General features: G+C 40.9%; 13 protein-coding genes and 2 long non-coding RNA genes across 24 annotated transcripts; 5 read left to right on the top strand and 10 right to left on the bottom strand.

The window, feature by feature from the left end:
• Positions 1–25,113: 25,113 nt before the first annotated feature.
• On the bottom strand, positions 25,114–35,167 carry LOC115570345 (titin). Of its 2 annotated transcripts, none has more exons than XM_030398872.1 (17): positions 34,790–35,167; positions 34,227–34,270; positions 33,984–34,048; positions 33,738–33,892; positions 33,218–33,278; positions 32,598–32,811; positions 32,303–32,392; positions 32,067–32,147; positions 31,769–31,948; positions 30,463–31,625; positions 29,694–30,209; positions 28,493–29,045; positions 27,634–27,704; positions 26,564–26,704; positions 25,824–25,984; positions 25,602–25,692; positions 25,114–25,420 (listed from the first exon to the last, which is right to left on the bottom strand). In XM_030398872.1, the coding sequence occupies exons 1-17, from the start codon at positions 34,811–34,813 to the stop codon at positions 25,338–25,340; spliced, it is 3,693 nt and encodes a 1,230-aa protein (XP_030254732.1). In that variant the 5' UTR covers positions 34,814–35,167; the 3' UTR covers positions 25,114–25,337. The 2 variants fall into 2 exon arrangements, with proteins under 2 accessions (XP_030254732.1, XP_030254731.1); XM_030398871.1 differs by having other exon boundaries at positions 28,493–29,108; positions 34,790–35,155.
• Positions 34,617–36,799, top strand: LOC115570347 (uncharacterized). Its single transcript, XR_003981748.1, has 3 exons — positions 34,617–34,793; positions 36,489–36,602; positions 36,687–36,799. It is a non-coding gene; the product is annotated as an uncharacterized LOC115570347 (long non-coding RNA).
• Positions 35,960–39,020, bottom strand: LOC115570346 (uncharacterized). The gene is made up of 7 exons (XM_030398873.1): positions 38,912–39,020; positions 37,928–38,072; positions 37,597–37,710; positions 37,190–37,334; positions 36,962–37,110; positions 36,721–36,860; positions 35,960–36,584 (listed from the first exon to the last, which is right to left on the bottom strand). The coding sequence occupies exons 1-7, from the start codon at positions 39,012–39,014 to the stop codon at positions 36,433–36,435; spliced, it is 948 nt and encodes a 315-aa protein (XP_030254733.1). The 5' UTR covers positions 39,015–39,020; the 3' UTR covers positions 35,960–36,432.
• Positions 39,021–40,601: 1,581 nt separating this feature from the next.
• LOC115569814 (uncharacterized) lies at positions 40,602–43,251 on the bottom strand. Its single transcript, XM_030397979.1, has 8 exons — positions 42,982–43,251; positions 42,762–42,878; positions 42,475–42,619; positions 42,237–42,350; positions 41,614–41,758; positions 41,359–41,507; positions 41,141–41,280; positions 40,602–41,019 (listed from the first exon to the last, which is right to left on the bottom strand). Exons 1-8 carry the CDS (start codon positions 43,103–43,105, stop codon positions 40,868–40,870), a joined length of 1,086 nt encoding a protein of 361 aa, XP_030253839.1. The 5' UTR covers positions 43,106–43,251; the 3' UTR covers positions 40,602–40,867.
• Positions 43,252–45,147: 1,896 nt separating this feature from the next.
• On the bottom strand, positions 45,148–47,439 carry nanos2 (nanos homolog 2). 4 transcript variants are annotated; one of them, XM_030397971.1, is made up of 2 exons: positions 45,445–47,439; positions 45,148–45,303 (listed from the first exon to the last, which is right to left on the bottom strand). In XM_030397971.1, the coding sequence occupies exon 1, from the start codon at positions 45,980–45,982 to the stop codon at positions 45,491–45,493; it is 492 nt and encodes a 163-aa protein (XP_030253831.1). In that variant the 5' UTR covers positions 45,983–47,439; the 3' UTR covers positions 45,148–45,303; positions 45,445–45,490. The 4 variants fall into 4 exon arrangements, with proteins under 4 accessions (XP_030253831.1, XP_030253832.1, XP_030253834.1 ...); XM_030397972.1 differs by having other exon boundaries at positions 45,148–46,117; positions 46,983–47,439; XM_030397974.1 differs by having other exon boundaries at positions 45,148–46,117; positions 47,183–47,439.
• A 5-nt stretch (positions 47,440–47,444) lies between these two features.
• On the top strand, positions 47,445–55,312 carry kpna1 (karyopherin alpha 1 (importin alpha 5)). The gene is made up of 14 exons (XM_030397969.1): positions 47,445–47,571; positions 48,319–48,452; positions 49,151–49,264; positions 49,398–49,497; positions 49,643–49,737; positions 49,990–50,121; positions 50,356–50,444; positions 50,546–50,645; positions 50,835–50,998; positions 51,345–51,423; positions 51,517–51,642; positions 51,748–51,875; positions 52,352–52,527; positions 53,291–55,312. Exons 2-14 carry the CDS (start codon positions 48,327–48,329, stop codon positions 53,476–53,478), a joined length of 1,617 nt encoding a protein of 538 aa, XP_030253829.1. The 5' UTR covers positions 47,445–47,571; positions 48,319–48,326; the 3' UTR covers positions 53,479–55,312.
• On the bottom strand, positions 49,104–51,410 carry LOC115569813 (uncharacterized). The gene is made up of 2 exons (XR_003981631.1): positions 51,325–51,410; positions 49,104–51,016 (listed from the first exon to the last, which is right to left on the bottom strand). It is a non-coding gene; the product is annotated as an uncharacterized LOC115569813 (long non-coding RNA).
• Positions 55,313–55,551: 239 nt separating the features above from the next.
• Positions 55,552–58,687, bottom strand: fam162a (family with sequence similarity 162 member A). Its single transcript, XM_030397970.1, has 5 exons — positions 58,503–58,687; positions 57,713–57,823; positions 57,196–57,307; positions 56,677–56,785; positions 55,552–56,448 (listed from the first exon to the last, which is right to left on the bottom strand). Exons 1-5 carry the CDS (start codon positions 58,543–58,545, stop codon positions 56,326–56,328), a joined length of 498 nt encoding a protein of 165 aa, XP_030253830.1. The 5' UTR covers positions 58,546–58,687; the 3' UTR covers positions 55,552–56,325.
• Positions 58,688–58,758: 71 nt separating this feature from the next.
• mix23 (mitochondrial matrix import factor 23) lies at positions 58,759–61,731 on the top strand. 3 transcript variants are annotated; one of them, XM_030397978.1, is made up of 5 exons: positions 58,759–59,153; positions 60,043–60,168; positions 60,280–60,426; positions 61,272–61,331; positions 61,423–61,731. In XM_030397978.1, exons 2-5 carry the CDS (start codon positions 60,058–60,060, stop codon positions 61,471–61,473), a joined length of 369 nt encoding a protein of 122 aa, XP_030253838.1. In that variant the 5' UTR covers positions 58,759–59,153; positions 60,043–60,057; the 3' UTR covers positions 61,474–61,731. The 3 variants fall into 3 exon arrangements, with proteins under 3 accessions (XP_030253838.1, XP_030253836.1, XP_030253837.1); XM_030397976.1 differs by having other exon boundaries at positions 58,918–59,176; XM_030397977.1 differs by having other exon boundaries at positions 59,140–59,247.
• Positions 61,732–63,776: 2,045 nt separating this feature from the next.
• Positions 63,777–69,184, bottom strand: LOC115570106 (cystatin-A1-like). Of its 3 annotated transcripts, none has more exons than XM_030398383.1 (3): positions 69,029–69,174; positions 64,270–64,371; positions 63,777–64,096 (listed from the first exon to the last, which is right to left on the bottom strand). In XM_030398383.1, exons 1-3 carry the CDS (start codon positions 69,098–69,100, stop codon positions 63,962–63,964), a joined length of 309 nt encoding a protein of 102 aa, XP_030254243.1. In that variant the 5' UTR covers positions 69,101–69,174; the 3' UTR covers positions 63,777–63,961. The 3 variants fall into 3 exon arrangements, with proteins under 3 accessions (XP_030254243.1, XP_030254244.1, XP_030254242.1); XM_030398384.1 differs by lacking the exon at positions 69,029–69,174 and adding an exon at positions 64,481–64,638; XM_030398382.1 differs by lacking the exons at positions 63,777–64,096; positions 64,270–64,371 and adding exons at positions 68,336–68,651; positions 68,825–68,926 and having other exon boundaries at positions 69,029–69,184.
• Positions 65,785–66,641, bottom strand: LOC115570105 (cystatin-A1-like). Its single transcript, XM_030398381.1, has 3 exons — positions 66,478–66,641; positions 66,274–66,375; positions 65,785–66,100 (listed from the first exon to the last, which is right to left on the bottom strand). Exons 1-3 carry the CDS (start codon positions 66,565–66,567, stop codon positions 65,966–65,968), a joined length of 327 nt encoding a protein of 108 aa, XP_030254241.1. The 5' UTR covers positions 66,568–66,641; the 3' UTR covers positions 65,785–65,965.
• A 558-nt stretch (positions 69,185–69,742) lies between the features above and the next one.
• LOC115570095 (cystatin-B-like) lies at positions 69,743–101,309 on the top strand. 2 transcript variants are annotated; one of them, XM_030398367.1, is made up of 4 exons: positions 69,743–69,794; positions 89,880–89,965; positions 90,068–90,169; positions 90,336–90,629. In XM_030398367.1, exons 1-4 carry the CDS (start codon positions 69,782–69,784, stop codon positions 90,468–90,470), a joined length of 336 nt encoding a protein of 111 aa, XP_030254227.1. In that variant the 5' UTR covers positions 69,743–69,781; the 3' UTR covers positions 90,471–90,629. The 2 variants fall into 2 exon arrangements, with proteins under 2 accessions (XP_030254227.1, XP_030254228.1); XM_030398368.1 differs by lacking the exons at positions 69,743–69,794; positions 89,880–89,965; positions 90,068–90,169; positions 90,336–90,629 and adding exons at positions 100,112–100,203; positions 100,593–100,676; positions 100,777–100,878; positions 101,045–101,309.
• A 6,985-nt stretch (positions 101,310–108,294) lies between these two features.
• LOC115570099 (cystatin-A1-like) lies at positions 108,295–108,902 on the top strand. The gene is made up of 3 exons (XM_030398373.1): positions 108,295–108,384; positions 108,487–108,588; positions 108,759–108,902. The coding sequence occupies exons 1-3, from the start codon at positions 108,295–108,297 to the stop codon at positions 108,885–108,887; spliced, it is 321 nt and encodes a 106-aa protein (XP_030254233.1). The 3' UTR covers positions 108,888–108,902.
• Positions 108,903–112,919: 4,017 nt separating this feature from the next.
• On the bottom strand, positions 112,920–113,703 carry LOC115570102 (cystatin-B-like). Its single transcript, XM_030398377.1, has 3 exons — positions 113,591–113,703; positions 113,389–113,490; positions 112,920–113,222 (listed from the first exon to the last, which is right to left on the bottom strand). The coding sequence occupies exons 1-3, from the start codon at positions 113,663–113,665 to the stop codon at positions 113,088–113,090; spliced, it is 312 nt and encodes a 103-aa protein (XP_030254237.1). The 5' UTR covers positions 113,666–113,703; the 3' UTR covers positions 112,920–113,087.
• A 1,442-nt stretch (positions 113,704–115,145) lies between these two features.
• On the bottom strand, positions 115,146–129,905 carry LOC115570094 (cystatin-A1-like). The gene is made up of 8 exons (XM_030398366.1): positions 129,797–129,905; positions 129,428–129,492; positions 128,795–128,999; positions 117,563–117,627; positions 116,916–117,175; positions 115,827–115,909; positions 115,623–115,724; positions 115,146–115,449 (listed from the first exon to the last, which is right to left on the bottom strand). The coding sequence occupies exons 5-8, from the start codon at positions 116,992–116,994 to the stop codon at positions 115,315–115,317; spliced, it is 399 nt and encodes a 132-aa protein (XP_030254226.1). The 5' UTR covers positions 116,995–117,175; positions 117,563–117,627; positions 128,795–128,999; positions 129,428–129,492; positions 129,797–129,905; the 3' UTR covers positions 115,146–115,314.
• Between the last annotated feature and the right edge of the window lie 5,888 nt (positions 129,906–135,793).

Raw genomic sequence — 135,793 nt, 5'->3', positions numbered from 1 at the left:
GGGCAAGATTCTGAACCCTAAACGGAATTACCGTAAAGCTGCTTTGGACAAAAAGTGTCTGCTAAATGTTTTGTAATGTAATGCAAGCAGGATATTCAGCACTCCGCATGACCAGAATGTAATCGCAGAAGCTAGAAAACTTTCTTTGGCTCACGCGCCAGGCAAGCAATTCTCGTTGGACTGAACAGGCGCCATCTTCGCAAACACTATCTAGTTCTGCTATAAATCTATTCAAATGTACCTGGTGATCTCGCCATCCAAACGTAGCGCACATATTGATTCAAATCTGAAAAGAGCTCATGAGATAAGCAGTAGGTGGCACTATTCTGTCTTCGGAGCACAATCTGATCTGATATCACCGCGTTGATGAATGTGCTCCAGGACCGTATCAGCGACAACCATATCGACATAAAAAGTCTTTTTTTTAGCAGACACCATGTTTTCTTAACCAAACTGAATAATAAACCAAGAAATCTGAAAAGAAAAATGAGTCAACCTAGGACAAAAACCAGGGCAGCTTGTTCCAAGGTGATCGACACAAACTGCGATGTTCAAAACACAGACACACAGATATCACGTAGGCTGCCGTGACACCACTGCATTAGAAGTCTTCAAGCTTTTCTTGTTGTTTACATTCAGTGTTTCTTATCAAAACCAAAGAGAGAGCAATCCACCAAACAGTTGCCTGCTTGTCATGATTAAAAGTCCATTAGACAAATTGTGTGGATGCATCCTCTTAGTAATTAGCAACTGCTACTGCATAAAGATGAAAAAGGGTGTGATCGCAAATCCACCGCAGCGAAAACATCAACACGGAAAGATGAGAGGGGGACAGATTTTTCATCTCCTCCGCCTCATTCAGCCGCACCAATTTATGTGACTTTGACTTGAATAAAACGCGACAAGTTGGTTTTATTGGGCCAAAGAAGGGTTATGAAAGGATCTACGGGCCCGTGAAGCTCCTCTGCAACACACAGCCACTCACACAACCCATCATCCATTCTGGGTGCAGAATCAGCCCTCTGCCTTCTCCACGCTCACACTGTCTCGCATCACAGCCGATCGACCCCCCACCCCCCCTCCAACTCACAGCTGACCGGACATCAAGGCACGGCTTCATCCTCAGTCTTCCGCGACAGCTGGGCCACGTTCGCCCTGTGAGGCTCTTTCCCTGCGTGAGCCCACCCATTAATATTGATGGAATATATGTTGTGCACGAGCCGGGGTAACAAGAACACGAATCAACAGAGGGAGCGTTGTTTCATTTCATCTTGTTTTCCCCTAGAGATGGCGCAGGCTTTCTTTGTTGTGCAGTCCGAGTCTAATCTGAGCCTGAACGCAAACACGCAGCCTTTCTTTCCTTCCACAATACCTTCAGTTCTCAGGTCCATGTGCTTCCGCTCTCTGTGGGCCGCAGTGCGATATCATCATTATTAGGGGCCGAACGAGCTGTCCTGTACATGTTATATAGCAAGTGATTAATATAACAATAAATACACGATGTGCACTCTAAATTTAATAAATAATAATGCTGTGAGTAACACATATTAATGTAATAATTCACATAATGTAAAGTTATAGTAATACATCGCCGAGAGCTCGATATTCTGACTGGAGGACATAAAAATGTTGAGTCACGTCTCAGTTATTATAGGATCATCAATTAAAATGTGTTAAACCCTTTTGTGAATTAAAGATGACTAAGAACTTGTGATGTAATTACATTATCTGAGGAGGCTTGTCTGTATGATTCTGACTCACTTTGAGACACATGTGGCTCCAGGTGTGACGCCGTCGTTCAGTCGGTCGTCCACTTTGGTCCACATTGAACATTTCTCAACAGTTACCAGATGGATTGCCTTGAAACATGAAAGTAAAAAAAAAAAAAATTAAAATCTGAAGGTCTGAGTGTGGAGAAAGAGTTCGGGAGTCTCACAGCTTGAGGAAAGAAGCTGCTGAAATTCGCCCTCTCAAGTTTCCCAGAGAAACACACTAGTCTCTGAACTTTCTTCACCAGGGTGGAGATGTGTGGTCGGAGGTCCTGGGATGTTGATTCCCAGGGACCTCCAAGTGTTGACCCGCTCCGTCTCAGCTCCACCAATGTAGACGATGTTGAATGTTTCCTTCAGTTCCTCGGTTTGACAATCAAAGGCACTGTGCTGTCAGACCTCCAGGTATTGACTAACTGACAGCATAAAATGATGTAACGGTCCTTACAGATCAATAAAAATACACCCCTTTTTTCTTGAAAGACACCGTTTTCAAGCCATCAGATGGACAATCAACAGATTTGACCTTTTACGTGGCAGAGGTTGGCGTATTAGACTAGCAGACCGTGGAAAACCAAGGACACCCACACAGGATTTCTATATCAGTAAGGTCAAGAGTCTTTCGCTAGTGAATTCTGTGGAGCAATTCCTGTGTCTATGCTGAAGAGGCAATGGAAGGATAACAAATTAAAGCACTGAATTATTAACAAGTACAATAAAGTGTACCTCTGGTTCTCAGAGAACAGAGTCAAGGTCACACTCCAATTGAGACATTTTGCTTGCATTGTCAACATCGGACATACGGGACCGATGTTTTAGTATTTAGCCCAGTGTAGAAATAGAAAAACAAGATGTTATTGTTCGTGCAGCTAGCCTAACGCGAGGAGGTACTTACTGTGCATCAGCAGCTGACGTCAGTTTAGCCTTTCTGGCCGCATGCCTTACCTGCTGATATGTCATACCGCTTTCAGCAACATTTGTGTGTGTGCACAGGGTTTTTCAAACGCATGTAAATCAGCTTGATGAAGGCTATTTCCTCTTGCCAGTGGATTTTGCCTTTCTCGTCTCTGTTGAGAGTTGCCCATCCCCAGTACCCATCAGGCAGCTGACAACGCTCAGGTAGAGCACGGAAGCCATTAACAATGAATGTAATGGTGGTTGCTGTTTTAATATCTTTTACTTGTATGAGTTATGTTATGAGTATGAGTGCCAATTGTACATATGCACATTAAAGACAAAAGCCATATTGTAGTGGGTGTGTTTTATGTCGAGTGTGAATGGGCATCAGTTGGGTGTCTGTAAGGCTCCTGGCTCCTGTCTGTGGTTAAGTTAGGGCAACAAAATGACATCTAGGAAACCTAGACTACTCACTCACTCACTCACATATCTAGCGTGATGCCTCTCCACATTGTGACAGACTGTAAACGTATCGACGCTGTCAATCACGACTCTATTCGTCCGGCTCATTCGCGGGCACTTTAGCTGGCTGGGAGTCTTGATCCTTTTTTCGTGCCGAGTCTTTTGCCGTGAGTATTCTAGGAAACCCCCCTTAGGAAGCCCAGACGATGGCGGTGGTGATGGAAAGGAGAGAATGGAAGAAGATGAGGTCAACTGTGATGAGCTCGACCTGACAACATGAGCTGACAACAGCAGAGAGGAGAAAACAGATTTGAAGTTTGACAGCAAAAATGTATTTTTTGGTTGATTTTATCGAGGAGAAATCTGGTCGGTTCAACTGAAATAGTCAACACCCACTGAAAACAGATTAACAAGTGGGGAGAGAGAGTAAGAAGAATGAATGAACGTTAGGATAGTGTTCCTGATTGGAGTTACGCTGGGCATCGTTTGGTGGAAACAAATTTTATACATTTTTAATGATACGGTCATGTACAAATATACAGTGTTTGGGACATTTCCTTATTATGTATAAAGAAAAACAGAAACAGACTTGTGAAAACATACTCTGTCAGTGGGTTTCCCTCAAAAACGCTCTTGAGTTTGTTGTATATAAACTTAATTTCTAGGAAACAGCGCTTCTGTTGCTGCTGTCTACAGAAACCTCCCAAACCCTAAACCAACAATTATTTTGAGGGCATATTTAATTGAATGTTTTTTTTTTCAGTATTTTTTTGGCCTTTTTATGGCTTTATTGATAGATCAGCTGAAGATATGACAGGAAACAGGGAAGAGAGGGGGGGGAGTGACACGCAGCAAAGGGACCCAGGCTGGGAGTCGAACCCAGGTCCGCTGCAGAGCCTCAGCACATGGGACACGCACGCTACCAACTGAGCTAAACGCCGCCCCATATTTAATCAAATGTTTATATAAAATTCTATATATTTTTTTATGTATTTGCCTTTGTGTCATTGCTGTTGTGTTGCTGTTGTAGTCAAAGTAATTTCCTACCTACATACACTTTGTGACAGTATTATCATCGTAGTGTTATCATTATGGCGATAATCAAAAATGTTTATCACTGAACGCAGTGAAAAACTTTTGCTTTGAACTTAAATGGCTCTTAATGATTACAAAGAAACCACATTTTGATGATTATCAGTGAATGTATGATCACTATCCCTTTATTCTCATTTCATGTACTTCAGCCACATTTCACTCATGTACGTGTTGAACAGTAGAGTAGCAGAGTTGACAGCCGTCATTATAAACCTGTTATTAAGCAATGTTTTCCCAATAATCCGCCACTGTGGCTTTTGTTCATGAAGGTACCAAGCAACATCTCTCTCTGCCGCTATTATAAAACCCCAAGGTGAAGGTGAGCAGATTATTGAATGTGCGACTGAGTGAATGTGAGCTTGTGATTCAAACATGAAAGCAGGACGCGTGCCAGTGAGCCTGGTCACGGCGAATAGACGAAGAGGAAATCAGAAATGACTTTCCGTGTTTTTCGGTCAACACAAATGCATTTCACATCAGACACATCCTTTTGTTGTCTGGAACAATGGGGAATAATGAGTGTGCCATTGCTAATTCAGATCAAGCACACGATAGTGAAAATTGAATTCAGAAAAAAAAAAAAAAATTGGTTTAGAACGAAACTGAATGGAAGGTCTGCTGCCAGAGTTTTTTCATTAATCAGCTCAGCAGCAGGGATTACAACACATCTGGACGAGACTTCAATCGATACAGTTTGAATCTATCAAGAACAATCTGCTGTATATCGCGCCTGTTTGTCAGGATTTTCCTTTTAAAGATGAATCTAGATGATGCCTCTCCACATTGTAATGAACTGTAAAGATATCGATGCTGTCAGTCACGTCTCTATTCGTGCGGCTCTTTCGTGGGCACTTTGGCTGGCTGGAAATCTTCCTGTTTCTTTTTCTTGCATAGAAACAGCTCAAAGGCTTCTCTCACATCATCAAACCACAGAAAAGGGTAAATATTCCACACAATTGTTCTATCAATAGGGTTCAATTTGAGCTGCTGCAATCAAACTGGATGGCCACCTCCTGCAGCCACTTCTCAATTGAAGCAATTGTTCCAGCAGCCCCCCCAACCCCTCAAGTGATACTGACGGCAGAATGAACTGCCTGGTGATGCACAACATGTGAACATTTCTGGAAGACAAAGACATCACATTAGAGCCGTTTCCCTTTGCTGTATATGGACGGGATATCTCAGTTTCTTTTCTGTATATAAAACACAATTCCATGCACATGGCTCACGGCAGTCGGCTCTTTGGTCTGCGGAGCAACTGATTGGTCAGAGTTATTTACTAAGGAAGGCCTTTTGGATGTCAGTAAGGGAGGCATGCAGTTATATCTGAGTGCCAAGTTGTTCCTGGTCTGGAGGCTGAGGATAAGCTCTCTTTGCTTAAAGGCTCCCCACGTTTTAAAGGATGGTTTGCACTTTGGCTTTGTCTCTGTGCCATGTGCGACGGAGATGTGTTTGTTAAGCACTGCTACAAGCTGTTGGGAAGAACAGAAAGATGAAACCATGATATACATGGTGCATCATAATGGACGTACTTCATTGACAGCCAACTTGATTTTCTCCGTGGTGAGGTATGGAAGAGCAGCCTGCCAGCTGTGGTACAGCCACTCAGCTGTCATCTTTTATATTTGAGCTATACATTCTCATCCATGTCTGTCTCTGCATACACTTCTGTCTGCTGCTGCCTGGCCAGACGTTTCAGTGGTAGAAAGTAACCAAGCACATTTACTCAAAAAAAAAAACGGATTGTTCTCAAACCATGCTGATCGTCACCATAAGCATCATAGGCAGTGGCAGTTCTGGGGGGGGGGGGGGGGGGGCAACAGGGGCCAGTGCCCCTATAATTCTGAGTCCGGACACCCCTGTGGCACCCCCGATTGAAGAGTCTGCATCAATAATAAAATGAGAGATTTTTTGCTATGATTTTGTACTGAAGGGAAAGGTGGAAATAAAGTGTCTGAGTAGTTTACTAATCAATTTAAAATGTTGAAATTATAAACATTGTTTTAAGTCTCATTTATCCCTCATCTGAATGAGGCATTTGTCTTTTTTTTCCTGGGTTGTATGCACCCCTATTACAAAAAAACCACCTGCAACCTGGACCCCCTATTAAAACTGGTCTAGAACTGGCACTGATCATAGGTCCTCTAACACTAATTGCAATTTAGTGTTCTTCCAATCTTGACCTGAATCTAATCAAACCTTAACCATAGCTGTGTAATCACAAAAACGTTTTATTTCTTATTTTTACAACAGTGAGTTTGAAACATTTTTTGAAGGCACAGACAAATTGTGGTGTTCTGTCGATATGAGGCATCTGAACTCTCTCCCCGGGTCGTCAATTACTGATGCTTTAAAGTAAAAAAAATGGTCGTAAATGTCAAGTACAGTTTTGAATGCAAGACTTTACCTTCTGATGAAGAGTTGACCTGAATACAAGGATCTAAGTACTTTGTTCAGCACTTGTCAAGAACCCTCCATTTTCTTCAGAGGTGATTCTAGGGTAACAAAACACACAAACACAATCAGCAGCGACTTGATAAGCAATCTGAGCCTGATGGTGGAATGACTTAGGCGTCTCTTCGAGCACAAACAGATAGCCTCTTTCCGCCTGTCAGAGCGCACCATTTTGTGCTTAGCAATCATGAGACCATTGTGATTGACAGACTGGCAGACAGAAAGTGTGAGGTACAGTGGTAAGTGAGCCACTACAAAGACAGCATGCGATTGACCTGCAATCAGTACAAGATGTTTTTAAATGCCTAACCACTGTCATGGCACGATGGAAGTATCTGTCATTTGGTTGAAGGATTTCATGTCTATAAAGTGGAAGCGACTTGACTTTGCCAGACTCTGACTCTGTCCCTTGATCCTCCTTCCCCAAAACTCACCCATTGCTCCTGGTGCTGATCAGACTATCTTTGACAAAGAGCTGCTCCTCGCTCACACCTCCCAGGGGGGAAATTAGGTTCAGCAGAATGCTATTTCATGCTGAGACCTCACCTTTGCCCCAGTGTAATCATTTTGTTTCTGGAGTATAAAATGGTTATGGCCTGTAGACGTAATTGAAGGATCTGAGGTTTAACCATGCCTGGTGGAATGAAGTGATGTTCCTTGCACCTACGCATTTGTAGGAATTATAGGACATATGACATATTGTACTCGACAAGTGATGCATATCGTATTTTCAATTTCAGTAGTGTTAAAGATATAGGCCTAACTTTATGATATCGACGACCATTCAAACACCCATTTCTAGTGCTTTTTCTGTCCAAGTCTTGATGGCTCATGGCAAAGCCGTATCCTCCCGTTCCTAAGGATCCCAAGGACGTTTCAAGCCAGATGGGATGCATAATCCCGCCAACGTTTTGTGGTTCTTCTCCAAGTCGATAATGCCAGGAAAACTCTCACAAGGAAGGCTTCTGGGAGGTTTTCGAACAAGATGGTCAGATCACCACCACAATAAATAAACTGGATATGGGATGTTGCGTAGCCGAACCAATCAGCACAGTTTTTGCCACGCTGGCAGATCGCGATGTCGGTGTGTTTCTACTGGGATCCAGACTGAAAAAATGTCTCAACACCAGTTGGATGGATTACTGTGAAACAATGTGCTGACATTCATGGTCCCTGGAGGACAAAGCCTAACTTTAGTAATCCGCCTTTTCTCACACATGTGTGATTTAGACTGAAATATCTCAACAACTATTGGATGGATTGATACAGACAATCATATACCCATCAGGATCAAGTGCGATAACTAGTGGTCCTTTTATAGAAATCCAGTCCTTTGAATTAAGGCCCCGATAATTGCAAAACTAATGAAATTCCCATCAGCCAAAGCTCCCCTATTCAGAAATGTCATGTGTTCGGTAAATACTGCACAGTGTTATGGCTGTGGAAGAATGACGCCATCTGCGTATTGATCGGTTCCCTATAAACCTCACTTTCACAGTGCTATTCAACGTGACACTGGGCTGGATTTTCCTGAAAAAATACAAGGTTACATTTTGCCTGAAAGGAAACATGACGCTGGAACATCTGGAATAACTGTTGAAACTCTACACCTTAAAAGAAAAATAACCCCACCGATGGAGGAGTCAAAGAGAACAAAGAGGGAGACTGATAGCAACTCTCACTGGAGAGCACTGTTGAGTGAAATTCTGTTCCCCTGCTGAAATGGGCTCCCACTCACATAACAGTAACTTAACAGTTCAAAAGCAGCATTATTTTGTGCTAGATCAGTAACATTAATGCAACTAAGGATTTTACTCTTTCCTTTTCATCGCACTGAGATCCAGGTTGCTTTGAACAGTAGCCAGTCCGCTAGCGGTAGCCATGCTGCCAACGCTGCCTTTGCTAAAGCGCCACCTACAGTAACACCACAGGGAAACACTGGGGGGTATTATAGCCTATATCAAGGATATTTCAGCTACAGTTTTGAAACATAGCATCAAAAATCTTTATACACAGCCAATGATTGTGGCTGTGAGCACATTAGCTGGCCTGCAGCTTCACAGAGATGCCATCGTAACGGTAGACGCTTGGTTTTTAATTAGGGTTATAATTAGGGTATTTATGAATAATTCTAAAATGTAATCGTGGCTAATTCAGAGCATCAGCTAAACACAAAATATATTATCAAACTTCCACATGTACCATGCTATACTGACCGGAGGGATTTGTTTCACATTTCTTCTTCTGCTTCTTCTGTTGCCCTCCACTTTTAACAACCTAATAATCTATTATTTGATACAATTCAGAGTGTGTTCAGGCTAGCAGGAGGGTCTGTTCTGAACATGCTCTGCAAGGACACCTGGAGAGCTGCCTTGGGAATCAAAATGAAATTGGACCATTTCTAAACCTCAGCTTAGCTGAGTAAGAGTCATTTTGTTCAACAGCTTTCATTTGGCAGTGACAGTTAAAATGGTCACATTATTGTCCGGTGACTTGTCTCGTCACATCTGTGTGAGCAGCTTTTGATTCTCCCGATTCACCAAAACGATATCCTCCTAATCTTTGACTGCATGATAAAACACTGGCAGGATAACTACAGCACAGTATGATTGTGTCCAGGTGTTCAAAGTCAGAAAGTTTCCCAAGTAAAAATATGTACTGTTGACTTTGATAAAGTCGTAGTTGACCAAAGTACAATCAGATATTCTCTTTTGAAATCCATGACCTGTTGGCTGTGGTTCAGCTCCTGGTGAGCAACACTTTGCGAAACTGCAGGGAGACAAACAGAGTCGTCTGAAAGAAACAGGCCAGCAGAGAACTGAGACAAGAGGAAAAATGACTCAAGAGAGGCCTCTTAAAATAGAAAGTTCAAGGATTTTAAACTTAGAAAATAAATCTGGTTCTGCCTTGCTCTGAACGTTCAGTCTGACAGGTACACTTTGAGGCATGTACTGGCATTTGGAGAACATGTCAATCAGTCAGTGTTGGTCTATTTTAGTTCACCTATATATATATATATATATATATATCGTGCCTTTGACTGTAATATGTGTTTGAGCGATTGTTTCAGACTGAAAACCAGTTAAACTCCGATCAGAAATAAATGCAGTAAAATAAGATGAAAAAAAAAAGCTTGAGAGGAGACAGATTTGTGGTGTTTATGGCTGGCGAGCAAGGTGAAGATTTCACATTCATGTAAAAGTGTAACCAGATGTTCAGATAGTCTTTTAGTGAGATAGGTCATCATTTATCTTACATTTAATAAGTGATGTAGCTTAGAGGCAAATTATTTCATCCTACAAATGAATATTTATGTTGTGAGGGAAATGTATAAACACTGCCCACCTCCCTTTGCGGAGGAGCAATTATTTGTGTATTTTTGTAGAATAATTTTTGCTTTGCTTTATGACTTCATACCTCTAAAAGTGAGACTCCCATCAGCTTCAGCTGTACTATGAGTTTACTGTTAATTTGCAAATATTAGCATGCAAACACGCTGAACAAAAAACATGGTAAATATTATACCTGCTAAACATCAGTCTTGTTTGTGTGTCTTTGTTCTTTGTCCCCCCCCCCCCTTTCTTTCTTCCGTGAATGTTCTGAAAAAATGTGACTCATTTGGATTATTCCTTTAACAAATGAGGCACCCATCTGAGTCAACATCCAACTGTTAACATAATCCCTCTCATTATAATCTTGTGATGTGGCTATATCATTTCCCCTCAAGACAGACATGGACTAATCCTAAAATGGTCTATCCTAAAATCTAATGTAGTCTTTCCTCTTGAGATGAAGAAAATCGTCTGCATGAGCTCTGTTTCTTGATGAAGTGATGGTGGCTGTCTCTAACAGAGAGCATGGTGGTTCAGCAGGACACAACGACTAGGAAACATCATTGTGAATATTAACTTCTTATTGGAACGCAGGATTTTTCTGCCTTTGCAGCCTCTTCAGCATCAAACCAGCACAGTAAATCACCTCCAGCAGCGCATCCGCCGAGTGCAACACGAGTGGCATGATACGTTCTGTCGTACCCGATGATATTCCGTGACTTTAAAGTCAGGACTTCTTCTGTTTTGAGCAGAGATGACACAGCTTGCTTATGGGATTGTCTGGTGTTATTACATCACTGCTGGGAGTCACTGCAGGCCGTCCGGGGAAACAAACAAACAAATAAGAAAGGAAAAAACATTCACAGTTTTGACTGCCGGCATGTTGAGCCCCGGCCACGGACAGCTGGTATGAGCTAAAGGCTCAGTGAACGTGGTTACAGAGGGACGCGTGCCCTCTCTGAACTGAACATGAAGCGGCCTATAGCTTCAGTGCTGTCAGTCATAGTTTTGATCCTGAGGATTGATGCTCTTCACAAGCAGTGGCTTGTTAATTCAAAAGATTATCTATTTACACTCAAGTAGAGCTGCCACACAACAACATGTTCAGGCCGTTTCCCCGTGTGGTGCATGCTGGCAAAGACTTCACAATGAACAGGAGAGAGGAGTTGAGCTTGATGAAATGTTTTAAATTTTTTAACGCTTTTAGGTGGTCAGTTCACGTTTTATATACAAGGTTTTTTAAGGGGTTACTCAGCTTCCTATCATGCAAGTATAATGAGCTAGTGAAGGTCTACAGAGTTTAATTAAGAGTACATGCTAATATAGTCAAGGACACACTTTCTTGTTAATTGCCCTGGCCCAAAGGGAACAAGGTAAGGGACTGTGTTTATACATTTTCAACACAACATGAAATATTCATTTGTAGTATGAAATAATTTGCCTTTAAGTTACATCAATTATTAACTATAACATAATTACTGACCTATCTCCCTAAAAGTCATTAAATACAAAAGCTTATTAATTCAAGCGTACATGATACATGTGGAAACTTCACATGTAAGCAAACACTTTGAAATTACTGTTTGTTCACATGTCATTTTCAGACTGGTGTAATGTTTTGAATTTCACATGTATCATCCATATACGACATATTGACATGGAGCTCACTCGGCCTTCAGACACTCAAATTTATTAATCTTATTGGAGTTTGGTTGCAGGATTATTTGTGTTTATTAGCCCCAAACAGCCAAAACACACATAAAGTGTGAGCTAGCCAGCAACTTCGTACATGGAGGTTGTTTGAATGCAGCTGCGCCTCTCAGTGAACTCAGCATTCACCAGATCACCAGACCAGTTGCAGTCGGCAGTCAACACAGTACATGAACCCCTGACAATTTTGGCTACTTCAGCCAATCACTGCTGCAGTCAGGTTAATAAACAGGAGTGAAGATAAATTAAAATCGCAACTGACATAAGTAATATCTCAGCGCTCCTCCACTTAGGAAACAGAAGTGTTTATTCCTCCAGACAATTTGGCTCAGCACACAATCCTGCGGCACATGCACATCCCCCCCCCCCCAAAAAAAAAACTTGCCGAGGGGCTGCAACAAAATTATTTTTTATGTCCAATGTCTTGTTTTGACAGACCAACAGTACCAAAACCCCCAAAACATTCAGTTAACCGTCACATATATAACAGCAGAAAAGCAGAAAATATTCACATTTACATTTACAGCCAGTAAATATTTGGGATTTTTCCTAGGAAACATATTTGAATGATCATTTGAAATTTTGTACAAGGACTGATATCTGAATGCTAATTTAGATGTATTTCAACTTTTACCAGCACTAAAAAGCTAAATGTTTAGACGAGAAAATACTATTTTATAATGTCAAGGTTTCAGTTTATTCATGTCGGTGGAGTCTGCTGAATTAGTGTTTGCAAGGTTGGTGACTGAGTCACTGAGAGCGTGTTCGATTAATGAGAACGAGACAGGATTAAAGGGTTCATCTGATCCAGTAAATAAACTCAGCCCCTCTAAATTACTCCAACAGCGTCTGAAAACGGCACAGCTCACCTCATCTCTGACTCAAGCAGAGAAAATCAATGTAAAAAAAAAAGAAGAAGAAAATCAATTTCACGAATAAAGGCACTCTCCTTTGCTCACTCAGTCTTTGACGTGCACATGGTTTTATGAACAGTTCAGAGCAGGTTTGTAAAATCCTAATAACGACAATTTAAGAAATCCTAAAAGTAGAGAATGTAACTTGTTTTTTTAGTAAGCGTCTTGCTGTTTGGGTTAGTGGCTTGCTAACACCTCTATCATCACTTACGCAAATGCATTGTTTGGTCTTTCATCTTTGCCACAAATTGGATTAAGTCGATGATGTCACAGATCAATGTGTTGTTTTGGTGCCCGAGACCAGATTGTGCACACAGCAGAATGCAGACATATTTGAACATCCTTCTGGGCCTGTCTGGACCAACACTGTGCCACTTTCCGGTGTTTTTGTGCGTCACACTCTTTATTCATTATGTTCAACTGAACCTTTCAATTATTCTACTGCGTTTTTAACTCCACCAAAGTGCCTCTGAGGTACGTCCTCTGCTTCGTTTCAATCCAACAGACCTTTAACTTTCCAAAGCCCTCTGCAAGCCAAATTACATGAATCGAATTTCAAAGGTGTCCATCCGATCGCCCGGCTCCGCATTACTTTCAGCATGAGCAGCATCTGAATAAAAAAACACCATGATGGATCGACAGCCAAACCTACACACAGAATATGGATGCAAATGTTTGATGCCATGTGAATAAATTCACCACATAATGAGTTTTGTTTGAGTATTTTTTTTCTTTCGCCATCTCGTCTCCTCAATCCCTCATTGAGTTTCTACTGTCAACTCACAGTACAGAGCACAGCTTTGCAGAGTGGGACAGGATATTAACCTGCTAGCTCTCTATGAAACTGACAAACTGCTTTATCAGCTTTAAATCAAATTTCCAGCCTTCTTTTTACACAATACCCTGATTATACATCAGGCATCCGGGACCAAGTTTGAACATGGAGATGCTTAAAAGTACATCAGATAAAATGCATGGTCACGTCTCATCGCTGAATTAGAACATGCCTGCCATTCCAGTTAAGCTCCGGTAACTGGTCTTATGTTGGCCAGTAAGATACTTGAGATTGGCCACACAAGAAGATGTGCGCTCACAGCTTCCCCACCGCTGTATATGTTGGCACTCATCGCTGACTCTACCGAGTGTAAATGTTGATCACATAGCAACTCACATACATTCTTTTACTTGTTACTAGACTGGGGGAAAAAAAAACGCTGAAATTATTACATATTTGAACTTGTTTAACCTGAGCCAACCCAAAGGATCAGAGCTGACATGTGTTGAAGCAAACATGAGAAATGTCAAACTGTAACGCCTCCATGTTTAATATTCCTTTTGGGTTAAACCAATAGGGGATCACAAAGAAAGTAGAGTAACATGTTAACATGTATCGGAGAGACTCGCCAAAAAAAACAAAAACAGAACTGATTGGTTAAAACAAAGTGTGATGACAAGTAACCTCCTGTCATTGTGTGAATTATGTTGTCCGTCAGCACAGGCAGACGCACTTTGACATATTTATAGTGCACAAGGAGTACAAAGTGTCTGACTGTGATGTTTGAGTCCCATCTGCCACAACAGTTAACGGTCCTTTCTTTAAACTATGACCTCAAGCTTTCCTTCATCCTTCACTGGAAGTTTTGGTCGCCTCACTAAAAGCTGCACTAATCAATGTTTTTTATATCAACAATGGATCGACGGTGATATGAACTGTGTTGTTCATGGTGGCAATCCCAAAGAGAGCTTTTGTCAGACTCTGAAGCCAACACATGCTCAGACCCAAACAACTGAACAAGTCAATCTCCAATGACTCCCAACACGACATTGACCATTGCAGCGCACAGTGATAGGTGTACCGGACCTTCGTAGTGCCGTCGCATTCAGTTGTGTTTAGGCCAGAACACTACTGGGTTTGGGTTAAATAACCACGTCACTAGTGTAAATTCATTTATGCATGTACCAACATTACGTAGGTTAAATAACTGAACGTTGACTTTTGGTTTCAACAGCGAACAGCAGTTTCATGAATAAAAGTCCCGTGCTCATTTATCCCAACCGTCCGCCCCAGCGTTCATCGCATGCAGACTTTTTCGCCCTAACGTTTCTTCACCTAACTGCCTCCTTTGCTGCCATAATAATAACTACAGCCACTAGAGGTCGCCACCGGAAAACTATCTTGAGTATGGGGTTATAATAAGCTGCTTTCACAGTCGACCTAGATGGTTATTTTCCTGATGTGGTAAGCTCACATCTGTGTCATGTATTACCTCATGATAGGTCAGCGTTGTCTTTGCATCCTGTTACACACATTCTCAGCAACTAACTAAACACAAACTGCGGAAGTTTGAAGCAAATGTGTTTGTCAGAGAAGGTCCATAGTGTGTTACTAGTGTGTTACTGCAACTCCAATTAACTTATGTGACAAACGTCACCTTGAAGCTTCAGCCTCAGCAATCATTTTCTTTAATACTACACACCACACTGTTTTGTACATTTACCTCAGGCTGTGCTTGGCAGTGCACCCTCATGAGGAACACAGGCACATATGTTACCCCTGTTAGAGCACCCAGGGGAGAAACCCCTCCCATTCAATTACTGTTAAGAGTGTCATCTAGTCTTTAGGCACGGTTCACCACACACTACACACACATTGCTCAATCAACCTGCAGATTGCGTAAGGTTCACTGGCGCAGAAATGTGGGACACAAAATATAACGTTGTGACTTGAATACTGATGTCGTCACCAGACAGTTAAAATCCCACTTGCGGATTTAAGGTGTGTCGCACAACAAAATGCCATTTCCTGCCTAATTATCTGGAACTGTTCTCTCCGGTATAACTGGAACCGGTAAAACAGGCAGCAGAACAGCTGACATGAGTATCTGAAGCCAAGAATGATCAATTTAAAGGTAGAATATACATCGGAACGAAACACTGTCCACTATCCATCATAGTAAAAAAAAAAAAAAGTTTCCAGACACAAGTATTTTCAGCTATTTAAGATATCAACAGTTCAAGTCTGGTGTGGAAGGATCAACAAACCATAATGCAACAGAGCCAGAGGACATCCATGAGTAAGAACTGCAACTCTGAAATAGAAAAATTTGCTCCTTTGCTTGTGCCTACTGAGCGAAAACCTTCGACACACAGCTGAAGGCAACAGGTTGACATTCTTTATTGGAGGTTGTCAAAAATAACTTGGGGGAATAAAGGAACTCACTACCTGGAGACAACTGGCTCGGAGTAAGTGGGAGTAAATTGCAGCACAACACCATAAAATAACTCAATGCGCCAACATCGATCGATGATGGAGAACACTGTGAACAAATACTGATGTGTTTTTCCTTTGAATGTGTCTTTATTGGTTCCTTCAAACTTTGTGCGTCCTTCCCAAAACATTAAAAGCTGTGTAGGGGCAGTTTTTTTCTCGCTCTTTAACAACATTAATCTTGATAAACGTTATTGTTTGTAACCCCAGGCTCTTGAATTAGGAGGTACCTGAGAGAGCTGGGTCGGTATCGCCTTTAGATTAATTTACTCCCTCTGACCACAGATGGATTTCAGAGGCTATTGGCTGCTTTTCCCCACCATTATATCTCCCTCCAAATGTCACATTCACAAGGTGAAAGAGGGGAAGATCCACGGAGCTTTTACACTAATTGCTGTCTTTATGAGTGCGAAGGGGAGACTTGGCAGTCCTTCTTTAACAGCCTCCAATGAGCCTCCTGACAAAACATCCCTCCACAGGGTGCCAGCTGCTCAACTTTGATTGTGGCTAGAAATAAACCTTAACGTGACTGTCCTGTCCTCGGTTTCCTTCCGTGGACATCCTGTCTAGGAACACATGTGAGGCGGCTGGAAGAAAAATGTTCCAAAAGTCACATTATAAATGTGAATATCTGACAAAAGGATGAGAATGACTCTCTTAAATTCATGAAAAGATCATAAGTGTCAATGTGTTAGTCTGTCTCTCAAATACTTTTTTACATTATAACTGTCTGTAGCTCTCAGCTCAAAAAGTATATGCAGTTACTGAAGTCACAAATCTTAAAGACAAGGTCACGGAAGGACACCTATATTTTAATAGTTTTTTTCTTTAAAAACCTCGATATTTCTCTGAAACAACTGGACGCCGGCTTCGAGTAAATAAACTGTGGTGAAGTTATGGTTATTGCAGTTCTGTGCCAACTCCAGTCTCCTGCGTGATCTACTCCCATCCACCGCAACTCTCTCACCCTTACCTCCCATAAAGAACACTCCATTTGTTGCATTCAAACTGAGTGCTGGCAGTGAATGTAAATCATGAGGTGCATTATTGTGCACTCTGGATGTAACTCCAGGAGACACTTGGCAGGTTTTATACAGAAACAAGATGCTGGAAGTGGCTGAACTACACCGCCTGTGTTAATGGCACCCAGTGCAATGACGTGGCTTGTTGCCCTATAACAGTTTTTCGACAACAAGGAGGGTCTATGACGTTTAGAGCAAAACAGATTACCTCAGTTTTATCCTCATAATCAAAGACTATATTTATCTGAGAGGCCGTTAACACCAACTAAATGGTTAGTGTTCGCCTCCAGAACTCACCAGATTCAGCTTAACCGAACTTTCACTGCAACTGAAGATAAATGAATTGTGTTTAACCTTGGATGTGGCTCATGAATGAGATTTTGAACCACTGATAATTGAAATGTGGCGTCTTTATCCATGGATTTTTTTCTCAAGAAGAACTGAAATGCAAAGGCCGTTTCATTCATTTATCAAGCTCAGAGACATCTCCAGTTACAGTTTACAACCTCCATGTGCTATTGTCAAAGTAATTATCATTGCTGTCGTCATGTACCGCAGAAGTGTTTCTCACAGAAAATAGCCGCTGGCAGCTCATACTGGACTTTTTGAAAATGTAGAGCGTTATAGCATGAGAGATTGAATTTCTAGAATTATAGCTGATCGGGTCCGAGGTAGTACCTCATCTTGCTCGGATCTACTTTGTGTCATGATTCCCCGCCCACGCTCTCTTTGAATTTATTGATGTTATTTTTTTCAGGACTGGATGGAAGGATGCAAGGAGAGAGGCCCTGCCTCACACGGAGGATCATGCACAGCGCTAACAAGATTATTCACTAAATCACCGTGTGGTGACAATGTCAGTATTCAAGTCACCGTGAAGGAACTTCACAGAAACGTGATTGCAATGGGATGATATGTCTGCCAGAGGAGAGGCCCGGCAGGATTAAAAATAAACCGATGGGATGTTATGGATGGGAACCAGTCCGAGAGGAGACAAACATCTGTCACATCACTGTCTCATGTTAATATTCGAGAGTAAAGGTTATCTAACTGCTCCCTGCAGTGATGGCGTGAATCCAAAAGCAGGAAACAGAATGAACGACTGAATGAAAATGATTAGGATGGAGAGGGGATCTTAAGAAGAGACACCCTCACAATGTTATTAATATTTTTTTAAACCCTCAAATTGACTTTTTGAGAGATTTTTTTTTTTTTTAATTACAGAGTGAGAAATAATGTTCGTTCAGGTGGCCAGCTGAGATTACACCACGAGAAATAAAACTAAATGATAGCCAGATAAAAAGGGGAATAGAAAATATAAACTGCTGCCACTGCTGATGGTGATCTATTGGAAATCAACAACCAATCCCTGAGGCTGAGACATCGGGGCAAAACTTACAGCCCTGTGTCACATTTTCTGATTACATGGGTGACAGAAGGAGGATGCCGATACTCAGGTGAATTCCACTGCTGCTGTGAATGTATGAGATATTTTTAAAAAATGAATTATTTTTTTCTCATGTATATCGGAACCGATAAGCAACTGGAGAAATTGTGTCATGAGGACGTTGTTTTGTTCCCCCAGCCGTCATGTTCCAAACATTCAATTAAATTGATTTTCAACACTTAAGTCTGCTCGGTGAGCCTGTCCTCCTCAGACGAACAACCACATAGATCAAAAAATCAATCAGGCAGGTCATGCCAACCCATATTTACATTTATTGTAAAGGTGGCAACCTCTACTGGTTGTGGTAGGTATTACAGCTGTAGAGGAGGAAGTGAGGATAATTGGTATGAAGAGGGACAACTCCATGTGAATGGGGTCGGGGACGGTGGCTGGGTCAAAAACAAGGACAGGACATAAATTCATGAGACAAGGTGTACCAACAGTGAGTTATTTTGAGGTAAAATCACGTACACAACATGATGTCAGTTATTTTGGTAACATAAGCACTTTGTCGAGAAGTAACCGTGATGTTTTTTCCTAAACCTAACAAAGTGTTTTTCTTGCTGAAACCTAACCAACTGCAACCGTATGAGGAGAGTCCGGTTCTTGTGTAGCGGGGCCACTTTGTTACCGGTGATCCTTCGATAAGACTGCAGGAATCGTCACTGTTTCAGCCTTTTGGTCACTATTAGCTAACTGATTAGCCTTTTGTTCATCATTTTAGGCTAACTGTTTCAGGCCATTTTTGTTTCGTCCAGCTAAATGTTTAAGCCTTTTGATTGTAACTACCAGCCAACAGCTAACAGCCAACCGAGTCAGCCTTTTGATCGCCACTTTTAGCAAACTGTTTCAACTATGTTACAGCGAGAAAAAAAAAACACATTCCTGCAATTAGCTGCATACGTGTATTTACATTTCCCCTTCCTGTCTCCTCCTCTAGCTTTATATTTCAGAGTCTGGGTTGCCCACAAGCAGTTCACATCAATCTGGACATGCTGCTGTCACCATTTATTTGCACTTTCGAAAGTGTTCAAGGGCAGCAGGCTGAATTCAAGCTAAAAGTTCTGAACAGGCTGTCCAGAAAGGTGTTTTGAAGTATGCATAACACTATTTCACTGCGATGAAAATGATTGGTCAGGTGCCGTTTAACAATGGGGACAGACAAACTTGTGGATGCCTGCAATTTCTTTTGGTTTGTATAGGCCTATTGATTTCTTTTCGAGCGAATACTGCGAACAAACCTATTATGTGGACAAAAGGAACACTTTGGGATGAAGCTACTGAACCAGCTGCCAAGGGATAATTGGAATTTTTGATTCAAAGGCTGTTATTGCTCCCAGAGGACTAATCCAAGTGTACCTTGAGCATGTACTCTGCTGCACCCAATATCATTTATTTTGTTACATTCTCAAAAAAAATAAGAATAAAAATTAATCAAATTCTTTGTACTTTTGCTCTGAGAGTCCATCCGCTGTGTAATCTGTGTGCAACAGAGGCTCGGAGGATGAAGGCTCAAATTAACAGGGGAGATTGTGGGTGGATGTAATTAGCTGAACTTGGGTGCCGACGGGTGACAAATACCAACATGGATTTCAATTAAAAGTGGTCCGGGGAGAGATAAATGTATCACAATGATCTCTTTATTCACAGAAGAGCTAGTGCTGATAGATGTCCCGCCTAAATATTAATAGCACACAGTGGACAGCTGAATTGTCATTAAATAGTGCTATCATTTTTCTTTATCAATACACTGTGATCGCCTGATTTCCGAACAAATCAAACTACACAATGAAAATTAGCTTTTATAGTGCTATATTTCAGCCAAAAATGCACTTAATTTTGCATCAGAGACAAAGAGATCTTGATTTTTTTTTTAGAAAGCGTAACATTTTAAGAGTTGAAAGCATCTGCTCGCCTCTCTTCATCGCCAACACCCACTTAGTGTCCAAGCTTTCAGTCTGAGGGGACGATCTGACTTCTCACTCAAATAAGTGAGCTGCCTGACCCAGACCATATTACACCCAGTACATTGTTGTCATTGTGTTACCGTGTTGTCAGTCAACTACATAAATTGCAATCACGCCGCTCTCTTCTCTCCTCTTGCCCCTTATATAAAAGCCAATGAATTATAAAACACCTCAAAGTATGGGTCACACTGTAAGTCAGCCATTCCATGCACTTTTTCAAAACTGCATTCATTATGCGCCGCTCATCCTTACACACACGACGATGATGGGTAAGGCAGCTCAGTGCATTCCGCTGTTTGGCAAAGTCAAACGAAAGCGTCTGGACTCAACTGAATGCAATCATTTCACTGACGCTCCCCCCTCCGGTCTGTTTAACCAGAACAGTGTGCACAGTCTTCCCACGAAGAGGTTTTTTTTTGTACGCTACACACCTGAAGCATCATAAATTAGGCTCCTGGTCTGAAATGTATTTAAATTTATAAGTGTTTTGTTTTTTTTTGTTGATACCTTTGTCTTCCTGCCCCCCTCGTGTCTGCCCAGCATGAGCAAACAGGTGCAACTCCAGTTCTATCAAAACCAAAAAAAAGACGTTTGAGTTGGGCGAGCCGGGCAGAGCAAAACGGCACAGATAGAAATAAATGAACAGATTCTGCTCTGATTAGGAGCCACTGATGAACAGAGGAAGAGCTCAGAGGTTACTTTTAAACTTCAGGAAAAAAATTGCGAATTCATCTTCACTCCCAGTTATTAACCTGACTGCAGCAGCAATCCGCGGAGGTGACCTCCGATATTGGTTGTTTATGTGCCGTTATATTGAATGCAGACTGCAGCTAGAGGAGCAAATGTCACTTTATGTCATGGACGATACATTACAGAGTCTGCCGATTGCTGAGTTCATTGATTGACCTGAACTCAAACACAAAGATTACATTTACAGCCCCTCCGTGTTTTGATGCTTGCTATCTTATGTCTAGTGCACAGTGAAGTCATCTGGCTCTAATATGAGCAACACGTATGAACAAATAATCCAATGGTCAGACTTGAGGTGATGTTTTAGTTTTGTTCATGTTAAATTTGGAAGCATTTGCGGACTTCCTTCCTCACTCTACAGCCACGGGTGACCAAATGAAACGCATTGTTATCTGGAGTAAATGTGTGAATTTTTTCAGGGTTTGAACATTATAATGTTCATCAATATATAGCAAAGGTCTAGTTGTTGTTATATATAGTAATGCGGAACAATTATATATCTTTTAGATTAACGTGGATAAGACAGGGCCTCCAAATGTGGTAAATTCAGGGGGCCAAAATAAGAGCGCTTGCCATTTTACGTCATGTTGCACTTTAGTATTATTTGCCACACAGATGCCAATGGACCCACTTTGCCCTGTTGGTAATCCTGACCAGCGCTACCCTTCAGGGCGAGGGAGCACTGAGTTTATCAAGAGTGCACCTTGCTTCATCCGTTCTTGTCATGAAGACTGAACAACTTGCTCCAAAACATTATGCAACACAGAACCAAAAGGACCTCGTGTTCAGATTTTTTCCAGTCAAGTGCAAAACAATCTCATAGTTCAGGCCGCATTACGACATGGAAACAGTCGTGTAGTAAACAGACTTTATGTTATGGCGTTTTTGTGCTTTCTCCATGCATTTCCACGTTGCACAATGGATGTGTTTATCATTTGTCGTATTAATGACTGGGACATTGAGCTTGTTTGTAAGAATGAATTCTTAATCAATCAAATAAATTGCCACCAGCGGTGCAAAGATTTCCTCAGTCTTGTTGTCTCTGTGTTGCATGTCGCAGTATTGTCTGTTAGGGTGTAGCCAGGATGTTGAACAAATCGAGCATGGGGATATGGGGTATGCAGCTCATTCTGCTGTTTGTCATGTGGGTGTAAAAATCGCATAAATGCCTCCTTCAAAAATCATTAAGAGCCTTTATTTTCTGTTAAATCAATTGCTTCCTTGTGTAAAAATGAATAAACATTGAAAAAACGATTCCCGCTATTTACACAAACCTGAAAGAATTGGAGATGATTCATGGAGCGGCACACAACAGACGACACATCAGCTTCATTGTCGAGAGTTTAACAGCCACTCTTTGGCCCGTTGGCTCAAGTGCAGCTGCAAAGAAACACTGAGAGCCGGCTTGAACAAAGGAAGGAAATCATACTATGCTTGAAGTCTGTTCCAAGAAGTGAGACTCACAGAGAACCTGCGTAGCCTTTGTGTGGACAAATGAATGCATGGCATGCAAAGCTCAGCGATGGCGAATACTATATACACTGAGATTATTGAATGTGTCACCAGGTTTTGTTTTTTTTCCTGCTTCTTCAGGCTTTCGTTGCAAGGGAGTTATATTTGTCACTTGCAATGTAAACAGTTGCTGAGTTTAAGAGGCTTATATTAGGTTTCACTGCCTTGAAAAAACTGTGCTCGAAATAAATTAAAATACACTCAGAACTCTAAATATTTCAAGGGTGATATCACCGGAGATTAAAACAAAAAGTGTAATGTCATTGTACCAAATTGAATGTAATAAAGTTTCATGAATACCTGTTGATATCTCTGTAAGTAGATCAGATGCAATAAGGAAGAGCAACGGGAGTGAGACAGCAGCCCAGAAAGTACAGGGATAAAGGATAAGCTCCATGTGAGGCAGACTCTCAGGAATACATAATTCAGTAGCTTAACAAACTTACTTAACAAACTTAAAGGATGGAATTCTGCATTTGAGCTTTACCTCGAGTCATGAAATCAAACAAAAACACAGGCTACTTTCTTTCTCGTGCCCTTTTGACTTTGGTGATTCTCCGACTGTTCTGTTAGTGCCACCAGCGAGTCAAAGTTTTTACTCATCCTGTGAAATTGGTCGACTTCCTTTACATGGACTCGCACGACATTTTGTACAGATATTCATGGTTCCTCAGCCTCACTTTGACGATCGCCCGGCTTCACAGTCCTGCTACAGTTAAAAGGACGACGATTCCTCACTCACTGGGTGGCATATCTTGAGTAAAATGCACCGAACGAGCCAAAATCCAACACCTTCATCTCAAAACGTTCATTCTGTACTGAAAGTCTCTCACAAACTATCCTTTTTCTTTCACGGGAACACGGGCTGGCAGATGTATCCCAGCCATTTCACTGCACAGATGTAATGATACAGGCAGCACATTTGGTCATAGACATGGTTTATAATTTGAGACCTGGGAGGTCAGCCCTGTTTATACTCTACTGCATCCACTTCTCTGAAGGGGATACTGCCCGGAGGCAAGTCAGACAGAGCACAGCTAAAACTAGACATTCAAAGGTAATAAATTATAAAACTGGCAAGCTGTTAAAGCTCTACTGTGGATAAGACACTCTTTACTGTTTTATTATTAAGGGACAGCTAAATCAGTATGTAACATGTTGGAGCGTAATCAAATATTAGATAGCAATCCCAAGGTTCCTGTTTAAGAAACATGTTGGTATCAGTTTATCATTAAGTATTCAGGGGTGCACAGGGAGAAGAGATAGCAACTCTCAAACAGAAAGATAATCCAGCCCTCATGAAGTAGGTCAGTAAATGTTTCATGACAGAACAGTGCGTATGACTTGATGCCAACCAGAGGATGTGTGTTGTGTCGGCGTGGGAATGCCAGTGTTTCTGCTCTGCGCGAGAAACTTTTAATTGTTGTGTGAGCATGGTATTCATTACCAAAGGAGACAAGGCCAGAGACTGATAGCAATCGCTCTTAAGATGCAATATGTTTAGAAGCTTCTGACACGACGTCTCAAGGGCAGAGCGGTTTGTCTGATGATGGCCCTTCAGTGTGGAACAGCAACCATCAGCGTGAGTCCACAAAGCAAGCATCATTAGTGCTGCCGAACCTTGAGTTTGGGTGGAAGGCCTTGACACATCGCCTGCAAGTGTTTTTTCGGTCCTGTTCCTGCATGTTTGAGACGTTTCCCTGCTCTTAACTTTGCTCTAACACACCTGATTCAAATGATCAGCTCATCATCAAGCTCTGCTGAAGCCCCTTCATTTGAATCAGGTGCGTCAGGGCTGCAAACCATCTGAAAAAACATGTAGGGCAGAGGGCACTCAGGAATAGGACTGAAAAACACAAATCTACACCATTTAAATGCTGCTCACTTGCCATAAAACTGCCAAAATGAATATAAAAGTGGAGGTCTGATTAAGCATAAACACACTATATGATGTAGCGGCGATGTAATGTAAAAGTTGTTCTGCAGTCTGAAATATGTGATTTTATTCTATTCTCCACAAATAAGACACAACACACTCACCACTCTGTTTCTCTCACTTGTCACTTTGCATTAGAAGGTGGCAGGAATGCACCTTAACATCGGCTGCTGCCTGCCATAAAACGGGGAGAAAACAAGTAACTCAGCTTGCTGGTTACAGTCTGGTAAAATTATCACTATTGGTAGATATTGCAATGATATTTTTATTATGAACTCTTTTGGCTAGGATAATCATGGAGTGACAGTCTGATATTGGGACAGGCCTGCCTCAGCTAATACAAATAATTCCAGAAACAGGCAAAACTGCTGGGAAGAAATGGCTGGTGTATGATAATCTGAGGCAATTCAGATTCTACAAATATACAACTACACTTTACTATAGTTGTGTATTTTTTCACACAATACTCTGCCCTTTTCTTGTCTGCATGCTGATTAAAATCATTTTTGTACTACTGCCTCTTAGAGGCTGGAAAAAATACATGCACAGTCAAAGGAAATGGCCAAATACAACTCAAGTATCAAAAAGGAACAAAACTTTATTTACAAGTCTTCTTTTTTTTATCTGTTTTAACAGATTTAAGTCATTATAAGTATCACTGCAGATGAAATCATTAAAACCGAAAGGCAGAAAATGTCTATTTACATCTTAGTTTTCATTACGGAAAATCACATTTAAATACAGAAATAACATCACAAATTTAGGTGTTCTGACATTTGTTTAAGGAAGAATACAAAACACTTTAATCCAAATTTTCTGCTAATATTCTGGTGAAGTACAGGACCGCAGGCTGTGCAGTGATGTTCTGGATGCTGTATGCATGTCCTGCAAAAGTAGAACAGTAATGTCAGTACGCGAAAACAAACAAAGCAGTTTTATATGTGTGCATCAGAAACGTGCACAATTACAGTTACATTTTATTTTAACTTCCCAAGAGGCATTTTACTGAAATACAATGAAACATCTTAATTCTGCCTTAATATCTGTGATGATGGCTTATTCTTACCACACTGCACCATGAAGGATTGTCCTGGACTGAAACGGGACTCACTGCCGTTGATTGTTACACTCACAGAGCTTGTTAGTAAGTTAAAAACCTGTAAAGAAAATACAACAATGATTAATAAAAGAGAGCATTTCAAGACACTTGATATACGAGGGGACAGAGAGGCAGAGACGACATAAAGAACACAACCACACAAGAGGTAAGAGGGAGAAGTCTACTGACTGTTGTGGTGCTGTGATCCACCCACAGAGGTTTCTTCATGTAGGAGCCCAGCAAGATTTTTCCACTACAGAAGGAGCCACCATTCACATCCACCATTAGGCCAATCGCTCTGCCTTGATAGAAGTACCAATCAAAGTGGTCTGGACTGATCTCAGGACTGTCTGCAATGATATCGAACAGTTCAATTCAATAAAAGGGCTGGACAATAATTACCCGTGTTTTATACCCCTTTGTAAAGACTATTCGATGATAATACAGAGTGTTGATTAAAAATATGGTATCTACGCTACAGATAACAAGCAAAAACTAATTTAAACGCTTTATATTCAGATGTTAAACAATGTATTATGTGAAAATTTCTTGTTTTATCATATATTTTTCAATGGATTCGGACATCCGTGTTGTTGTGATTACCATGCATATTAGCACCTACTTTTGTCCACATTTCCTGACCTTTCCTGGTTTGTTAAGATTTCAAGTTGAGTTTTATTTTTAATAACCAAAAGCAATAACGAAAATTATTATTATTATTATTATTATTATTATTATTATTATTATTATTATTATTATTATTAGTCACAGAATATCTCTGAAAGACTTCATACAGTGTTTGAGGAATCCAAATAATACTGGTATAACATAAGATATACTTTAAGTGACTTTAGACCTGCTCAGCTCCAGAAAGTAGACAAATTATGTCATTGCGAGTACATCTGTAAATGCTTCAAACTGTGGCTTACTGTCGATGGTGGTAGACCAGAGACTCTTGAACCACTCTATCAGGTTGGCCTTATCCTTCGGCTGTAAGATCAGCGGTTTGAGAGGAGGAGCACACAGGTCCGACGCAGACAGAACAGCCTCGCTTCTGTTTGACGGCAAAACTGGAACAAAATAAAGATAAAAGTAGAAGATCATTTAAATCATTTACAAGAAGAGGAAACCCCCATTTTGTAGGCACACAATCAAGGATCAAACATTTGTCATTTAAGTCGATCAAGGTGACAATGAAGAATCAGAGGGAGCTATTTAACCTGGCGATGTGAGCTACACATCCAGGTGTGAAAGACCGAGCTGCTCCATTTTCAATTCCCAACAGAAGGTGAAAGGGCAAAGAATAAATATTTAAGTGTCAACTGTCAAATGTGGCATCTACGCAAAACTGAGCTCAAATGGTTATTTGTCTCTACTGTGCCTGGAATGAATGTTTATATTTCATCCTACATTCACTTACATGTTACAACCTTGAGTTTTTGGTTTGTTTTGTAAGTGTAACAAAACTTGTCTCTTAGAGGCTATTCATCATCACAGTACACATTCATTGGGCTACATTTTTTTTCAGCCATGTAAGAAGCCCTGTGTACACACACTGTCCAAAACAGCACTAAGAAAAACCCCAACAGTCCTCACACCTGGTTGATTTTCATGTAAACTTAACAAATATTTCAATTAACACTACTTGTGCTCTCAGACTGGAGCCTTTATTTTGGTCCAGTGATGGCAGGAAAGAGATAAAAATCCAGATAATATAAAGAAGCATATGTGTTGTAGAAGTCGGTGTGTGTGTGTGTGTGTGTGTTTAAAGATTGTCTGGATAAGGAAAATTTAAAAACCCGAAATTTCGAACCCAGCTCTTGATAAAATGACTGGCCGCAGCTACTTTTCAAGACCAAGGTCTGCAGTCCTTACAAATAAACTAATTGTTCCATAAAACATGACTGATATAAACATGTGTGTTGATTTTATGTTATATTATCATATTCAACTACAAATTATTAGGTGTATATGATGTGTTTTATGTTTAACAACATACTCATGTCATCATTCTCCTCAAACTGTTCCAGCTCAATCATGGAGGACGGCCCGCTTCTGAGGGCTTTTAACCTGCCAGAAAAGAAAAATGATTTAATAAAGTTATAAACTCACATAAACCAACAGAAGCCCAAATTGGAGGGAGTTTGACTGGAAGGTCAAAATGAGATACTTCAGAACTCGTAGTGGCTAAAATGTGGAAAATCTTCAGCATTATGTTGGAGGGCTTCCAAACAACCAGGTGACCGGTCACACACATTATGGGCCTGTCCAAGTCTGCCATGTGAAGGGAGGATGTTAAAAGAAGAAGTAAAAATAGCAACTCTTGAATATAAAATCAAGCAGTTACCAGGAATAATGTATTTTGGGGGTCCCTCTATGTAATCAAATGGCAAAAAAAGACATAATTAATTAAGGACCCTACTTTCATCAGCCAAAAAAACAACTAAAATCCTAATCCCCCCCCCCAAACATAAAACAATGGCAGCACAAGGTGAATGAGGTGTACATTATGTAAAAGGTTGCAGCTAAAATACAGCCAAAAATTGACTCTTTGGATATATGGTCACCATGGATACCAGCCAGTCAAAAACGGGTGCCAAACAAAGTGCCAAAACACTAAGACAGAAAAATTGATATGTCTCATTTTCTGTATAATCACAAAAATAGATTAATTTGTTTTGTTTTTTCTGTTGTGCTGTTTTATTCTTTTCATTTCTTTGGTCTTTAACTATGATCCAGTAAAATCCTATGTAGAGCTATTTAAAAGAACGTGGTAATGTTTATTTACTAAACAATGTGATGTATGAATTTTGTGGTATAGAAAAAAAACACACCAAAAGGGGGAAAAGTTTCCTTACGTGTTCTCTGACTGACTGTGCTCGTCATCTGGGGCGTCGTGGTTCAGAGGGCCGTTGGACTCACCAGCATCCATACTGACAATATCTTCATGTTTCTTGCCAAGTGTTGTATAGTCAGTAACAGTCACTTCCACAGCAGGATGTGCAGTAACTTTACGTTTTTTACTCTGACCCGTTTCTTTACTGCCCAAAATAGTCGGTGTGACTGAAGTGAAAATGTCATTAAACCTCGAACCAAGAGAGCGTTTGACAGTCTTTGGAGCGGACAATGGCTTCACTTTCAGTCGAGGCACAGGAGCTCCCCCTAGTGGTTTTGGAGAGACAACCATGTTGCCATTCATGGGCGCCCCAAGTCCAGGAGATATGCTGTGTTTAGCCTGCTTTTTTCTTTGCTTACGAGGTTTGGGCCCCTGCTGCTGGGGCTGCAAGGAGACGCTCTCTACATCCTCAGGCAGGCCATTAACAGTCCACCAGTTACTGGTCGGTCTCCTCCTCCGTTTCTCAGGTTCTGTTGATCTGAGCTGCTCCCTCTGTCCTCTGGGAGAGACTGCCGCTGGTGAGGTGGATACTTTTTCATTAGGGACATGATGGTAGACTCTTTGAAATACCTTATCCCCTGTAAAACATCACATTGCAGTCTGTTATAAAGCATAGTGGTTATATAACTGCTGTGACCACAAGCCCAGCAAATCAGCCATGGTCTGTGGAGGCACTGTCAAGTTTGCCATCCAACTCTGAGAGAGGTGTGTGCAGCAGAGTCAATAAATGCCTTAGCTTAAAGCTGCCAAGTGAAAACAATATTATTGTAGTTTACAACGAGCATGTAAGGCACAGCAGCTGGATAAATGTTTGTTTTTTGTAATGTTTATGTATTGAATAAATGCTGCTTTTATTTGTAGACTAATGAAGATTGATTATTAGAAGGACTTTCAAAATAAAAAGGGTATTTAAATGATAAAAAGTAGCCTTGTGCAGTAATACAGATAACTGAAGATGCCATACACTGAGATGCATCGAGAATCGTTTTGTACTCGAATAGTTGACAACTGAATCTTAATCGGAACAAATCATGAGGCCAGTGAAGATTCACACTTTTTGTTCGTATGGGTACTGGTACTTTACTTCAGTGTGATTGTGATTGCAGGACTTTCTTACACTACAGCATTAAGCATTACATTTTATTCAAGGACTGTGTGTTTACCTGTGTTTTGGCTGTGCTCTCTGTGTGCAAAGACCAAAGGACTGGACTCCTTGTCTTCGTTCAGGACCTCCTGCTCCTGCTCTTCAATCTGCTCTGCCTCATCCGTATCAAATACTTCTGATGCTTTGACTTTATCTGGAGTGTCTCCTTTTGTTTTTCTGTTTCTGTTCCGGCTGGTTTTCTTTTCTTTAGCTTTATTTATCTTCTGACGAGGTGACAGTGCAGGCTGATTGCCTCTTTTCATACCTCCATCCTTCTTAGTCTTTACAGGAGACAAGACTGTCGCGATGGGCTCCTTCTTACTCTGCTTTGACTTTTTCTGGATAGGCTGGCTGTCTGAAACCTTTGTTTCCTCTGTGATCGGAGAGCCGCTCACCCACCACTGTCCAGGCTGCCTCCTTTTCCTTTTCCCAGGAATCTGAATGTCTTCAGATGAACTCCCTTCAGATACGGCCAGTGGTCTGTTCTGTTCATTCTTTTCATCCACTTCTGTTTCAGAATTCACGATTTCTTTCTCTGTAAGAAAAAAATTCAAAACATACAACAGTGTATAGATGTTCACTTGGATGCGGATAGTAAGTTTTACTGCGATTTTAAATGTTTACGTACATTTCACACTGCATCTCTTAAAATCTCTCTCTTGTGAAATTGCCTAATTCTCTATCAATCCTTGGGGACTACAAGAGCAGCTTATACAGTTCATTTAGAAACATTTATACTGATCAACTACCATAAAAATTAATAAGAGATTTCAACAGAAGGAGATTACCTGGAAGAGCATCTACAGGCTCCTGACTTTGCTCCTTCTCAGCCTCAACATGCACAGTCTCTATCACTGCACCCGATTCCTGCGGCACTTTTTTGTCCCTCTTTAATGACTTAGCCCTGCTTTTCTTGGCATTTTCATTCCCCTCTTTTAAAGACTTTGATCTCTTCCTGATGGAGGAGTTCTGAGCTTTCTTTTCCAGAGTGGGCTTCTTTTCTTCATCCATGGCTGTGTCTTTAGGTTGCTCCTCTGCCTGTTCACTTTGTTTAGATGATGCTTTCTTGAGCTTTTTCTTTTTGTCTTGTTTCTCTTGTGTCATTATGTCATCTGCAGGAGGTTCCTCAGGACTGCACAATTCAGGTTGTTCCTCTGCCTGGTCACTTTCTTCAGATGATGGATTCTTGAGTATTTTCTTTTTGTCTGGTTTCTCTTGTGTCATTAGGTCATCTGCAGGAGGTTCCTCAGGACTGCACAATTCAGGTTGCACCTCTGCCTGGTCACTTTCTTTATATGATGCTTTCTTGAGTCTTTTCATTTTGTCTGGTTTCTCTTGTGTCATTAGATCATCTGCAGGAGGTTCCTCAGGACTGCACAATTCAGGTTGCACCTCTGCCTGGTCACTTTCTTTAGATGATGCTTTCTGGAGTCTTTTCTTTTTGTCTGGTTTCTCTTGTGTCATTAGGTCATCTGCAGGAGGTTCCTCAGGACTGCACAATTCAGGCTGCTCCTCTGCCTGGTCACTTTCTTTAGATGATGCCTTCTTGTGTCTTTTGTTTTTGTTTGGTTTCTTTTGTTTCATTAGGTCATCTGCAGGAGGATCCTCAGGACTGCATAATTCACCCATATCATTTCCAGGCTCAGTCACCTCATTCTTCTTTTCCTTCACTTTCATCTTCTTCATTTTCTGATTGACAGTCTGACTTCCCGGTTTGTTGCTTGCCTGTTCAGCTTCTTGCTGTTTTTGTTCAGTCTCTATGGGGCTATCCTTTGCTCCCTTCTCATCCGAGTTGTCCTTGCTGTTGCTGGGAGTTCTGTTCGGTCTCTTACTGGTGGCACTTTTACTTGGGATGGAAAACCAAAGAGGCGTATCGTCCTCCAAAATCAGGAAATTGTCCTCTGGCTCAGGAGGAGGGGGTGCTTTTATGGGTGAAAGAGACTTCCTAGAACTTACAAATACAAATATTGATTGGATTAATCATAGTTTTAGTACACCAACATTACTTTGTATACATATTTTGGTTATTTTCATTTTTCAACGGGAAGGAAGTCTAGTTACAACTTATTAAGGTGCACTCTTATTATAACTCACCATGAGGGTTTGGGCTGTATAGCGTCTCTTAGCTTCTGTAAAAAAGTGTTCATGTCGTGTCCCACTCGGGCAGGTGCCCCAACAAATGGCTGCTTCCGAGCGCTTTCTGACTTTTTCTCAGGAACCGAGACTTCAGGCTCGTCTCTCACTGCTGACATGGGTGGGTCTGTGTTTACTTGCCTGATGAACAAAAAGACAAAAAACGGGACAAAGTTATTTTGTTACATTTAAACAATGCACCTGAACTACCAAACCAAAACTAACACTGATGATATATTAAACACTTAATAGATCTTACCGTTGTGCTTTTCTTTTGCCTTTCAGATCAGCTGTATGAGGTTTCTTGGATGCTTTTTCTTTGGCTGGCTGACTCTCTTTGCTGCAGAAAAAAGAAATTAAAACACACACATGTATGTTAAAACTCTAGAAGGGCATTCCTCAAGTGATGACCATGGGTTCCAAACAAATAAAGATCAAACATAAAAACCAAACTGGACACTGTATACTGCAATCACTTTTGCAGAGGACCCTTACCATGATACCTCCCCCTCGTTTTGTTGACTGGGTCTGGATTTGCCTAAAGCAATCTTGCTTGGAGGAGACTCCAACTCAAAATCATCAAATCTAGAGGGAAATAAAATTGTTTAAGCAAATTTGCTGTAAATTAAACAGTGAAAATTTACTGCCTCTCGCCGTAAGTTCTGACCATAAGTATTGAAAGTAGAATCCTAAAGTTTGTACATACTAAACCCCTGAAATGCAAATAATCATTCAAAGAATTTATTTCAAACAACTTATTTTCCACATGAAAGGCATTATCGTTACTTACTGCTCTGCGACGGGCCCGTTGCACTGCTGTTCCTGGGTGGGTAGGGACTCTGTCTCTGCTTCTTCTTTTCTTTCATCCTCATACACAAAGAGGACTGGGGACATAACTGTGTCTTTTTCATTATCCATCTGTACTTCACCATCTACAATTACATTCTCTTCAATAGGGCTGGATGTCTTTCTTGGGCCATGCGCTTCAAATGGGATGTCCAAATCTGTAGTAAGAAAAAGCAGCATCCTTTAACAAGAAAAACTTTTCTAGACAATCACCCACCTACAATGCTGTACTGAATTCTTTTCCAAGAAAGCTTAACAACTAGACACACCTGGGCTCATCTAGCCATAACATCCCACATAAAGGCACCCCCATACAGGGTTTAAGAGCATGCAACTCCCCTCTAGTTGGATAGAACAGATGAAGCCTTTCAGATGTGTAAACGTCTTCAGGAAACTGAAACAAGTCCAGTTTCCTACAGTATGGCACTTGGAATCTACATGACCTGGATGGCTAGACCATCATCTACGCTTTTCTAAGCAATACAAAAAAAGAGCCAACATGTGACCTGTACATTTAGAAAAGTCAGGTATTTTCACAGTGGAATATAGGCTTGAGTGTCTTACCAATGTCGAGTTTTAGACTGGGTGTCCCCATTGCAGGATGTAGGCGATCTCCTTTAGGGTCCTAAAGAGTTACAAAACATATTTCAAGGCTCAACAAATCTAAAAGAAGAAGAAGAATCTGCTTAGTCTATATACAAGCACAAAATCTGAAAGTGGAAGACCTTTGTTTAAACTACCAAGCTTTAGTGGTCAAACAAAATGTGGCTACTTTGTCCCATAAATGCAAAAATCATGCCACTGAGATACTATGAAAAGTTTAGGTAGAACTTGCAGACAGAGTTAATTGAATTTTGAAGTGGAAAAAGCTAATTGTGTTTCGACGGACTCATCAGTCTTTTTTCAAGTGAGGACAACACAACAGTAAATAGCTGCTTTCAGGTGACAAACAAAAACACTCCTAAATGTTAAATCAATCATCCGAGACTTGTCAGAGACAGAGACAACACTTGAGTGAGACAGCTTTTTACTTTTTACATGCATATGTCAGCAGAAGTCATCACAGTTAATGATCAAACATTACCGTTTGGCAATTTGGAACTTTTTCTGTTAGTTGTCCTTCCTCCTCTGGTCGTGAAGGAGAGTCTCTACCTGTCTGGTTTGTGTCAGTCCCAGTCTCAGAGATCTGGAGCAGAAGCGACTGAGGAACTTGGTCCTCTTCTTCAAGCGAGGATGGCTCTGAAAAGAATAATGAAGTATAGGTTAACATAGTGACAATGCAAAACAATCTGCAAAATATTAAGGTCAAATTATCCCACACCCAACTCACCCAAGTCATCAAACATCTTATCGATGTCTTCCAATTCCAGCTTTCCCACCCATTGATTAGATGTACTGAAAATACAAATGTTGATATGGTGACTAAAAGATACAAATATAATTACATCTGCATTAAACATCATTTCAATAAAGTCAATTTTACAAATGGACATACAACATTCACAACTTGAATATAATGTGACAATAACTGTTATTTATTATTTAATGTAACAAGACATTCCCTTTAAACTACCTTTTTTTGTTTGGAATGTAGCTGAGTTTCCTCTTCGGTCTCCTCTGTGAACAGACAGTTGAAGAAAAATCAGCTAGTTTTTAACTGTAATTCAGATAATTTGTAAATCTAGAAACAAAAAAAGAAGATCTAACATCACTTTAGCGTCACGGTAAGAAGCCAGTTTATTAGGAACACAAACCTAAATCTGCTCTAGTATATTTGATGCAACAGTCCTTGCTCATGTTAACTGACATAGGACGGACACAATATTCGCCCAAAGTATTACGCGATACGGTTCAACACCATAACAAGCTACATCCTCATAAATTGTCATGACTGTGAAGTTAAAACACCTCTCTCAACAACAAAACCTAAACACTCCTAAAACCGTAGTGAAGCTTCGAATCATTAAATTGCTGCTTTATTGGTTTCAGCTACCTGAGCTTGTTTGTAATTGTACATGGCAACCGAGTGTTACAAGCCCTTCCTCTTGGTTTTGGTTAAGGTTACGCGTATGTTCACCCCTCTTTCCTCGCGGGAACAACAGAAGATAGATACAGATGAATAAGAAATTAACTTACCAAGGTAGGGTAGTTGTCCTCCATGAATGTTAGCTAGCTATTTCCAACGTACGGCGATAACGTTAAGTGACTGTTTGCGACAGCTAACCCAAGCTAACGGTAGCTAGCTAGCATTTTGTTTTCACTAGCTGCTCTTCTTATTCGGTTAGCCCCCGGAATGCATATATTTAAAGACGCTCTCTGAAATTAAGCTGTGACTAAATAATTAATAGAGTGAAAGCTGATAATAAAGCTATTTCACCCATTTGATATGCGACGTTACAGACAGTTAGCCAAATGGCGCTGTTTACAATTTGTAAATAACCCGCGCGCTGATATCCGTGGGTGACTTCCTGCCCTGAGTCCGGACTCACAGACATGCCTATCGCTACTTTGGCAGATGCTTAAGAAACAGTTTGTATTTCAAAAACATTTAATAAAATTGACTACATCAACAATATGATATCAACTGAACTATATTACTGATGGAGCTTGTTGTCAATGCGCGAAGGCTTTCATCGCTACAACTTGGCTGCCTGAAAGAACACACTCAGGGAAAGAAATCACAATGCTTATTTGATGTTCTTCTTCTACGTTTTATTTTTCGGAAGTTGGCGCTTAGCTTTCCTGCCCTCTACAGGTTAATAGTGGTAATGATAATTCTATCCTTAAAAAATTAATGATAATAAGATAAATTAGATATTATTTTGTTATTTTTCCTTTTAACAAAAGTCCTTCCCCGTTTTTTGTTGTTGTTGTACGTGATCAACCTTTAGCAAATGACTAACATTCTGATGTAATATCTGATTATGATATTATGATATTTTTTAGTAGCAACTGTCTTCTTTAATTGTGACATTCTTGTTCGTCTGCCATATTATAAAGAAAGCACCCACATTGCAGCTGTACGGTTAAAACACTTAGAATCACGCATTTAAATTGCACAAATCCTTTATTTCAAATAAATATGTCAAGATGTGAAAAGTACAGTAATAATTGGAAGGAACAATTTAATATTAAACAAACAAACTCTGTAAACTCTTCTGTAAACTCTGGGAAATGGTAAAGCATAAGGCCTATATTGTTAAGTGTTTGATCACAATGTTATGCCCCTGCAGTGTTGTAAAACTATCCTTATCAGAGCGTAATGAGTTGTGTTAGCAATGCATGTTAGAAAAGAGCCATAAAAAGTTTAGAGATCAGTCAGACAAATTACATTTATTACATTGTTTTACAATGCAAATTATACCAGGGTGCATTTTAAATAATACTGTGTGTGATCAAAATGCAGTAAGATTTATTAAAGGGGCACTTTGTAATTCTGGAGAAGAAATTTTAATCCGAATGGAAAGATCTTCTTTGTTTTCATGACTGAACAAACTGGATAAACGATCTGACCCTAAAGGACAACACAATTTCATACTGTTTTACTTTGTTTATATTTTGAGGACCCTGCCACCTCTCGAGCTTTAAACAGTGTTCTGGGGACCTTTTTTCTTTTGGGAACCACTTGTGTATTCAGTTATGAAAAATTCAGAGTTTGAATGTCTTCTTCAAAACTAGTGCCCTTTAAAACATTTAATAATAAGACAAAAAAAAGAAACGCACGACCTTTTTCTAGCACATTTGAAATCACGTGTCAGTGTGTGACATCATAAAAATGTTCAGCTAAATATCTTTTTCTGCTTCTTGGCGATCTCCTTCGGTTCCATGGCTTCAGGACTGATGTCTGCATACAGCGGCTGCTTGATATGTCTCCACACTACCAAAACAATCCGGATGGCAAACAGCACACAGGCCAGGGCCAGAAGCACAACTGAGAGAAGAAAATCTGGTTAGTCCTCATACACTAGAGGTAAAATGTTACTGTAGTTGGACCACTGTTTCAAAAGCTCTCTAACTACATTTACTTCCACAGATTATTACGATGGCATTTCTTGTAAGTGTCTTACCAATGAAGATGCCATTGCGGCTGGGCGATTCACCGTTGTAGTTTTTGTCCAGGTTTCCGGACAGCGCCCAGATGACAACAGGGTAGACGATGAGGATGTACCTCACATGTTTGTCAAGGACAAAGTTTTCCAAAACAAACCTGCCAAACACAAAGCAGAATCACATTGCCTCACAATCTCACTGATGATTTTGCACGTTGCCTCTCTAATTTTTTGGCATTTTTAATTGAACCTGACTTACCACACAAGCAGAACAACAGACAAAACAGAGTAAGAGACGGTGGCGGCATCCAGTGGGGACATATTTACTTCATAAGTCAGTACAATGGCCACGTTGATTAGTGTTGCGATGGTTGTCCACGCTGTGTAGATCATCACACCGTTCTGGACCTGCAGATATCATACATCACATTAATTCAACGCTGACCTACACTTAATGATGCAAATCCTGTATGCCTGTCGTACTAACCAACACACGGATGAGCCACAGGTCGGTGTTGTGGTATTTCTTGAGCCAGGGTCCGTAAATATGGAGTCCATGGCAGATGAAGAATAGCATGGAATAATTTGTGCAGATGACCAGGACGAGAAAAGTCAGCGCCGCAATCATAATTCTTCAGAAAGGCACAAGAACAGCAGGAAAATAGGTTTAGTGTCTGTGTTTGGATTAGTTTCTATGACAGTAAAACAAAGTTAGACCTCCCAGTCCGGACAGCTAGCTGCACGGCTAACTGAGCTAACTTGCTCCCGGCAACTACAGTAAACAAGAGTAAGCCGTAACTGTGATGAAGTAACAATTCAAGAGGCGGCCTATTGTTGCATATTGCACCTCTTATTGTAAAATGAATAGTCAGAGGAGACATTTCAAACCCTTACCCTTGGTCCCAAACAAGCAGCCAGCCGATATTGAAGCAGAGATTGATGCACCAGCTAATAAAGAATCCGTAAGGCAACACCGCAGGGCTGCAGTACACGTAGCCATAGCCGTTCCTTCAAGAAGAAAAAAAACAAGTTTCCGCACTGTGAGTCTCCTCAGAACAGCAATAATCAGTATTAAGGAAATATTGTTCTCTGTGGCTTTTACTTTTTTCTGCTACAACTACATTTGTCTCATATCATCCCAAAAAAGTTATTACAGAAACATAGATTGACCCAGGTTCAACTTTTTTAAGTTTCTAACAAGAAAATATACAATTTTGGCCCCTACTTCCTGCAAAGTCCTGAGACGATGTAGATAACCATTGCTGTCAGCCAGACGTAGATGACACTCCAGATGTTAAAAGTCCATCCTGAAGGTGTGATCTGGGTGTCAAACACAGCAGACACATTGGCCGTAGTGGTTCTATAAGGACCTGGAGAGGAAAAATGCAAATAATGAGTGCTATGGAGAAGAATGTAACACGTTTATCTACTATTTGTGATTGCCAAACATTCTTAGGGCACACTCCCAATTGGCCCAGTTGCTCCGTACCGTCCCAAAATGCAATTGTCCCTCCTCCCCAGTCCCTACGTTGGCCTGCACTCACACTGCTCTGGACCCAACCAGGCCTGAGCACGGTTGCCTCTTGTACATAAGTGTCCACGTTGTGTACTCATACTCGTGCTCGTGTTCATGCATGAGTGCCGTGCCGTACTGTGCTTGAGCGCGGTACGGGGCGCTGGTCAAAAAAACTGGACGGTGGGGGTCAAATGTTTTAAGGCCCGGTACGGATTGCCTCGTATGAGCGCGCCCTTAGTGTGTCTATTGAAAGTATTAGTTTACTTCCTCTACAAGTTGAAGGGGCAGTATGTAGTATTGGAGAAGAAATTAAAAATCAGAATTTTTATATTTACAATACCAATGAGGTCATGTTACAAACTCAGAAATATCATCTTTTCCATGTCTGAATAAACAAGCTGTTTAGGAAAATAAGGTCCCCACAACGCTGTTTGAAGCTAGAAAGGTGGCAGGGTCCACCACATATAAACAAAGTAGAACAGTATGAAACTGTCTTGTCCTTTAAGATCAGTTTGTTGATTCCATTTATCCAGTCATGAAAACGAAGGACTTTGTTTATTTAGTTTGTTTAGGCATTAAAAATCAATGAAGAGCTTTCAGTGTTTAAAATATCTTTCCCAAATCTACATAGTGCACCTTTAAACTAACGAGTCTAAACACAAAAGAGACAGGGGTGAAGAGGCTTTAACTCACCAAGTCCAACTACAGACAGCCCGTTGAACACCAGACTTATTGCAAAGCCAGCAAGAAACGCCACAATTGCAGCAAGACGTCCGTGATTATGTTTTGCCATCATGATCTACTGTGAAAGAGGAAAAATATGCAAACATATAATTTTTTTTCAGTTTAAACACATCAACGTAAATGCAAAAAGCTTCTTAAGAAGACAAATTAAAGAATTACAAAGGACATATGGATGACAGATTAATTCTTTGGTTTTCAAAACATTGTGGCGTTTTATACTCAATGAGCGAATTAGATGTGAGCTCAAAGAAACATGCTTTCAGCTTCACTGTCGATGACCTGCATTTGAACCTGACCTCTCTGAGGAGTGGGAGAGTGATAACAATCAGTCACCTTATGTACTTTAGCATGTAAGTTGCCATTTGGATACTTGCACAATATTTTTACCTAAATCACAAGCTTTCCTGTTTTTTGATTGTCAAAAAAAAAAAAGTTATTCTAAGGAAATTATTTCCCAGAATTCAAATAACAATGACTAAATACATTTTATATCAGGTTACAAAACTACTTGTGTAACTTCCAAAACATCCACGGGCCGCCGCTGCACGCTGATTTTCTATAGGGATCATAAAATGTTGGCAGCAAAACAAAAAGAGTGGCAGCATGATAAAGAGAAAGAGACGTAGGCCTACCTTTGTCTGTGCAAGGAAGCAGAATACTGTGCAGAGAACGAGGGGGTGTCCGTTTTATAGAATAACTTGTTGTGTAAGTTGAAGTTTTACAACCACTCGAGGCCTCACGTGCACTTCTTATCTAAGATGCATTCCTGCAGCAGAGCGGTGAATTGTAAAAAACAAACTGTCACCATTTGACGCTGTATGATCCATCGTGCAGTGATACATCCATTGATCTACTGGTCCTCTTCTTGGTCAGTTAATTTATTTTCTATTAAAGTCACAATTACACAGCTCAAAGTGACACCCTCGGATGTCTTGTTTTGTCTGATCGACAGTCTAAACTTCAAAAAGACTCAGTTTACTTCAGCTGCGGGGAAGAAAAGCAGCAGAATGGAGCACTGTAAGAAGCTGAAACCACAAAATGTTTCTGGCATTTTTGAATAAAGTTAGTGTTACATATAGAACTTAAAGGTTCTGTACATAACATTATGAAAATTAATAAAGCAGTAAACAACTATTTGCTATATAAATATACAGTAGTGTTGCATTTCAACTAGAGAATAAAGTCTCACTTTGTATACGTGTTGTGATCCAAGCCTCTCTGGTCTTTGTTTTCGTGGTCGGCTGGCTGCCTAAATGGTCCCAACTTGACTCAGAGCTGAGTTTATGTCTATTCGAGGCTATGAAACTTCGTGGGTTTGTCACTTTAGTCACCATGATAGCTAATTAGCTCTTACCGATATTACGGATTTGTGAAATGTGAAATGGCTAGCTGTTGCTGAATGTTGTATTTAGCACCTTTATAAAATATATTAATCGGATATCAAAACAGTATCTAATACATTTTCTGATAGTTGAGAAATCAGCAACTTCAGTAAGTCCTGTATTACATCCATTATCATTATTGTTAATGATCCTTATGTTGTCATCAGTACTGCATCTTGAGTGACTTATCAGGGACATTGTTGTACCGTTGGAGTATTTATCTCTTATACCAAAAATCACTACATAAAGGCATGACATGAGGAAAAGCAGTATTTATTTTAAACAGCATACAAAGTCAAAATGCACAAACTAAAAACAAAAAATAAACATCATTTATGGAGGGATTGTTCACATTACCACAACTCCTGCGTTACTCCCGTGTCACATTTATTTTTCAGAAGCTTTAAGGGTCTCTGAGGCAAAATTTACCAGTAACACTATATACAAGCGTATAGAAATATTCTCAAGCAGAAGCTGAATACAAAAATGATTATTTTAACAAAAAGACATCCACTCGACATTTTCACTTAAATATCCTCTTCTGCTTCTCGGCGATCTCCATCGGTGACATGTCGTCTGGGCTGACGTCTTTGTAAAATGGCCTGTTGAAGTTCTTCCAGGTGACCAAAACTATCCGTGCGACGAACAAGGCACAGGCTGAAGCCAACAGTGCAGCTAGTGGGAAGAAAATACCAGAGGGAAGCATTAGTGCGCAAACCATCTGCGTCTTATTGCAAGTAGATGACGTAAACAGATTTAATTTCCTGTTTTGGTCAAGATGTTTTAAGTTCCTCACCAATGAAGATGTTATTGCGAGTCGGATTCGCAGCGTCGTAGTTTTTCGTGAACACTCCCGTCAGTGCCCAGATCACCGAAGGGTAAATGGTGAGAATGTACCTCACATATTTATCGAGGACGGAGTTCTCAAGGACGAACCTGTGACAGATCCAACACATTAGCTTCTGGAAAGACCTATTGAAGGTAATCCAGAATGAGAATCTGCAGTGCACTTACCACACAACTAGCACTACGGTCAAAATGGAGAGTGAGAGCGTGGCGGCGTCCATCTGGGACATGTTCGCATCTCTGGTCAGCACAATGGTCAGGTTAACCAGGGATGCGATGGTTGTCCATGTTGCATATATGGCAAGGCCGTTCTGAACCTGCAGTAGAGACAGCAGAGTAGAGTTTCAGCGGGATGTGTCTCACAACAGTAGCTTGTGAGATTTGATGTTAAACACAAGCTTAGAATCGAGCGTTCGTACGCACCAAGACACGGTGGAGCCACAGGTCGACTTTGTGGTATTTGTTGAGCCAGGCTCCGTAGCTGTGAAGACCGTGGCAGGAGAAGAATATCACCATGTAGTTAGTTGAGGCGATCAGGATGAGGAAAATCACTGCGGGAAGCATCAACCTTTGATAGGGACGAAAAAAAAACAGAATGTTAGGTATCATGGGGATTTAGAGCAACTCGTGAGCAGATTTTTTACTTCTCTGCCCATGAAGTCCGATCTATTTGATATACACGTGGCCCAGAATCACACAGAATACATTTGCCTCAGAGGGCAAGAGAATATTAAACTCACGACTATTGTGGCATAGAGATTTTGAAGAGAAGCTAACCATAACTCTTGTTTACTTTTTTACGTTTTATTATCGAGGACCCTGCATACGAGCAGTGCTTTCTAGGTGATTGTGTGTAATGACATATTTTTTGACAAGATATTTATATAATATCTAATAATAGACAATAAACTTAATTGATTTTTCTGTATCAGTGTCACTGTGCTTTTCTGCCTCTAACCATGCAGGCATAGCCTCAATTAAAGACTTGAGCATGAACTAGAATTAACATTTTTCAGTTTAAAATGACTTTTCATATCCCAACTCACCTTCTGTCCCACAGAAACAACCAGCTAGTGTTCAGGGCCAGATTCAAGCACCACATCTGAAAAAATCCTTGTGGCAAAACAGCAGGGCTGCAGTAGACGTAACCATAGGCGTTCCTGATGAAGGAAATCACAGAGGTAAATGTGCACTTCAGCAAACCAGATAGGACTAGGAGAACATGATAACCATTATTTATTAGAGCAACTGTATGAACACAGGAAAACTACAAATAGTACATACTTCCTAAAGATGCCGGAGAGGGCGTAGACCATCACCAAAGCCTGAAAGACGTAAATGATCGACCAGATGCTGAAGGTCCATCCTGCGGGGGTTATCTGGGTGTCAAACTCATCTGAAATATTACCTGTGGACTCCAAAAATGGATCTGAGGGACAAAAATTTAAAAAGAACAAAAAAATTCACAGAGCTGAACACAGCGTGGATCCAGAAACTTACTGTAAAGACTTATTTTCACACACTCGGTGGTGATTGAATCTGATATTACACAATAGAGCTTAACAACTTACATATTCCCGGCGCTGCCAGAGCACTGAACACCATAGTGACGATGAAGAAAATCAACGCCAGCACGATGGCAATAATCAGGCTAATGTTGTGTTTTGCCATTTTGATGAGTAAACAATCTACAAAGAAGTAAAATACATTGAATCACACATTATAGGGTAAAAACCAAAACATTCAGGCGTACCATGTTGATTATTCACTCTTAAATTCAGTTTGACGTACCGTTTATTAGACCTTCTTGGTTGACAGCAACATGAAGACTGCTCTTAAGGACGGGCTTTTTTGCATTGAAACAAGCCGGTTGTGTAACCGTGCATCTTTTATGGCCCCCACGGCACGTGTACATGTTTGTCACTTTCAAACAAAGTCTGCTCCCCCTGTCTTCAAACGATGAACGAAACTGATCTGTGAATCAGTGACGACATAAATTCATATAACTTCAGATGGATGATTCTCTGCTTCATAACTGTGTATCATAATTCTACACATTTATGAAGAGGCTGGACTTTGCCCCTTGCTGTAGGATCATGTTTGGTAACAGGTCTTTATCACCCATCTGACATCTGTTTGTGGTCATGCATGTGCGACCGGAGTCTCTTAATCTTCAGGGCTGATGAGGACGAAATGTTGGCTCACTTCCAGCTGGAGAAAGGGTAGCATGGCAAAGGTGGTGGGTGCAGGGTCGCCGTCACTTCTGGAGCTCATAACAAGTTCATGCCTGTAGGTATCATAAGGTTATGAACAGAGAGTAAACAGACCCTGAGGTCCTGGATGGGTCACAAGACACTGGGCTGGGACAACTTTAACTGAATTAAAGAACGTGTACACATTTTCCACTCGTGCATCTCCTCTTTCATCTCCGTCCATCAGCTGCTTTGACCCACAGTTACTGTTTTTTTTTAACCAAGAGATCTGTTCACATTCTTGAGCAGCCATCTGTGAACCGATCTCTTGGTTTTTATCTCTGTAGGTGCCAAGTTTGATAAGCTACAATTAAATAATCACATCAACGATAAAAGAGTGAGTGGTATTTAAGATCATGGTTACGATGTAACACTGAGGACACTTTACAAAAGAATATATCGGCTCCTGTGGTGGATACAGCCTGCTGCAAGTTTTCCCATTAGCATTAACCGTCTGTATATGAAAAGCTGGTCATACTTTGTGCTTGATTGTTTGATGCACATGCTGATTTGATGACGCTGCTGGACGATTAAATTGATGTATTTTGAATTTGGAGTGTTATGCTGGCATACTTATTTAGGGAGAATGCAGGATAGTCACCAACGTTCTGTTTTTATTGCTGTTTTAATGATTATGCTTGTTCACTGATGCAGTGCTGCCGAGCCTGTGAACTCCTGTTTGTTATGGGGTTTTTTTTTGCCACTTTTATGCTACTAAACCAACTGTCCTTTAGAGACAAATCAAGATGAACTTGAACCATTTTCAACAAAGGTACCTGAACTTTAGTATTTCGCTAGTGTACATTACAGAAGTAGAATATTGTTTTAACTCTAATTTACTTGCAGTTACATTTTTCAAACATAAAACATCTGATGATCACACAGAACATGACACAGGGGATCTATAAGGATCATTTGTCATACACCTGTTTAGATCCTGGTACATATTTTTGCTCAACTAAACACATTCCCTCAAGTGTTGTTCAATTTTGAGGTATTAGTACTTCAGTATTTCCCTGCTTCCCTTTGTACATTTCAGATGTAAAATATTGTACTTTTGATATTAGTTTAGTTTAAAGTTTTACACAAAGCAGATGATGTCCACACAGAATGTGCACATTTTCATTTTCAAATCGAAGCATCGGATTTATTATCCAGTGATCTAAGATCTATAAGGGGTCATTGTCCAAAGGCTTGTTTAGTAACAGCGATTTATCACCTGATCAAAGCACTTTATGGAACCTTGAATATGAATCGAGTTATGAAATGCTGACTTGCGGCTCTAACCATTACAAAAGGTGTTGTGACTGTGACTGTGACTGTATCTAACCTCTGGTACTTAAGCTGATTGATTTAAGATATATTTTCAGTGGTTAACAGACTCAAGTGTACTTAAGCAGAATTTTGAATTTTTCAATCACATGCTAGGCTACTTTAGTCTTCTACATCGCCATATTTCAGAGAAGAAAATGTGCTTTATATTGATTTACTTGAGATTAATGACACTCAAAATAGTAGACAAAGATTACAGAAAACTGACTGGTTGAAATTAACATAATAGTATTATTACTATTGTTTTGATGTTGACCATGTATTTCTACAGAATATCATGTGTGAAAGTCTCTCCGTTAGTTTCCAACAGAACTTTAAGCTGAGGGGATTCAGCATCCTCCGTGCAAACACCTTTACAACAACAACAAGAACATACAATGAACTTTACCATGTTTATTGTTTTTTTTTTTACATTATATACAAAGAATAGTCTTCAGTTTCCAAAATGTCAATTTGACACTTGAGTTCTTCCAGGTTTGATAACGTGTTTTGCTTAAACAGGACAGGTTTACGATGAAACTCTCCCTCCCTGCACAGCAGAATGACAGCAACACATACTGACTTAAAACAACGTCAAACATGAAACATGAAACTCTCTAACGCATTGACAACCCACAACAGGTATGTAAACATGAACACACGACCGAAACATCTTTTCACGATTACGTACAGTCTTTACAGTGTCATCAGTCTCTCGGTGTCCATCGTCAGCTGCTCTACCAGAGCCGGGAGCCTGGCAGCTTCCTCGCCGCGTCCTGCCGCTGCGCCTGTGGGCAGTAGCGGCGTGTGTGAGCCTGGTCCCCGGTGGCCCTGCAGATGGGGCAGGTGTAGTTCCAGAGGACGGGGCAGATGACTTTCCCGTCGTCCGACTTAAGCTTGTGTGACCGGTACACCCGTGCAGACTCGCCGTTCTGCTTGCAGAAGCGGCAGAAGTCTGAAGAGGTCCCGCTGGAGCTGCTGTCCGACAGGCTGCTCACTGAGTCGGTCCCCACAGAGCTCTTGCGGTGCTGCCGCCGGGGGGTCTGGATGTGGCTCCGCGCTCCGGCTGCGGCTCCGGCTGCTGCTCTCCGGGGTCCCTCGGTGTCTCCTCTGGGGTCCCCCTCACGCAGATCGCACAGCTTCTCCATGACTCTGCCAAGGTTCATGTAGTCATGCCACATGTCGAAGTAGTCCCCGTCGGGCAGGAGGGAACTCTGGACTCTTTGCATTGTTGCCGTCTTTTTGGGGAGAAATTGCGCAGAGTTTGCGCCTGTGTTGGAGCGTCCTCACATTTATATACGTTTTCAAAGCGCAACAATGTTTGGATCCCGATGGCTGGAGGGGGTTCGATGGCCAGGTGCAGTCTGGAGAAGGAAGAAAAATGTGATTGAAAATGTGTTTTCTTTCATCTCAGCAGCCTGACTGTCGCCTGGCATAATGGGCCAAACCATCAGAAAATAAAACCAATAGATGAATAAATCCTCAACCACCTGCTTTTATTAGACTCACAGATTAGTGGAAACAACACAATGTTGTGTTGCATGTTGACTATGGCACTATAATAATAGAAGAAATTATTGAGACAAAGGCATCCCTGTGTGTGTGTGTGTGTGTGCGTGTGCGTGTGTGTGTGTGTGTGTGTGAGAGTCCGTGCATAAGTAACATTCCTAAACCTTTTCCAGATAGTTCTGTGCTTTAAGCCACAGGATCAGACAGAGTTTATGCATTATTTGACCCTTTATTCACCTCCTCCCATATACATAAAATACACACACACACACACACACACTCTCTCTCTCTCTCTCTCTCTCTCAAACACACACATACAAAACCCACATTCCAAAGATGAAAAGATATTGAGTAATTTTACGTGCGCAGACACAAAAGTTATACAAATAATGAAAAGGTTTGCCTAAAGCAGTGTAGAGGAAGAGGAGCTTTTATGCAGGCTGTGCTTGTTGTTTCAATGTAAATGAGTTGCCTAATATGTTTGGTGTGAAATTGTAAAAATAAAAAATAAATTAAAAAATTCTTCAAAGAATTTGGATGATTACGATCATGAATAAACAGGAAAACATTAATATTATTAACTAATATCGCTGTTTTGTCCTCAATTAAATGTTAGAGCATATTGTGTTCCACCTGCGTATAAACAACACAATGTTTTAGTTGCATTAATTCAGCTTGCAAGGCCTTTCAGGACGAAAATAAAACTGGGCTTATAATGACGCTGGAGGTGGACGATCTGTCCTCCATGGCTGCCGCTCGTGCCCCTGCGCGTCCCTCCGGCTGATGACTGTCGCTGTTTGAAGCGTGTGTGCAGCTGCACGCGTCCGCCTCTTTACCGCCGGCGCCGGAGCGTGTCTCCACTCCCACAAAGTATCGTTTGATTGTAAAAGGCTCATACTTCACAAACCACCCAAACACACATACAGCTGTAGGTCCGCAATCAGTCCTCCTCCCCCGAGAAGAAAGTTGGCTGCATGACTCCAACTGCGCAATATTGTTATTTCACTGCGGCTGTGCCATCACACAGATTAAGCCACGAGCAACTGCGTCAGACGTAAAATATGCTGACGGACATGTTTTCTATTTATCTATTATTAGACGTTTGCAGTAAGCATGCAACATGTCAGTGTGGATTATAGAAGATGTTTGTCTACTTATTTACAAAGCAGGAGCGTCGCGTGGGTGGGGCGGAGTGACGGTGCGGGGGGGTGATGAGCAACATATCCCGCATGCGCAGTAGTTTACCGGCGACGGCTGTACAAACGGTGGCCTAGCGAACCAGGGGATTACGGAGAGCCCAATTTGACAGGTCAGTTAATAAGAATTACAGACATTTAAGGGTCTATGTATATTAACGCCGTGTAACCAGAAGCTAATTCAATTCTGTCTGTCGGCCACATTTGGAAAACATTTGGCTGTCGCATGAGCTAACGTTAAGGTTGCATTTCAGAGCTAACATTAGCCAGCTAGCTAGCTTTCGGCAGTACGTTGTGCTAACAACGGGTTTGACATTTGCTAGCTGGCTAGCTAGCTGAGTACGAGTAGCGTCCCCTTAAACCCGAGCTTTATGAATTTTAAATTATTTCGCGCTCCGCTGATTTGTGAACTGATAAGGGGAAACATCACCCTGGTTCATTAGATAATGATATGTCTCGCTGCTTTTAAATCAAGCATTGTTAAGACACATAAAGCTAACCAGCTAGCTAGTATCCTTAGATGCCCCCATTTGTTGAACTGTGATTGCTGAGAGGAATGATGTCCTATTTAGTTATGTAAACTACAGTTGAAGTTTCGATATCAACTTAGCTATAAATAGTGAGTGATTGTCTGTTGTTTGACACACGAACACAACTGGTGAAGGATGCCCTGCTTACAGCTAACTTTGACATGATATGGCTAGAGATACATTCAGCATATGCATTGTTATACAACTGGTGGGGTAAAATAGGATTTTGCCACCTATCAGCACAATATTCACTTACAAATTGGAAATAAATGGACTCTCCAAACCGTATCGTAGTCTGACTACACAAACTTTATTTCTCAATCTATCAAGGCTACACAATGAGTCAGGGTAAGGACAATGCACGACTCAAGAGCTACAAGAACAAGTCCCTCAACACAGATGAAATGAGAAGAAGGAGGGAAGAGGAAGGCCTACAGCTCCGCAAACAGAAGAAAGATGAACAGGTGAGTTAAGCCTGGAGGAACTAATCTAGCCCTCCTAAGCAGAGGATGAGTTGTCAGATAAAGAAATTATCAATCAGATATTAGGAAAATAAATGTTATTGGATATTCATCGATATCTGTAGAATTCAAGCCAATATAGACAGTTGATAATATTAAGCAAAATTTCTCTAATTGACTTAACAAGCACAGCATTTACAATGTCTGATACAGTAGGTGGCAGTATGGACCTTGAAACTTGGTTTGTGGTCCACCAATAATCAAAGAGAAGAAGTAGAGCTATGGCATATTAAATCATGCATATTTGCTCATTATCTGTGCTTTTCTCACCTTCAGGTCTGCACAATTGACAGATTATGATCTTTCTAGAATACATAAATGTGAAATTATCCTTTATCTTATTGGTATCCACCATGATAAACCTGCAATTATTGTTAGCATATTGGCTGAGAAAAAAAATGTGCATTCCTAGTTTTAGCATCAATTATTTAAGAAGCAGAATATTCCTGTAGGGAAATTAAAGGCACTGTGACCTGTCTTTACAGATCACCATTTAACATAATCAGTGTGAATGATTACAATATTATGTTATGTCAGGATTTAAACCAGAATCCATGCTGTGATCCTTAGCTATGTAATAGTGAAGAGGAAAGATTTTTAGAAAGACGAAAAACATTTATTTGAATGATATTCTGTTGCAGCTTTTTAAGAGGAGGAATGTTGCCACAGTGGAGGATGATGGCATCCCAGAGGACGATGGGATGGCTGATAGCGGCTACCTGGAGTCCCAGGCTAACAACATGGACCCACTCATGGTAAGAAGAGAAAGCGTGATTGAACCAGAAAAAAAACAATCCTGCCATACTTCTACATTCACTGCACGTTTTAAGTCAGAAGTGAAAGCATTTCTTCTGTGTTTTATCATATCTTCATGTCCCTGCTGCATAGGGTGGGGTCATCTCAGAAGATATGACTCAGATGATCTTCTCCAGTTCTCCTGAGCAGCAGCTAATAGGCACTCAGCGCTTTAGGAAACTCCTTTCTAAAGGTAAGAGTGTTGTAGGTGGCTAGTAATACAGCCATAGATAATTTTAACCTCTGTTTTTTACTTTTAATCCCAAAGTGAATATTTTTATCAATTGATATCAAGATAATGCTGTCTATTTTCGTCATACTGTCCCCTTTACACACAGAACCCAACCCACCCATCGATGAAGTCATTGCCACTGCAGGGGTGGTGGAGCGCTTTGTTGAGTTCCTGAAGAGGAGAGAAAACTGCACATTGCAGGTACATTTGCTCAGGATGTCTTTGCTACAATGCAGGTGTGCACAAGCTGACTAAGCTTGGGAGAGTTGAAGCTGCTTAATATTCTGGCAGTGTTGTTGTTTGTTATGAACTCCTTCTGCACTAACAATGCATGTCACATACTGTATGCATGGTGTGTGTGGTGCAGGTGGAGAAAATAACACACTTGACAGATTTAAATTTATACTGAGTGATTATTATGTAATAAATAAATATTTTTGACTGTCATTTTAGTTTGAAGCTGCATGGGTGTTGACCAACATTGCATCAGGCACATCCCATCAGACTCGGGTGGTGATCCAGGCTGGAGCTGTGCCCATTTTCATAGAGATGCTCGGCTCAGATTTTGAAGACGTACAGGAACAGGTACCGAGGATTCAGACATATATTACATCACTTCCCTCCAATAGTCAAATGTCTCCATACTAACAGTCATTTACCTTACTATACCTCTCTTTGTTTCCCCATTATAACTTTTATCTTAACAACAACGTATATGTACTTTACCTGCTTGCTTGAATACATATTAGTTCTCTTGAATATTGAATATTGTACATTTAATGTTGATCATGGACTGACCTGAATCACTTTGCCCCTCAGGCAGTGTGGGCCTTGGGAAACATAGCAGGAGATAGCACAGAATGCAGAGACTTTGTCATAGACTGCAACATTCTGCCTTCCTTGGTGCAGTAAGTAGCAGCTCAATGTCACATTGGCTTTCCCCTAAATCTTCTTATAACGCTTGAAAATCAAGAGTAACTTCACCTCCATAACAAAACTCCTTCTGCAGGTTGTTGGCCAAACAGAATCGTCTAACGATGATGAGAAACGCAGTGTGGGCGCTCTCAAACCTGTGCAGAGGAAAGAACCCACCTCCGGACTTCACTAAGGTAATTTGCCAAGATAACCATATCACTATGGCAACGGCACACTTCTCACTTTACTGAAGTACAACATATCTTACACTACAAGGTCACAGGCTGTATGAAGTTGATTATGTCTGACCTGGAAAACAATCACACTCAACACTAACATGTTCCCTCCTGATGTGCATCTTTGTCCCATTTTTTTCCCCCCAGGTGTCCCCGTGTCTCAGTGTGCTGTCCTGGCTGCTGTTTGTCAATGACACAGACATTCTGGCTGATGCATGCTGGGCACTCTCCTACCTATCTGATGGCCCCAATGACAAAATCCAGGCTGTTATTGATTCTGGAGTCTGTCGCAGGCTGGTGGAGTTGCTGATGTAAGCCTCTACAGAGACCTGTAAACACATACACAACAAAGATATTTATTGCTGGAGAGGAGCTTTTTATGGTAACAGACTGCACCATGTGTACCACTGGGTGTGACAATCCAGATGTGGGTGTGTTGTGAACTTACACAGATAGTTATGGAGCTTTGCTAATGGATTACCAGCTGTGACAAAGTGCAAAAGTCAAGACAGGATGGACTACACTTCAAAAAGTCCCTATAGTGTTTCCATATGAATATAAAATTATTGTTAAGTCACTACTTTCATGAAACTGGGGGGGCGAACATATTTATATCAGTTGCTCAGATTGCTCATACCTTACAATCCTTTGTTCCAGGCACACTGATTATAAGGTGGTGTCCCCTGCACTGCGAGCTGTTGGGAACATAGTCACAGGAGATGACCTACAAACGCAGGTAATGGCAGCTTGAACACACACAGAGGTTATACTTACCCAGAATGTAATTGAATACTTACTGATTTTGTGTGTAATTTGTTCGATTGCCCAGGTGATTTTGAACTGTTCAGCACTGCAGTCCCTACTTCACCTCCTGAGTAGCCCCAAGGAGTCCATCAAGAAGGAAGCCTGCTGGACGATCTCTAACATTACTGCAGGGAACCGAGCACAAATACAGGTGTGTGTGTGTGGATGTCAGCGTTGTGTCCCAAAGAATAACCTTGGACGTTTTTTCTTATAGAAGTTTTACCTGATTTAATTGTCTTGTTTTCCCTCTCTGTAGATGGTGATAGATGCAGGTCTGCTGCCTCCTCTCATCACAATCCTGCAGGTAGCAGAGTTTCGCACAAGGAAGGAGGCAGCCTGGGCCATCACCAATGCAACCTCGGGGGGCTCTGCAGAGCAAATTAGGTAAGAACACTGATGCAGTTGAACCTACAGCCAGTGTGTACAGTACTATATCAAAGGCTTCACATCCATAGAAATGTGGCAATAACATTTCTGTAATTAACGGCATTTTATGAAATAATACAGAGTTAGCATTTAGCACCGCTCACAGAAGTACATCGCTGCATCGTTCTTTTTTATTAAGGGCATTGTTTCATAATTTCAACATGGCAGAAATGAATACATTTAGCAAAAAAAAATCTCATTTGGACTATAACTTATCAATTACACTCGTACAAGTCATTCAACACAGTAGGGAGACCTTTTTGTAGCTGTTAGTAATGTAATGTAGTGATGTGATGTAGTTTTATCTTTTAATGCAGGTGTGGTGTCTTGATAGTGCTTTGTATCTACTGTCAATACAAACACAATTATTTGCTTTGAATGAGTAATAAAAGTCCTGCCCCGTTTGTGATCTGTGTGCGTGCTGCCCCCTGCAGGCACCTGGTGGAACTCGGCTGCATTAAACCTCTGTGTGACCTGCTCACTCTCATGGACTCCAAAATAGTTCAGGTGGCTCTTAATGGCCTGGAAAATATTCTGCGACTGGGAGAACTGGAGGCCAAGAGGGGAGGAGGCATCAACCCTTACTGTGCACTCATTGAAGAGGCCTATGGTAAGTGTACACACACACACACAGACACTTAATATAAATGATGTAATTACATTTAAGCAATTATAAATTTACCCACATGATCCAAATATCTAAATACACTCATATAGGCAAATAATACAGATGTTTGTGTTTTTCACATTTTGGAGCAACAGTGAACCAATCTCTGCTTATTCTTATAAGACAGTTGCATCCTTCTCAGCATGTAAAAGATGAGCAATTGTATTTTCCTATCTGTGACATATTATGTGAGGTTTGGTAAAAAGCCCAAACTCCAAAAGTTCTATGTATTTGCATAATCGGGTTTAGATTTATGAGTCCAGAGTTCAGTTTTATGCACTACAGTGTGTAATGCAGGTTTCACAAACAACTCAAAGAAACAAGGTTTTACAACTGAATGACATTGTTGACCAGTTCGTTGTTTTTCAGTCACCCTGAAAGATTGGAAAAAGAAATATTTAGGTGGAAATTAAGCAAAAATTTGTAAAATGATTAACTTTGTCATGTTGGCTTTTATGAAGTCAAGCATAGCTCGTGTTTGGCAACTAATACAATTTTAAATTGGCCATGGCGGGTTTACTTGTCCAAAATTGACAGATGGTTAATTCATATAGATATAAAACATGTTGAAAACCAACAAATTCTCACATATGAGTCACTTGGATAACACACTTACTTGATAAGTAAGCTGTTAATGAGTTTATTTATCCCTAGCAGTTAATAATTTGTCAGAATTGAATAATTCCAACACTTCACTCTTTCTCAGGTCTAGACAAGTTGGAGTTCCTGCAGGGCCACGAGAACCAGGAAATCTACCAGAAGGCCTTCGACCTGATCGAGCGCTACTTCAACACTGAAGACGAGGACCCGTCTCTGGCTCCCGCCGTCGATCTGCAGCAGCAGCAGTTCCTCTTCCAGCAGTGCGAGGCCCCGATGGAAGGCTTCCAGCTATAATGCTAAATCCTCCCTCCCCCGTGCTCCACCTTCATCCTCACCTCGGCTCATTTTTCTCACTGCCACGATCAAGGGTTACGACGACCCTCGGCTCCCCTCCTCCTTTTTCCCCTTCTCATCATCAGAGAGGTTGATTTAATCATTATCATGATTATGAAAAATGTAACATTATGGGAGCACATTTGTGTGAGTGCGTCCAACGTGGGTCAAGTTCTGCAGTCTTGTCAGCCAGCTTGTGAAGGTTTCACTCATCATTCTGTCTTGCGCCGATCTCACCTCTGCGCCTGAACCCCTCCTGCCTGCCCAGGGCCCAGCATCTCCTACTAGCAGATTGTCCCTCCAACAACGACCCCGTCTTACTTTTTGGACATCCTCCTTGGCTCATCCCGTATAAAAATCACCTCTCCACATCCCCGAGGATTGGTGACCCCTGTCTCTGATGAAGCGGGAGTTTGTAGGACTGCGCTGCTTGCTTGATTCAAGCATTAATGATTCGCAAGACGGACAAAAATGGACGTGAGTTCCCCCCCCCCGCACACACGCATAGAGAAGAATGATCTAACCTAAACACTGGACTGACTATGAGACGCCGACCACATGTTTGTGGTCTTTGGACTGAGCTGCCCACAACCAGGGCCATGTGGCCAGTCCCAACCCAAGGACTCACCTGACCTCTACGAAAGGCACTTAATCAACTCAAAATTGGAGGTTCCTCACTTCCTCTCTCCGGCCATTGGAAAAGTGACCACAGATGGACAAATTAAGAACTTGACTGTGTCGCTGAGGGGTGGAGCTTGTCAGTGACAAACCAGGCTGCTTGCGTTCCCTCCTGGATCTCATATCATGCATTCCTCTTTCCAGTAATGGGACATTCCACCTGCACAGCTCCATCCTGAAGAGTTTAGACTGCCTGCCACCTCTGGTGTGATGTGAATAACCCCATGGAACCATGGGAATTGGAGTCTTCCCGCGCACTGAGACAATTGGACAGACTTGGACAAGACAAAAAAGATACAGACTATTTAACCCTGGAATCTGTCCAGCAGCAGACCAGCGGGAATTTTTATTATCTTACCATAAGTTCATTTCATTTGCAGCACTTTAGTTCAGGACTGACGCCTGCTCTTCGAGAATATACAGTAGTTTTTGCATTAACTATTTAAATGGTTCACGGCGTGGCTCTTCCCTCCTCAGGAAGCGAGGCGCAAAGAGATCCGGTCTGAATCCTCAGTCCCCTTCTGTTATGACAAGGATTACAATGTAACTTCAGTGTTTACTCAAGCAGATTGTGGACTGAAACTGTTAGCACACTAATTACAATCAGTTGATCATGCTGCCTCAGCAAAGCTAGAAGAACTGTATTGTGACAAAGTAAATGAGACTCTTTTTGAAAATTGGCTGTTTAGCTGTGAGCCTTCTAAAACATGACTTTCCAACACATGTTCGGGTAGTATTTTCCAATTTGATCACGCCAAATCATCGACACACGTGTCAGCTATTGGGTCTAAAGTTGGTCTTTTTTTTTAAAAAAGCATAATGTTTTTTAGTTGGGGTTAGCATCTGTCATGTTGCTGATGGTGCCATAATCTTTATTCCACAAAAAACCTTCCAGATCATTTCAACAGAAATCCAGATTAAAACTTGAAAATACTGGTGATCACCTTAGTTAGCAGAACTGAATGTTTGTTTACCAAGTCCTCTTTACATTGCTTACTTTTGTCGAAATCTCTGCAAGAGATGACCAGCTCTTCATGTTAATTACTGTTTGTTGTACTGAGTTTGTGCAGCTGTCCCCTGTTATGCCATTTGCATAAAAGCTGTTTCATGAACCACAGTGTAAGTGAATCAGTTTCATTGTAGTTAGTATACAAGGCAAATCGTTTTGGGAAGCATTTTTTTTTTTTATCAAATTGCTGACGTACAGTTAAAGAAATGGTAGTACTTCTGCATAAGGCAGCAATTTATGCAGATTGAGTATTTTCTTAATTAATCCTGTGGACTATAAACAGTGAAAATGACTTTAGACTTGAAGTTTATATGAAAGCAGATAAGGTCATTAAACCAGACAGGAACTCTCAATACGGATTACTTTATTGATTTGATGTTTTTTGGTGCTCACTATTTACAAACACAGATATCACATCAGTCATGAACAAACCAGCCAAATGACAGGAGTATCAGGACAAGACAGGCTGCTTTGCAGATTGTACCTGATTCAACTTCTTGATGCTCTCTTAAAAGAAGATCATTTAAATCCCTTAAGAGCCGACAATCAACACTGTTGCCTCTAAGAGGCAAAAAAGGTTACCTAAGGCATTTATATTGGAGAGTTTGAGAGGTATGTGAAGGTTCACTAGAAGCAAGATTTTATGAATCCCAATGGGAAATAGACATTGTTGCATCTGTTTAACAGATCTCTTACCAGGAAATCATTATTTCACTGTGTAGTAAAAGCAAATAATTTGTTAATTTGTTAAAAAAGAAAATCCTAAAACCTCTATTACAGTACCAGGTTGCATCAAACTAAAGTTCCCACTCTCCTCTGGTGACCAAATGCTTCCAACACAAACATTTTAAGTGAAACAGGTGCCATTTTATTACCTCAGTACATTCACTGAAAAGATAAAGCCTTACATTGGGTGTCAAAATTATTCAAATGATCCGTACTTGCTCTGTGAAGGTCAACCTCCAGGTTGCAACAGGTACTGGTAAGATTGAACCGCGCAGATAACTATTGGTCTCTCGGTATGATGGAAGTGGAGAGAAGTTGTGTCACATGTAGCAAGAAGGAGGACCTGCTGGCTCAATATTTGGGGGAAAATGACACGGCTGAGTTGTTTTCCTCTATCACTGAGCCTTCTCCGACAGGGTGACAGCCTCCTTCTCTAGTTTATCTCTCTCTAGTTCCTCCCTCCACCTTGCTTTCTTCTCCATGTTTTGTTTCGTCAGCGACTCGTGCCTGCCTGCAGCCTGCGACACAACGAGACAGATTGCGGGTAAGAGCTGAAAATGTCGGATTCTCCACATTATATATAGATATAGCAGAGTAGAAGGGTTGACTTTTAAGGCAAAGCAACAAGCAAAACTAAAGAGACTTCTCTTTCACATTGTTGTGAACCATTCAACTCTGATTTTGTAAACAGAAACTGGAGAAAAACAATGCATGCAAACAGAAAGCTGTCAACTATTGTCACTCACCCGTTTGCCCATGATGACCATCACCAGACAGGCCCCTATTGTGGCGGCCATCATCACATAGCAGACTTTCACTCTGACTTTATTTCTGGCAGCATCAATCATCTCAAACCTGAGGCAAAGGCAGGTGTGCAAACAGAAAAAGGTCAATGTAGCCGGATACACAAAAGGTACTTTGACAAACATTTGGTAGAGACATGGTCATCGAAGTCGACAGATATAAATTAATTACAATATTTCTTTGCCTTGCTTCAGGAGGGGGGAGGTCTGCAGTTTGCATGCGTGACTGTTAAGTCTTTTATCACAGCAACAGATCAGATATGATCTCTACCCTGATTTCAATTATGTCCAGCCACAAACAGAACTGCAGCCGTCTTGGAACATCAGCTTCCCGCAGCAGCCCCACCGCTCATCCAATTAGTTCGCTCTGTTCGTGTGATGTATCTTAACTCGATCACCCAAAGAGCCAATCAGAAACGAGTGTGCTGGGAGGTCTGGTATAAACAGGAAAATGCTACTTACGACACAAACTCTGGTATCTGGTCCGCTGTCTTAAAGCGTCCCGACCAAATCAGTATCCTCCTGTCCATCTCTGAGGGTTTGTAGCCTGGGACTCGGAAACCGGCACGAGTTGCTTTGTGAAAGAACAAACAAACAGAGGCTTAAGTCCACAAATCCACATCTTGAACAAAAAAGAGGGAACGCAATGAAGTTCACTTTCACAAGCCCCAGTCATTAGCTCCATCACCCCAGAGACTGTGATTTCCTGTGTCCCTCCTCCCTCTGAGACTAAAGAAAACTTTCACACACTCGGCTACGGCAATTATAGGTCACTTGTGATGTCCAAAATCTTCTGGCAATCAATACAGTGATGCTTTATCTCTGACTTGGCAAAGGAGCTCTCTAAACCCCTCGAATTATCTGTTGATGGGGAATTAGTAGAGCATCTTGTCCTCTGAGATATGAAGGTAGTCTGGATTAAAAGTGAAAAAGACGACCAGGAGAAAAGAGAATCTGACTTTATGATCCAAAACTGTACCTTGTGCTGGAGCTGTAGTCAGAGGAGGAGGGGGCTCTGCTTTGACCTCCTGTGGTTTATTGCACATCCCTCTGTGGCTCCATGTCTCGGTGACCTGCCTGCACCTCTGGCCTGTTAAAAAATTAGGGAAGAGGCAAAAAACATGAGTGTATTGTACGTGGAAGGAATGCCACATTGGTTAACCTGCTCAGTATTTTGCCAATTTACCATTTCAAAATTGAGATCTCAGATTTCCTGGTGTGGCTTTTTCTGTCCAATCCACTGAGGTTCAATTAAAGATCACATTAAGCAGAAGAAGCTCAATTAAAATGCAGAGCCTAACTAAGTGATCACAACAAGCATCGTGCATGTGCAACCATAAGAAAGGCTGAGCCAGTGTGCTGTCCACAGTCATGATAACAAGTAGGCGTGTCAGGTAAACAAATGCCCAGAAATATCGTGTAATAAAAGAACTAAAAAGGTTTGCAAGGTCAAAGTATCTTGGTGGGGCTTTTTTTAATGGGATGACTTTACCTGAACACAAATTAAACATTTCACAATACAGGAACTGATACCATCATAACCTGCGTTACCTGTCGAGTCACGCACCTTTCACAGCCACGAACAAAGAATTCAATTAAGCCATAACTACAACAATACAAATATATAATCTGTGTTAGTAGTATGTGAGATTGTAAGAAGTGTAACTAGCTGCTAATTCTACAATTAAGTTACAAATAGAGAGTGTGCTGGTCAGTTTTGTGTCTAAGAAGATACAACATGGAAATTCAAGAAATTGACACATACGAACCGATAAAGTTGCCAATGGAAAGGCGAGATCTGACGAAATTCATGTTTTCTGTAAAAGTAAATAAGGTACAGCGTGTCTCTTAAGCCATTAAAGTGCGTCGCCACACTTCCAGCCCTCCGTCAGCTGTTGAAAGTCAACTAGCAAAGCCTTCGTCGACTGCCCCAACAGGACCCCGTCATATAAGAATGACAGTCTGCGCCATATGCCTGATCAAAAATAATACTGGTCTTTCGTTAAAATCTGTTTCCCCCTTGTATTGTGGCTACCCTTCGTGCCTGGAGTTATATCTTACGACTAGTTATGTTTATGTTATGATAAGGCAAGACAAATTTGCTGTTTGGGGTTAAGTGTAGGTGAAAGTTGACGGGAAACAAATATCGATGACACAACAGCAAAAAAGGAACACGTTATGTAACTACTCTGTATTTAGTTCCTTAAGTAGTGCGTTTATTTAAATGTAGACACTGACTTTCAAGGTATTCTGAGATACTAATATAAGGAACGGAAATGCTAAATAAAACACCAGGTGGTTGTAAATCAGCTTGACCGAGGTGGGATTTTTATTCCGGCACTGTTTTGAGCAGCAACTCGCGTCGCGTCTGGAGAGGACCCAGCAGTCCACTATGGCGGCGCCCGATGGAACTTTAAACTGTGAGGACTTTTCAATGTTTCAGGTAAATTTAACGGAGGATTAATCGATACGTGCTAACTTACCACGGGATCGCAGCCGTTCGAATCACAACCGGTTGGTAGTTCGCACGTCATGTTGTTTATTTCGTGTGTGAGCCGGTGAATGAGTGACCCTCCTGATCACTGCTGCTCACACTGTGCTACACAAGAGTTCAAGGAGCAGCTTGAGCAGGAATGTCAACGGTGTATGCGCTGTATATGGTTTAAAAGTGACTGTCAGGGCTCTCCAGATGAACATCCCGTAACACTCGGCCAGCATGTGATGCCCAACCTGTTGAGGGGGGTCAGGTGTCTTTAGACAGTCATCCAGATGTCTCAAACTTGCTTTCATTCTAACTAAACACCTCGTCATGATGGGTCGTCACAAGCCAGAGAGTTCAGGAAGTCCTCTGTCAAAACTTTAATTTGAAAAAAAAAAAAAATAATAAATAGGGGTGTTACTTGTGCAAAGATGTGAAATAATAGTTTGAAGTAGTGTTGGACAAGAAATGAAAACTCATAATTGTAATATGTACAATGATAATTAGATAATGTTACAAACTCAGACATGTTTATAAATTCTATAACTGAATAAACAAGCTGATCTCAGTGGACGAAGAAGCTCCCAGAGCACTGTTTAAAGCTAGAAAGGTGGCAGGGTCCGCCAAGTATAAACAACGTAAAACAGTTTAAAATTGTGTAACGTTAGTCCTTGTAAAGGTCAGTTTGTTTATTCAGTTGTGCAGTCATCGGTTTCTATTCTGATGTCTTACAGTACAACATACGTTTTTCATTGCTTTGAATTAGTTTGAGGGTGTTTAGTTTAACCAAAGCTGCTGGCTGTCACTTTCCCCCACTGTGCCTTTCTCAGGAGGTACTGAAGGTGATGCGCACCATAGATGACCGCATCGTCCACTCCCTGAACACCACCGTGCCCACAGTCTCCTTCTCAGGCAAAGTGGATGCCACACAAACATGCAAGCAACTCTATGAATCTGTGAGTGTGACAGTCGTGACCAAAACACATAGTATCTGAGTGTTTCCTCCTCACTTCTCCATACCACACTGTGGCAGTTTCTCTCCAGTTACAACCTCGTGTGCTCCACAGCTGATGGAGGCCCATCTGAGCCGAGACAAAGCTATCAAGTCCTGTATAGCCCAGACATCTCAGGTGGTGGGACAGCTGCGTGAAGAGAGAGCAAAGGACAACGAAAACCTGGCGCTCATCAAGCAGCTCAGAAAGGAGCAGACCAAGGTAGGCGCTGTTGTGAACAGCAGAGGGCTCCAAGCACCACCAAAACTGTAAGATGTTAGCCAGACCATCTCTCATTTGGAGAGCACTGGGCTCATTTCACCCTAATCACAAAAACATTTTCTCACTTTGTTGGAGTTTCATGTGTCTCTGCCATATCTGCTCACAGCATTGAAAACGGAAATGGTGTCCCAGTCATTCAGGATAATCCACCAAACTCATTGTGGACAGATTTTACAGGGAACCAGAACATTGTTGCTTGAAAGACACACGCCAGGGATAGATTTTTTAAAGGGACACCCCACCAGTTGTACATATTAAATTATTTTAACACATCCTTGGGAGTTCTGCTCACCCTGTGAACAAGTCACAGTGACGTAATCAGCGTTATCTGTGGTCAGGCGTAAAGACAGAAGGCTGTGTGAGGGTGTGGAGTTAGAAAGAACTGGGCATTTTGGATGAAGTGGGTACTCCAGTGAAATCTGTTATCACACTGCTCTCTGGGAAATGTAGGTGGGGTTTTTTATTTATCTTTTTTTTTTTTTTGGAGTTTGCCACATCGTAGGAACGAAAACTCAGGTTATTGCAGCGTCTGCTGCTTCAATTTAGACCATTCTTTTATTGTTTAATTTGTCCCTTGCAAGTCCATACTAAATCACTATAGCAACCCTTTTAATGTAATTTATCCTCACACTGATCACCACAAGCTAAATTGCTATATTGTGGCAACATTTTGATAATAATTTAGGTGAACTAAACTTTTTAGTGAGATTAAATAATGATTTTGTTGTAAATAGAAGTGATTATTTTTATGTATCTCATGCTTTTTCTTTCTTCCTTGTCTCCAGTTAAAGCTGATGCAATCAGAGCTGAATGTTGAAGAAGTTGTCAATGATAGAAGTCTGAAGGTATGTTCGTTTGCCCATCATGTCCTACAGTCACACATACATGATCCTTTATTATCTGATATGAATGGTGTTTGTCCTTTCTTTTCTTCAGATCTTCAATGAAAGGTGCAGAATACACTACTTGCCTCCAAAGGTGAAGTGAAGCTCCGTCTGTGGAGAGGCGCTGCGTCACTTGAGGTTTGAATCCAGGCTGGAGCTGAAGCTGTGACCTGCTGCTGAGTCCTGACTGCAGGCGGTTCACCCTCCGGACCACTGTGACCTCATGTCCAACACACTTGTATTCCATTGTGATCCTTGTATTGCGTTACCCCAGCTGTAAAACAGTCATCCGTGTGCTACTTTCATGGGCAACATTGTACAAAACGTTTTTTTAAAAAGACAATGAAATGTTTTCACTCTGGTCTGTGTTCTCACTGTCGTCTGTGATTTAAATCATGTGTCAGTTTTTTAGGAAGTCAGTTTTTCCTACATGAAGGAGGTTTTGCAGTTTAATCCACTGTGTGCTACATTCTTCAGTAGATTCAATGCAAACATTCAGGGATGACAATGTCTGTTTTTGTGAGGACTGAAATATCTCAACTATCAGGTGGATTGGCATAAAATCATGAAGAGACACTGAGGTTTCCAAGACGAAGATCCAGAAGAGTCTCTGACTTTTCCTCTTGACACCAATAACAGGTCTGTCTGTGGGGTGAAATACCTATCCAACTAATGGGTTGCTTGTAATGACATTTGTTACACATGCCCCACTAAGGGCAACTTGAATATCTTATACCTTTAGCAGGTCCACATGTCTATCTGCTAAATACCCACTAAAACTAGTAACATTTCCTGGTACATGGTAAACATTACCTACTGAATTTCAGCATGTTAGCATGCAGAGGTTAGCATTTAGCTTAAAGCCTGACTGCCTTAGTGCAGCCTAGAGTGCTGATAACATAGTTGGAGTCTCATTAAAGGGCCTTCAGACCACAATATTTGATCAGTATTTAGCATGTATGCATACCACAAACCAGCAATTATGGCCTAAACTATTTTGCCATGCTTGCCCATAGATGGGCCTTTCCAATACATTAAATAGAACATCAAATACATGAGACAATACAGACAAAAACTTAACAAAGAATACTCACATTAAGAGCATGTAGTAAATGTATTTCTACCAGTAATTGTTATGAATGAGTACTCCTGACTTATGAAGAAACTGATGAGTATGTCGATTTGCAGTTCTCATCATCAGCCTACACAAGGATTCATTAGTATAGTACCCAGTCTGTTCTTTAGTAACTAATAGTAACTAGTAAAGCATTTTTTTACACACTGACGAAGTGAAGTGTGGTGTAATGCAATGATGATGTTATAGTCATGTCATCAGGGTTATCTGTGGTCAGGCAGTCGGTATTTTGGAGAAAGTGAAGGTTCTAAAGAAACATGTTATCAAGGACCTTCTGGGATTTTTTTTATCTTTAAAATGAGCTGGCGACTTGTCCAGTGAGTACCCTGCCTTGGCCTGGTACGTCATCAAAATAGGTTTGGTTATTGTAGCTGGTGACGATACAGAATCATGTTAATGTAAAAAAGATCATCGATTGCGTGAAAATTGAAAGCAGCATAAAATAGTAGGCAGTCTCTAATAAATCTAAATGTTTGTAGGTGCTTGTCCACATTTGAACATTTTACTAACAATGGGCCTCATTCACCAATATCTTCTTAAGAATCTTCTTAGATTCTTTCTTAAGTTGTTCTTAAGAGGTTCCTTAAGAAAACCCTACGTCAGATTCACTAACTCGTTCGTAAGCCTCAGAATTGTTCGCAGCTGTGTTCTTACATTAATGAAAGCCGCAGGAGCAATATATATGCCATTGTTTTGCGGGCCTTGGATGGAGAAATGTCACGTATAAATAGGGTGGGGGGTTACTAATTGATGGCATGTTTCCAATTTACTTGATTTATCTTAAATCATTGGCACATTTAATTTATTTTAGAATTTAAATTCTTTGTAAATTACCAAAAATATGAAATAAATAAATAAATGAATAAATATGACAGAATTATCACTCTAATATTGCATTTTATTGAACTACACAAGAGAAGAAAACACAACCATGCCAACATTTCGGCACTGAAATATGCGTAAGAGTACTCCTGAGTGTTCGTAGGATTTGTTCTTGCCTAAGAAAAAATCCTAGATAAGAAAAAATTCATGAATGCCACAATCTTCGTAAAATCTTCGTAAGTGGGACTTAAGAACAAATTTGTTCGTAAGAATGGTTCATGAATGAGGCCCAATGTTCTGGGGACCTTATTTTCCTCTGAGAACAGCTTGTTTATTGAGTTGTGGAAAGTTTGTATTATTACCTGACTAATGTTGTAAATAATACAAGCCTGAGCTTGAATATCTTCTCCAAAACTACATAGAGCCCCTTTAAGAATCACAATCAGACATTTTAATGCTTCCTTGCTTTATTTCTTTAGACAGCAGTGCAGTCAATTTGCAAGTTCCAAACAGCAGAAGTGTTGATACTTGTGTTTTAATACATTTAAGATGTAAAATGATGTCTTGTAAAGCAACATTGTGAAGAATCATTTGAGAGCATCTTAATTAATGAGAGACTGCAGCCTGTAAGTATTTAATTGCTGAATGTTTCGAGGGGGTTATCTTGGGTTTTGTCCTCCTGTGCGCCAGTCAGCCCAAGATATCCTCCATAACAGGGAAGTGCTTGGAAGACCGACAGATGAATGTAGCTGGGTCCTCCAACACAAACCTGCAGGAAAAAGACAGGTGAATATGGAATTAATTCATATTTTCATCTTGATCTCATGTTGTTGAAAATGGAGGAACAGTGTTAAATGTCTGCAAAGATGTCACACTTCATTCAGTTCATGTATCTGAGACATTCTTACTTCTCTTTGAAATAAATATCACAACATTATTTACCTTGATGAGGTAGTTTGTCCCAGCCACAACATGTATCCTGTATTTAATTGCTCTGTATTCCTGGTATATCTTGTTTGTCTTTCCCTGCACGAGGCTCCTCACCTGTGTATTAATTAAATAAAATGTGATGTAAATCCAGATTGCAGATTGAAGATCAGACCACAGAATTTTATGTAGAGATTGTAAAGAGTGAAGACAGAGAGAAGCTCACCTGATCACAAATCCACTGAGTTTCCTTATCAGCATCCCTTGTCTCAGTCCATCCTCCGGTCATTATATCGTCTGAGGTTCTGTTATGTTTAACAGAGACGTCAACTTTCTGCTTTTATGTCTCAACTGTTTCAACTGTGTGTTAGATACACATGTATTTATACAGAGTAGCCACGCCTGGATACATCTGAAAGGTGGCCCCACTGCATGTTGGGTGGAGCTTCAAGTAACCACAACCATGACATGATTATGGTTCATTTTGTTCCCCTGATAAGAACTCCTTTCTGGCTTTTTCTGAAAATAGATGTGTATTGAATCATATTGATTGGATTTTGATCACTTTCAATTCATCATCCTGACCTAAAATATAAAAATTTGTATTTAAGGCAGGACATCCTTTTCGTCCAAGTGTCTTGAACTGCTCAACTATTTCTCAATATTCCCTGAGAAATTAATTAAAGAACACCCTATCTCGCAATGTTAAAGGAAGTGAGAACAAATCTGTGCAGTAGTTTTTGTGTAATCCTGCTGACAAACTAACAAATGATATAAGGAACCAGGAGATGGCTGCCTGATGGACACATTTTTAAAGGGTCACTCCACCAGTTTTACATGTTAGGTTCAGTTTACTCATCGCTGGTAGTACTCGCCAACCTGTGAAGACAGATGATGTTATAGTCATGTCATCAGGGTTATCTGTGGACAGGCAGTCGGTATTTTGGAGAAAGTGAGGGTTCTAAAGAAACATGTTATCAAGGACCTTCTGGAATTTTTTTATCTTTAAAATGAGCTGGCGACTTGTCCAGTGAGTACCCTACCTTCGCCCGGACACAGCCTGGATTGGCTCCAGCAACAAACCCTGTGACCCCTCGAAAAAGGGATAAAGCGGTTACAGACGATGACATGACATGACAGTTTTGGAGTAGATAACTATTATTATCCTTAAACATGTATAAAACTTTTCTGTTGCTCTACTGTACGTCATCAAAATAGATTTGGTTATTGTAGCTGGTGACAATACAGAATCATGTTAATGTAAGAAAGATCATCGACTGCGTGAAACTTGAAAGCAGCATAAAATAGTAGGCAGTCTCTAATAAATCTAAATGTTTGTAGGTGCTTGTCCACATTTGAACATTTTACTAACAATGTTCTGGGGACCTAATTTTCCTCTGAGAACAGCTTGTTTATTGAGTTGTGGAAAGTTTGTATTATTACCTGACTAATGTTGTAAATAATACAAGCCTGAGCTTGAATATCTTCTCCAAAACTACATAAAGCCCCTTTAAGAATCACAATCAGACGTTTTAATGCTTCCTTCCTTTATTTCTTTAGACAGCAGTGCAGTCAATTTGCTCGTTCCAAACAGCAGAAGTGTTGATACTTGTGTTTTAATACATTCAAGATGTAAAATGATGTATTGTAAAGCAACATTGTGAAGAATCATTTGAGAGCATCTTAATGAGAGACTGCAGCCTGTAAGTATTTAATTGCTGATAGGTTCAAGGGGGTTATCTTGGGTTTTGTCCTCCTGTGCGCCAGTCAGCCCAAGATATCCTCCATAACAGGGAAGTGCTTGGAAGACCGACAGATGAATGTAGCTGGGTCCTCCAACACAAACCTGCAGGAAAAAGACAGGTGAATATGGAATAAATTCATATTTTCATCTTGATATCATGTTGCTGAAAATGAAGGAGCAGCGTTAAATGCCTGCAAAGATGTCACACTTCATTCAGTTCATGTATCTGAGACATTCTTACTTCTCTTTGAAATAAATATCACAACATTTTTTACCTTGATGAGGTAGTTTGTTCCAGCCACAACCTGTATCCTGTATTTAATTGCTCTGTATTCCTGGTATATCTTGTTTGTCTCTCCCTGCACGAGGCTCCTCACCTGTGTATGAAAGAAATAAAATGTGATGTAAATTCAGACTGAAGATCAGACCACAGAGTTTTATGTAGAGATTGTAAAGAGTGAAGACAGAGTGAAGCTCACCTGATCACAAATCCACTGAGTTTCCTTATCAGCATCCCTTGTCTCACTCCATCCTCCGAACATTATATCCATCGTCGTAGGTTCTGTCATGTTTAACAGAGAAGTCAACTTTCTGCTTTTATGTCCCAACTGTTTCAACTGTGTGTTAGATACACATGTATTTATACAGAGTAGCCACACCTGGATACATCTGAAAGGTGGCCCCACTGCATGTTGGGTGGAGCTTCATGTAACCACAACCATGACATGATTATGGTTCATTTTGTTCCCCTGATAAGAACTCCTTTCCAGCTTTTTCTGAAAATAGATGTATTGAATCATATCAATTGGATTTTGATCACTTTCAGTTCATCATCCTGACCTAAAATATAAAGATCAGTATTTAAGGCAGGACATCCTTTTCGTCCTACTCAAGTGTCTTGAACTGCTCAACTATTTCTCAATTTTTCCTGAGAAATTAATTTATAAAACACCACACAACTCTCACAATGTTTAAGGACGTGAGAAAAAATCTGTACAGTTGTTTTAGACACCAGGGAGGAAATAAGTTAATATTGATTGTTGAAATTCTCAATTTTCACCAACCTCTTCTTTTTGTTTCAACTTCAGCTACTGTCATTTCTCAGGGTGTAATAGTCACAGCAGATGGAGAAAGGAATTTTATTCCAGTTGTGAGGTGAAGACAAAGCTTTCAGAATGCCAGAAATTCAACCGACATTTGTACATAGTGATGAAGTGCAGTGTGATGTAATGCAAGACGATTAAAAACTGTGTTGTGACCTGTTCAACTATTTCTCAATATTTTCTGAGAAATGTATTATAAACACCCTATATCACAATGTTAAAGGAAGTGAGAACAATCTGTGCAGTAGTTTTTGTGTAATCCTGCTGACAAACTAACAAATGATATAAGGAACCAGGACATGGCTGCCTGGTGGACACACTTTTAAAGGGGCACTCCACCAGTTTTACATGTTAGGTTCAGTTTACTCATCACTGGTAGTACTCGCCAACCTGTGAAGACAGATGATGTTATAGTCATGTCATCAGGGTTATCTGTGGACAGGCAGGCGGTATTTTGGAGAAAGTGAAAATTCTAAAGAAACATGTTATCAAGGACCTTCAACAAGTGTTTTCTCCATAGTTGGAACTAAAACTCAGAATATTCTTTTATTTTTATTTGTCCCTTGCAACTCCCCTATAAAGCAACACTGAATCACTGGAGCAGCCCTTTAAATTTGATTTATCCTTATATTAGGCACCACAAACTTAATTACTGTATGTTCTCCTCCATTGTACTGGTGTGGCCACAGACATGTCAGGGGTGTCATTTAGGTGAACTGACCCTTCAAGTGAGGTTAAATAGCCAAGTTAGTAGAAAACAGCAATAATTATCTTTGTATATTCATTTAACTTTTCTGTCGTCATACTTCAAGTGAAAATAATAATTCAATTAACTCTTTTTCTTTCTCTCTTTTCTCCAGTTAAAGCTGATACAGTTGTAATTGCTCCATTGTACGTCATCAAAAGAGGTTTGTTTCTTTGTAGCTGGTGACGATACAGAATCACGTTAATGTAAAAAAAGATTATTGACTGCGTGAAACTTGACAGCAGCATAAAATAGTAGGCATTCTCTAATAAATCTAAATATATATAAGTTTGCTTCTGCAAGCTTGTCCACATTTGAACATTTTACTAACAGTGTTCTGGGGACCTTATTTTCCTCTGAGAACAGCTTGTTTATTTAGTTGTGAAAAGTTTGTATTATTACCTGACTAATGTTGTAAATAATACAAGCCTGAGCTTGAATATCTTCTCCAAAACTACATAGAGCCCCTTTAAGAATCACAATCAGACGTTTTAATGCTTCCTTCCTTTATTTCATTAGACAGCAGTGCAGTCAATTTGCTCGTTCCGAACAGCAGAAGTGTTGATACTTGTGTTTTAATACATTCAAGATGTAAAATGATGTCTTGTAAAGCAACATTGTGAAGAATCATTTGAGAGCATCTTAATGAGAGACTGCAGCCTGTAAGTTTTTAATTGCTGAATGTTTCGAGGGGGTTGTCTTGGGTTTTGTCCTCCTGTGCGCCAGTCAGCTCAAGATGTCCTCCATAACAGGGAAGTGCTTCGAAGACCGACAGATGAATGTAGTTGGGTCCTCCAACACAGACCTGCAGGAAAAAGACAGGTGAATATGGAATTATTTCATATTTTCATCTTGATCTCATGTTGTTGAAAATTAAGGAGCAGTGTTAAATGCCTGCAAAGATGTCACACTTCATTCAGTTCATGTATCTGAGACATTCTTACTTCTCTTTAAAATAATTATCACAACATTATTTACCTTGAAGAGGTAGTTTGTTCCAGCCACGACCTGTGACCTGTATTTAATTACTCTGTATTCCTGGTAGATCTTGTTTGTCTTTCCCTGCACGAGGTTCCTCACCTGTATATTAATTAAATAAAATGTGATGTAAATCCAGACTGAAGATCAGACCACAGAGTTTTATGTAGAGATTATAAAGAGTGAAGACAGAGTGAAGCTCACCTGATCACAAATCCCCTGAGTTTCCTTATCAGCATCCCTTGTCTCAGTCCATCCTCCGGTCATTGTATCCATCGTCGTAGGTTCTGTTATGTTTAACAGAGAAGTCAACTTTCTGCTTTTATGTCTCAACTGTTTCAACTGTGTGTCAGATACACATGTATTTATACAGAGTAGCCACGCCTGCATACATCTGAAAGGTGGCCCCACTGCATGTTGGGTGGAGCTTCATGTAACCACAACCATGACATGATTATGGTTCATTTTGTTCCCCTGATAAGAACTCCTTTCCAGCTTTTCTGAAAATAGATGTATTGAATCATATCAATTGGATTTTATGGAAGCAAATGTGTACCATAATTCAAATTAAAATGCATTAACAGAAATGCTTTTTCATTTTCAGAATGTAGCTGCATTTTTTGACTCATAAATACAATTAGTAATAAATCATCCAAATTGCATTTTCATTTTCTTCTTCAAGACTGCTCATTATGTAAATTAATTCAAATGATAAATGATAAATTATTAAATTAGCATGAGCAGACAAGCTAGCTCTCGGTGCAGAGCAAATAGACTCATAACAGGCTATTGTAAGGCTAATGGCTCATGACAGGCTGTAACATGAACATGTACGTTATGAACAGAAAAACGAAAATGCTGGAATACGTTTCCGTCTGCAAAATTCAAGTTTCCGTCGCTTCCAGTGAGGGAGTAAGCGCACGCTCGACGGATCGACTAGTTTGGTCTACGACATGGATGTCAATAAACGGTATGTAGCTGCTTGCACAAACACACTGTTTTAACCACTTTTTTATTCATTGTGAGTCATAAACGCTACAGTGCTGTGTTGTAAGGTGTCTGCTGATGTTGCATACCTTTTGGGGTGAGATTTGGAGCATGTTAAGATGCTTAAAACACTGTGTAAAGTTCTGACCCCATGCTGTTAGCTGTCAATGCTAAATCTCCGTTCACGGAGCTCTGTAATGGTTGGACCAAATGTGTTCGCGTTTTCGGTACTGGCTAGTCAAGGGTAGCTTGAGCGATAAAGCTGCATGTTGAAATCGACCGAAGTTCTCCTTTAATTAAAGAACACCCTATTTCACAATGTTAAAGGAAGTGAGAACAAATCTGTGCAGTAGTTTTTGTGTAATCCTGCTGACAAACCAACAAATGATATAAGGAACCAGGACATGGCTGCCTGGTGGACACACTTTTAAAGGGGCACTCCACCAGTTTTACATGTTAGGTTCAGTTAACTCATCACTGGTAGTACTCGCCAACCTGTGAAGACAGATGATGTTATAGTCATGTCATCAGGGTTATCTGTGGACAGGCAGGCGGTATTTTGGAGAATACAACAACCTTCTGGAATTTTTTTATTTAAAATTTTTATAGATTTCCCCATAGTTGGAACTAAAACTCAGAGTATTCTTTTATCTTTTTACTTGTCCTTTGCAAGTCCCCTGTAAAGCAACACTGAATCAATGGAGCAGCCCTTTAAATGGGATTTATCCTTATATTAGGCATCACAAACTATATAACTGTGAGTTCTCCTCCATTGTACTGGTGTGGCCACAGACATGTCACACGTGTGTCATTTAGGTGAACTGACCCTTTAAGTGTGGTTAAATAAACAAGTTAGTAGTAAACAGAAATGATTATTATTATGTATGTATTTAAGACAGTTCACCCTCCAGACCACTGTGACCTCCTGTCCAACACACTTGTATTCGGGTGTCGGGTACCTTGGTGGTTTCTCTTCTTTCTTGATCCTCTATATGTGTGTAACAGTGCTGTGTGTGACATGGAGCTTCAGTTTCCTTTAAGGGGAACCTCCCAAAAGGATGAATAAAGTTGTCTAAGTCTAACTCTATTCCATTGTAATCCTTGTTTCACATTATCACAGCCGTAAAACACTCAAATATATAGTTCCTTTTTTGAACACCAGAGGGAGCCAATGTTTATCAGTTTTGAGCATATGAAACTATATATAAAAGTAGGCTTGGCCTATTTGGTGACTTGTTGGAACTGTATGTTCCTTATTTGAATTTTATTGATTGAATGTAATTAATCCATTTATCAACAGAGACATTGTGGACTAACAAACATTGTTGTAAGTCTTTTTTACCTGTCCCTAGACAGATGTTGCAAATCATCCTTAAGAAAAAATTATAAAATTACAAAAGTTAATGGAATCATTTAAAGCATGGAGAGCAAAAATAAAAAGCTATTGTTTATGAAGATCCCTCGGCTGCACAAATGGGATAGATGACATGTTGGCAGCCAAATCACAGAGTATAAACTCCTCCCCCCTTTTGAAGAACTCGTTCAGTGACGTTTTGCAGTTTAATCCACTGTGTGTTACATTCTTTAGTAGATTCAATGCAAACTTTTAGGGAGGACGATGCCTGTTTTTGTACAGACTGAAATATCTCAACAGTGGATTGAACAGGAAGACAGCGTCTGAGAACTAGAGTGATATGATCTACTTGTCTGGTTCTTGGTTTGTAATTTTCAACATTACAGGTTGAAGCTGAGCAGAAAAGTAAGAAAATGTTGTTGTTCCTTGGCTCCAAAAAGAATTATTTAATTCTAATCTTTGTTTTACTGAAGAAAACTTTGACAGACACATGCAATCATGGATTTGTTCAACGAATCAACTCAGGTGAAATGGTTATGTACTCCTTTTTCGGCATAGCGTTAGCTAATTAACCGTGTGTTAGCAAGCTCTTGTCTACTGTTCTGATTCCATGGAAAAGTAGTGTCAATCCCACATAATTCATTTACTTCTATCTGTTGGATTTTTGAATGATCTTCTGAAAATTGTCCACAGTAAAGGGAGGCATTTTGATTCTAGTAAGCTTTAGCTACCTATGGGCTTATGCTACTTCATAGGCCACGATCATAAAGTGCTGAAGAGTTTGGAACATTTTTTGCACTGAATTTGAATTTGTTGCAACTACAGATAATCATTTTTAAATATACTGCCCGACCAGCAAAAAAGTCCCACTTTAATATTTAACTGGACAGCCTTAAGCTTTGTTTACGGCACGCATTTGCCGTGGCATCCTTTTGATAAACAAAGTTAGAACATTTATTTCCATTCAAAGTTGCATTTATTTTTTTGCCAAGAACTTGATGGGAGAAATGCTGCGTAAAGCCTTCTCTAGCACATCCTGATGATTCCCAACAGGATTAAGGTCTGGACTCATGTGTGAAAAATGATGTCTCATGCTCATGTTCTCTTTTGTTTTTGTTTAAATATTCAAATACTGAGTTCTAATTTCTTCTCCAAAAATACATAGAGCCCTTTAGATAATCACAATAAGACTTTTTTAATGCCTTCTTCCTTTTTTCCTTTAGACAGTAGTGCAGACAAGAATAATAGTCTTGATACCTATATGTATATATACTCTTTGGTTTTGTGCTGCTGTACACCAAGCAGCTCAAGTCGCCCTCCGTTACAGGGAAGATCTCGGAAGACAAACATGTAGTTGTGTCCTCCAACATGAACCTGCAGGAAAAAGAGAGGACATTTTGCATTGTTTATAAATATATCAACCTTGGTATCATGTTGTGTAACATTGAGGAGCAGTGTTAAATGACTCACACGGATGTCACAATTAATTCAGTTCATGTACCTGAGACATTCTTACTTCTCTTTCAAATGAGTATCACAACATAAATTATCTTGATGAGGAAGTTTTTTCCAGCAGCAGTCTGATCCATGTATTTAACTGCTCTGTATTCCTGGTATACCTTGTTCATCTTTCCCTGCACGAGGCTCCTCACCTGTATATGAAAGATATAAAATGTGATGTAAATCCAGACTGAAGATCAGACCACAGAGTTTTATGTAGATTGTAAAGAATGTAGACAGAGTGAAGCTCACCTGATCATAAATCCACTGAGTTTCCTTATCAGCATACTTTGTATGACTTCATCCTCCAACTTTTATTTCGAAGTTCTGTCATGTTTAACAGAGGAGTCAACTTTCTGCTTTTATGTCTCAACTGTTTCAACTGTGTGTAGAATACACATGTATTTTTGTGGAGTAACCACATGGATAAACCTGAAAGGTGGCCTCACTGCATGTTGGGTGGAGCTACATGTGATCACAACCATGATGTGACCGTATCAGCTAAAACCTCAGCATCGGCTTCATCCTCATTTCTTACATTCTGTACATTCCCCACCCAGTTTTAATCAGAGAAGTATTATCACATGTGTTTCTGTCCTCCATCCGTCAGAAGTGACTGGCAATAGGAAAGTTACCTTGTTTGTAAAATCAGAGCTGATTAATTTGTTTGTTTCGTGCCATAACTGTTGGACAGTGTATGCCTTATATTAAAAGATATGTTACACATATGACATTTAAGCTATAGCTACATTTGTTTTAATTAGCTACAAACCTTTCCTTCACAACATATGGAATGAGGCAAGACATTGCTCACCCTATTTATTCATTTGGATATATGTCTGTAACCGCTTTAACCCTTTTTCAAGGGGTCCCGGGGTTTGTTGCTGGAGCCAATCCCAGCTGTCCCCGGGGCGAAGGCAGGGAACACCCTGGACAAGTCACCAGCTCACCGCAGGGCCCTCAGGAGCAATTTAGGGTTCAGTATCTTTCTCCCGTGGGAGCCGGGATTTGAACCAGCAAACTTCCGATCACTTGCCGACCAGCTCTACCCGCTAAGCTACAGCCGCCCCCTGTGGTTGCAGGTTGCCCCGGGGAGCTGATTGGCTGCTGCCTTGGAGCCAGAAGTTTAAGGGCCGGCTCCTCACAGTTCTTGGGGGCTCTCCTCTGCTGTCTCAGACTGCCAGCATGCGAGATTGCTTACAAACCATGCTTGTGAATAAAACCATTTAACAATGCTTCCCTGCTGGTGGTGCTTGGGGGGCAGGAAGAGGGAAGTCTCACTTTCAGTCTGCGCCAGGGTTTCCCCTAGGCCCTGGTCGTAACAACTGGGGGCTCGTCCGGAATCTGAATGTCCATGAGGTGAGGTAGATGTGGTTTAGTTTGTATTTGTGTAAGTGGCCTTTAGTTAAGACTAGTGGTCATCTCTGTTGTTGTTGTTGCTGCATGTTGTGTCTTTGGCTGAGCACCCTGACCAGACAGCTGCTAGGCATTTTCAAGGATTTGCCACTTTTGCCACTTGACATTTTTGGTGGTAATCCGGAGTGGGAGAATGCTTTAGTGTTTTGCAGTTGACTAGGTTCCTGGTCTTCGGTGATGCACTTTGTTCAGAGTTTAAATAGGCCTCGAGCTCAGCAAGCCACTGAAGACTAGCTAGGTAAGTTGGCCATACTGGTAGGCAGGGTTGAGTGTCTCTGCAGTTTGTTTCCCTTCATTTATACTTTGCACAGCAACATGATTTTGTGTGGGATGGCTGCTTTTTGTTTTGGGTGGCCCTATTTAATACTTGTGTGCAGTACCTTTTTGTGACCTTTCTGTTGTGGTAACTGGACTCCACTTTTGTTGGGTCGCTTGTGGTTGCAGCTTAGGTGTAAGCTTGCAACATTTGTGTAGTGGTGACTACAGAGTGATGCCTTTTGTGTGTGGTTGTTGCAGTCCACTTTTGGTGTGGTCACATAGGTGTTACTGCTTTAGTGTATTAGTGTGTTTGGGATGATGTCACTCCGCAGATCAGTGGATCTTGAGTGGTGGATGTGGCTTCTCAGTTTGTCTGGTCACTTTGTCTCTTTTGTTACACTCCATTACAGTAATGTGTGTGGTTGGAGACCACAAGGTGTCCATTTTGGTTGTGTTAGTGGCAGTTCACTTTTGTTGGGTCACTTTTGGGTGCAGCTTAGGTGTAAGTTGGCAACATTTGTGTGTGGTAGTGACTACACGGTGACGCCTTTTGTGGTGTGTGTGTGTCTGTGTGTGTGACCAAAGTTGGTGTGTTTGGTTTTGTGTTCTCTCCTCATGGTGGTGGCCATTTTGTTATTGGGAGTGGCACCCACTAACAAGTTTTTGGTCCTGTCCAGAAGTGGTGATTTTATGTATACTTTTTGGTTCAACAGGAAAGAGGGTGATTGACTTTAAGTAGCCAAATACCCTATTGCATCTCTTGAACTTGAACATTTCTTTAGGGGTGAAATTTTAAGGGGGGGAGGTGTTATGACCCTAAAGTTCATAAATGTTTCTATTTGTCTTTTTCAATAACCTGTCCAAGCTATGTTTTTGAATAAAACTATTTAAAAATGCTTTGCTGCTGGTGGTGCTTGGGGGACAGGAAGAGGGAAGTCTCACTTTCATGTTGTGCCAGTGTTTCCTCTTGGCCCTGGTCGTAACAAGGGGACTTGATCATGTTTTGTCCGCTACAGGGGCATCCAAGAGGGCACTTTTCAGCTCAACCCCTCCAGGATGAATGAGCCTGTGGAAGACTCTAGCTCAGCTCAGCTAGCGGAGGAGAAGTCAGCCTCGATATGAAGCCATGACTTTTAGCCTTCCATTGTGGCTGTTGCTGATCCTCCTTTAAGGATTTCTCTCTAAATTTCTGCTCCCACCACGACCTCCTCCTGACTCCTCTCAGATATCAGTGGATGAACGACTCCCTGCATTTTGATGCATGCTTTATTTTTTTCCTTTTCAGTATAGATCATTCAGCTCCCTCCTTCCCAACAGTGTACATCCTCACATCCTGTAAGTGTTAATAGTTGGAAACAAAGCACCACATGTGACATGATTGTAAAGGAATCTTCAAATCAATTCAGGGTAAAGAACCTGAATGATGTCATGAAGCTGCAGCGTGGAGGCACCAGACACTGGTCTGTCACTGAACTTTCTCATGTAGTTTGTATGTTTTGTTTCACTAGCAAGGACCACACCATCAACGAGATGCGTTTAAGGATTCATTAGTGACAAAGGAAAATGAAGTGTCGAAGATCTTGGTTCTTTTGAGTTCTTCGAGTGCGTTGTGGGGATTCTTGTAGAGAATCCGCCGCCGCTCCCGGGCAGCGACGGACCCCCTCATGGACCTATGAAGGAGAGGAGAGAAAGAAGAAACAGACAGAGAGAAATGGGGTGGGGGGGAGGGGTGCAGAATACGAGAGCGAAGCAGATGAGAGGGTCAGGTGGTTATTTATAGAAATGCGGAAGTTGGCACTGTTGAGGTGTGGTCCTGCTCCTGAAACTTCGCCAATTAAGCTTCAATTCACTAGCAAGGACCACACCATCAACGAGATGCGTTTAAGGATTCATTAGTGACAAAGGAAAATGAAGTGTCGAAGATCTTGGTTCTTTTGAGTTCTTCGAGTGCGTTGTGGGGATTCTTGTAGAGAATCCGCCGCCGCTCCCGGGCAGCGACGGACCCCCAAAAACCTCCAATTACTTGAGAAGAGATTGAGCGGATCTGAGATCTTTGAGATCTGAACAGATGTAACGGTGGTACGTTTGGGAGGACCAGCGGCCTATGAGATGTATGAAGTGTTCTGGGAAGCCATTACGGGAGGCTGAAGTGGCAGCTCCGATTCTGAAGGAGTGCCCAGAGTAGTTGTCGGGCAAAATACCAGACAATGAGAGCACCCGGCGAAAGTGATGGTGGAACCAGAATCGAGTAGCCACTTGGCTGGATTCGGAGATGAAAAGAGGATCTGTCGTTGTTGTGAGATTTACGGAATTGCAAGAAATTTGCGAGGGTTTCGAAGGGATTCAGTGGTGATTGGACCTTGAAGAAGAAGACGGGTGTAGGCGGACCAAATTGATTGGTTTTGGTTTGCGTTAAGTGGAACACCATAGTGTCGTCTGAAAAGCGAGACAAGTCAGAAATGCAAGCATGACGGCTTGAGTCGAAGTGAATGGTTGAGGAGGTGAATTTGGAGCATCTGAGGAAGCCAAAAGGCAAGCAAGAACATGGCTTCCAGGGTTTGGGCGACTTGAGGAGTGCCGTACCCGGAACGGATTGTGTGGAGGCAGATTAACGGCAAGTTGGCATTAAGAGGAAGACGGCGAGGGCTTAACGAACTGTTAACGAACAGCCGGTTATTGTCTTGGAAAGAAGCTGATACCGCTAAGGTAAGCTTGGTGGTGCGTGATTTGTCATGAGGAATGGGCGTAAGTACTGAAAGAAGTCGTGGTGATGAGATCGAATGACGGAAAGGTTGTGTTGTATTGGTCGTGAAAGTAATGGAAGCTTTCCAAGCTGTCCAGTAGGAAGAGAGGGTCGAGGGTGATAGGCTGTTGATGGTGGAGCTCTGGTAGTCGCTTATCAGGGGTATAAGCGCAGGATTTACGAGTTGAATGTCGACGCCCAACTGGCGTAGGGAAGGTATCTGCGTGAGGTGCCAAGCTTCTGAACTTCTGGCATTCATTAGCGAGCTTCGGGGGCGATTCTGCCACAAGCCATCTTCCTTTGTAGAAACCCCCAAAACCGGCCTAAGGAGCAGCATCGCTGTACAGATGGATGTCATGTGGGTTAGTTGGTTGGTCATCGTAGAAGAAAGTGATTCCGTTCCAATTGGTGATAGGGTTGAGTCACGGACAGATTTCAGCAAGGCTCAAGCTATCCAGGGAGATGGAGGTCAAGAGTGATGGGACGGAAGGGACAGAAGTTGACGTTTGGTGCGGCGCTGGGCGCAGAAGAAGGTTCGGCTGAGCTTTCCGACCGGGAATGAAGTCTAAAACTTGTTAGTGTCAAGAATGATTCCGAGAAACTCAAGGGATGTGGAGGGGCCCTCTGTTTTCTCTGCGACGATGGGACCCTGAGGTTGGAGAAGACTGAAGTCAGGGTAATCAGGCCGGAAGCGGGTGGCGATGTGGTGGGGGGAAATTGTTAGACTGGATCCAGCTGAGGGCTTCAGGTGGGGTGTCGAAGAGTTTAGGCTGCTTTGCGACCAAAAGTGAGCCTAACGGCGAAGTAATATATACCACACCAATGGATGCTGAAGAAACGGCAGAAGTCGGGGTGAATAGGGAGGACTTTAAGAGCACTGGTCTGTTCCTGGACCTTCCTTAACTTCCTTAGCGAGTGTGCGGTCAACTGAATCTGGCTCGGTTATGGTCGACTGAAGATTTTTGATTTCAAAAGAGATAGATGATTGTGTGGAGTCCGGGGTGAAGACCTTCTTCAAGTCCTTTATGAGAAACTAGTTTTGGCGAGGTAGGTTGTACGGGCATTCGGGGTGGGCGTGGCCCCCACTGCAGAAGGAGTAAACGTGGAGGAAGCGGCACTGGGACACGGTGCATCCGGTACTGTTGAAGCCGTTGCAAATCGAACAACCTCCTTGGTGCATGATGGGCCTGCCTTTCTTATATACGCCGTTGATTACAGGAAGATGACAGAAGGGGTAGATGACATTTGTTCTGGAGGTATGGGTGCTGGTGGAGCTGCCGACAACAGGCGCGAGAAGGCTGAAGCTCTCGTTTGGTTTTTTGTGCGGCCCAGTGTGGGTAGCTGTGTATAAAGTGAAATTAGTGGTTGCCTGTTGAGGGGGAAGAACCGGTGCCGGCATCCCGGTGCTGGCGACCCCAGCCGACATGAGCTGCTGGGACTGATGGAGCTGGGAGATGGAAGCTCCCTGCATAGGGTGCTGGCACCCGGTGCCAGGAGCCCTGGTTGAAGCGAGGTGCTGTGGTTGCTGGAATTAGGCGGCAGAGGGCACTGGCATCTTGGTGCCAGGAGACTTGGTTGAAGCGAGGTGCTGTTGTTGATGGAAACAGGAAGCAGAGGGCGCTGGCATCCCGGTGCCAGGAGCCCTGGTTGAAGCAATCTGCTGTGGTTGCTGGAAATAGGCGCCAGAGGGCGCTGGCATCTCGGTGCCAGGAGCCCCGGTTGAAGCGAGCAGCTGTGGTTGCTTGAAACGGGAAGCAGGGGGTGCTGGCATCTCGGTGCCAGGAGCCCCAGTTGAAGCGAGCTGCTGTGGTTGCTTGAAACGGGAAGCAGGGGGTGCTGACATCTCGGTGCCGGGAGCCCCGGTTGATCAAGCTGCTGTGGTTGCTTGAAATGGGAAGCAGGGGGTGCTGTCATCTCGGTGCTGGGAGCCCCGGTTGATCAAGCTGCTGTGGTTGCTTGAACGGGAAGCAGGGGGGCGCTGGCATCTCGGTGCCAGGAGCCCCGGTTGAAGCGAGCTGCTGTGGTTGCGGGAAACAGGAAGCAGAGGGCTCTGGCATCTCGGTGCCAGGATCAGAATCAGAATCAGAATCCTTTAATGTCCCGCAGACGGGGGAATTTGTTTCTCGCAGCAGCAGAATATTACGAGAATAGAGCAATAGCAAAAATAGATAATAGAATAGACACTATAATTAAAAAGGGGAAGAAAATGGAATTGAATCGACGTATATACATATTTACATGATGTAGTGCAAGAATGGACAGTAATTTTTAGTATACAGACCGGAGCGGTTGAAGCGAGCTGCTGTGGTTGCTGGAAACAGGAAGCAGACGGCGCTGGCATCTCGGTGCCAGGAGCCCCGGTTGAAGCGAGCTGCTGTGGTTGCTCGAAACAGGAGCAGAGGGCGCTGGCATCTCAGTGCCAGGGTCAAAATCTGAATCAGAATCCTTTAATGTCCCGCAGACGGGGAAATTTGTTGTTGCGGCAGAATATTACGAGAACAGCGCAATAGCAAAATAGACAATAGAATAGACACTATAATTAAAAAGGGGGAGAAAATAGCATCGAAGTACATATTTACATGATGTAGTGCAAGAATTGACAGTAATTTTTATATACAGACCGGAGCCCCGGTTGAAGCGAGCTGCTGTGGTTGCTGGAAACAGGAAGCAGAGGGCACTGGCGTCTCAGTGCCAGGGGCCCCGGTTGAAGCGAGCTGCTGTGGTTGCTGGACACAGGAAGCAGAGGGCGCTGGCATCTCGGTGCCAGGAGCCCTGGTTGAAGCGAGCTGCTGTGGTTGCTGGAAACAGGAAGCAGGGGGCGCTGGCATCTCGGTGCCAGGAGCCCCGGTTGAAGCGAGCTGCTGTGGTTGCTGGACACAGGAAGCAGAGGGCGCTGGCATCCCGGTGCCAAGAGCCTCCGCTGAAACAGGCTGCTGTGGTTGTTAGCAGTGGGCTGTAGGGGGCACTGGCATCCCTGTGCCAGGAGCCTCCGCAAAGTTTAGCTGCGGTGATGGCTGGAACTGGATGGCGGTGGGCACTGTGGCGTTTGCCCTTGAGGTTGTAGGTTGCTGTAGCTGATGATGATAATCCTGATAGAAGTTGGAGGGTCCTGGAATCTATCTGGGCGCTCCCTCTGGAGTGTAGTGATGCGAGAAGTGGTGGCGGAAACGCTGAAGTTGTTTGATCTGGCAGAGGATCTCTGTCTCTGCTTTTGCTGCTGCTCTTTGTTTTCTTTGGGCTTTGTCATTTGATTGTACTGTCCCTTTAACAAGAGCGTAGACGTCACTGCCTGTAGGACTGTGCGTGATGACGTCACCTGGAAGCGATCTGGCGTTAACGGAACGAACAGCCATGAGTTTATTTATTTATTTTTCGAAGATTGGCTGTTGTGGTGGCTAGAACTGGATGGCAGTGGGCACCATGACGTTGCCCTAGATGTTGTAGGTTGCTAGTGTCGATGATGAAAATCCTGATGGGGATTGGAGGATCCTGAAATCCATCTGGGCACTCCCTTTGGAGTGGAGTGATGACGAGAGGTGGTAGCAGAAACTCTAGAGTCATTTGATCGGGCTGAGGATCTCTGTCTCCACTTTTGCTGCTGCACTTTCTGTTGTCTATGAGCTTTCTGCTGTCTTTGGGCTGTAGTATTTAATTGTACTGTCCCTTTTAACAGGAGCGTCGACGTCGCGGTGTGTTGCGTGCGCGTGATGACGTCACCCGGAAGAGAGCTGGTGTTGACGGAAGAAGCACACATGCGTGTGGAGAAAGTTTGGCTTTATAGTCCATTCGGTTAAACAGAATTCATTTGTCGTTTAAAGTTTTCTGGGGAGCGGCTACTGTCCAATCGGTGACTGTAGAAGATGAAAGCCGGTCGGGGGAACTCACCGGAGCGTGGAGACGTTGTGACCGGCGAGTTGTTCGGCCGGTGTTGGCGGAACGATGGCGGGAGGCTTCGCTTCTTGGAGGTGAAGGAGTCGGCGAACTGTGGCGAACTGCAGCGACGGTGACTTTCTGTTCCGGAAATTCCTCGTCCTCTCTTTGCTGCGGAAGGAGGTGGGCTGGGAGACACGGGAGAGTCGTCGGGCGAACTATGATAATCTTGGATGTTGAGGAGAGATGAACCAGGCGGGAGACGAACCATGGATGAGACGAAGTTGGTGCTCTTCGGACCCGCTCGCGTCCTAGCCGGCTGTTGGGCCACTGGAATCGGGTCCTCGGGTACGGGGGTGACGGGAGAGTAGTCGGCTTCAGATGAATGGTGATCCTCATCTCGTCTGAAAGATTGTCCGACGGGAATAGTGATACGAAGTCCATGATGAGGTGAGTAGAGCCTGATGTTGCTCGTACAAAAGTTTGGATGTGCTCGGGCGAGGCGATGTCGCGTGATCTCGTTTCTGGGTGCGAGAGCGCAGAATACGAGAGCGAAGCAGATGAGAGGGTCAGGTGGTTATTTATAGAAATGCGGAAGTTGGCGCTGTTGAGGTGTGGTCCTGCTCCTGAAACTTCGCCAATTAAGCTTCAAAAGGATGCCAGTTTCCTCCAACAGATGGTGTCTGTTACTGAGGAAATATTTATCATAAGCAGGAAACCATTTTCCACAGACGTTGTTTGAGTTACTCGACATCTAACCAAATTTCAAGACGGTGTCACCACCCGAGGCGTTTGATTTGCAGTAGACTTATTTGTTAAATTAGACGGCAGACAACACAATGATGCTGAATTATCCACATATGGCTGTTATACAGTGTTATGAAACCTTTCACATACAACAGTGCAATCTAGTGACAATTTAACAGTGATGCAGCAGTTCAATCTTTCCTTCCTCACTTGGAATGTTTGAGGACTTTCAGAAGAAGATCAGAAGAAGAAGGTCCTCCAACATACACCTGCAGGACACAGACTGTACCTTTAAACAAATGTAATCGTACATATATTTGGCGTTGTTGATCGATGCAGATCCTCTACCATCAGGGATGTGTTTAAGAGTTCACGTTCATTATAGATTATTACAAATCTTCTAAATGTCCTCAGCAGTGGCATGCACAGACTTTTTGAAGGGCAGGGGCGAAAAAAAGAAAAAAAGGGCACATATAGCGCGTTCTCGCCACTGAAGAGGGCACTAAGTTCTGTGTGTTGCCGAGGGCACTATAGTCAGACAACAGAATGACTAGACAGACTACTCAAGTTAATTTGTAGTTAGGATCAGCATCCACGAGAACTGTGTAGATTCAACATTGGACTGTGAAGAACACACAGAGACATGGATGTATGAAGGAAATAAAACCATAGGGGGTCTGGGGGTCCTCCCCCAGAACATTTTCAATTAAGTAGATGCCATTTCCTATATTCTAGTGCATTTTAACACCAAATTAGCACCAGATAATCCAAACTGGTTCTGTGAGATATAGTTCTGGCTCAATATAGATCAAAAAGGGGCCCAACATAAAAGTCATTGCAACAGTAATGCTTCATAATATTTCTTGATCTTAATAGTCTTCTGGAGTTTAGTGTGTTTTCTTCACCCAATAGGGCTCTATGATAAAAAACACAGGGAACAATACACATTTAAAATATTTATTTGACACCTCAAAAGAAACAAACTATGATGAAGCATGGACATACTATGGCTTGCAAAAGTATTCACCCCCCTTGAATTTTTCCACATTTTGTCATGTTACAACCACAAATGTAAATGTATTTTAATGGGGTTTTATATGATAGACCAACACAAAGTGGTGCATAATTGTGACGTGGAGGGAAAATGATACATGGTTTTTAAACATTTAAAAAAATAAAAAACAGAAAAGTGTGGTGTGCAAAAGTATTCACCCCCCTGAGTCAATACTTTGTAGAACCACCTTTCCCTGCAATGACAGCTGCAAGTCTTCCGGGGTAAGTCTCTACCAGCGATGCACATATAGAGACTGAAATATTTTCCCATTCCTTCTTGCAAAATAGCTCAAGTTTAGTCTGATTGGATGGAGAGTGTCTGTGAACAGCAATTTTCAAGTCTTGCCAAAGATTCTCACTTGGATTTAGGTCTGGACTTTGACTGGGCCATTCTAACACATGAATATGCTTTGATCTAAACCATTCCATAGTAGCTCTGGCTGTATGTTTAGGCTTGTTGTCCTGCTGGAAGGTGAACCTCTGCCCCAGTCTCAAGTCTTTTGCAGACTAACAGGTTTTCTTCCAAGATTGTCCTGTATTTGGCTCCATCCATCTTCCCATCCCATGGATTGAACAGTGCTCTGTGAGAGGTTCAAAGCTTGGGATATTTTTTCATATCCTAACCATGCTTTAAACTTCTCCACAACTTTATCCCTGACCTGTCCAGTGTGTTCCTTGGGCTTCATGATGCTGTTTGTTCGACAATGTTCTCTTGCAAACCTCTGAGGCCTTCACAGATCAGCTGTATTTACACTGAGATTAGATTACACACAGGTGGACTCCATTTACTAATTAGATGACTTCTGAAGGCAATTGGTTGCACTGGATTTTATGTGTATAAAATGTGTATCAGAGTAAAGTGGGGTGAATACTTTTGCACACCACACTTTTCAGTTTTCTATTTTTAAAAATGTTTGAAAACCTTGTATCATTTTCCTTCCACTTCACAATTATGCACCACTTTGTGTTGGTCTATCACATGAAATCCCATTAATATACAATTACGTTTGTGTTTGTAACATGACAAAATGTGGAAAAGTTCAAGGGGGGTGAATACTTTTGCAGGTCACTGTATATGTTTCCAACTTTTAAACAGAAGCATTTTTAAAAATTAAAATAGAATAAAAAATCCCAAATGCTTAGCCTGGCGGAGGGTCAACTTAAACCTGGCGGAAACCCTGATATGCAATGCTAACCCCACTTTTAATTTTACAGGCTAGCTTTAAAAAGCTATTCCCCTAGCAAGACGTAGCTAGGCTAGCTCCTCAGCATAGGCTTAAACATGTGATAGGCATCTCTACCTAATAATAGCACTTCCAGGCTACATACACTAGTATTTAGTCATGCAAAATTGGTAACTTAATAGACAGCTTGCTATATTAGCTACCTACCTCACACAGCAGTAGGATGCCGGGTTGCACCTCAGTCAGTATGAAGTCCCCACTGACATGTGACCATTTGAGAGAGAGTGTGTCTAAAACTGAATACTTAAATGGATGGAATGGACTTATTTTAACAACGGGAATGTGTTCTTAAAACTTAAGTTACCATCTATCTAGCTGCTATCAAGTTATTCCATCATTTACGAAATACAATGAATCTAACTGACCTAGCCTAAATTGTAAATTGAAAATAAAATCTAGAAAGTTTATTAGCCCATCGGCCGTTTTCAAAAAAGAAAGTAATTAATTAATTAAAAAAAAAACAGAAAATATGGGCTTATGGCCATACAAAGTGTATTGAACATAAACAGTGTTTAACTTGTTGAGACCATAAAATGACTCTGGGAACGCTTGCATGCCTTAATTGGAATCAATATTCTCCGTCTAATGGAAGCAGTTTACTGTGTTTTTCCACCCAAGAGAGCACTTGTGTTTTACCAACCACAAGGGCACTTAAGCACACGTTTATACCACCCAAGACTAGAGGGCAGGTTATCATGTTTTGCCAACCGGGACTGCGCTTAAACTTGTTTTAACCACGCAAGAGAGCAATTAAGTGTTTTATTTTCACCTAAGAGGGCAGTTTAGTGTGTTTTGCCAACCAGGAGGGCACTTTAGCACACGTTTTTGCCTCCTAAGAGGGCACTTTAGCACGCATTTTTGCCTCTCAAGAGGGCACTTTAGCACGCATTTTTGCCTCCCAAGAAGGCACTTTAGCAAGCGTTTTTGCCTCCCAAGAGAGCACTTTAGCACACATTTTTGCCTCCCAAGCGGGCACATTAGCACTTGTTTTTGCCAACCAAGAGGGCAGTTGTATTTTGCCAACCAGGTGGGCACTTTAGCACACATTTTTGCCTCCCAAGAGGGCACTTTAGCGCACGTTTTTGCCACCCAAGAGGGCAGTTTGTCATGTTTTAACCAGCCAAGGGGGCAGTTTAGTGTGTTTTTTCCACCCAAGAGGGCAGTTTAGCACGTGTTTTGGTTCCCTAGAGGGCACTTTAGCACGCGTTTTTCAACAACTGGGTCACAAGGGGGAGGGGCGTGCACATCGCTGGTCCTCAGGGGCATCCTGTGGCTCACTGAATCCTCCTGGCAGGTTAGCCATTGTCCCAAGTTCAGTTGAAGTTAACAGAGAAGTCACCTGGTTGCTTTCATGAATCTCAGCTGTTTATTTTCAGCGGGTTATAAGGTGTATTTATTATAATTTATTGTGTATCCACACCTGCATACAGACTATAAGGTGGCTCCAATACATTAGAGTTTGCGTGGAGATACAGCACGTGTGTGACCACAGCCGTCGCTGTGTTTGGTCAAATTCCAGCTAACACTGTGGCGCACACCAAAATATTGTTTGTTTTATGTGATTCAGATTCATATCATCTGTTATAACTAAAGCAACTACAATCAATATACAATATTTTCTTCTGTTATACAACAAGTAGTTTGGACCAAGCAATCTGATCGAGTAGACATTGAGAACGTGCTCCTGCCAGCACGACAGCACACATTACACGTCACTGAAAATATCACTCAACCATTTCTATCCCAACATGTTAAATGTTTTACACAGGGAGTGATTTCAGAATCTTATTTTTGTTGCCCAGTGGTTGGATCACATTTTGTTTCTCCAGAATGTATTCTCTAGTGACAATAAAGGCTTATCTTATCGTGGATTTCTTCACCCTCCCAAGTCCAACACTCAGCTGTGCAATAATCCTGCCTGTCATGTTGGTGGATTATCTTGGTGAAAGACAAGTGCTCACTAACAGAGGTATAAAGTTGCTATTAAACAGTTAGTGGAGTGCTATTTGTGTAGCCATATTTACAGAAAATCTGACAATATTTTTTGAATAAAATCCAGTTTCACCCAAATCTGTGAAGAAAGCTGAAGAGATTTGTTTGCAAAGATGTGTAGCATCTTCCATATTAAGTACACAAATGTAACGGGTTGGAAACAAGTAAAAACTAAATTGTGATATTTGATAAAGAGGCGGTGTTTTAACTGATTGTGTGACAGATTGTGTCCAAAAACACTTGGTGGTTTTGGTTTAGGTTGACTAGATCTAAGACTTGTTGACATACTTACTGAATATCTGGCTGCTAAAAGCCTCCTTTATCTTTTTTGTGTTTGCCGGGTCGTAAGCCTGAAACAAGTATGTAATTTTTTGCCACCAGGGGTCCCTTGATAAAAACAATACAGAAGACGTAAGTTTCAAGGGATTGTGGGTGTTACCGTTTGAATAGTTTAACAATCACAACCGCAGTTAAAAATCTACCTACGTGACTCAGATAGAAATACTCTTGGATGAGGTAATGTATTAAAGATTCAACTTACACTCCTTCACGTTCACCGCCTTCTTCCTTCCTCACTCTCTGATGTATTATCTGATGTTTTCTTGGAAGGAAACTAAATATAACGAATCATGACCTTAAGGAAAGGTATGTATTTCTCTGGGTTTGAACATTGCTGGAAACAAAATACAACTCGACAAAACACAGAACAAAGGCCTAATCAATTTAACACAGAATCATTTTGGGATGGCCGTCATTTATGTGACAGATATTTTGCCTGAAAGGGGAAATTGTTTAGAATTTGTTGTTTAGAATTTCTCTAGGAAGGAGAAGTTTTAAGAATATGAACTATAATTTCCTTTGAAGACTGAGATATGCAGTTTGAAACTCTGAAACTTGTGTGACTATACTTCTGTTTGTCTACTTTCCTGAGCTGAAAAGCTGCAGCCTCAAGTTATATGCATTTTTGTATCTGCTGGTCAGGATATTCAGCGTTGAGAGGGAGGAAGTTGAACACTATTTTGTGAAGGGATATCTTAAATAAATCAACAGGAAATTAGATCTTTTTGGCAATTCTTACGTTTCTTCTCTGATGTCAAGATTAACAGGTTACTAAAGTTCCTTTAGTACATTTGTAGTCTTTCTTTGATTTCAACATACATGTGATTAACTGGAAGCAGTCAGATGAATCTATGCTCATGTTAAGTTTGTGCTTATACATGTAGCTCCACCCAACATGCAGTGGGGCCACCTTTCAGGTGTATGCAGGTGTTGCTACTCTGTATAGATACTCTGTATGTGACACACAGTTGAAACAGTTGAGACATAAAAGCAGAAAGATGACTTCTCTTGTGGAAACATCCACAGAGGGGCTGATGCTGAGTAGTGCACCTCTCACGTATCCTGCCTCTAAGGCCTTTTGTTTAGATGGAGTGTTTTTTCTCCTGAATTTCTCCCTTTGGAGTCAACAGAGTCTTATCTTATCACATCTTACCACAAATCAGTAATGTCTATTTGTCATGAAGGCGTTCAAACATCTTTATTTTACTTCCCTCTCAACAAAGCAATTCTTCATAACACATGAAGAAATACAGAGATGCTCACCCCTATTTTTTTAATTTGTTATTATTTGTACAAAGTATCTCAACAACTGTGCGATAGATCATCCCCAGAGGACAACTCATATTGTGAGTTGCCTCATGTCTTCTGTCTGTGTAGATATGTAATAATGTGTCATCAGATATGAGCACAGCTACTAATCATTCATTATCTGTTTATACAGCGATAAGTTACAGAATGATCACTGCCAACAAAGAAGCAATATTGACTTAATATGGTGATAATATAGCAATGTGGCGTTTCAGCTTCTGTGCACCTCCTCTTATTAATGCCTTTTGAACACACTGTTGATCTAAAGTAAGATGAGATAAGAAAAGTCTTTACTGCCAAAGGAGAAGCTCTGAAAAAAGAACACGCCATCTTACCACTGGGCCACAGAGGACGGGATGTGTGAGATGCAAACTCAATTGCAGCGTTTCTGTGGATGTTTTCTTTCAGTCTTTAGTGTAGCATATTAGCATTTATTTTTCGAAAGTTGCTGTGGAGTTTAAAAAAAAAAAAAAACATCTAAAGGAAAGTTGACTGTGATGCAGATTCTGTTTCACAGGAAAAGCAGCCCCCTGCAGCTGGGGAAAAAAAAAAAAAACACTGATGAGAAAGAAAACAGTTTAGTTTTCGGCTGTAAAATGCCCAAACAGAGGAAGCACTATGATATTTGTGGGACAAAAAACATGCTGCAACAAGATGCAAGTGAAGAAAACCTCCATTGTCAAGAAAATATTAACCAGTTTTTGATTATTTCTTGGTTTGTTTTATTTAAAGAAGGATCAATGTGCATCAATTAACACGAGCACCAAAGTCTATGATGTAAATGTGCAAGGTTTAACTATACAGGCTCATTTTCCACTGCAGCCCCAGTTTTTGCAAGTCAAAAAAGTTTTAGCATGTTGCAGCTGTCGATGCTGGTCATTTATTGTGTGTACTACCTGTGTTTGTGCACTGTTTGTGTCTGTATTTGTGTTCGTTTGGGAAACTGGAACCAATACTCCTTATCTTTTATTATTTTAACTACATATTTTGTTTTGCTGTCTCAGTTGATGTATTTTGTTTTCTTGATATCTTTTTTTATTTCTGGTGAATCACTTTAAATTGCAATTTGGTTTGTTGGTGTTTTATGAATACAGTTTGATTGATTATAATGTATGCCAACATAGCTTTTAGGAGATTCTGTTTGCAAGGTACTCATGAATGTACAGACAACTTTCACTGTTTCACTTTGAAGAAAACCTAAAAACATGATCATTCTCAGGAAAGTTCTGGATTAATCTTCTTCATTTATTTCTGTGGAATATAGTCCTGCCTCTGAGCAAAGACAGCAAAACTCTGAATCTGTTTGTGAATTCAAATTTGACTGACTACAGTTCTGTGCAGTTTTTATTTGATTTCAACATACATTTGATTAACTGGAAGTAGTCAGATGAATCTACGGACACAAGCATATCCTGTGTCCTGTGTGTATTTTCTAAGGCATTTGACACATTAAATCAAGATATTCTTATTCATGAACTTTTTATATTTTAAGTTTTGATGATGAAACTTTAGAGTGCTGACAATCTTGTCTTTTTAACCATATGAGGGGTGAATATTAGAATGAGCAGAAAACTAGTAGTGATCAATGAAATAAATGTACTTTTAATTAAAATATCATTTCATGGGACATAAAAAGGCAATAGTTAGATTTTTGATATAAAACCGTTGCTCATCAATTAACTATATATGATTTGAAACGAAAGAATCATTTAAGTTCATATGTAACAATCATAATGTCATTCTGAGGACATTTCAATTGTGAAGATCTTTTATTTTAGTGCCTTTGATTTAAGAAGACTGACTATACTTCTGTTTCTCCACTTTCCCGAGCTGAAAAGCTGCAGTCTCATATCAAAATTTACATGCATTTTTGTGTCTGCTGGTCAGGATATTCAGCACTGAGGGGGAAGAAGTTGACATTTTTTTTTGCGAGGGGATATCTTAGGTAAAGCAGCAGTTTTACATTTCTTCTCTGATGTCCAGATGAACAGATTACTAAAGCTCCAGACATTTGTAGTCTTTGTTCAATTGCAACATACATTTGATTAACTGGAAGCAGTCAGATGAATCTATGCTCATGTTAAGTTTGTGCTTACACATGTAGCTCCACCCAACATGCAGTGGAGCCACCTTCCAGATGTATCCAGGTGTGGCTACTCTGTATAAATACATGTGTATCTGACACACAGTTGAAACAGTTGGGACATAAAAACAGAAAGTTGACTTCTCTGTTAAACTCGACAGAACTTGAGACAATGGCAGATAAAAATTGTGGAGAATGGAGTTGTACAATGTACACTGATAAGGAAACTCAGTGGATTTGTGATCAGGTGAGCTTCACTCTGTCTTCACTCTTTACAATCTCTACATAAAACTCTGTGGTCTGATCTTCAGTCTGGATTTATATCACATTTTATTTCTTTCATATACAGGTGAGGAGCCTCGTGCAGGAAAAGACGAGCAAGACATACCAGGAATACAGAGCAGTTTTATTCAGGGATCAGCTTGTGGCTGGAAAAAACTTCCTCTTCAAGGTAATCAATGTTGTGATAATAATTTTAAAGAGAAGAAAGAATGTCTCAGATACATGAACTGAATGAAGTGTGATATCCAGCAGCACTGCTCCTCAATGCTCTGTAACACGAGATCAAGATGAAGATATTCACTAGAAGATTCAATTCACTTCTCTTTTTCCTGCAGGTTCGTGTTGGAGATCGCAACTACATTCATGTTCAGGTCTACCAAGCACTTCCCTGTAACGGAGGATGGCTTCAGCTGAGCGGTGTACAGGAGGACAAAACCCAAGAAGACCCCCTCGAACCTATCAGCAATTAAAACTTACATGCTGCAGTTTCTGCTTCTTCATCCTGAAATGATTCCACACAATGTTGATTAACAATACATGATGTTTGATTCTGAATGTCGCATTACATATAAAGATCAAAATGTTGTTGTTTGGAAGGAACAAGTTGAATAAACTACTGTCTAAAGAAATAAAGAAATCCTGAAGCATATCCTGTGTCCTGTGTGTATCTTCTAAAGTCATTTGACACATTTAATCAAGATATTCTTATTCATGAACTTTTTATATTTTAAGTTTTGATGATGAAACTTTAGAGTGCTTACAATCTTGTCTTTTTAACCATATGAGGGGTGAATATTACAATGAACAGAAAACTAGTAGTGATCAATGAAATAAATGTACTTTTAATTAAAATATAATTTCATGGGACATAAAAAGGCAATAGTTAGATTTTTGATATAAAACCGTTGCTCATCAATTAACTATATATGATTTGAAACGAAAGAATCATTTAAGTTCATATGTAACAATCATAATGTCATTCTGAGGACATTTCAATTGTGAAGATCTTTTATTTTAGTGCCTTTGATTTCAGAAGAGTTTGATTTTGGATCAGAACGCTGCATCCAACCTGTCAATCAAACACGAGGCCCATCAGTGAGGTGTGGGCTCTGTTATCTTCGTCTTGTTTCTTTGTCTCCTCAGGTCATTATCAAGCTCCACTCTGGAGATTTATTTGTCATGTTCATGTGCCTTTTCATCACTAACTTCATTTCTGGGAATAATTTACTCAACAAAATTAACTGCGCCCATTTCAAAGATGGACAGTTATACAAGATGGCAAATGGAAAAGTAGTATGTGTCATGTGTCATTTGGGATAACAAATGGATTTTACTTCCCTCTCAACAAAGCAATTCATCATAACATAGAAATACAGTGATGCTCACACTTATTATTGGACCTAACTGTTTTCACTCTCACAAAAAAAGACATTCTTACTTCTCTTTCAGATAAATATCACAACATTATTTGCCTGGAAGAGGTAGTTTGTTCCAGCCTCAAGCCATTGTCTGAAGTTCTGTTGAGTTTAACTGAGAACTTTCTGCTTTTATGTCTCAACTGTTTCAACTGTGTGTCAGATACACATGTATTTATACAGAGTAGCCACACCTGGATACACCTGAAAGGTGGCCCCACTGCATGTTGGGTGGAGCTACATGTGTAAGTCCAAATTCAACATGAGCATAGCTTCATCTGACTACTTCAAGTAAATCAAATGTATGTTGCAATCAGCTTTATAAATCTGTTCATCTGGACATCAGAGAAGAAATATAAGAATTGCAAAAATATCTAATTTCTTGTTGATTTATTTAAAGTATCCCTTCACAAAATAAAGCGAAAGCATGAATATCAATGTACAGATCTATGTTGAATATAAATCTTAATTGTGCTTCGATCTAAAGGTTGGGATTATTTATTGCCAGGTGTAGTAGCAGTTCGCCATCAAGCAGGGCTTCGTTAATCTCAAAATAAAACTCTGGTTTCATGATTCATATCCAGGTGTGCAGACAACCTGCTCCCTGAAACAAGCTAATTTCTGGAAGTGTTAAAACAAGTCAAATATAATGTTGGATGTAATAAAAAATCCACCTCATGTATTGGCCAAGATCAAAACTGTCTGCATGTCTCATCAGTTCCTGCTAACAGACGGTGTTCATACTCCATCTAGTGCTCAGAGGCAGGACTATAAATCCACAGAAATAAATGAAGAAAATGAATCCAGAACATGTACATGAACTGTATATTCACGAGTTCCTTGCAAATAGAATCTCCTAATAGCTAATTCGGCATACATTACAATCAATCAAACTTTATTTATAAAGCACCATTTAAACAAACCAAAGTGCAATTTAAAGTGATTCACCAGAGATTTAAAAAACATGAGTTAGACTTAGACTTTCTTGATCCTTTTGGGATGACTCCCGCAAGGAAATTGGATTTCCAGCAGCTTACAGATAGAAAATAGAGAGGTATAAAAACACAGTATAAAATAGACAATAAACTCTTAGAATAAACAGTAAACAATAAACTCTTAGCGATATATATATTTTTATATATATATATATATATATATATATATATATATATAGAGAGAGAGAGAGAGAGAGAGAGAGAGAGAGTAGAGATAAGAATAAAAGTAAATAAAATAGAATTCACGAAAAAACAAAATCAAATAAGATAAATGTAACTGTAGAGAACTGTATAGAGGATAAATATAAATAAATAAGGATAATATGGACTATATGGCATTGTGTTTTTATACAGTGGATAAATGACATCAGCAGAAATTAGCAGTTGAATTAAATTGAATTATTGCACTTAAGTGGTGGATCAAGTTATTGCACAATGAACAGTGTCCAGGTATGTATGAGAAGATTTATTAATTGCACAGTGCTACCAGTCCTTCCCTTCTGTCCTCATTACCCTATTTCCTCCTCCCCCCGAGTGAGGAGTTGTAGAGTATGATGGCATGAGGGACAAAGGAGTTCTTGAGTCTGTTGGTCCTACACTTGGGAAAGAGCAGCCTTCCACTGAACAGGCTCCTCTGGTTGCTGATAACGGTGTGCAGGGAGTGGGTGGCATTGTCAATAATGTCCAGCAGTTTGTCCAGTGTCCTCCTCTCTGCCAGCAGTGAGTCCCCGACCCACCTGATCAGTTTATCCAGTCTGGAGGTGTCCTTCTTGGATATACTGCCCGCCCAGCACACCACAGAATAGAAGAGGCCGCTGGTCACCACAGTCTGGTAAAACATCCACAACAGTTTCCTGCCGATGTTGAAAGACCGCAATCTCCTCCGGAAGTACAACCTTTTTTGTGTCTTCCGGGACAGGTGGCTGGTGTGTGTTGTCCAGTCCAGTTTATTATCCAGCCACAGCCCGAGGTATTTGTATGACTGCACAGCCTCCACCTCAGCTCCCTCTAGCAGGACTGGTCGCGGTCTTGGTCTGGACCTCCCAAAGTCAATGACCAGCTCCTTCATCTTAGAGATGTTGAGCTGTAGGCAGTTAGTGTGACACCAGAGAGCAAAGTCCCCCACCAGACTCCAATACTCCTCCTCTCTGTCACCCCTGATACATCCACCGATGGCTGTGTCATCGGCGTACTTCTGTATGTGACACAGCTCCGAGTTGTAACAGAAGTCCGAGGTCCGAGGTATATCAAGAAAACAAAATACATAAACTGAAACAGCAAAACAAAATATGTAGTTGAAATAATAAAAGATAAAGAGTAAAAGATACAAGCAATAAAAACAATGTACTTGACAAAAATTGATACAAATATTAAATTAAAAAGATTAACAGTAGAAATGGGTCCAGTTTCCCAAATGAACACAAATACAGACACAAACAGTGCACAGACACACACGTAGTACACACAATAAATTAATAGCATCGACAGCTGCAACATGCTAAAACTTTTTGGACTTGCAAGAACCGGGACTGCAGTGGAAAATGAGCCTGTATGGTTAAACCTGGCACATTTACATGATAGACTTTGGTGCTTGTGTTAATCAATGTGCATTGATCCTACTTGCAAACAGAATCTCCTAATAGCTAATTCGGCACACATTACAATCAATCAAATTTTATTTATAAACACCATTTAAACAAACCAAAATGCAATTTAAAGTGATTCACCAGAGGTTGAAAAAACATGAGATATCAAGAAAACAAAATACATCAACTGAAACAGCAAAAAGAAATGGGTGGTTAAAATGATGAAAGATAAAGAGTAAAAGATACAATCACTAAGAATAATTTACTGCACACAAATGTATACAAATATTAAATTAAAACAAATTAAACAGTCCTTTGGTCTAGTTTTGCCAAAACGAACACAAATACAGACACAAACATGTTTGTTGTCACTTCATTGTCACTTCTCTAAAAAACAAACAAAAATCATTTCGTATTTGCTCAACAATAGATATTTTCTTCAGTTCCATCTTGAAGCAGCATTTTGAGTCATATTTGCCCATCATGTGTTAAAGATGAAGTTCTGTCAGATCATCTAATTAATCAAGTTTTGTCTGTCTGATAATCCACTATGCTGCCTAAAGAGTGAATCACTGTACATGTCATGATTTCTTCTTTAAGGAGTGTTGTAGGCCATATGCTCACAACTTAGAGAACATCCACACAGGAAAGAGTTCTAAATAAATACTTTAAAAGGTTAAGTTAAGTTCCTCTTTTTAACACTTGAGGGAGACAAAGCGTTTTTAAAACATTTGAAGCAGATGAAAATGTGTTTATATAAAGGTGGAATCCACCTTTTTTGACAGTTGCAGTATGTTCTTTATCTAAATTTTTTTTCATTTGATCAAATTTATGGATTTATTAAACTTACAAAGTCATCATCAGAAAATGATATCAAAATGTCAAGTTATTGAAATAATTTATAAACATGGACAACCATAATAAAAGAGAACAGAAGTGTTTTGTTAGATAAACAATGGCTGTGGTGTTTGATTGACAGGTTAAATGCAGCACTCGGATCCAAAACCAAATCCAAATCCAGAAAAAGGAGCCAGAAATACTGCATCGGCTTTATAAAAAATGTTGATTTAAGCTTTTTTAAATAGGCCTCGAGCTTGGCAAGCCACTGAAGACTAGCGAGGTGAGTTAGCCATCTTGGTAGGCAGGTTTGGGTGTCTCTGCAGTTTGTTTCCCTTCGTTTATACTTTGCACAGCAACATGATTTTGTGTGGGATGTATGTGTTCATATTTTGGAGTGAACCACCACATAGAACATTATTGGAACTGAATCTTCAAATCATTTTAGGACAAAGAAATTGAATGTTGTCATGAGGCTGCAGCATGGAGGGAGTGAGCAGTTGAAACGGACTGATCGCATGAGAAATGTTTGACGGGATCGTCTTTGCGATGGTCCTCATTTAGATCCAGCAGCTAGATCTCTCCTGCCTGATGCTGTAAAAGGCTTTCGAGGACCCCCAGGAGAAGGTAACTGTGCCCTCCCACGAGATCCTGCAGGAAAGAGGATGTACATCACAATAAATAGCAACAACTCCCTCCATTCCATCGCTGAATATCATCATATACTGGTTAAAACTTTGGAAATAACACACTGCCTATCACATTATTATAAAGGTATGTTATTGTGTAGGAACACAAGCCTTTGTCTCTGCATCTTAAAGTGGTCTCATTTCGGCCATGATTACCCTTAACCCAAATCGACTCCTTTTTCCAGCATATGGGACAGAAAGCCCCCCCATATCTGGGCCTGACAAATCCTCTCCTCTCCACAAAGTGAGAGAATGTTGTTTATCTTGCTATAAACAGATCACCAGAGATCTTCTTTTAGTAATTTGCAACGACTAAGCACATCTGGTCTGTTCCCCTTCCTCCAAAGAAGATGAACCCCTTTTCCTCAGGTCAAACAAGGTCAAGCCCGATAGAGTTTGTTTTCTCCATACTAAAAGGAAGGAGGACTGTTTTCTAATGTGGTTTCTGGGCTTCTCTTCTTTGCGGTGTCGGCGTGTAGTTTGATCATAAAAGGAGTCTGCGGAGGCAAGGCGGGTGGAATGAAGAAGCAGTCTTTATTAAAACAGAATCTAGTGCCTTGAATCCGGGTCAGAATCGGCCGCGTTCTGATATTATCAAATCTGTGGACAAAACAATTCCAAAAAATGCTCTGCCCTCTGCTCCCTCAAAACCTCAGCCTTTGCTTCTTAGGAGGTTTTTCCAAGTGCCACCCCCCCATCTCTACTCGTCGGGGCCTTCTTAAAGTCCCTTGGGCTGTACCTGTCTACTCCTTATTGGTCACTGTGGTGGGTTGAGGGTCCATCTATCCAATTGACATGAAAAGGAGGTGGTCTATCTCCCTGCTCATCTCCCATAAATGGCTAATCTGTTACTGTCCCTCCTTGGGTCTTGTATTCCAAAATTACCTAAATGATCTTCTATCCTTTTCTGGAGATGTACACGTTTAGATATCTTCCTCCATCTGACATAGGAGTCAGGCTCCGTTTTAGTCCCTAGTGGCCTTGTCTTCTGCTAACCTTTGACCCACACACAGCTGAATGCTGCCTCCAAGGTCCCTTGGAGCTGTGAGCCCCGTGTTGTCTACATTCCTTAATTTACACAAGGAGGAACAGGTTAAATTTAAAGTGAGTTGAATTAAGGGACAGAATGTGTTGCAGTCCAGATAGCTCACTAACATAGATGTGGTGATTTAAGATGTCTTACTAATCTATGTCTCTCTCCCTCCGGAACATTCTCCAGTGGGGGAAGGCTTAATGGGAAACCTAATCTGTGTGTTCTTCTCCTCACATGTCCAACTGTTATTTACGACCATTGTTGTTCCTGGGTCTGATATACCAATCCCCTTTTGCAGTCTATCCTCACCCAAATTCAAATACGTCCTAAGTGACTAATAAACTACAATTCCAACTTCTTAATTTTAGCAGATGCCAAAATAGTGTAAGAAGGTCATACAATAGATCTTTCCCATGTTATTGTCAAGCCCAAATAAAGTTTATTACTCAATAAGTTTGAGGTCAACAGAAACCACCCCTCCCCTTTGTCGATGGAGGAGAGACTTGAAGATCATCATTCCTTGTGTAATACTTGTGTTATTTACCAGTTAAATGTCTGTGATATGTTTTGTTAAAGATAGAACTACAAGGAATATGTATAAGTCCTTGGTTCTACTGTGTATTGTATACGTTATTGTTATATGTTGTATACTTTATGGCTTCATGTCTTAATCAGGTTATAATTCTTTTGAATGACAAATGATCATTATCATGTTGCATCTTTTCACGAAGGCAAAAATTCGACTTTTAAGATGGTGAAGTTTTGGGAAGGTTAAAACATGATTTCAAAACATTAAATCCAATAATATAGTTAGATTAACTTTTTAGGAGCCTCAATTTAGATCACAGGAGGTGTGACACTGTCAGCCAGCCCCTTCTGATCCATCTGCTGCAGGTCATAAAACAGACCCCTCTGCTCTGCTCGCCCTTCTCTCAGTCTTCTTCTCCTGGCACTTCTTCTCTCCCAGCTCCTCTTCTCCCCCTGCTCCTTCTCCTGACTCCTTCTCTTCACATTTCCCACTACTCTCTTTTCTTCTTTCTTTCCTTTTTATTTTTACTTTTAAAGTAAGCTTTACTTTTATTTTTGCAACAAGCTCTAAGACAAGCGAATTGAATCCCTACTTTAAGTGTTTTACTTTTATCCAAGTTTTAATAGAACAAATTATTTTATTTTTGATTTTATACTGTTAAAGTATCACCGCCTGATTCAGAAGAAGTTGAATTAGTTTCAGAATCAGAACTTGAGTACCACTACTTGAAACCACCAAGAAAAGTCTTTTTCAAGCATGTGATCATCTGATGAGGAACGTTGCAAGCCTTGCAAGGAGTCTCCAACAAAAAGAGACTTTGTGTGCTCTCAGCCGAGACCGACTCTGCCCCCAGCACTCCCAAGGCGGAAACCCCGCTGGGCCTTCGGACCAAGAGTTGCTCAACAGAGTACCTGCCTTCCCTCTGGCTACTGGACCGAAGCGCCGTGCCATAGTCCAACCCAGAACTCTCAAGAACACCAAACTTCAGTGCCTCCTGACTCCCAGACAAAACAGGCTCATTGTCTTCATGCAGCTGGATCCACACATGTGAGAATGAGTGGTGTCTAAAGTTCTGACTTCTGTCAAAGTTCTGACTTCTGTCTAAGTTCTAACTTCTATCTTATGAACTGAAGAGAATTAAGATTAGGGTCTCGTAGTATTAAAAATTACTCCCGTAATATTTAAAATATATATTACCGATATTTACCATCTACCGACAGTCACACGACTTTATTACTTTCCTTATTACAGTCTTTACCTTCTCTGATATCTGTTGTTCATCTAAAATTGTCATGTCCTTTATTTTACCCCAAATTATTTAGTCAATAAACATATATAATCGTTTGTCTTTGTCTGGAACTTAATTTTAATGTGGAGAACCGATGGATACGTGCAAAGAAGTCACTACTTCAGAATACTGAGACTGAATAAATTGATTTTGAATGGACTCTAACTGTCCAATATAACTGGTACAGTTAGGTGTTTGGAATAATGTCCTCCGGATTATTCCAAGAATTAAACACGGAGGTGGTGCCCCATTTACGAGTGTAAAATTAATTACCAGTGATTAATTATCATATATATATCAAAGTAGTGAGTGAGCTGTGTCTCCTACATTATATATTTATGGTGCTGCCCATGTCAGGCCCATTTACTATCCTACAATTGTGAAGAATAATTTCTGGATAACGAAAGAGTGAGTTTAGTAACAGGCACTTGAAACAGACCTTGTGATCACATTAGAAAGGTTCAATGGGATCGTCTTTGCGATGGTTCTCCTAGATATAGAGCAGTTCCATCTTTCCTTCCTTACTTGGAATGTTTGAGGACTTTCAGAAGAAGATCAGAAGAAGAAGGTCCTCCAACATACACCTGCAGGACACAGACTGTACCTTTAAACAAATGTTATCGTATATATGTTTGGTGATGTTGATCGGTGCAGATCTTCTACCATCGGGGACGTGTTTAACAGTTCACGTTTATTATAAATTATCACAAATCTTCTAGATGTCCTCAGGGGCATCCTGTGGCTCACTGAATCCTCCTGGTAAGTTAGCTGTTGTCCCAAGTTCTGTTAGTTAGTTAACAGAGAAGTCATCTGGTTGCTTTTATGAGTCTCAGCTGTTTATTTTCTGCAGGTTATCAGGTATTTCTATTATAATTTATTGTGCATGCACGCCTGCATACAGACTGTAAGGTGGCTCCAATACATTAGATTTTGTGCACATGTGTGACCATCTGTAATAACTAAAGCAGCTACAATCAATATTTTCTTCTGTAATACAACAAGTAGTTTGGACAAAGCAATGTGATCAAGTAGAATTGAGAACGTGTCCCTGCTAGCATGACAACAGCAAACCTTACACGTCACTGAAAATATCACTCAGCCAATTCTATCCCAACAGATTAAATGTTTTACACAGGGAGTGGTTTCTGATTGTTATTTGTGCTGGCCCAGTGGTAAGAAGACATTTTGTTTCTCCAGAATTTCTCCTCAAGTGACAATAAAGGCTTATCTTATCATAGATTTCTTCACCCTCCTTGACTGGGTCCAATCCAACATTCACCTGTGCAATAATCCTGCCTAGCAGAGGAGAAGTTCTGAAGAAAGAACACGTCACCTTTAACAACCTTTAAAAACCTACCTATGTGACTCAGATAGAAAAACTCATGAAATAGTTAATGTATTCAAGTTTTATTAAATTTACACTATGTCATGTTCTCTGCTTTCCGTCCTCAATCTCTGATGTATCATCTGATGTTTTCTTGGAAGGTGACCAGATGTAACGAACCATGAACGTGAGTAAACGTACGTATTTCTCTGGGTTTGAACATTGTTGGAAACAAAACACAGAACAAAGGCCTAATCACTAAATTTCCAGACAATTGTAGTCTTTGTTTGATTTCAACATACATTTGATTAACTGGAAGCAGTCAGATGAATCTATGCTCATGTTAAGTTTGTGCTTACACATGAAGCTCCACCCAACATGCAGTGGAGCCACCTTTCAGATGTATGCAGGTGTGGCTACTCTGTATAAATACATGTGTATCTGACACAGTTGAAACAGTTGAGACATAAAAGCAGAAAGTTGACTTCTCTGTTAAACTTGACAGAAATGAAGCGACGCCTGCGAGCTAGTTCAGGCAGTCAACTCGAGCTTCACTGCCATATACACACGTGATATGCTTCTCTCCACAGACCATCCCACAAACGCACCCTCTCTATTGAGCGGGTTATTTAAACGCATGAATTTCGCTTCTCTCCCTCTGGCTCGTCAATGCTGCTGTTGCTCTGCACAAGCATCACCGCCCGCTCTTTCAGCCCACCACCACCCCAGCATCCACCTGCAGGCTCTGTCTAGGGGGAAATACCTCTATCATCACTCCCCAATATCTCATGTAAACATATCCGCGGGGAGCGGTGAGGTCAGAGCCTAGACGCCAAAACAAATCTAACAATGTTCTGCTTCTAATAAACATTTCAAACGTGAGTTGTCTGACTGAACTTGAGACAATGGCAGATAAAAATTGTGGAGAATGGAGTTGTACAATGTACACTGATAAGGAAACTCAGTGGATTTGCGATCAGGTGAGCTTCACTCTGTCTTCACTCTTTACAATCTCTGCATAAAACTCTGTGGTCTGATCTTTAGTCTGGATTTATATCATTTTATTTCTTTCATACACAGGTGAGGAGCCTCGTGCAGGGAAAGACGAGCAAGATATACCAGGAATACAGAGCAGTTTTATTCAGGAATCTGTGTGGGGGTGGAAAACACTTCGTCTTCCAGGTAATTAATGTTGTGATATTTATTCTAAAGAGAAGATACAATGTTTCAGATACATGAACTGAATGAAGTGTGACATCCAGCAGCACTGCTCCTCAATGCTCAGTAACATGAGATCAAGATGAAGATATTCACTAGAAGATTCAATTCACTTCTCTTTTTCCTGCAGGTTCGTGTTGGTGAAGGCATCTACATTCATGTTCAGGTCTACCAAGCACGTCCCTGTAACGGAGGATGGCTTCAGCTGGGCGGTGTACTGGAGGACAAAACCCAAGATGACCCCCTCGAACCTATCATTCCACCCAATGTTGATTAACAATACATGACTTTTGACTCTGAATGTCATATTACACATAAAGATCAAAATGTTGCTGTTTGGAAGGAGCAAGTTGAATGAACTACTTTTTAAAGAAATAAAGAAAGTCTGAAGCATATCCTGTGTCCTGTGTTTATTTTCTAAAGATCTGGAAAAAAGTTGTAGCACATCAGTTAATGAACTCATTAAAGTTTGTCCTATATAAAAAAACTTAAATCAAAGTATTGATAAAGGTTAGGAAGTCAACGCATTATATCTGGATTGTAAAAAGGCATTTTACTCATTAAATGTTCAAATTAAATACTTATTCATAAACTTTACATGTTCAATTTTTCTAATAAAACTGCAGAGTGCTGAGAATCTTGTCTCTTCAACTATATGAGGGGTGAATATAACAACAAACAGAAAACTAGTAGTGATCAATGAAATAGATGTACTTTTTGATTAAAATGGAATTTATCAATGAACTACATTTGATGTTAAAACAAAGAATCATTTGCATCATTTAAGTTCATTTGTTACAATCATAACTTCATTCTGAGGACATTTCAATTGTTAAGATCTTCTATTTTAGTGCCTTTGATTTCAGAAGAGTTTGGTTTTGGATCAGATCCCTGCATCTAACCTGTCAATCAAACACCCGGCCCATCAGTGAGGTGTGGGCTCTGTTATCTTCGTCTTGTTTCTTTGTCTCCTCTGTCCTTTTCAAGTCACGATCAAGCTTCACTCTGGAGTTTTATTTGTCATGTTTGTGTGCCCATTCATCACTAACTTCATGCCTCGGAATATTTTCCTCAACAAAACAGCTAGGTCCATTTCAAATAAGGACAGTTATACAGATGATGGCAAATGGAGAAGTAGAAGTAAAATCATGTGTCAATAGGGATAACATTTGTTATGTTTTATTGATTTAAAAAAAAAAATTGGACAAGTACGGTCATGTGTTAAGTAATTTATACGGTAGAAAACATGGTTAATTTAGTTTTGATATGATAACATATGGAAAATTCATTAATTTCATCCTGTTGTGCATTTTGAGTGGTATTGTTATCTGATTCTCAATTAAAACACTGAAGTTTATTGTGAATACTGTGATTTTTCCAGCTGCAGCAGGCAGATGTTGTAAAACAATACAGTTTTCCTTTTGCTTTTTTTTTTTACAAACTCCAAGCTAATGAACGTCCACATCAGCTTCAGATGTAGTTTGTGTTTAGTGCTGATCAGCAATCAGCCAAGCTGGTGAAACTAACACCCACAGAGGGGCTGATGCTGAGTAGTGCACCTCTCACGTATCCTGCCTCTAAGGCCTTTTGTTTAGATGGAGTGTTCTTTCTCCAGAATTTCTCCCTTTGGAGTCAACAGAGTCTTATCTTATCACATCTTACCACAAATCAGTAATGTCTATTTGTCATAAAGGCGTTCAACTGTATTTTACTTCCCTCTCAACAAAGCAATTCTTCATAACACATGAAGAAATACAGAGATGCTCACCCCTATTTTATTCATTTGTTATTATTTTTCCAAAGTGTCTCAACAACTGTGTGATGGATTGTCTTGGAGTCTAGTACAGACATTCATGGTCCCCAGAGAACAACTCATGGCTTTGGTCATCACCTGCCTTTTCCTCCCCCCTTACAAAACTAGTGGGAGTGACTTGGGAAATCTCTAAGAGGCTACTGGAAGCGCCGAACGTGACTTGGCAAAGTCACGCAAGAACACGTATTCCAAGGTGATGATTCCGATTCAACTGAATCATATACCTGGGATTCAAAAATGGCGGCATTGAATGTGTCGACCGAAGGCGACTGTTACGTTGTCTTTGGCTTCACATGCAGTTTGACTGCACGTGAGGTGAATTTGGAGGGATAATACCCACAGTTTTAACATGATAACATTTGGAAAATTCATTAATTTCATCCTGTAGGACAGGGGTGCCGATTTATGTTTCTGCTGGTGGGTGCGCACAGTGCTTGCATGACTCGTTGCTATTTTGACACGTGCGCACATTCCTCTCACAGTAAAACACACATTAGATCAACAGCAGCGGCCGCAATGAACATACGTACGCTCTTTGCGCGCGTGCACGCACACACACACACACACACGCTCTCTCTTTTACAAACACACCTTCTACACACTGGTGATGCATACGAGGAGTTAATGTCAATACAACCTAACGCAAAAGGCTCCGATGATGAAAAAGGAAAAACAAAATCCACAATCCAACACCACAGCCTGGATTGAATAGCTCACTCACCATTCTTGTTTATTCTTGATGAGGAATGTTGCCCCTGGTAGCGTTGCGTTTTATAAACTGGTCCGCGATTGTCTCCAGGTTCCTGCTCCTTGACAATGTCTTGTGATAGTTCAGTATTGCAATGTGGCTCAGCCTCGCTTGCCCCCTTGTGGACCGCAGATAGGTTTTCAGGCGCCGGAGTCCAGAAAAAGACCGCTCCGAAGTGCATGATGTTACAGGGACAGTCAGGGCAAGTTTCACAAGTTTTGTGACCTCTGGTAAAAGTGTTCTCAAATACTCCCCCTGATCTCCTTTGAGAAAGTTCACTACATCCTGAAAAGTAGCCAGGCAAACTCCTCGCTGTTTTGCTATGTCCATGCAGATATCACAAGGCGGTGTGAGTCTGGTTTCATCCAAATCATCCCGGTGAAACTGCATGATGTTCTTGCAGTCGCCTTTTCCAGTGACAAATTCCTCAACATCTTGCATGTGTTTGAATGCAGAAGGACTAAATCTCCAATCCAGGGATGCTGATGCTGTGTCCATAACCTGGAAGTACTGTTGTTGGTACAGTTCTTCTGGTGTCTTAAAGCTGTGCGGTGGCGCACCTGCGTCTTCCAATCAGCGGGGAATTTTTCTTGGTCTGGGCAAAACCGGGCTTTCCAAACCCAAGTCATCGGCTGCTGCAGTAGTGTTTTCCCAAAATTCAGTGAATCCTTCCCGAAGAGCCTTCATGTCACCTCTGAGTGTGTCAATCATTTCCCTTGCGCTCTGTATGTGCAGCTGACGCTTTTGGAAAGCAACGCTGACCGTTTCCATGCGAGAGAAGAAGTTAAGCATGAGTTTCAAAGAAAAAAAAGTTCTGAATTTCTGCAGGTGCACAAGCAGTCCATTGGCTTTACCCCCTGCATCACCTTTTTCGTTTGATCTCAGGTCCTCTAGAAAGTCAATCAACGCACTGTAGTTTGAGGCAAATGATTGCAAAGAGGCCACCTTCACATTCCAGCGCGTTGGACACAGAGGCTTCAAAGATGTTGCTTCTTTACCTTGAAACATTTGGAACCAGGTGAGCCGTTTTGGTGTATTTCTGATCAGGGTTATCAATTCACGAATGAGAGTCATAAAGTTGCGACATGCAAGGATGTTTTGGTGAATTTGGTTGTGCATCATGCACAACCAAATTCACCAGATGTGCGGTGCAGTGCACATACTGTGCTCGGGGCTCCTGTTCCAGCACGCGCGCTTGCAAACCAGCTTTAATGCCGGACATATTTGACGCACCGTCATAGCATTGGCCTCTGCATTTCTGAAGTGGCAGCAAAAATCTCATCAAAACATCATTCAGCAGCTGAAACAGCGCATTTGCTGTGGTTGTTGATGTCTCATAAAATCCAACAAAATGTTCCTCTGACTCCAGATTTTCAGCCACCACACGAAAACTTATTGACACCTGCTCTCTGACTGAAATGTCGGCGGTTTCGTCCATTATCACAGAAAAAAACTCAGACTTGATTTCTTCAACCAGTGTTCTCAGTACGTCATAGGCCATGATTTCTGTCATCTCGTTCAAAATATCATGTGAGAGCCACTTGTTCTCCTTACGTGCAAGCCATGACTGAAAGATATTGGATTGAGGATAGAATAGCCAACAAAGCTGTTCTTGCATCTGACATCTGCTTGTATTTACCGGCAGAAATTGATGCAGCAACATTTACACCCGCATTAGTAGCAGCAACAGTGCTAACTGCAGCTCTATGCAGGTTTGACTTTTCATGAGTTTGAAATCTCTCCAGTGCTTTGGCCCAGCTGGAAAAACCATCCCGTACAAAAGCTCTCAAAGACTCTTGGTCATGTGTTGTGGATGGGAGAGGGGCGCCCATGTTTTTGGCCGCAGTGAAAACCTCACAAAATATCTTGTTTTTTGCAGCATCGTAGACTATCCATGCGTGTTTGCCTTTCCAGCTAGCTTGAAAAGTCCGACCTTTTTACTGCCTAACATCTGTAGGCCTACTGCTACTGTCCTCAGTCGTTGACACGGTAGAGTCCTCACTGGAAGACGGTGTCGGGTCGGTAGATATTTTTGGTATTTTTACCATAAATTTGTCCATTTTGTTGGCTAAATGAACCACTGTTTCTTCAGCAAGTTGCCGTCCAGCCTTTTCGGCGGTTTATCTGACATCCCAATAATGCAATGCGTTGCTAGGTTGCGGGGGAGTGGTCATCAGCAAATGAATGACAAGTGTAGGTTGGCACACGTAGGTGCTGGCAATCTCCGTGGGTGCTTCCTCTTATGAACGCCTTTTGAACACTTGGACACTGTTGATCTGGAGTAAAATAAGACTTTAATAGCAGAGGAGAAGTTCTAGAGAAAGAACATGTCACCTTTAACAACCACCACTGCAAATAAAAATCTACCTACGTGACTCAGATTGAAAAACTTATGAAATAGTTGATGTATTCAAGTTTTATTAAACTTACACTCCATTATGTTCTCTGCCTTCCTTCCTCAATCTCTGATGTATCATCTGATGTTTTCTTGGAAGGCGCCCAGATGTAACGAACCATGAACGTGAGTAAACGTACGTATTTCTCTGGGTTTGAACATTGTTGGAAACAAAACACAGAACGAAGGCCCAATCACTAAATTTCCAGACAATTGTAGTCTTTGTTTAATTTCAACATACATTTGATTACCTGGAAGCAGTTAGATGAATCTATGCTCATGTTAAGTTTGTGCTTACACATGAAGCTCCACCCAACATGCAGTGGGGCCACCTTCTCTTGTGGAAACATCCACAGAGAGGCTGATGCTGAGTAGTGCACCTCTCACGCATCCTGCCTCTAAGGCCTTTTGTTTAGATGGAGTGTTCTTTCTCCTGAATTTCTCCCTTTGGAGTCAACAGAGTCTTATCTTATCACATCTTACCACAAATCAGTAATGTCTATTTGTCATGAAGGCATTCAAACATCTTTATTTTACTTTCCTCTCAACAAAGCAATTCTTCATAACACATGAAGAAATACAGAGATGCTCACCCCTAATGTATTCATTTGTTATTATTTGTCCGAAGTGTCTCAACAACTGTGTGATGGATCGTCTTGGAGTCTTGTACAGACATTCATGGTCCCCAGAGGACAACTCATGGCTTTGGTCATCACCTGCCTTTTCCTCTATCACCTGCATGAGATAGCGGCATTCCCATCAGTCCGAGTAGTACTCTGTGTTCAATGCTGATTGGTACACAGCTCAACAAAATACATAGCAAAGGTCTAGTGCTAGTGTATGTATTTATAAAAGGTCTACATGTTTAACTTTTAGCTCCAGATGCTAACATTGCCTCATGTGGTCTGTCTGTGCAAATATGTAATAATTTGTCATCAGATATGAGCGCAGCTATCAATAATTATCTGTTTATACAGCGATAAGTTACAGAATAATCACTGCCAAAAAAGTAGCGATATTGACTTAATAAGGTGCCGATATAGCCATGTGACATTTCAGCTTCTTTGCATTTCCATTTATTAATGCCTTTTGAACGCTTGCACACTGTTAATCTGAAGTAAGTTGAGATAAGAAGTTCTGGAGTAGTTCTGGAGAAAGAACACGTCATCTTACCACTGGGCCACAGAGGACGGGATGTGTGAGATGCAAACTCAACTGCAGCGTTTCTGTGGATGTTTTCTTTCAGTCTTTAGTGTAGCATATTAGCATTTATTTTTCGAAAGTTGCTGTGGAGTTTAGAAAAAAACATCTAAAGGAAATTGATAGTAACTCAGATTCTGTTTCACAAGAAAAGCAGCCCACTGCAGCTGGAAAAAAAACATTGATGAGATAGAAAACAGTTAAGTTTTCGGCAGTAAAATGTCCAAACAGAAGAAGCACTGTGATATTTGTGGGACAAAAAATGCTGCAACAAGATGCAAGTGAAGAAAACCTCAATTGTCAAGAAAATATTAACCAGTTTTTGATTATTTCTTAGTTTATTTTATTTAAAGAAGGATCAATGCACATCAATTAACACGAGCACCAAAGTCTATCATGTAAATGTGCCAGGTTTAACCATCCAGGCTCATTTTCCACTGCAGCCCCGGTTCTTGCAAGTCCAAAAAGTTTTAGCACTTTGCAGCTGTCGATGCTGTTCATTTATTTTGTGTACTACGTGTGTCTGTGCACTGTTTGTGTCTGTATTTGTGTTCATTTTGGCAAACTGGACCCATTTCTACTGTTGATTTTTTAAAATGTAATATTTGTATCAATTTTTGTCAATTAAATTTTTTTGTTGCTTATATCGTTTACTCTTTCTCTTTTATCATTTCAACTACATATTTTGTTTTGCTGTCTCAGTTTCTGTATTTTGTTTTCTTGATATCTTGGTGCAAACTATGTGTATATGACAATAAAACATCTTGAATCTTGAATCTTGTTTTTTCAATCTCTGGTGAATCACTTTAAATTGCATTTTGGTTCATTTAAAATGTGCTTTGAAAATAAAGTCTGATTGATTGTAATGTATGCCTAATTAGCTAAGTTCTGGATTAATTTTCTTCATTTATTTCTGTGGATTTATAGTCCGGCCTGTGAGTAAAAACAGCAGAACTCTGAATCTTTTTGTCAATTCACATTTGACTGACTATAGTTCTGTGCAGTCTTTATTTGATTTCAACATACATTTGATTAACTGGAAGCAGTCAGATGAATCTATGCTCATGTTAAGTTTGTGCTTACACAAGTAGCTCCACCCAACATGCAGTGGGGCCACCTTTCAGATGTATCCAGGTGTGGCTACTCTGTATAAATACATGTGTATCTGACACACAGTTGAAACAGTTGAGACATAAAAGCAGAAAGTTGACTTCTCTGTTAAACATGACAGAACCTAAGACAATGGAAGGAAAGCCCGGAGGATGGAGTGAGACAAGGGATGCTGATAAGGAAACTCAGTGGATTTGTGATCAGGTGAGCTTCACTCTGTCTTCACTCTTTACAATCTCTACATAAAACTCTGTGGTCTGATCTTCAGTCTGGATTTACATCACATTCTATTTCTTTCATACACAGGTGAGGAGCCTCGTGCAGGGAAAGACGAACAAGATATACCAGGAATACAGAGCAATTAAATACAGGACACAGGTTGTGGCTGGGACAAACTACCTCATCAAGGTAATTAATGTTGTGATATTTATTTTAAAGAGAAATAATAATATCTCAGATACATGAACTGAATGAAGTGTGACATCTTTGCATGCATTTAACACTGCTCCTTAATTTTCAACATGAGATCAAGATGAAAATGTGAATTTATTCCATTTTCACCTGTCTTTTTCCTGCAGGTTTGTGTTGGAGGACCCAGCTACATTCATCTGTTGGTCTTCCAAGCACTTCCCTGTTATGGAGGATATCTTGAGCTGAGAGGTGTACAGGAGAACAAAACCCAAGACAACCCCCTCAAACAGTTCTGAAATTAAATACTGACAGGCTGCAGTCTCTGCTTCTTCATCCTGAAATGATTCCACACAATGTTGATTAACAATACATGATTTTTGATTCTGAATGTCACATTACACATAAAGATGAAAATGTTGCTGTTTGGAAGGAACACGTTGAATGAACTACTTTCTAAATAATTAAAGAAAGTCTGAAGCATATCCTGTGTCCTGTGTGTATCTTCTAAAGTCATTTGACACATTAAATCAAGATATTCTCATTCAAACTTTTCATATTTAACGTTTGATCATAAAACTTTAGAGTGCTGACAATCTTGTCTTTTCAACCATATGAGGGGTGAATATAACAATGAACAGAAAACTAGTAATGATCCATGAAATAAATGTACTTTTTAATTAAAATACAATTTCATGGGACTTAAAAAGGCAACTATTGTTTAATATCAAACCATTACTCATCAATTAACTATATTTGATGTTAAAACAAAGAATCATTGCATCATTTAGGTTGATATGTTACATTCATAAGTTCATTCTGAGGACATTTCAATTGTTAGGATCTTTTATTTTAGTGCCTTTGATTTCAGAAGAGTTTGGTTTTGGATCAGATCGCTGCATCTAACCTGTCAATCAAACACCCGGCCCATCAGTGAGGTGTGGGCTCTGTTATCTTCGTCTTGTTTCTTTGTCTCCTCTGTCCTTTTTAATTCACAATCAAGCTCCACTCTGGAGTTTTATTGGTCATGTTTGTGTGCCCGTTCATCACTAACTTCATGCCTCGGAATATTTTCCTCAACAAAACAGCTAGGTCCATTTCAAATAAGGACAGTTATACAGATGATGGCAAATGGAGAAGTAGAAGTAAAATCATGTGTCATTAGGGATAACATTTGTTAAACTAATATGTTTTATTGATTTAAAAAAAAATTGGACAAGTACGGTCATGTGTTAAGTAATTTATAGGGTAGAAAACATGGTTAATTTAGTTTTAATATGATAACATATGGAAAATTCATCAATTTCATCCTGTTGTGCATTTTGAGTGGTATCGTTATCTGATTCTCAGTTAAAACACTGAAGTTTATTGTGAATACTGTGATTTTTCCAGCTGCAGCAGGCAGATGTTGTAAAACAATACAGTTTTCCTTTTGCTTTTTTTTTTTACAAACTCCAAGCTAATGAACGTCCACATCAGCTACAGATGTAGTTTGTGTTCAGTGCTGATCAGCAATCAGCCAAGCTGGTGAAACTAACACCCACAGAGGGGCTGATGCTGAGTAGTGCACCTCTCACGTATCCTGCCTCTAAGGCCTTTTGTTTAGATGGAGTGTAATTTCTCCAGAATTTCTCCCTTTGGAGTCAACAGAGTCTTATCTTATCACATCTTACCACAAATCAGTAATGTCTATTTGTCATGAAGGCTTTCAACTGTATTTTACTTCCCTCTCAACAAAGCAATTCTTCATAACACATGAAGAAATACAGAGATGCTCACCCCTATTTTATTTATTTGTTATTATTTGTCCGAAGTGTCTCAACAACTGTGCGATGGATCGTCTTGGAGTCTAGTACAAACATTCATGGTCCCCAGAGGACAACTCACGGCTTTGGTCATCACCTGCCTTTTCCCCCCCCCCTTACAAAACTCGTGACTTGGGAAATCTTGTTAGAGAGGCTACAGGAAGCGGCAAACGTGACTTGGCAAAGTCACGCAAGAACACGGATTCCAAGGTGATAATTCCGATTCAACTGAATCATATACCTGGGATTCAAAAATGGCGGCATTGAATGTGTCGACCCAAGGCGACTGTTACGTTCTCTTTGGCTTCACGTGCAGTTTGATTGCACGTGAGGTGAATTTGGAGGGATAATACCCACAGTCCGCCTCAAAATGTCAATAGGAGGGAATATATATATCACGTGTCTCATGTTATAGCGGAGTTATTAACTATGAGTGTCCAACCAGCTCAAAAGACTACGTGTGTATATTACCCGGTGTGTGTGTGTGTGTGTGTGTGTGTGTGTGTGTGAGTGAGTTACTAATGGGTAAAGAAGCTAAGCGAGCTCTTAGCAGACAACAAAGAGTAACACAACGACCATGCCATACACAGCGGGCGTCTCTCCCTCAACCAGTGGCCGGTAAGCGACTCGATGTTCATTCATCGTCCGCTGATTGAGCCGGCATACGACGTACTGCGATCACACACGGCGGCAAGACTACACAAGCTCTCCACAGAGTGGATCAGCATGAATGAGCTCCTAGCGAGTGTAATAACATGGTTAGCATACAGTACAGTCAACCATATGTTTGACAAAACATAAGCAAACCAAAAGCATGCTTTATACTTACTGTTTCTGCCAAAACAGTAGCCTCTTATTTTGGTCGCTCGTTGTGACTAGCGCGTGTCCCGTCTGACTCAAAGCTCCAACTCGTTTTGGATGCATGCGCGGGGTCAGCTTTAGCGTCCTAACAGCTGACAGGCAGGCTGCTATCACACAGCGTTGCCGACCTGATGGAAGGACTGGACGTCGGTGGTTCCGTCTCCTTCTAAAGAGTATTTCTTCCTTCTGGAGACGGAGAGGACTGACTGGTTTGTGCGGTGTTCCCCTATGGATCCAAAACAATAATGAAGAATATTCCAACAAAACAGTCTCTGTTTTGTCCAGTGTGGAAAGAACTGAAGCCTAGGCCAAGCGAAGTGAAAAACGTTTCTTAAAGTACACCCTTACGGTAGCTGCTGAATGAAACCGGAGTCTCTTCACAGCATCACGTTACCCTATGAATGCGACATGCAGTGGGGTCTCCTGAACTTTACGCTCTGAGTGACGTCTTTGTGATCCTGGCGGAGTTTTCATGGCTTGCAGCCAATAGGGACCGGGTGAAAGTTTTGGGGATGTGTCATACCTTGATTTACAGTTCTTCACACCTTTTGGGCATTGGTTCAGTTCCTTTGTTCTTCAACTCTTCATGTTGATAAGGCCCAAGAAGTTAGGCTTTTGATTTCCCCTAGAGGCCTTCTCTTTGTTTGAGCCATATGGCATGAGGCCCAACACAACAAAGTAGTGATATTGACTGGGTGATAATATAGCAATGTGGCATTTCAACTTCTGTGCACTTCCTCATATTAACGCCTTTTGAACACTGTTAAATCTGAAGTAAGATGAGATAAGAAAAGTCTTTACTGCCTGAGGAGAAGTCCTGGAGAAAGAACACATCATCTTACCACTGGGTCATAGAGGATGGGATGCGTGAAATGCAAACTCAATTGCAGCGTTTGTTTTCACCATTCTTTAGTTTATCATATTAGAAAATATTTATTTTTAAAAAGTTGCCATATATTGTGCAAAAAAAAGCATCTAAAGGAAAGTTGATTGTAATTCAGATTCTGTTTCACTGGAAAAGCAGCCCACTGCCGCTGGAAAAAACACTGATGAGAGTGAAAACAGTTTCGGCTGTAAAATATCCAAACAGAACGAGCACTATGATATTTGTGGGACAAAAAATGCTGCTACAAGATGCAAGTGAAGAAAACTTGACATTGTCAAGAAAATATTAACCAGGTTTATTTTGTGAGAATAAAAACAGTTACGTTTTGGGCGTCCAATAATGAGGGTGAGCATTTCTGTATTTCTATGTGTCATGAAGAATCACTTTGTTGAGAAGGAAGTAAAATCAACAAAACAGGTTTGTTTATTAAATGTTATCCCAAATGACACATGATTTTACTACTACTTTTCCATTTGCCATCATTTCTTGTATAACGGTCCATATTTGAAATGGAAGCAGTCGATTTTGTTAAGTAAATTATCCCAGGAATGACGTTAGTGATGAACGAGCATACGAACATCACAAATAAAACTCCAGAGTGGAGCTTGATCATAATTTAACAAAGACAGAGGAGCCAGAAATACTGCGTTGACTTTATAAAGGTGTTGATTTAAGTTTTTTTATGTAGGCCAAACTTTAGTGGCTTCATTAACTGTTGTGCTACAACTTCTTTCCAGATCGTTAGAAAATACACACAGGACACAGGATATGCTTCGGGCTTTCTTTATTTCTTTAGAAAGTAGTTCATTCAACTTGTTCCTTCCAAACAACAACATTTTCATCTTTATGTGTAATGTGACATTCAGAATCAAAAATCATGTTTTGTTAATCAACATTGTGTGGAATCATTTCAGAATGAAGGAGCAGAGACTGCAGCCTGTAAGTATTTAATTGCTGATAGGTTCGAGGGGGATGTCTTGGGTTTTGTCCTCCTGTACACCGCTCAGCTGAAGCCATCCTCCGTTACAGGGAAGTGCTTGGCAGACCTGAACATGAATGTAGTTCGGATCTCCAACACGAACCTGCAGGAAAAAGAGAAGTGAATTGGATCTTTTATTGAATATCTTCATCTTGATCTCGTGTTACAGAGCATTGAGGAGCAGTGCAACTGGATGTCACACTTCATTCAGTTCATATATCTGAGACATTCTTACTTCTCTTTAAAATTAATATCACAACATTAATTACCTTGAAGAGGAAGTTTGTTCCAGCCACAAGCTGATTCCTGAATAAAACTGCTCTGTATTCCTGGTATATCTTGTTCGTCTTTACCTCCACGAGGCTCCTCACCTGTGTATGAAAGAAATAAAATGATATAAATCCAGACTGAAGATCAGACCACAGAGTTTTATGTAGAGATTGCAAAGAGTAAAGACAGAGTGAAGCTCACCTGATCACAAATCCACTGAGTTTCCTTATCAGTGTACATTGTACAACTCCATTCTCCACAATTTTTATCTGCCATTGTCTCAAGTTCTGTCAAGTTTAACAGAGAAGTCAACTTTCTGCTTGTATGTCTCAACTGTGTGTCAGATACACATGTATTTATACAGAGTAGCCACACCTGCATACATCTGAAAGGTGGCCCCACTGCATGTTGGGTGGAGCTACATGTGTAAGCACAAACTTAACATTAGCATAGATTCATCTGACTGCTTCCAGTTAATCAAATGTATGTTGCATCAAACAAAGACTGCAAATGTCTGGAACTTTAGTAACCTGTTCATCTGGACTTTAGAGAAGAAACGTAAAACTGCTGCTCTACCTAAGACATCCCCTCGCAAAAAAAATGTCAACTTCCTCCCCCTCAGTGCTGAATATCCTGACCAGCAGACACAAACACTTTTTTCACAATCCACAGCTGCAACATGATAAAACGTTTTGACTTTCAAGAAAATAAGCCCGTATGGCTAAGCCTGGCACATTTACATGATAGACTTTGGTGATCATGTTAATTAATGTGCATTGTCATTTCTTTAAAAAAATAAATGATAGATAAACAAATTATTAGTATTACTATTATACTACAGTGTTAGGTAATAAATAAAACATTCCACACCTAAGAAGATAATACAAGATATAATAAGCAAAGAAAGTGGGAAAATTCTCTGTCAGACTTCTATCTGAGTCACATAGGTATCTTTTTATTTGCAGTGGTGGTTGTTAAAGATGAGGCGTTCTTTCTCCAGAACTCCTCTGGCAGTAAAGTCTTATCTAAACAGATAATGAATGATTAGTAGCTGTGCTCATATTTAGTGAAACATCAGTACACTCAGATGGAAGACAATTGTTGTAGAACTGTCCATATTTGAGATGGACACAGTTGATTTTGTTGAATAAAATGTTCCCAGAAATGAAGTTAGTGATGAACGGGCACACGAACATGGCAAATAAAACTCCAGAGTGGCGCTTGATCGTGACTTGAGAAGGACAGAGGAGACAAAGAAACAAGATGAAGATAACAGAGCCCACACCTCACTGATGGGCCGGGTGTTTGATTGACAGGTTAGATGCAGCGCTCTGATTCAAAACCAAACTCTTCTGAAATCAAAGGCACTAAAATAAAAGATCTTTACAATTGAAATGTCCTCAGAATGAAGTTATGATTGTAACAAATGAATTTAAATGATGCAAATGATTATTTGTTTTAACATCACATATAGTTTATTGATGAGTAATGGTTTTATACAAAAAAATCTAATTGTTGCCCTTTTAAGTCCCATGAAATGATATTTTAATTAAAAAGTACATTTATTTCATTGATCAGTGCTAGTTTTCTGTTCATTGTTATATTCACCCCTCATATGGTTGAAAAGACAAGATTGTCAGCACTCTAAAGTTTTAGCATCAAAAGTTAAATATGAAAAGTTCATGAATAAGAATATCATGATTTAATGTGTCAAATGACTTTAGAAAATACACACAGGACACAGGATATGCTTCAGACTTATTTTATTTCTTTCAAAGTAGTTCATTCAGCTTGTTCCTTCCAAACAGCAACATTTTCATCTTTATGTTTAATGTGACATTCAGAATCAAACATCATGTATTGTTAATCAACATTGTGTGGAATCACTTCAGGATGAAGAAGCAGAGACTGCAGCCTGTAAGTATTTAATTGCTGATAGGTTCAAGGGGCTCGTCGTGGGTTTTGTCCTCCTGTACACCGCTCAGCCAAAGATGTCCTCCATGACAGGGAAGTGCTTGGTAGACCTGAACATGAATGTAGCTGGGTCCTCCAACACAAACCTGCAGGAAAAAGAGAAGTGAATTTGGAATAAATTCACATTTTCATCTTGATCTCATGTTGTTGAAAATGAAGGAGCGGTGTTAAATGCCTGCAAAGATGTCACACTTCATTCAGTTCATGTATCTGAGACATTCTTATTTCTCTTTAAAATAATTATCACAACATTATTTACCTTGAAGAGGTAGTTAAATCCAGCCACAACCTGTGACCTGTATTTAACTGCTCTGTATTCCTGGTATATCTTGTTGGTCTTTCCCTGCACAAGGCTCTTCACCTGTGTATGAAAGAAATAAAATGTGATGTAAATTCAGACTGAAGATCAGACCACAGAGTTTTATGTAGAGATTATAAAGAGTGAAGACAGAGTGAAGCTCACCTGATCACAAATCCACTGAGTTTCCTTATCAGCATCACTTGTCTCACTCCATCCTCCGGGCATTCCATCCATTGTCTTGGGTTCTGTCATGTTTAACAGAGAAGTCAACTTTCTGCTTTTGTGTCTCAACTGTTTCAACTGTGTGTCAGATACACATGTATTTATACACAGTAGCCACACCTGGATACATCTGAAAGGTGGCCCCACTGCATGTTGGGTGGAGCTACATGTGTAAGCACAAACTTAACATGAGCATAGATTCATCTGACTGCTTCCAGTTAATCAAATGTATATTGCATTCGAACAAAGACTACAAATGTCTGGAGCTTTAGTAATCTGTTCATCTGGACATCAGAGAAGAAATGTAAGAATTGAACAAACTAAATTTTCCTGCTTTATTTAAGATATCCCTACACAATAATGCATAGTTTATATTTCCCCCCAAAAAGGTCAAGCATGAGCATCAATGTACAGATCTTTGTTGAATATACATCCTAATTTTGCAATAAATAAACATGCCATGCATAAGATAATACAAGACATGCTAAACAATGAAATTAGAATATTCTGTCAGACTTTAACCACTTTCATTTCTTCATCCTGACCTAGAATTCAAAGATGAGTGTTTAAGGCAGGACATCCATTTAATCCCACTCAGGTGTGTTGACCTACTGAACTAAAACATGAACGGGGGGCTGATAGTGAGCAGTGTGCTCCTCACACCTGCTTCAAGCCCCTCATTCATACACAGGTGAAGAATCAAGCTGAGGAAAAGACAAAGAAGAAATATGTGGACTTCTGAGCAGTGAAATGCAGGTAGTGGCTGGACAAACCTGTCTCATCAAGGTAATTATTGCTGTGATATCATTGATTCATATTACAGTATATGTATATGGACTGGATTCATTGTGACCACAAAGCTTCCTGGTGGGGGAACATCCTCACTACACTCACTACAAAGATCAATGTATGTACTTATACCATTTCTTCTATGCAGATTTTGATTTCTAACATGTTTACAGTATATTACTGCATTAAGAGTGAGATGGGAGCCAGCTGTGAAAGATTTTTTGAAAAGGCAGTACGTACTAGTAGTCTGGACTGACTTGTCCTCGCTGTACTTTGTTGTTCTTCCACTGATATCTGAGAGGAGTTGGGAGGCGGCCATAGTGGAAGCAGGAATTTAGGGAGAAAGTCTTAAAGGAGGATCAACAACAGCCCACAATAGAAGGCCGAAAGTCACAGCTTCCAGCTGAGCTGTGCTAACGCATGTGGCTCCAACGTAAGAGTCTTCCACAGGCTCATTCATCCCGGAGGGGTTGAGCTGCAAAGTGCCCTCTTGGATGCCCCTGTAGCGGACAAAACATGATCAAGTCCCCTCTCTTCACTATAGATATGTTGTGGCTTTGTGGTGCCCATCTGTACACAACTGGTGACCTTATTTTTTTTTTTTTCCCAAATTGAACAGGCCTGGTGTAGACTGGTATTGTTTTAAACTGCATTATATGTTTATTTCTATACTGATAAATTGTCACTAGATGGCACTGTTGTCATATTTGAAGTTCATCAACTTGGTCTTCTACCAGCTTTCTTCAGTATGTGAAAGGTTTCACAACACTGTATAACAGCCAAATGTGGATAATTCAGCATCATTGGGTTGTCTGTGTTACCGGCCCCAGACCTAGGGGAAATCTGGGCCAATAGCAAAGGATACACAGGCTACACATTAAACTCACCTGAGGAAACTGGAGCAGCTGAGGTGCATGCTGTTCCTGTTCTGATGATTCCGCTGCGGGTGGTCCTAAATATTTTAAGTCAATCCAAAATGATATAAGAAGCAAGTGTAATATCAACATGGAGTGAATCATTTCCAGTTTTCAAATGATATTAATATCAAGTTGCTAAACATTTTAATTTTGACATTCATTTTATTTAATTTGCATAGTCCCATATGCTCACAGCTTCATGTCTACCTCTCTGTATAAACATAACTACCTGTAACTTATTATTATACATAAATTTTTGGTTCAATATTCCATCAGCATGCAACTTATACCCATCTCTGTTCATCAGTATATAACACATGCTCATCTTTTGCACCTCTCTCTATTAGGGCTGGGACGACGCGTCGACGACATAAATTACAACATGATTAATTTGCATCGACGCGTCGTCCCAAACAGGAAATGGTAGTACCTGCGGAGGCTGAGAATAGCCCCTCTCACACAGAGACACTGCATTAATGCCGCAGCGGCGGTTCGTCAATTCTCCGCCGTTGACCATTCACACAGAGCAAAGCACCGCTGGAGTAAAGATGAACCGCCATGTAATTCACACAGAAAGCCGGCGCTGCAGTTCCTAAAGAGGCGTGAGGGTACACATCATGATGATGACGTTGGGGTGTTTTCCAGGTGTCCCCCCTGTCAAACTAAACCGGCGGACGGTTTATAATATGTAGTGATTGAGAACTCGGCCCCCTAAACATCCTGGAAAGTGAAAGAGTTACGTTTTTCACGCTAAATTACATAATAACATAATCGCCAACAGTAAACTGGTCAATGTTACAGTTACTACACTACTTTTGTTTGGTTATGTAACGTTAAATTAATCGTTAGATTAGTCGACTAATCGAAAAAATAATCGCTAGATTAATCGTTTGAAAAATAATCGTTTGGGACATCTCTACTCTATACAGTCAACATGTTGATATCCTCATCTGCATATGAGGCACTGACTCACTCAGCACTTTATTAGTTTGCACTCTGGTTAGATGTGAAACTGTATTTCACGGCACTTGAACTTGACAGTAAAGTTAAAACTAATCCAAAACTGAATCTAATGTTGCTATATGGATGCAGAGTGCTATATACCGCAGCTAGCGTCAACTTGTGTAGTGTTTTTATTGAAAACAGCCAGCCAGACAAGGCCAGCCCAGGCCAGCAGTCTGAACCAGTCTTATGACAGTCTTATTATGACAATTTTGCGGCTGACTGCAACACCAAACCTGGCCGAACGAAGCGGACGTCACACACCCTCATTGCTACTTAAAGACCGTGTAAAGCGGCAAAAAAATTGTGTTATGAGTTTGTCACACCATAGAAACATGTATCATTGACCACTAAGCCAAATTTGAAAGATTAAAACAATTGCTAAGTATATAAAATTAGGTCTCAAAATCATGGAAAAACAAGCACTTCTTTCTGCTGTGAAACGCTGGGGGCGTGTCAGCTAGAGGCGCTGGAACCATGCCCATGCAGCGCAGGGGGGACGTCATGTTAATGAAGTCGGTTTCTCCCCAGGTGTTCCCCTTGTCTATCTAAACCCGCGGACAGTTTATAATCATATGGATGCTGTTATAATGTATAGTGATTGAGATCCTGACCCACCAAACATCCTGGAAAGTGACGGAGTGAAGTTTTTCGCGCTAAATGACATAATTATACATAATCACCATCAGTAAACAGGACGCCGTCTGACTCTGTCACTCGCAGGGACAGAGGTTGTTTTCTGGGGGAAATTCCCTGAAGTTTCGGTCAGGAGAGCTGACGGTTGCGGTGATTTATTTTCGTCAAACACTCGGTGAGTTAAACACTCTTGTGACAAGCGTGGAAAACGCTATTTTCTGAGCAGAAATGTGAGGGAGAGTCGGGAGGACAGGCGGAGGACGGACAGGAGGACAGACGCTTCTCCACGTACAGCTGTGGTATTTGTTTTCCTCATATAAGTTGCCAAAGACAGTTACAGTTACTACATTACTTTTGTTCGGTCATGTAACGTTGCTTTGTGGGACATTTCTCTGTATTTAGTTGAATGAAGGACCTGTGCAGTTATCAGACTGTCAGACTGACACACCCTCGCTCCGCGCCTCCGGATTATCCGCTCACACTGGGACGGCTCACCAATAATGCAGCCCTGATACTACCGCCACATACCGCCGGTAGGACCCGCCGTCAGTGGGACGGAGAGGGTCAGCTGCGGTGGCGGCCACAATATGCCGGTAGGACCCGCCGTCAGCGGGATGGAGAGGGTCAGCTGCGGCGGCGGCCACATTATGACGGTGGCACTCGCTGTCAGCAGGATGGAGAGGGTCAGTGGCGGCCACATAAGGCCGGTGGCACTTGCTGTCGGCGGGTGGAGAGGATGCAAGCCGGGGATGGAGAGGGTCGGTTCGTGAGGGTCCGAGTGACCAGCGTCAACGGACTCTGCAGAAATCCAGACATTACCTGGTGATAGTTGCTGAAACTATCAGGGGTAAAGTGGACACTGCAGAGACGGGTGTTGGTGGTGATGTTGAACTCCCCACAGTAACGTTAGCTCCTCTTGACAAAATCGATCCACCGCTTCCTTATGTTGTCATCCGAAGGAAACTTAAATAAGCTAACAGCGCCGTCATCCTGCACACTGTGGCATCCAGGAAAGATGCACGAGCGATGTGGAGGAGACATGACTGGTTAGCTGACCGGTTGGCTGGTTAGCTAGCTGCAAACTATTGTAAGCAATGCTATCCATGACTGCAGAGTGAGTGGGAGAACCGCTGAAGCTGACGCGCTGAAATCCTGAACACAGAAATGTTGAAAAACAGTTTGTGAGCCTAGCTCCAAAATTAAATTCTAAATGGCCGAATGGCTTTTACATGTTTTAAGTAAACACATTTATGACCTGTCTAATGTGTTTAGAAGAAAATGGCTGATTTTGCTTTACACAGACTTTAACATTAGCTTACTAGTAATGTGTCACGATGCTACTGCTAGCACTGCATGAAAAGTGGGATTTTCGTCAGTATGCGGCACTGTAGATTGACGTGGAATTTCAGGTTTGCGGCAATTTGCAGGCAACACTGAAAACTGCCGTGAATTGTCGGAAATTGACGTGGGCCTTGCTTGGCAGTTGTCCCCCCCATGACCCCCCTCCCCCTGATTCTAGGGGAGGCTTTAACATGTAAATGAAAATGCTGTGAGCTATACAAATGCAAATCAGGGTAGCAGGGGGAGTTTTACCCCAGGTGATCTTTTTCTAAAAGGTGTTAACTTCATTTTAAGAAAATCTCTGGTATAAATAGATGAGGCTTAGTATAGCCTAATTATAGACCTTATATTTTAGCTTGAATGGATTTATTTAATGAAAGTATGCCAGATTAATTACTGTGTATGTCATTAGCAATGGCCAATGTTATGTAAAAAAGATTATTTATTCTTTTCTCTCTCTCTCTCTCTCCTGGGAACAAGTTAAAGATAAAACGCCAGTTGTTAAGAAGTTAAAATTTGCATGAAATATTTTGAGATAACCAAGATATTAAAATATATATATAAAAAAAGCATTTCTATAATTTCATGGGTTCTGAATGTTTTAAAAGCAGTTGAAAAGTAATTCTTATTGCGTGTGAGAGTTCATGACCTGTAAGAGTTTTTACACTTCCGGGTTGACCGGAGCGTGAGTGACGAGGAAGAAGAAGAAAGAGTTAATGGCGTCGAGCAGCTAACAGTGGACTGTGTGTGTCGTCAGTGTCGTGTTTTATCACTAACAGACTGTGAACTGTTGTCGGACGACGTGCTGTGAGTTGGACTCTCCATCGCAGTCAAAGTGTTTGTGTTTTATTGGACACGAAGCAAGTTCGGCTAAGCTAGCTAGCAGGAGCTAAGCTAGCTAGCAGGAGCTAAGCTAGCTAGCAGGAGCTAAGCTAGCTAGCAGGAGCTAGGCTAGCGGCCCGGCCATTGTCGAGAGGAGGCCTGCGCGGACGAGAGGAGCTTTGCCGGGTCGCCACGAAGAATATTGCCGACGGACGGAGCTTCGCTGCCGCAGAGGGACACGGAGGTTTATCGCTGCGGGCATTTTGTTGTCACAGACTAACCTCGCCTCATAACGAGGCCGCGACCTCCTGTTAGCTCGGAGCCTCGTCTGCAAGTCCACATTTACACGATGCCGATAATGACGCCATTGTGTGTAAGTAACTGTTACTGTTTTCTCCCTCGTTTAATTTTACTGTGACTTACGTTTCTTTATTCATACCAGTCTTTTTAATTGTTTTCCAGCTGCCTGTAAGACATTACGAGACAGTACGCAGGACAACAAACAACCAGATCTTGCATCGCAGGCGGAAGCTGTGAGGAGTTCAGCTCGGAGTCGATCGAGGACAAAGAGGGTAAGATTTATTAGATTGGATCCGTCTTTGGTCAATGTGACTATTATTCTATTAAATAATAAATGTGTTGTATCCATACGCAGTGCATCGCGCAGTACTGATCGTCTTTATTGATTGTTATTACAGCTGCTGGAAGCGAGACAGAGTGCTAGCTGAGGATGAGGTGGACCTTTGGAAGTGCGCCGCCATGGACCTGATGTCTGAGGAGGAAGACGGCACAAGCTGGCGGGTGTCTGGATGGATTGTGCGACCTCCGTCCTTTCGCAGCCGGGAGCTCACCGAGCTCTGCGCCACACTGCTGTCACATGAGAGGCGATTCCGGAGTACAGGGCAGCGCACCACAGACGTCTGCAGAAACAGACACTTCGCGGTGCTGCAGGATTTGGGCCTCTTGTGAGCTTCCTGTTTGTTGTGTGGGCAAATTATGCTCTGTACATGCTGTGTGTTTGTGCTAATAAAACTCTTTGAATAAACAACTCCTTCCTGGCAAATGTTCCTTTCCTCAGTAAATTCATTCATGTCATTGATGATATCATAAATATAAATGAATGAATAAATCATATATATATATATATTCCCACCGGGGTTTACATTTATGATGACCCAGGGTGACCAATCACGAGTGATTTTGCTTGTTTACGAGTAGTGGTTTCATCCAATACTGAGTGAGGATATTCAAGCCAGCCCACACATTCTCTGGCCAGGCGTGGTTTCGCTGCTATTCATATGCAAATTGGAGGCGTTCGCACCTCCGGGAGCTCCGCTGACGTCATGGTTCGTTTCCGACAATTTTCGGCACAGACAAACGCCACGTTCACAGCCTGTAAATTGTCGTTAACTGCCGAAAATTAGGGAGATTTTCGGGCGTTTACGGGGACGAAAATCCCACTTTTCATGCAGTGTAGCTAGCATGATAATATCATTAATGATCGGTGAATTTAAAAAATGTATAATCGACTTCCGGTGGCTGCCCAGGCGTGATGCGCGTGTAGTTCTGAGCTCCGTCTCAAAAGTCCGATAATACACGAAATATCCTACAATTCAGAAACTATTCTAGTTTAAACTACGTCTAAGTATCGCTGCAAAATGTCAAGCGGCAGAGGAGCGAAGAATAAATCGTCTGCGGACGAGACAATGGGCAAAAAGAAAGTTTCGGGCCAAGAACTGGAGGACATCTCAAATGCCGCCATCTTATTAGCCTTGCGCGAACAAGAAGAAAGGCTAACCGGGAAAGTGAAATTGGCTGTGAGAGAGGCAGTCGAGGAAATGCTTGCCGGTGAAATTCAAGCCCTGAAAGCCATGATTGAAGCCTCCAACTCGCAGTGAGCAAACTCAGTGGGGATATCGCACAGCAAGCCGAGGTTGGTAGAAAGCTGCAGGGGAGCCTGGACGCTACATCGGCTAATATCAGAGCGGTGAAACACGATGTGGGTGACCTCCAGAAAGAGCTACTAAATCTCCGTCAGAAAGTCGCTGAGATGGAGGACAGATCACGGAGGTCTAACCTGCGACTTGTCGGCCTGCCAGAGTCAGCAGAGGGTGAAAATGCCATCCAATTTTTACAAGATAACCTACCCGTGTGGATCCCCTCCCTGGCCGGGGAGAAGATTGAAATTCAACGGGCCCATCGTATATTCACCACCCAGGACAGGACCAGCCGCCCGCGGACACTCATCTTCCGGCTACTTCGTTACCAGGACAGGGAGAAAATTCTCAATGGAGCCAGAGCCCTCTCGTCCGTGCCTACATACCAGACATCCAGCGATGGGCGGACATCGACATCCAGGCTGCTGTTTTTCCCTGACTACAGCAACGATACTGCACAGAGGAGGAAAGCCTTCGATCCGGTGAGAAAACAGCTTGCCAACAGAGGTCTGCGGCCGTTCCTGAGATATCCAGCGACACTGAAGGTTAAACACAACGGTTCGCTGCACTTTTTCGAAAGTGTGGCGGACGCAGAGACATTTATGGCCAGGCTCGACCGGAGCCCTCGTTCAAAATCCGGTGAAAACGGCACCCCCCGCGTGTCTTTCTCTGCCATACCGGAGGACGAGGGACCCTTGGGAGGGACAATGTTTCAACTTGACCCAAAGTAGCGGATTGCTTGAGGTTTCATGCTGCTTCCTCTCCTCTCGACTGTATCGAGTGTTTGACCCACATTTGCATGAAAGAGGTAATGAGTGTAGTACTGTACTGTACTTTATTTTACAGGTTTATGGCTTTATCACTGATATTTTTGATGGTTTATAAATGCCATTACAGGACACTGCTGACATTGTGATAAACGTTATTTCTGACTAGTGGGAATTTGGCACAAGTCACTTTAAGTATTCAATTCAGGTTGATGCAGACTGATTTTGAGGAGATAACCTGATTAGAGCCCAATTTTGCCTTACAAGCAGATGGTTATTGAGTTATTGTTTCTGATACCCATACGGACTCGGACAGGAGACGTGTATCACTGTTGAAGCCACAGTTGGTCAATAAGAAAGCCCCTTTTGTTATTTTTCTTTAGTTCTCCATCCTAAGAGACCATTTATCATCTCTTGCGGGTGGAATGTTTTGTTATAATTGTTCTGTGTTTTTTGCCAGAGCCTTGCTATTTATATAGAGACTGTTATATCTTTTTTTCTGATTCGCATGCCTTATATTTGAGGAGCACCATTTTGTGCAGACCTACATGTGATATCCTCCAGTTGATAAGATGGCTCAAACTTGAATATGAATAACTCCTGTAATGTAATGTCGTGGAATGTCCGGGGTCTAAATTCCCCAGTAAAACGCACCAAATGCTTAGAATTCCTTAAACGTAAAGAGGTTTCCATTGCTCTGATCCAAGAAACGCATCTGAAAACAAATGATGTTCATAGGTTTCAGAATAGATTCTATAAGCGTGTTGCCCACTCCTCTGCGACAAATAGGACAAAGTGAGTGGCTATTCTATTCAGTAGGAAGTTGGGGGTGAAGGTGGAAAAATCGGGCAACGATGGCATTGGCAGACTGACTTACGTCTGTGTTACAATTAACAACACTAAAATTTGTCTTGCATCAGTATATGGCCCAAACACCCACGATCCAAACTTCTTAAGGACAATCTCTAATTCTCTCTTAGACTTTCCAGGTCATCAGCTTATAGTCGGGGGTGATTTTAACCAGGTGTGTGACAAAAATTTAGACAAATCTGTAAATGCAATTTCAACCCCGGACTCCCCTCGAGGGATTAACACCTTTATTTCTGAGCTTAATGTTATTGATCCATGGCGCTTAAGGAACCCTTTAGTTCAGAATTATACTTTTTTCTCGGCCAGGCACAAGACATACTCAAGAATTGATTACATCCTCACTTCTGCCTCCCTGAATCACTGTATTAATTCCACTGATATCCTCCCCATTGTAATATCAGATCATGCCCCTGTGTTATATAACTTTAAGTTTCTACCGACCCACAGTAAAGGTACACGCAGGTGGCGTTTCAATACAACATTACTCCAGAATGCAGATTTTTTGAAAAAACTGAGAAATAATCTTAAAATACTTTTAGAAATTAACTTAGAGACAGCAGCCTCACCCCAAATACTTTGGGAAACAACTAAATGTTTTATAAGGGGAGAGGCCTTGTCATTTGCCTCTTATTTGAAGGCGGCCAGAAGGCACAGGGTTACGCAATTGGAAGATGAGATACGAACTTTGGAATCTGACTTAAAACAGCAGTTTTCGGAACAAAACCATTCAACTCTCTCGGCCTTGAAATTCGAACTGAATAATTTGCTCAAAGATAAAGCTGAATTTATAATTCATCGTACAAGACTCACATATTATGATCAGAGCGAAAGATCAAGTAAGCTTTTAGCTGCCAGGTTGAAACAAAATGAATCCTTTTCCACTATTAGTGCAATCCAAACATCAGCTGGACCCGTCACCTATGACCAAGGTGAAATAAATAATACTTTTGCAGAATTTTATTCTCATCTCTATACAGCGGATCCTGCTCCTGACTTGGCTGCCCTTAAATTGTATTTGTCAGAACTTAAATTACCATCATTGACTGACAATGAGGCAGAATGCCTTGAAACGCCACTCACTCTTTTAGAACTTAAAGAGGCATTGAGCTCAATGCAAAAAGGGAAATCGCCTGGCCTTGACGGGCTGCCTCCAGAGCTGTTGTTGGAATTGTGGGATATTGTTAGGCCATTGCTTTTAAATTCTCTTGAATATGCTTTAGACACTGGTTCCTTTCATCGTGATCAAAATACATCTCTCATATCAGTACTGCTTAAGAAAGATAAACCACCTTTGAGATGTGGCAGTTACAGGCCGATATCACTCATCACAACAGAACTGAAGCTCTTTGCCAAAGTGCTAGTCAGAAGACTGGAGCCATGTGTAGGTAAATTAATTCATTGTGACCAAACAGGTTTTTTAAAGGGAAGACTTGCATCAGATAATATCCGACGCCTTTTCCATATATTACATTCGTCAGAATCGGATACACGCCCTGCAGCTATATTCAGCCTGGATGCGCTAAAAGCCTTCGATCGAGTCAGCTGGGTATATCTGTGGCAGGTTTTGGAGAATTTTGGATTTGGCAAAAAATTTATATCAATGATCAAAACACTATACACCAACCATTGTGCAGTAGTACAAACAAATAATATTCTGTCCAAAACATTCCCTCTGCAGCATGGAACTCGGCAAGGCTGCCCCCTGTCCCCGCTCCTCTTTGCTTTGTCACTTGAACCGCTAGCCCAGACAATTAGATTAGACCCGCACATCTCGCCCATCAGTATACAAGATACACAACATAAAATTTCGCTTAACGTGGACGATGTATTACTTTTTTTTACTGACATTTCTAAGTCTCTACCTCAAATACTCAAAGTCTTCACACAGTTCAGCCTATTTTCTGGTTATAAAATTAACTGGGATAAATCCCTCCTTATTCCTTTAAATGCCCCTGCAAAGCACCTTACTTTACCAGCTATTCAACATATCCAATGGCATAACTCCACATTTACATATCTAGGCATAATTGTAACCAATTTCTCGGATATTTCGCATGCAAATTATAATAAACTTAAATCAGAGATTGCATCGGACATTCAGAGGTGGTCTGTGCTCAAGATGTCACTGCAAGGCAGAATTGCAATACTGAAAATGAATGTACTCGGTCGACTGAATTTCCTGTTCTCTATGATCCCTTTACCTCCACCACCTAATTACTTTGAGGAACTACAGTCCCTGACCACAAAATTCATATGGAATGATAAAAGAGCTCGTATTCGCTTACACATGTTACAGCGACCAAAACACTCTGGAGGCTTGGCAGTACCTGACTTTAAATTATACTACTGGTCATTTCAAATAAAACAATTGGCAATTTGGTGCAATGAGAATGTTGTCACACCATGGCGACAAATAGAGAAAGAGATGGTAAAACCACATAGGATAACGGATTTACTATTTTGTGGGGTGAAACCTAGGTCTGTATGTAGAAAGTTTGGGCCAATCATAGGCAACTCCCTGAAAATTTGGTCTGCTGTCCAGAAACATATGGGTTGTAACATAAAGCTCTGTGACCGCTCTCCTGTTTGGTATAACTACAATTTATTACAGCATTCTGGTCCCTATTTTAATGACAATTGGGCTTCTGGAGGAATTCACACTCTCCAGGATCTGTATGACAGAAATGGCTTGATTTCACTCCAAGAGCTTAAAGAACGTTATTCCCTCCCTGGGTTTCCTTGGTTTTTGTATCTCCAACTGAGATCTGCAATCCGTGCCCATGGAGTTCCATGGGATATACCTTTACCCTCTCATCCGTTGGACATTTGGATTTCCTCTCGAACGCCCTCTACTGGATTAGTGTCCGCTGTTTACAATGAACTGCTCTCTAAATGTGTTAAACCTTTGGGAGTGATTCATTCTTGGAATTGTGAACTTGAGGGTCAGGGTTATGACCTGGACTGGGACAAGATTTGGACTAACATAACCTTTTCATCCAGGAATCCAGCACATCAACTTATTCATTACAAGTTTGTACACAAATTTTATGTCACGCCACACAGACGCTTTACAATGAAACTGACAGATGACCCCAATTGTACGAAATGTGATCAGAACACTGTTGGCACATACCTTCATATTTGGTGGGAGTGTCCCTCCGTGTCTGGCCTTTGGTCCAAGGCGCTTAATTGCCTTGAAAATATTTTAGGATTTCCTACTCCTATGCATCCCCCCCTACTTTTATTTAATGATGACTCCGCTCTTAGTGGCAATACCAGATTTGCACAGAGGAAAATTATATTTGCAGGATTGACTGCCGCTAAGAAGACTATAATACATTCATGGTTTTCCCCAGATATCCCATCGACAAAAGAATGGTTAAATCATTTTAGAGACATTGCTCTTTTAGAAAGGTCATTGGCAGTCATACACAAAGCGCGAGCATCTACTATGCAGGCCTGGGATGCTCTTATCGGATCTCTTCCTGACATAACATTGCTCGCTCGTATATAAGGGTTTTTTTTTTTCCCCTTTTCTTTTCTCTTATTTTACCTGCTTTATCTCTGTAGGTCAGCTTATCTTCTGTCCGATACTTCCCTTCTTGTTATTTACTTGTGTACACAATGTGTAAGTGTACATGCGCATGAGTAAGTGTGTATGTATGTAGATATATGTATGTGTGTGTGTATGCATATATATCATTAGCTTTTTATTTAAAATCTTTAGTTATAAGGCAATGGCACTATGTTTGTGATGTAATGTTCAAAGTAATTAATAAAAAGTTTGTCACAAAAAAAAAAAAAAAAGTATAATCATAATGACATACCTTTGTCCTTTGCACGTTTCTCCTGCTCTTCTTCTCTGTGCTTTAGAAAGTGCGCCCCAGATGGCTTTTGCCAGTAGAACATCTCTGCTTTTGCCGTTTCATTTTCCGGACTAGTTGACTCGTAGACACACAGCTGACCGCCCGACTGCACATCAGTGTGCGCGCTCACATGTTGTGTGACCGGATCTGTATTTCTCTGAATACTCTTTAAAAAATGAGAGTAATATTAAATTATCTTGGAGAATTAAATTTGGTTTAGGTTTTAACAAAGATTTCATTCACAAACAAAAATGGACATCTTCAGGCATGAAGAATCTCACTTCAAGTAATATCTTACTCCTCAAAACTCAAAGGATTTCACCTATCTTGGTAAACAATATCTCTGACTGAAAGTGCACCAATGCCAGTGCATTAACAACTCATGAACCAATGTATGTAAATGCATGACATACATGAACATGCATCAACATGCATGAACAGCTTTATGTAAGTACATGAAGGACTGTAGCGGTAGCTCTTCTGTTAAACAGAATAAAAGAAATAAACAAAATCCACATACAGTTATTTTCACAGAATATGAAACATTAGTACATTAATATGAAATTAAATCATACAGCTCATTAATATACTTACAACACGATCTCTGTGCTAACTCAGATGCACATCATGCAGCGACAGGCCGTCAAACTCATGCAGCTCTACACACGAAAATAAACATAATTTTCAGTAAAATGCACAACTAGTGAAAGTTTTCCAGCATGAACAATGGCAAAATGTAACTCTGTAAACTGAATTTACAATACTTTGAGCGTCTATTAACTTTGCTGACCTCTTAATTCATTTCTCCGCGACCTAGCACATGGACTCGAAATCTGTAAACATCTGAATAACTACGTCGCTATCTGCGGTAAACATCACATGTTACACTTATATACGATCTCAAAAGTGATTATTTGTCAAGCGTTTCGTACAGAAAGTAACATTTTAAACATATTTACCCACTCGAAAAATAGCAAATATCCCTCCTGGTGAACAGGTGAGTCTCTGGCTGTGTCCAAATTCAGGGGCAGCATCCTTCAAGGACCCGTCCTTCGCCGCCAGCAAAGGCAGGGTCCTTCAGAGAGACCTGCAGGCAGCGTCAGCCTGTTGTGAAATTGGACGGCCTACCCTTCGCAGCATTTCCTGGTTGCGTCACCAGATGTTCCCGCACCTCACTATTTCTGGTGAGGTAAGGTCCGCGAAAGTGACCAGAAGAGTAGTTTGAAAAGTTTGACTGTCAGATCTGTTTGAGCTTCAGGAATTCCTGATTTTCTTTTTAATCCTCGTGCTTGTGGAGGAAGAGTAGAAGCGGCTCTGGTTTATCTCGGGCTGAGGACCGTGGAGAGGTAAACCTGTTATTAAACCCACAGTAATGTTATCAATATAATCATTATTAGCTAGCTAACAGTATGGGCTCATTAACATACCGATACATTACGTTAATGCTGACATGTAAACTGCTGATCGCCACATATGGTTTTAATTTATATTTTAAAGGCATTGTATTTAAAATGTTTGGTAGATAGTTTTGTTTGTTGTAATTATGATTATTATTATTATAATTAGAGTGTGAAATTATAATTCTTGCCTCTTTCTTAAAACAAGTGACATGGCAGCCGTGGATGGAGTCAGAACTGCAGACCCAGTTTATGGACGATGTGGTGGACAGAGGAGACTGGACCCCCAAACACCCTGAGTACCGACCCAGATGATGTCCCACTGACACCATCCAGCCCAGCAGCACTGCAGGGACTCCTGCTCAGCCTGTTACTGTCCATCATCTGTTACTGTTTTAATATTGTTTTTAATAATTATTATTTTTGTGATTAGTTAATAATAATCTGTAAATAGTTATTTATGCTGTCATTTTGTAAATAGTCGTAAATGTTAAGACCTTAATAATAAAAGAAAACATTCAATCCCTTGTTGTCCTGAAAAGAAGCACTTGATGCCGTTTGCTGTTATAAACTGTACTTAAGCTTTAAATACCGAATGGAATAGACAATGTGTAACAATAAAACAATATTTTATTTAATGAATGATATAAAATTAACAATTATGAGCAAATAATTTAAAAATAACTCATACAATTAACTCAATAACAGAAATAATGTAAGGATTGTCCTCTGGAGCAGAGAAGAGCCTCTCCATCCTCTCTGCAGCCTCTTGTCCTTCTTCATCCTCCCTCCTTGAAGCAAGAGAAAAGGTAAACTCAAGATCACATTAACACAGGGATGCAAAGATTTACAAAAAGTGACATCAGGACTGACAAATCGGCTATTTATTATTTATTATTAAATATTATAGCCATACTCCCGTCCAGCCAGCGGAATGTTTCGCCCTGTGAACAAATGTTGTTCTGACTTCGGACATTGATGAAGCTTCTCTGTTTACTCCCTAAAACACGATGAAATGCGAAACACACCAAAGAGTTCTAATACAGCAAAATAATATAATCATAAGGATAATAATCATAAACATAGCTCTTTATTCCAACGTTTAACTAGACTTTACACGGATCACAGCCTGATCTAAATCTGTTCATCTTGGTCCATTTATGTACATGAAGTAAAATGAGTCTATAACATCTCCGCAGTCACAATACGATATAAGTCAACCTCTGAACGTCTAATGGTTGAAAGTAAAAGGCATTAAGTTGAGCATTACCAACGTATTTTAACTGATATTTTGAGGTTTAAAGGTCCCTTGAAGTTTAACATATCTGGCGTTTGACGCTCAAATGACTAAAAACGGAGTATAGACCCAATACTTACACTTTGAATTTGGACAGACTTCGCGCGGCTTAGTGACGTAATTGCACTTCAAATACGCACTCCGAAGGATGGTGCCCCTGAATTTGGACACAGCCTATGAGTTGGATTGAAATCAAGTTCCTGCAACAGGTGATGCCAGTCAATCATTAAGTATCACTGATCACTTGTTCTTTGGAAATTGTTGGCAAAGGTTTTTGAAAACCAGCAGCCAAATCCACAGATTGCCAAACCACAGCACATTGTCCTTTGACAGAGCTCTTCTTTGATTCAATAGCTCTGACACGGTTCAACCAGTTTTGTGTTTTTGTGATCGAAACTGAACTTGCCAAAGTCTTTCAATCAAAGCAATTCTTGGGGAGATGAAAAGATATGTGCTGTAACATTTTTGGCAGTATCGGCAGAGGAGAAGTCAGCCTCGACATGAACCATGACTTTTAGTCATTAGATGAGTAGACTCAGATGATGGAGTTCTGTCTGTGGCTGGTATACAAATATGTCTTTATACCAGTAGAAATGATTGGAACAGCTTTTGTTCAACAGTGTGTAAATGTTCAGTCATCTGCACTTCAGGACAGAGAACAAGGAGGCCCGTTGATACTGGTCTGTCACTGAACTTTCTCACCTTTCTCATCTCCAGGTTCAGTTTTACATTTATAAAGAGAGTCTTTACGTTTCCTTCTTCTCAGACATTATAACCAAAAACAATGATAATGCTCGTGCCCTGTTTGCTACTGTCAACAGGCTAACAAACCCTCCCGTGCCAGTAGCCACTGAACATCCATTTACCAGAGCCTGTAATGAATTTGCATCCTTCTTCACTGCCAAAATTCTGAAAATTAGACAAGCGGTCAGTGCCACCGTACCAGGTACAGGAGGTGTGTTGTCCATTCTGTCCACCTAAAACCAACTCTAATAACTCTAACATGCAGGACATCATGTGGTATTTGAAATCTTCCTGCTGCCTTGATATTTTATCAGCAGGGTTCTTCAAAAAAGTTTCAGACTGCATGACTCCAGATCTTCTAAAGACTGTCAACATGTGTCTTCTCTCAGGTGTTTTTCCCCCCAAGCCATGAAAACAGCAGTCATTAAACCACTCCTGAAGAAGAACAATCTTGACACATCAGTATTGAATAATTATAGGCCCATATCAAACCTCCCAATTATAAGTAAAATCATTGAAAAAGCTGTTTTTCAACAGCTGATCAATTACTTAATGATAAATGACTGTTTTGATGTTTTCCAATCACAATTTTGACTACATCACAGCACTGAGACCGCTCTTGGCAAGGTCTTCAGTGGCATTCATTTAAACACAGACAGTGGAAACATTTCAGTCTGAGTATTACTGGATCTCAGTGCTGCAGTTGACACGGTAGACCATAATATACTATTGGACTGACTGGAAAACTGGGTGGGACTTTCTGGTACAGCACTAAAATGGTTTAAATCCTATCTAAACCATAGAGACTACTTTGTGGCTATTAGTAATTACACATTTGAGTGGATGAAAGACACACACTAAGACAATTACAAAGCCAGCCTACTATCACCTTAAGAATATATCCAGGATAAAAGGACTTATGTCTCGGCAGGATTTTGAAAAACTTGTCCGTGTATTGCTCTCCAGCAGACTCCACTACTGCAACAGTGTCTTTACAGGACTCCATAAAAACTCCATCAGACAGTTGCAGCTGATTCAGAACGCTGCTGCTCGAGTCCTAACAAAAACCAAAAAAGTAGACCACAACACTCCAGTTCTTAGATCTTTACACTGGCTTCCTGTCTGTCAAAGAATATTTCAAAATCCTGCTGTTGGTTTAGAAAGCCCTTAATGGTTTCGGGCCAAAATACATTACTGATCCGCTGCCACGTTATGAACCATCCAGACCTCTGAGATCGTCAGGTACCGGTCTGCTTTCAGTCCCTCGAGTCAGAACTAAACATGGAGAAGCAGCGTTCAGTTATTATGCGCCACATATCTGGAACAAACTCCCTGAAAATTGCAGGTCTGCTCCTACTCTCACCTCTTTTAAATCAAGACTGAAGACCTTTCAGTTTACCACTGCTTTTCAATGAAGCAATTTTAAAGCTTTGAACTGCACTGTGACTTTTATTTTCTAGTCTTGTCTCTTTTAAACCTTTTTCTATTTCAGCCTACTTCCCTATTTCTTAACTTGCTTTACTGTTTGGTTCTTGAAGTCTTCTTACTTGTTTTAAAATGTATTTTGAATGCATCTTTTAATGTTATTAGTATGCTCCTGTAAAGCACTTTGAGTTGCCTTGTGTCTGAATTGTGCTATACAAATAAACTTGCTTATCTTGCCTTTTTGTATGTTTTGTAAGGATGCCAAGTTCCTCCAACAGATGGTATGTGTTACTGAAGAAATATGTGTCGTATGCAGGAAATTGCTTCCACAGAAGTTTTTGAGTTACACAACAACTAATCAAAGTCCAAGAGGGTGTTACCATCCGAGACTTTTGATTTTCAGTTGATTCATTTGTTAACTTATCCATGTATGGATGTTATACAGAGTTGTGAAACCTTTCACATATTGAAGAAAACTGATAGAAGACCATAATGATGAACTTCAAATCTGACAACAGTGCCATCTAGTGACAAATTAACAGTATAGCAATAGACATGATACATTTTAAAACGCTAACCTACACCAGGCCTGTTCAATTTGAAAAAAAATGTGCCAAGGGGCCAGACTTCTACGCTCCTATGTCTGACCTGTAAAGATCAAAATTTGAATATTATACTTTTTTTTTTTTACCTCTCCACTTTGCTCATTAGTTTCCACAATTAAAAAGGCACATTATACTTTCAAGAGCACAGAAATAAACAATGCTCCTTTTTAAAAAAAAAAGAATGGAAGCATGTTACACTGTCTGGATTAAACTTAAGCAAACTTTTACAAAAGTGTTTTTGTCACAAGCAACAGAAATAACTAATGGATGGGCTAATTAACCTATTGGCAAAATGATTAAATGGCCAGAATGACGTTGTTAAAGGGCCGCCAGTTGAGCAGGTCTGGCCCACACCTCCCGGTCACAGACTTTTTGAGACTCTCCCCTCTGGCAGGAGGCTGTGGTCCATCAGGACCAAAACCTCCCGCCACATGAACAGTTTCTTCCCCTCTTCATTTGGGATCCTGAACAGGTCCCGGGAACCCCACTGATAAATAAATAGAGGCAGTGAACAGTTGAATGTGTGTAATCACATTAGAAAGATACAATGGGATCGTCTTTGTGATGGTCCTCATTTAGATCCAGTGGCTCGATCTCTCCTGCCTGACGTGGAAAAAGGCTTTCTCCCAGACATCAAGCATTTCAGTCTTTCCCTCCTTACTTGGAATGTTTGAGGACTTTCACAAGATCGGAAGAAGAAGAAGAAGAAGAAGAAGAAGAAGAAGAAGAAGGTCCTCCAACACACACCTGCAGGACACAGACTGTACCTTTAAGCTAATGTAGTCATATATATCTGGTGTTGCTGATCAGTGCAGATCTTCGACCATCAGGGGCGTGTTTAATAGTTCACGTTAATTATAAATCATTACAAATCTTTTGAATGTCCTCAGGGGCATCCTGTGGCTCACTGAATCCTCCTGGCAAGTTAGCTGTTGTCAAAAGTTCTGTTGAAGTTAACAGAGAAGTCACCTGTCAGCTGTATATTTTCAGCCGGAGTTTGTCAGGCCTGAAACAAGCTTCTCCCATTATACAGAGAATGAGTTATACATTTGTTAACTTGATTTTCAGGCACTGGGATTGGTAACATACTTAAATGCACAGTATGTAATTTTTGCCACTGGGGTCTCTTCATAAAAACAATACAAAAGATGTTAGTGACGTGGGATCAAGGGAGTTCTAATTGTTCATCAGCCACCATCGCAGATAAAAATCTACCTACGTGACTCAGACAGAAATACTCATAGATGAGGTGACATATTGAAGTTTTATTTGACTTACACTCCATCATGTTCACCATCTTCTTCCTTCCACACTCTCTGATGTGTCATCTGATGTTTTCTTGGAAGGCAACCAAATGTAACAAACCATGACCTTCAGTAAATCTACGTATTTCTCTGGGTTTGAACATTGTTGATAACAAAACACAGAACAAAGGCCTCATCAGTTTTAGACACTTTGACACAGAATTATTTCGGGATGGCCGTCATTTATA

The sequence above is a fragment of the Sparus aurata genome, chromosome 19 (assembly GCF_900880675.1).
Source record: "Sparus aurata chromosome 19, fSpaAur1.1, whole genome shotgun sequence".
Taxonomy (NCBI): domain Eukaryota; kingdom Metazoa; phylum Chordata; class Actinopteri; order Spariformes; family Sparidae; genus Sparus; species Sparus aurata.
The sequence above is the reverse complement of the archived record's forward strand: the minus strand, read 5'-3'. Positions and strand labels throughout refer to the sequence as shown.

Coding starts and splice junctions, on each gene's coding strand:
- LOC115570345 (XM_030398871.1), bottom strand. CDS start 34,813: ATGGAGGACAACTACCCTACCTTG. Junction 32,393..32,597: donor AACGGGCCCGTCGCAGAGCA/GTAAGTAACGAT, acceptor ATTTCCCTCTAG/ATTTGATGATTTTGAGTTGG. Junction 31,626..31,768: donor ATACAGCCCAAACCCTCATG/GTGAGTTATAAT, acceptor TGTATTTGTAAG/TTCTAGGAAGTCTCTTTCAC.
- LOC115570346 (XM_030398873.1), bottom strand. CDS start 39,014: ATGATGGCAAAACATAATCACGGACGTCTTGCTGCAATTGTGGCGTTT. Junction 37,111..37,189: donor TGTGGCTCATCCGTGTGTTG/GTTAGTACGACA, acceptor TGATATCTGCAG/GTCCAGAACGGTGTGATGAT. Junction 36,861..36,961: donor TCTGTTGTTCTGCTTGTGTG/GTAAGTCAGGTT, acceptor TGTGTTTGGCAG/GTTTGTTTTGGAAAACTTTG.
- LOC115569814 (XM_030397979.1), bottom strand. CDS start 43,105: ATGTACACGTGCCGTGGGGGCCATAAAAGATGCACGGTTACACAACCG. Junction 41,508..41,613: donor TGTGGCTCCACCGTGTCTTG/GTGCGTACGAAC, acceptor TCTCTACTGCAG/GTTCAGAACGGCCTTGCCAT. Junction 41,281..41,358: donor ACCGTAGTGCTAGTTGTGTG/GTAAGTGCACTG, acceptor GATCTGTCACAG/GTTCGTCCTTGAGAACTCCG.
- nanos2 (XM_030397971.1), bottom strand. CDS start 45,982: ATGCAAAGAGTCCAGAGTTCCCTCCTGCCCGACGGGGACTACTTCGAC.
- kpna1 (XM_030397969.1), top strand. CDS start 48,327: ATGAGTCAGGGTAAGGACAATGCACGACTCAAGAGCTACAAGAACAAG. Junction 49,738..49,989: donor GAGAAAACTGCACATTGCAG/GTACATTTGCTC, acceptor CTGTCATTTTAG/TTTGAAGCTGCATGGGTGTT. Junction 50,122..50,355: donor TTGAAGACGTACAGGAACAG/GTACCGAGGATT, acceptor TTTGCCCCTCAG/GCAGTGTGGGCCTTGGGAAA.
- fam162a (XM_030397970.1), bottom strand. CDS start 58,545: ATGAATTTCGTCAGATCTCGCCTTTCCATTGGCAACTTTATCG. Junction 57,824..58,502: donor TTCCATTGGCAACTTTATCG/GTTCGTATGTGT, acceptor ATTTTTTAACAG/GCCAGAGGTGCAGGCAGGTC. Junction 56,786..57,195: donor CAGATACCAGAGTTTGTGTC/GTAAGTAGCATT, acceptor CCTTTGCCTCAG/GTTTGAGATGATTGATGCTG.
- mix23 (XM_030397976.1), top strand. CDS start 59,126: ATGGCGGCGCCCGATGGAACTTTAAACTGTGAGGACTTTTCAATGTTT. Junction 60,169..60,279: donor GCAAGCAACTCTATGAATCT/GTGAGTGTGACA, acceptor TGTGCTCCACAG/CTGATGGAGGCCCATCTGAG. Junction 61,332..61,422: donor TCAATGATAGAAGTCTGAAG/GTATGTTCGTTT, acceptor TCTTTTCTTCAG/ATCTTCAATGAAAGGTGCAG.
- LOC115570105 (XM_030398381.1), bottom strand. CDS start 66,567: ATGACAGAACCTACGACGATGGATATAATGTTCGGAGGATGGAGTGAG. Junction 66,376..66,477: donor CTCAGTGGATTTGTGATCAG/GTGAGCTTCACT, acceptor TTTCATACACAG/GTGAGGAGCCTCGTGCAGGG. Junction 66,101..66,273: donor GAACAAACTACCTCATCAAG/GTAAAAAATGTT, acceptor TTTTTCCTGCAG/GTTTGTGTTGGAGGACCCAG.
- LOC115570106 (XM_030398382.1), bottom strand. CDS start 69,100: ATGGATACAATGACCGGAGGATGGACTGAGACAAGGGATGCTGATAAG. Junction 68,927..69,028: donor CTCAGGGGATTTGTGATCAG/GTGAGCTTCACT, acceptor ATTAATATACAG/GTGAGGAACCTCGTGCAGGG. Junction 68,652..68,824: donor GAACAAACTACCTCTTCAAG/GTAAATAATGTT, acceptor TTTTTCCTGCAG/GTCTGTGTTGGAGGACCCAA.
- LOC115570095 (XM_030398367.1), top strand. Junction 89,966..90,067: donor CTCAGTGGATTTGTGATCAG/GTGAGCTTCACT, acceptor TTTCATATACAG/GTGAGGAGCCTCGTGCAGGA. Junction 90,170..90,335: donor GAAAAAACTTCCTCTTCAAG/GTAATCAATGTT, acceptor TTTTTCCTGCAG/GTTCGTGTTGGAGATCGCAA.
- LOC115570099 (XM_030398373.1), top strand. CDS start 108,295: ATGACAGAACCTAAGACAATGGAAGGAAAGCCCGGAGGATGGAGTGAG. Junction 108,385..108,486: donor CTCAGTGGATTTGTGATCAG/GTGAGCTTCACT, acceptor TTTCATACACAG/GTGAGGAGCCTCGTGCAGGG. Junction 108,589..108,758: donor GGACAAACTACCTCATCAAG/GTAATTAATGTT, acceptor TTTTTCCTGCAG/GTTTGTGTTGGAGGACCCAG.
- LOC115570102 (XM_030398377.1), bottom strand. CDS start 113,665: ATGGCAGATAAAAATTGTGGAGAATGGAGTTGTACAATGTACACTGAT. Junction 113,491..113,590: donor CTCAGTGGATTTGTGATCAG/GTGAGCTTCACT, acceptor TTTCATACACAG/GTGAGGAGCCTCGTGGAGGT. Junction 113,223..113,388: donor GAACAAACTTCCTCTTCAAG/GTAATTAATGTT, acceptor TTTTTCCTGCAG/GTTCGTGTTGGAGATCCGAA.
- LOC115570094 (XM_030398366.1), bottom strand. CDS start 116,994: ATGGCCGCCTCCCAACTCCTCTCAGATATCAGTGGAAGAACAACAAAG. Junction 115,910..116,915: donor CAAGTCAGTCCAGACTACTA/GTACGTACTGCC, acceptor TAAACATGACAG/AACCCAAGACAATGGATGGA. Junction 115,725..115,826: donor CTCAGTGGATTTGTGATCAG/GTGAGCTTCACT, acceptor TTTCATACACAG/GTGAAGAGCCTTGTGCAGGG.